Below are 131,431 nucleotides of genomic sequence, written 5' to 3'. Positions count from 1 at the left end.
GAAGAAGAAGAAGAAGAAGAAGAAGAAGAAGAAGAAGAAGAAGAAGAAGAAGAAGAAGAAGAAGAAGAAGAGGAAGAAGAAGAAGAAAAAGGAGACACAGAGACAAACACCCAGGGAGGGAGAATGTCATGTGATAACAGCGGCAGAGATTGGAGTTATGCAGGTGCAAGGTAAGAAATGCCAGGGATTGTTGGCAATCTCCAGAAGCTAGAAAAGGCAAGGAAGGTTCCTCTCCTGGAGCCTATGGATAGAGCGTAGCCCTGCCAACACCTTGATTTCAGACTTCCTGACTTCATAACTACCAAACAATAAATTTCCATTGCTTTAAGCCACCCACTTAGTGGCATTTTGTTATGGCAGCCCTAACAATCTAATGTAGTTATAAATGGTGGTTTTGGAGAAGGAGGACAGAGTAGAACTTAATAAAGGTTGAAAACCATATTTATTGGTACCAATATAATCTTTGCTTGATTTTCTTCAATAGTACTCAGGAATCCAGAGGCAGGCATGGAATAAATACACAATTGCAGGGTTGAGGTCTTTCTAGGTGGACAAGATAGGAAGACAATTGAGCAAGGGAGTTAATACTGGCAAGAGAGAAATTAAAATGATAGACCGGATGGGAACTAGATGGAAGAAACAAAGAGGTGAGAGGGTCAACAGACTATAAAGAGAAGAGATAAAAAGTGCAGTGTCTCAATGGGGTAGAACGACAGGTGTACTCGGAGTAATGAATGAAAACCAGAATAATAGGATGGTGAGAACACAGAATGACATAAATTAAAAATTTCAGAATTCAAACAATTCTGGTGATGAGGTCTAAAATTGGCCATGGGAGCGGATGGGGAAGCACACTTCACAGAAATGGAATAATCCAGTATGTGACCTCTTGTGACTGGTTTCTTTCATTTAATGTTTTTTGAGGGTCATCCATGTTGTAGCATGTATTAGTACTTCATTTCTTTTTATTGCTGCATAATAATCCATTGTCTGGATATACCATTTTTTTTTTTTTTTTTTTTTTTTTAGTTTTGCTCTTGTTGCCCAGGCTGGATTGGAGAGCAGTGGCATGATCTCGGCTCACTGCAACCTCCACCTCCCAGGTTCAAGCAGTTTTCCTGCCTCAGCCTCCTAAGTAGCTGGGATTATGGGTGCCTGCCACCACGCCTGGCTAATTTTTTTGGTATTTTTAGTAGAGACAGGGTTTTGCCATGTCTGGTCTCGAACTCCCAACTTCAAGTGATCCCCCGCCTCGGCCTCCCAAAGTGCTGGGATTACAGGTGTGAGCCTCTGCGCCTGGCCACCATACTGTTTTCATCTATTCATTGGTTGATGGATATCTAGGTTGCTTCTACTTTTCTACTATTATGAATAATGCTGTGATGAACATTTGCAGACAAGTTTTGTGTGGACACATGTTTTCATTTCTCTTGGATATATACCTTGGAATGGAATGGTTGAATCATATGGTAACTCTATGTTTAGCATTCATAGAACAGCCAGACTGTTTTCCAAGAGGTTGCAGTGAGCTGAGATCGCTCCAGCCTGGGTGACAGAGCGACACTCTCTCTAAAAAAAAAAAAAAAAAAAAAGAGGCCGGGTGCGGTGGCTCAAGCCTGTAATCCCAGCACTTTGGGAGGCCGAGGCGGGTGGATCACGAGGTCAGGAGATCAAGACCATCCTGGCTAACATGGTGAAACCCCGTCTCTACTAAAAAATACAAAAAACTAGCCGGGCGAGGTGGTGGGCGCCTGTAGTCCCAGCTACTCGGAGGCTGAGACGGGAGAATGGTGTGAACCCAGGAGGCAGAGCTTGCAGTGAGCCGAGATTGTGCCACTGCACTCCAGCCTGGGCAACACAGCAAGACTCTGTCTCAAAAAAAAAAAAAATTGTTTGTAGACATGGGGTCTCACCACGTTGCCCAGACTGGTCTCAAACTCCTGGCCTCAAGTGATCCTCTTGCCTGGGCCGCCTGAGTTGCTGGGATTACAGGCATAAGCCACCATGCTTGGCCCAATTGTTTTATTTTAAATAAATGGCTAGGTTTCAATGTGGGGCCTATAAAGAAGTATGGGAATTCTGAGGGGTGAAGTCACTGTGAAAAGAAAGATGGGCAGAGGGAGCTTAGGGAGAACAGTGGAGATTGCCAGGGCTTCAGGCTGAGGGTTTGGGGTATAAGAAGTTGAGGAGCTCTGGCAGTGGAGGGAAGCTGAGCAGCACTGGGGAGCTGAGGTTAAGGAGAATGGGGATTCCTCTGCGAGAGGACTATGGAATCTGTGTGAGATAAAGTTGTCTATACTGCCAGCCTGTTCTAGAAAGTTCCTTCTACTTTTTGCATTAATGAAACCTGGCCTTCCCATTTGAATATTACTTTCCTTGTAGCCCTCCCTGGAATGTTATCTGTCATCACTGTATGCTCTGTTTGTGTTAAGACTGGGAGTTGTCCAGGTCTGGTGGATCACACCTGTAATCCCAGCACTTTGGGAGGCTGAGGTGTGTGGATCACGAAGTCAGGAGTTTGAGGCCAGTCTGGCCAACATAGTGAAACCCTGCCTCTACTAAAAATGCAAAAAATTAGCAAGGTGTGGTGGTGTGCGCCTGTAATCCCAACTACTCGGGAGGCTGAGGCAGGAGAATCACATGAACCTGGGAGGTGGAGGTTGCAGCGAGCTGAGATTGCACCACTGTACTCCAGCCTGGTTGACAGGGCCAGAACTTGTCTCAAAAAAAAAAAAATAAATAAATAAATAAAAAGACTGGAGTTGGAGTCTTCATCCACTTGCTGTCACATACTTTCAGTCCATTACCCCAACCTGCTGCTCCTTTAAGGCTCATGCTATATGTTCATTCTACTACCAACCTGATGGATACTCTGTTTATCGTAGTCTTTGGCTTCAGACATTGTGTATGCCTCTTCATTCTGAGTCTAGCCATTGTCCTAGGCAACCTAAATGTCTGTGTAGATGACACATCCTAAATTCTGGGTTCTCAACTCGTTCAAGGCCTCCACTTCAGGGACTTTTCAGTTTCACTTCACTTCAGCCACATTCTTCTACAGCCACCTCTAATTCTGAAATATTAAATTCAAACATCTCACTGTCTGATCTCACTTTCTTATCTTTTAAGTTCTCATTCAGTTATTCTCTTAACATTTTATTTCATTCATTTGTTCCTTTATATTTTCTAACAGCTCCTCCCTCTCTTTATTTCTTTCACCATACAGATTTCCTGGCTTATCATTTGAAACTTTCTTGACAACATCGGCGTTTTTTTTTTTTTTTTGTGAGATGGAGTCTTGCTCTGTCACCAGGCTGGAGTGCAATGGCATGATCTCGGCTCACTGCAACCTCTGCCTACTGGATTCAAGTGATTCTCCTATCTCAGCCTCCCAAGTAGCTGGGACTACAGGTGCGTGCCACCATGCCCAGCTAATTTTTTTTTTTTGTATTTTTAGTAGAGATGGAGTTTCACCATGTTGTCCAGGATGGTCTCGATCTATTGACCTGCTGATCCAGACAACATTGGCACTTTCTATGCTCTGATTACATCCATTGCTGACCTGGAAACACCCTAATCCTTCATTGAATCCAACTCTACCTCTCTCCCCTGCTAATACTAAGACAGCAAATGGCTTTGGAGAAAAATCACACAGAAATAGACTGATGCTATTAACATTTTTGTTCTTAACCTGGGCGTAGTGGCCCCTGCCTACAGTCCTAACTACTTAGAAGGCTGGGCAAGAGGGTCACTTGAATGCAGGAGGTTGAGGCTGCAGTGAGCTATGACTGTGCCACTGCACTCCAGGCTGGGAGACAGAGAGAGATCCTGTTTTCAAAAAAAAATTATTTTTCTCTTAAATGTACAAGAATGTTCAAAATATTGGTTATTAGAAAAAAATGGAAATAAGCTGTCTATCAACTATACTATATCTGTGGTATAATCATATGATAGAACAGCTTTTTTGTTTGTTTGTTTTGTTTTGTTTTTTGAGACTGAGTTTCGTTCTTGTTGCCCGGGCTGGAGTGCAATGGCGTGATCTCTGCTCACCGCAACCTCTGCCTCCTGGGTTCAAGCGATTCTCCTGCCTCAGCCTCCCGAGTAGCTGGGATTGCAGGCATGCGCCACCGAGCCCGGCTAATTTTGTATTTTTAGTAGAGACGGGATTTCTCAATGTTGGTCAGGCTGGTCTCAAACTCCTGACCTCAGGTGATCCACCTACCTCGCCCCCCCAAAGTATTAGGATTACAGGGGTGAGCCACTGTGCCCGGCTGATAGAACAGTTGTTAAAATGAACTGGATCTATACAAAAATTCTATATAAAATTTAAAAATGCCAGGTGTGGTGGCTTATGCCTGTAGTCCCAGAACTTTGAAGGCAGAGGCGGGCAGATTGCCTGAGGCCAGGAATTCGAGACCAGCCTGACCAATATGGTGAAACCCTGCCTCTACTAAAAATACAAAAATTAGCTGGGCTTGGTGGTGGGCGCCTGTAATCCCAACTACTCGGGAGGCTGAGACGGGAGAATGGCTTGAACCCAGGAGGCAGAGGTTGCGTGAGACAAGATCACCCCATTGCACTCCAGCCTGGGTGACACAGCAAGCCTCCATCTCAAAAAACAAACAAACAAACAAACAACAACAAAAACTGTTTCTTGATGTTTTATTTTAATTAATTCATGTATATATTTTTTGAGACAGGGTCTCACTTTGTCACCCAGGCTGGAGTGCAGTGGTACGATCAATGCTCACTGTGGCCTTGACCTCCCCAGGCTCAGGGGATTCTCCCATCTCAGCCTCCTGAGTAGCTGAGACCACAAGCACATACCACCACAAACAGCTAATTTTTTTGTGCTTTTATTAGAGACAGGGTTTTGCCATGTTACCCAGGTTGGTCTCAAACTCCTGGGCTCAAGAGATCTGCCCAACTTGGCCTCCCAAAATGTTGGATTACAGGTGTGAGCCACCGTGCATGAGCCACCGTGCATGGCCCAAAGTCAACTTCTTAAATATGAATTAGGTAGCCCGCCCTACTTAATATCCTCCAATGGCTGGGTATGGTGGCTCTCACATGTAGTCCCAGTTACTCAGGAGGCTAAGGCAGGAGGATCCCTTGAGCCCAGGAGTTCATGACCAGCTTGGGCAACATAGAGAGATCCTGTCTCTTAAAATATAATTCCTCTGGCCAGGCACGGTGGCTCACGCCTGTAATCCCAGCACTTTGGGAGGCCAAGGAGGGCGGACCACAAGGTCAGGAGTTTGAGAAGAGCCTGGACAATATGGTAAAATCTCGTCTCTACTAAAAATACAAAACTTAGCTGGGCATGGTGGTGCCCACCTGTAGTCCCAGCTACTCGGGAGGCTGAGGCAGAAAAATCACTTGAACCCGAGAGGCGGAGGTTGCAGTGAGCTGAGATTGCGCCACTGAACTCCAGCCTGGGCGACAGAGCAACCTGCCACCATAGCCGGCTAATTTTTTGTATTTTTTGGTAGAGACAGGGTTTAGCCATGTTGCCCAGGCTGGTCTCAAACTCCTGCTCTCAGGTGATCCACCTGCCTTGGCCTCCCAAAAGTGTTAAGATTACAGGCATGAGGCACTGCACCCATCCTTAAAATATACTGTTTTATTTCCTACCTCAAGACTGTTGTTCTGAAATCTTCTTTCCCTCTCCCACTTCCCAACATTTGCTGGTAGAATAGCATTTGTACAGACACATAGACCAATAGAACAGAGTAGAGCCCCAAAATAAACCTATGCATTTATAGTCAATTGATTTTCAACAAAGGTGCAAAGAACACACAATGGGTAAAGGGCAGTCTTTACCCTTTAGGGACAACTGGATATCCACATGCAGAACGAAATTAGACTCTCATCTCATACCATATACAAAAATCGTGGGCCGGGTGTTATGGCTTACACCTTTAATCCTAGCACTTTGAGAGACCGAGATGAGAGGATTGCTCAAGCCCAGAAGTTTGAGACCAGCCTGGGAAACATAGGGAGACCCCCTGTACCCCGTCTCTACTAAAAATAAAAGAATTAGCCGGGCATGGTGACACACGCCTGTGGACCCAGCTATTCAAGAGGCTGATGGGGGAGGATCACTTGAGCCCAGGACTTCGAGGCTACAGTGAGCCTTGATTGCACCACTGCACTCCAGCCTGGGCGACAGAGAAAGACCCTGCCTCAAATAAAAATCAATTCAAAATAGATTTAAGCCTTAAACACAAGACCTCAAACTAAAATTACTAGAAGAAGAAAATATAGGGGAAAAGCTACATGACTTGGTTCTCGGCAATGATTTTTTAAAAACATGACCCCAAAAGTATAGGCAAAAATAGTGAAAATTGAGAAATAGTTATATGAAACTAAGAAACTTTTGCACAGCAAAGGAAACAATCAATGGAGTGAAGAGACAACTTATGGAATGGGAGAAAATATTTAAAAACCATATATCTGATGAGGGGTTAATACCCAAACTTTAAAATGGGCAAAATATCTGAATAGACATTTCTCAAAAGAAGACACACAAATGGCCAACAAGTATATGAAAAAATGCTCAGCATCATTAATCATCAGGGAAATGCAATATAAAGCCACAATAAGATATTACCTTGCACCTGTTAGCATGGCTACTCTAACAGTGTTCCTGAGGATGTAGAGAAAGGGAACCCTTGCACACTGTTGGTGGAATGTAAATTAGTACACCCCTTGTAGAAAACAGTATAGAGGTTCCTCAAATAATCAAAAACAGAACCACCATAGGATACAGCAATCTCACTACTGGGTATATACTCAAAGGAGATGAAATCAGTATGTTGAAGAAGCATCTATACTAACATGTACATTGCAGCGGTATTCACAACAGCCAAGACAGGGAATTAACCTAAGTGTCCATCAGTGGATGAACGGATAAAGAAAATGTGGTGGCCGGGCGTGGTGGTTCATGCCTGTAATCCCAGCACTTTGGGAGGTCGAGGAGGGCAGATCATGAGGTCAGGAGATCGAGACCATCCTGGCCAACATGGTGAAACCCATGTCTACTAAAAATACAAAAATTAGCTGGGTGTGGTGGCGCATGCCCATAATCCCAGCTACTCAGGAGGCTGAGGCAGGAGAATCACTTGAACCTGGTGGGGGGAGGTTGTAGTGAGCTGAGATTGCATCACTGCACTCCAGCCTGGTGGTGGCAGAGTGAGACTCCGTCTCAAAAAAAAAAAAAAAAAAAAAAAGAAAGAAAGAAAATGTGGTTTATGACCAGGTACGGTCGCTCACGCCTGTAATCCCAGTACTTTGGGAGGCAGAGGCGGGCAGATCACTTGAGGCCAGGAGTTCGAGACCAGCCTGGCCAGCATGGCGAAACTCCGTGTCTACTAAAAATACAAAAATTAGCTGGACATGGTGGCACGCGTCTGTAGTCCCAGCTACTCAGGAGACTGAGGAACAAGAAGTGCTTGAACTCAGGAGGTACAGGCTGCAGTGAGCTGGGACTATGTCACTGCACTCCAGCCTGGGTGACAGAGCAAGACTCTGTCTCAAAAAAAAAAAAAAAAAGTGATTTATATATATAAGGGAATGCTATTCAGCTTTAAAGAAGAAGGAAATGCTGTCCAGGCGCGGTGGCTCATGCCTGTAATCCCAACACCTTGGGAAGCCGAGGTTGGTGGATCACCTGAGGTCGGGAGCTCGAGACCAGCCTGACCAACATGGAGAAACCCTGTCACTACTAAAAATACAAAATTAGCTGCATGTGGTGGCACATGCCTGTAGTCCAGGCTACTAGGGAGGCTGAGGCAGGAGAATTGCTTAAACCTGGGAGGCAGAGGTTGCAGTGAGCCGAGATTGCGCCACTGTACTCCAGCCTGGGCAACAAGAGCGAGGCTCTGTCTCAAGGAAAAAAAAAAAAAGAAGAAGGAAATGCTGACATCTATGACAACATGGATGAACTGGGAGAACGTTATGTTAAGAGAAATAAACAAGGCACAGAAAGACAATTCCTGCTTGATTTCTCTCATATGTGTAATCTAAATAAGTTGAACTCATAGTAGTAGAGAGTAGAATGGTGGTTATTAGGGGCTGGGGAGATGTTTGTCAAAGGATACAAAATTTCAGTTGGGAGGGATAAATTCAGATCTATTGTAGGCCGGGCATGGTGACTTATGCCTGTAATCCCAGCACTTTGGGAGGCCAAGGCAGGTGGATCACCTGAGGTCAGGAGTTCGAGACCAGCCTGACCAACATGGAGAAATCCCGTCTCTACTAAAAATATAAAATTGTTGGGCATGGTGGCGCATGCCTGTAATCCCAGCTACTTGGGAGGCTGAGGCAGAAGAATCACTTGAACTCGAGAGACAGAGTTTGCAATGAGCCAAGATCACACCATTGCACTCCAGTCTGGGCAACAAGAGTGAAACTCCGTCTCAAAAAAAAAAAAAAAAAAAAAAGAAGAGCTCTATTGTATAACATGGGGACTGTAGCGACTATGAATATGTATTGTATTCTTGAAAATTGCTTAAAGAACATATTTTAACCGAGACGGGCGGATCACGAGGTCAGGAGATAGAGACCATCCTGGCTAACACGGTGAAACCCCGTCTCTACTAAAAAATAAAAAAACAACAACAAAAAAAAAAAACAAACAAAAAAAACGAGCCGGGCAAGGTGGCGGGCGCCTGTAGTCCCAGCTACTGGGGAGGCTGAGGCCGGAGAATGGCATAAACCCGGGGGACGGAGCTTGCAGTGAGCTGAGATCCGGCCACTGCACTCCAGCCCGGGCGACAGAGCTAGACTCCATCTCAAAAAAAAAAAAAAAAAAAGAACATATTTTAAGCATTTCCAGCACAAAAATATGAGGTAATGCATATATTAATTAGCTTGATTTAGCCATTTCACAATGTATACATATTTTAAAACATCCTGGCAAGGGGCACGGTGGCTGACTCCTGTAATCCCAGCACTTTGGGAGGCCAATGTGGGTGGATCACCTGAGGTTAGGAGTTTCAGACCATCCTGGCCAACATGGCGAAACCCCATCTCTATTGAAAATACAAAAATTAACCAGGCGTGGTGGTGTGCATCTGTAATCCCAGCTACTTGGGAGGCTGAGGCAGGAGAATCGCTTGAACTCGGGAGGCAGAGGTTGCAGTGAGTCGAGATTGCGCCACTGCACTCCAGCCTGGGCGACAAGAGCGAAACTCTGTCTCAAAAAAAAAAAAAAAAAAAAAAAGAAAAGAAAAGAAAACAGCCTGTTGTACACAATATGTATTTTTTTGTCAATTAATAAAAAATCAAGAAATTTAAAAAAGAATAAAAGAATAATAGAGTGAAGCTATTTCCCATGGCTAGCTCCTCTTCTTCCTTTAGATTTCATTTACATGTCACTTTCTTGGAGAGGCCTTACCAACCTAACAAAAGTAGTTCCCCAGTTTTTATTTTTTTCACTGGGTTCCTATGCCTCCCCCACCAGTCTAAGAACTCCATGAAGCCAGTATGTCTTGTGTTCAGTACATAGGGAAGACTCAATAGGTCTTTGTTGACTGAATGAAATGAAAGAAGTCCTTCAACATCCTGCCCCTCTGCTCCCTCAACCCCCAAAGCACCAGTACTTTGTCTTCTCTTCTTTTGGGATATAATGGAAGAGGAGTCTTCTACCAAGGCCGTTCTCTGCCACTTTCCTCAGGAAGCTCCTTGCCTCCTTGATTCATTCTCCTGTATACTCTTTTTTTTTTTTTTTTTTTTTTGATATGCAGTCTCGCTCTGTCGCCCAGGCTGGAGTGCAGTGGCCCAATCTCAGCTCACTGCAACCTCTGCCTCCCGGGTTCAAGCGATTCTCCTGCCTCAGCCTCCCAAGTAGCTGGGATTACAGCACACGGCACCATGCCTGGCTAATTTTTTTTTTGTATTTTTAGTAGAGACAGGGTTTCACCATGTTGGTTAGGCTGGTCTTGAACTCCTGACCTCAGGCGATCTACCTGCCTCAGCCTCCCAAAGTGTTGGAATTACAGGCGTGAGCCACCAGGCAGGCCCTGTATACTCTTCACTAATCCTTTCCTATCAATATTCAAAGAGGTTCCCCTTAAACAACCAACCAACCACAAATCCCAAAAATTTCTTCCTCTACCAGGCACATGACCGCCCTCTTGCCATGACTTTCAGGACTCTGTTTTCCCCCGTATTCCTTTTATCTTAGCCTCCTTCTCTGACATTTTTTTTTTCTTTTTTTCTTTTTTGAGACACAGTCCTGTTCTGTCGCCCAGGCTGGAGTGCAGTGGCACGATCTGGGCTCACTGCAACCTCCACCTGGGATTACAGGCACACACCACCATGCCTCACTACTTTCTTTGTATTTTTAGTAGAGACGGGGTTTTGCCATGTTGGCTGGTCTCGAACTCCTGACCTCAGGTGATCCGCCCGCCTCGGCTTCCCAGAGTGGTGGGATTACAGGCGTGAGTCACCGCGACCGGCCCTCTGGCTCTTTCTAAAGACTGAGATTTCCCAAGGTCCTGTTCTTTTAAACCCCCATTGAAAAGTGTTGGGATGGAGTCTAGGAAGGAAGAGCTGAGGAGTGAGGCTGGGTTAGGTGGGGAATAAAGAGAGGGGTATGAAAAGCCCGAGGTCTGGGTCAAGAAGACGGGCATGGGGGAAGGATTTGAGCTACTGTGACGTGTAGTGAGGAAGACAGCAGGGAGGCGCGTGCCCGGGCACGACAGCATCGTGCACAGCCGAGAAAGCAAGCGCGCGTGCGCTTAGCGGCCTCTCTGCGCCTGCGTCGTCCGTGCCAGTCTTTCGCCGGCAAAAGGAGGACGTAGAAGAGGGGACACCGGAAGCTCACTCTTCACCCGGAAATGGTTATTGAGGAACATGGCGTTGCTGGTGCGAGTCCTTGTGAGTGAAAGAGTAATTTTCTACGGTAGCCCTCTGGGTCCCGGGTTGGGGTTCGACGAGGCAGGGCGGGAGGAATTGGAAGGAACTGCAGGAGGGGAGCCTGTGTTATAGCTAGGCTGCGTGGTCGCTTTTCCGTGGGGAAAGTGAGGCAGCTTCCTACCTCTTCCTACCCCCGTTTTGACCTTAGCTCCCCTGTCTTTCGAGGAGGGGAAGAGTGACATCTGGCCTTTATTTGATGGGATTTGCTTTTCCTTCCGTCCCCCATGTAACTGCTTCCCCTCAGGGAGAGGAGCATGTAAGACACTGATTGGAGTTTCAGGAGACCTGGGTTCTAGTCCCTGACTGTCACTGATGCATAGGGTGACTTTAAGCAAGTCACTTTTGGGCCTCATTGTCCCTATGTGAAAAACGAGGACATTTATCTCCTGCAGTCCCTTTAGATTCTGAGATTCTTAGTGTTTCTTTCATAGGTCATAAGTCAGTTGTTAACTGTACAGTTAGGTGGAATATAGATTATTAGATTGAGAACTGTGTGAGAATTGGAGCCATGTCTGTCTCGGTCGTTTTCACTTTGCCTAGCATGGTGTCTGGCACATCATAGGTGTTAAATGATTACTTGTTGAATAAATGAATGAAGTAAGGAAAGACTACTAGACTCTTTAGCACCCGTGTGTGAAACTACTGCGCCTCTTGAGATTTAGTACTGATCCTTCTAGCATACTCTTTCCTCTAGGAATTAAAAGAGAAAAGAAAGTGGCAGCAGAAAAAACGTTAGGATACAGAGCTTAATTTTTAATCATGGAGGGATGGGAGGGTTTATAATTTTAGCGAGTCTTCAAATATTGGGTCAAAGACATAGATTTTCATAGTAGACATGGTCTATTCCTGCCTCTGGGTATCTTTTGAATTGTTATTTTGCATTTGTGTTTTTGATCTTTTTATATATGGCTTACAAGGAGACAGTTTTACTTCTTGTGTTCCTTGCCAGCCTAGTGGAGTGAGGTACCCTGAATTGCTGTTCAGTAAATTTTTAATTGTAGAATCCCCCCGTAACTGCCAGAAAGATTCACCTGGTGAAGTGATTGATTGATTTCAGGCCAGAAATTGATTCAGAAATGAGGACTGCTGGGGAAATGGCAATTAGTATGATCTGAATTTAGTTTTTTTTTTTCTTCCCCTCCCACCATTTAGTTGTTTTTTTTGAGACAGAGTCTTGCTCTGTCGCCAAAGCTGGAGTGCAGTGGTGCGATCTCAGCTCACTGCAACTTCCACTCCCAGGTTCAAGCGATTCTCCTGTGCTAGCCTCCCGAGCAGCTGGGATGACAGGCATGCACCACCACACCCAGCTAATTTTGTTTTTTTTTTTTGAGACAGAGTCTTGCTCTGTCACCCAGGGTGGAGTTCAGTGGTGTGATCTCGGCTCACTGCAACCTCTGCCTCACAGGTTCAAGCGATTCTCCTGCCTCAGCCATCCGAGTAGCTGGGATTACAGGCGTGTGCCACCAGGCCAGGCTAATTTTTGTATTTTTAGTAGAGACGGGGTTTCACCATGTTGGCCAGACTGGTCTCGAACACCTGACCTCATGATTCGCCTCCCTTGGCCTCTCAAAGTGCTGAGATTACAGGCATGAGCCACTGAGCCTGGCCTGAGAACTAACATTTTATAGGGCACTTACTATGTGCTAAGCACTTTAAAATACTTCCCTAATCCTTATAACATCCCTTTGGAAAGGAGGGCATGTTATTTCCTCTATTTTACAGATAAGAAAATTGAACCACAGAGAAGTATTCCTGGCCAGGCTCGGTGGCTCACACCTGTAATCCCAGCACATTGGGAGGCTGAGGCAGGGGGATCACTTGAGGCCAGGAGTTCAAGACCAGCCTGGCCAACGTGGTGAAACCTTGTCTCTACTAAAAATACAAAAATTAGCCAGGCCTGGTGGTGGGCGCCTGTAATCCCAGCTACTTGGGAGGCTGAGGCACGAGAATTGCTTCAACCCAGGAGGCAGAGGTTGCAGTGAGCTGAGATTGCGCCAGTGCACTCCAGCCTGGGTGAAAGAATGAAATTCTGTCTCAAAAAAAAAGTATTCCTGAAACATTCTTGTTAGTCTTGCCTTATTTTTTCCTCTTTTTGTCTTGTCAGCCAATATTTTCCCTTCTCCAGTGATGGGCTTGGAAAGGAGGAGGAAACTAAAACACTGCTATTGTTGAGTGACTACAGCAGAGAGCCTGGGCATTTGATCAGTAGAACTGGACATACTTACAGTTTTTATGAGTTGTCCCGGGCATTGGTGATCGTTTTTGCTTTTCTTTGGAAATAGTAAAAATTACAGAAAGCCACCCTGTACTTTAGAAAATTTTTAAAAATTGTGGTAAAATACATATAACAAAATTTATTTTTTAAACTTTTTTTTTTTTTCTGAGATGGAGTTTTGCTCTTGTTGTCCAAGCTGGAGTGCAATGGCGTGATCTAGGCTCACTGCAACCTCTGCTTCCCGGGTTCAAGTGATTCTCCTGCCTCAGCCTCCCGAGTAGCTGGGATTATAGGCCCGCACTTTTTAAGTATACATTTCTGTGGTATTGAGTGCATTTACACTATTGTGCCATCTCTACCACCCTTATCCACAGAATTCTTTTCATTTTGTAAAACTGAAACTCTGAACCTATTAATAGTTCTCTATAGTCTTTTCTCCCCAGCCCCTGGCAGCCACCGTTCTACTTTCTGTTTCTATGAGTTTAACTACTCTGTGTACCTCATATAAGTGGAATCATATAGTATTTGACCTTTTGTGACTGGCTTATTTCATTTAGCATAATGCCCTCAAGGTTCATCCATGTTGTAGCATGTGTCAGAATTTTCTATCTTTTGTTTTTGGAGATAGGGTCTTGCTCTGTCATGCATGCTGAAGTGTAGTGGCTCAGTCATACCTCACTGCAGCCTTGACCTCCTGGGTTCAAGTGATCCTCCCACCTCACCTCCTGAGTACCTGGGACCACAGGTGTGTGCCTGGCTAATTTTTTTTTTCCTTTTTGTAGATGGGGTCTCCTTATGTTGCCCGGGCTGGTCTTGAACTCCTGGGCTCAAGCAATTCTGTTGCCTCGGCCTCCCAAAGTGCTGGGATTACAGGCGTGAGCCACTATGTCCAGCCTGTTTAATTTGTTGAGGAATTGTCCTACTGTTTTCCACAGTAGATACACTGTTTTACATTCTCACCAGCAGTGCGCAAGGGTTCCAGTTGCACCACATCCTTGCCAACACTTGGTATTTTCTGGTTTTTGTTTGTTTTTGAGACAGGGTCTTGATCTGTCACGCAGGCTACAGTGCAGTGGTCCAATGACAGCTTACTGCAGCCTCGACTTCTGGGCTCAAGTGATCCTCTCATCTTAGCCTCCCGGGTAGTTGGGATTACAGGTGTGTGCCACCACGCCCAGCTAATTTTTAAATTTTTAGTAGAGAGGAGGTTTTGCTGTGTTGCCCAGGCTGGTCTCAAATTCCTGAGCTCAAGTGATGCTCCTGCCTCGGCCTTTCAAAGTGTTAGGATTACAGGTGTGAGCCACCGCACGTGGCCTTATTTTCTGTTTTTTTTGACAATAGCCATTCTAATTATGAAGTGGTGTCTCATTGTAGTATTGATTTACATTTCTCTAGTGGCTAATGATATTGGGCACCTCTTCAGGTTTTTTTTTCTTTTTGAGATGGAGTTTCGCTCTTGTTGCCCAGGCTGGAGTGCAATGGCATGATCTCGGCTCACTGCAACCTCCACCTCCTGAGTTCACATGATTCTCCTGCCTAAGCCTCCCGAGTAGCTGGGATTACAGGCCCACACCACCACACCCAGCTAATTTTGTATTTTTAGTAGAGACAGGGTTTCCCCATGTTGGTCAGGATGGTCTCAAACTCCCGACCTCATGTGATCTGCCTACCTCAGCCTCCCAAAGTGCTAGGATTACAAGTGTGAGCCACCGTGCCCAGCCTTAAATTTTGTATTTTTAGTAGAGATGGGGTTTTACCATGTTGGCCAGGCATGACCCACCACATCTGGCAAGTTTTTCATGTATTTTGAATATCAGTCCATCAGATATATGATTTGCATGTATTTTTCCTAACCTATGGATTGCTGTTTCTGTCTGTTGATACTGTTATTTGATACACAAAAGTTTTTAATTTTCATGAAGTCCAACTTTTTCTTTTTTCTTTTATTGCCTACTCTTTTTTTTTTTTTAAACAGGGTCTTGCCTTGTCACCTAGGCTAGAGTGTAGTGGCATAACCTAGACTCACTGCAGCCCCTGCCTCCCAGGTTCAAGCGCTTCTCCCGCCTCAGCCTCCCGAGTAGCTGGGATTACAGGCATGTATCAGCACACCTGGCTAATTTTTATGTTTTTAATAGAGAGGGGTTTTTCCCATGTTGGCCAGGCTGGTCTCGAACTCCTGGCCTCAAGTGATCCGCCCACCTCAACCTCCCAGAGTGCTGGGATTACAGGCATGAACCACCATGCCTGGCCCTAATGTTGCCTGCTTTTTTGATATCATATCCAAGAAATCATTGCAAAATTCAATGTCGTGAAGCCATTCCCGTAAGTTTTCTTTTAAAAGTTTTATTGTTTTAGGTCTTACATTTTGGTCTTTTATCCATTTTGAGCTAATTTGTGTACATGTTACAAGCTTTTACTATATTTTATGAGCTGTTTTCTTAGTGACCTGCCCTGGGATTACAATGAACATCTTAATTCATAACAGTCTTGTTTGGATTAATACCAACTTGATTTCAGTAATATGTAAAGACTTTCTTTCTATGTAGCTCTGTTCCTTCCCCCATGTTGTGTTATTGGCATCTAAATTACATCTTTATGCATTATATACCTACCAATGTAGATTTATAATTATTTCTTCTTGTGGTTGTCTTTTAAATTAAAAAGAAAAAGAAAAAAATTACAAACAGAAAATCCATTTATACCATATTTTTTATTTACCTAAACAGTTACCTTTACTAGTCTACTTTATTTCTTCATATAGATTTGAGTTATTCTGTAGTTTCCTTTCATTTCAACCTGAAGGTCTCCCTTATTCTTGCAGGGCAAGTCTACTACTGACAAATTCTTTCCATTTTGCTTATCTGGGAAATCTTCATTTTTCCTTCACTTTTGAATAATAGTTTTGCCGGATATAGAATTTTTGTTTGAAAATCTTTGTCTTTCCGTGTTTTGACTATTTTATCCCACTGCCTTCTGGCTGCTACAGTTTCTGAGAAGAAATCAGCTGTTAATGTTCTTGAGGATGCTTTGTATATGATGAATTTCTTCTCTTGCTCATTTAAAGAATCTGTCTTTGTCTCTTGGCAGCTTGCATATGATGTGTCTGTGACTCTCTTTGTGTTTATCCTATTTGGAGTTAGTAGAGCTTCTTGGAATCCTAAATTACCATTTTCCATTATGTTTAGGATGTTTTCTGCCATTATTTCTTCAAATATTTTTCTGTCCTTTTATTTTCTTTGCTTCTGAGACTAATTATACATATATTGGTGTGTTTGATGGTGTTCCACAGTCTGAGGCTGTTAAATTTGTTCTTCTTTTTTTCTTTTTTGCTTTTCATTTTGAGGCTATTAATTTGTCTTTATTGCTTTTTCTTTCTGTTCCTTGGACTGGATAATCCAAATTGACCTATCTTCAAGACCACTGATTCTTTTCTTCTGTCTGTTGAAGTCTGCTGTTGAGCCCCTCTAATGAGTTTTTCATTTTAGTTGTTGGACTTTTCAATTCCAGAATTTATTTTGTCTTTAGAAAAATAACTTCTCGTTCTGTTGATATTCTCTTTGGTGAGACGTCATTCTCATACTTTCCTATAGTTTGTTTGTTTATTTATTTATTTATTTTTTGAGATGGAGTCTGGCTTTGTTGCCAGGCTGGAGTGCAGTGGCGCCATCTCAGCTCACTGCAACCTCCACCTCCTGGGTTCAAGCAATTCTCCTGCCTTAGCCTTCTGAGTAGCTGGGATTACTGGTGCCTGCCACCACACCTGGCTAATTTTTGTATTTTTAGTAGAGGTGGGGTTTCATCATGTTGGCCAGGATGGTCTCAAACTCCTGACCTCAGGTGATCCACCTGCCTTGGCCTTCCAAAGTGCTGGGATTATAGGTGTGAGCCACCGTGCTCGGCCACTTTCCTGTAGTTCTTCAGACATGTTTTCATTTAGGTCTTTGAACATATTTGAAATAGTTAAAAATCTCTTTGTCTGCTGTCTGGGTTTTCTTAGAGACAGTTTCTGTTGATTGCATTTTTCCCCCTGTGTGTGGGCCAGGTGAGTTCTAAGACAGCCTTGAAATAGGGCCTTCTAAGGAACTATCAGACAGATTGAATAATGCCAATTCTTTGTAAGGCTTTGATGAACATCATCCCCATTCTGGAGTCAACTTTTCTCTTGAGGAGACTAGTTCATTTAGTGGTTGTTGGTATTTAGAAACCAAATCTGGGTGCTACCTGTGCTCATTGCTACTGGAGTGTCATTGTCTGCAGGCCCTATGAGGATGTGGGTGGGAAATATATATATGTCTATATATACACATAAACATGCATATATCTTTTTCTTTATATATTAAAAGCCCACACCAATTATTCTAAATCCATTCTAATACCACAGGGTTTGTTCTACTCTTTTGCCTTGCCATATTTGTTAACTCCTTTCTCTGATAGAAACCTGACCCCTCACCCTTAATGTATTTATTGATTTACTCAAATCTTTCATATATGTAATCAATCTTTTGAAAGCTCAGATTGAAAACTCCCAACAAAGTGGGAGGAGGCAGTGTATTCAGTAATTTTTTTTTTTTTTTTTTTTTTTTTTGAGACGAAGTCTTGCTCTTGTCCCCCAGGCTGGAGTTCTATGGCGCGATCTTGGCTCACTGCAACCTCCGCCTCCCGGGTTGAAGCAATTCTTCTGCCTCAGCCTCCCAAGTAGCTGGGACTGCAGGTGCACGCCCCCATGCCTGGCTAATTTTCTTGTATTTTAGTAGAGACAGGGTTTCACTGTGTTGCCCAGGCTGGTTGCAAACTCCTGAGTTCGGGCAGTCTGCCCGCCTTGGCCTCCCAAAGTGCTGGAGTAATTTTTTGTTGTTGTTTGAGATGGAGTCTCACTCTGTCACCCAGGCTGGAGTGCAACAGCATGATCTCTGCTTACTGCAACTTCCTCCTCCTGGGTTCAAGCGATCCTTGTGCCTCAGCTTCCTGAGTAGCTGGGATTACAGGTGCGTGCCACCACACCTGGCTTATTTATATATATTATATAATTTTTAGTACAGACTGGTTTCACTATGTTGGCCAGTCTGGTCTTGAACTCCTGACCTCAAGTGATCCACCTCGGCCTCACAAAGTGCTGGGAATACAGGCATGAGCCACTATGCCCGGCCTGTATTCAGTAATTTTTGAAGGAATGGTTAAACATTCTCTTCTTCCCTCTGTGGAAATATCCTTTTGTATTATAGCATGCCATATTGTAACTGGAAGGAAAGTTTGTTACCGTAGTATCTGTTCTTTGGACTCCGGAATTGAATTAATATCCGTGGCATTTGGAATATAGGCACCAGCGGTGACTTATAAAGTGGATTTCGACTGGGCGTGGTGGCTCATGCCTGTAATCCCAGCACTGTGGGAGGCTGAGGCCAGGGGATCACCTGAGGTTGGGAGTTCAAGACCAGCCTGATCAACATGGAGAAACCCCGTCTCTACTAAAAATACAAAATTAGCTGGGCATGGTGGTGCATGCCTGTAATCCCAGCTACTTGGGAGGCTGAGGCAGGAGAATTGCTTGAACCCAGGAGGCAGAGGTTGTCGTGAGCTGAGATTGCACCATTGCACTGCAGTCTGGGCAACAAGAGCGAAACTCCATCTCAAAAAAAAAAAAGTGGATTTCATGTTTATAATTGATTTTCATTATTCACAGATTCTATATTTGTGAACTCACCTAGTTGCTAAAATTTATTTGAAACCCCAAAATCAATACTCACAGCACTTTTGTAGTTATTTGTGGACATTTGCAGAGGGTAAGGAATTTGAGCTGCCAATGTGCGTGTTTGTAGCTGAGGTGGGTCAACATTCTGCCTTCTTGTTTCAGTTTTCATACTGTAACAAGTATTCTTTTCATGGCCTGTTTAGTGCCATATTTTTCATATTTTTGTGCTTTTGTTGGTGAATCCCATCTTTAAAATGTCCCCCAGGTGTAGTATGGAAATGCTATCTAGCATTGCTGAGTGCAAGAAGGCCACAATGTGCCTTATGGGAAAATATGTTTATTAGGTAAATTTTGCTAAGTGAGTTATAGTGCTGTTGGCTGTGAGTTCAGTGTTAATGAATCAACAATGTATATTAAGTAGGGTGTTTTTCAACAGAAACCCATAAAGCAAGGCTATGTATTGATTGGTTGATGAATGTTGTGACCAGAGGCTTGCAGGAACCTAAGTCTGGCATTTCCTCTAGAAGCAATTGTTCAGTATTTGCTCACTCAGTGTTTGTGGTGATTTTATGGTGAATAACTAGAATCTGCTACACCTGTAAATCGTTTTCTAGCTCATGAATGAGCCAAGGAAAATACTGTGTATCTTAAAAAAACCACATGCACAATTACAGGCCTGTCAGTGGACTGATTAAAGGGTAGTCAGTACAAGAGGTGGTATGTCAGAATGTTTTGAAATACTGATGTAAAAATCACTGCAATTAACAATGTGCACGGGAAACAAAAACATGAAGCCTATCTTAAAAATTTTGGTTTTGAAGTGTTGGAAAGGCAAAATGACAATAAAACTAGTTCCCACTTAGTAACAGTGCATTTATCTTAAGTTAAAGGAATAATTTTTTGCCATTGGGAATGGCTATAAATGTTTTTTGAACTTGGGAGAAGTTGAGATGTACTAATTGTTATAGGCCTAATATTTTAGTACCTTAAGAGAGAGATAAGTACTTCCACAGATATATATTTATAGATGAAGTGTTGGAAGAGGTGGAAAGGAAAAAGGACGAGTAGAGGCTGACATGGTGGCTCATGCCTGTAATCCCAGCACTTTGGGAGGCTGAAAAGGGTGGATCACCTGAGATCACGAGTTCAAGACCAGCCTGGCCAACATGGTGAAACCCTGCCTCTACTGAAAATACAAAAATTAGCCAGGCATGGTAGCGTGCCCCTGTAGTCCCAGCTACTTGGGGAGGCTGAGGCAGGAGAATTGCTTGAATCCGGGAGGCGAAGGTTGCGGTAAGCCGAGATGGCGCCACTGCACTCCAGCCTGGGTGACAGAGTAAGACTCCATCTCAAAAAAAAAAAAAAAAAAGGACTGAGTAGAGCCAGTAGAACCAGAAGCTGACATCTAGATAGATTTCCTTTTTTTTTTTTTTTTGAGTGGAGTCTTGCTCTGTCGCGCAGGCTGGAGTGCAGTGGCATGATCTTGGCTCACTGTAACCTCTGTCTCCTGAGTTCAAGCAATTCTCCCTGCCTCAGCCTCCTGAGTAGCTGGGATTGCAGGCACCTGCCACCATGCCAGGCTAATTTTTGTATTTTTAGTAGAGATGGGGTTTCTCCGTGTTGGCCAGGCTTGTCTAGAACTCCTGACCTCAGGTGATCTGCTTGCCTTGGTCTCCCAAAGTGCTGGGATTACAGATGTGAGCCACCGCGCCCAGCCTAGAGAGATTTCTTGAAGGAATTGAGCTTATAGTTTGGGTTGGAGTGAAGAGGAGAGTCCCAGAGGAAATTACTACAAGGGAATTAGCATGTGTGGAGTGGAGCAGTGATTCCCAAACCAGAGAATCTGAGTCAGGTTTTGAAACTGTTGAGTGGAAAACCCAGCAAGTATTATGAGTTTAGAGGGATCCAATTGGTAAAGACCAGTAAGGATCAGGTATTTAAGTTACAATAAAGAGATCCTTGGAAACCTCTTTTGAGAAAGGGAATGAATGCCAGATTCCAAACAATATTTTAAGAAAATGGTTTTTGCTTCTCTGTCAGTTTGCTGGGGAAAGCAGGGCTTGCATAATTCAGTAACTGTTATTCATAACAGTGATGCCGTTGGTTGTGTTTTTCTGTTATCAAAGTGCTTTTAGAAATGTTCCTGGGAACACTGCTATGAGATAGCTTTTATTATTCCCATTTTTCATAAGGGAAAATGGAGGCCCAGATTGTTGAGTAACCAGTTCACAGCTATTTGATGGCTGACTTGGGATTACCTTTTCTGCTACACTTCAGTGGTTTCAATTAAGGATTTGGACAAGAATTGTAGGATTGGAAAAGGAAAGAACAGCTGATTGTTCCTTTCTTCTAATAAGAACTGTTCTAAAAGTCTTGGCCTAAGACCAACCGGAGCCAAAATTACAGAGAAAAATTTTGTTGACATTGGAAATTACATGATGAAATTCTTCAGAAAATCTTCCAAAAGTTTGCATTGTTTCAACTTGTAATTTCCTCTTGCTCCCCCTGTCCCCCCGCCCTTGGCCCTGAATCTGAAGCAGTTTCCTCTTATCCCATACTTAACATTTTTAGGACAGGAACATCTGACATTGAATGATTCTAGTAAATCTGTCAGTGTTTGTAAAACAAAACACCAGTAACTGTCTCTCATTTGGAAAACCACTTCAACCGATCAAACCGCAGCTCAAATAAAATATTTTTAGCTCCACTTTTCATTTGAAATATAAGGTGCTGTAAGTGGCAATTATACAATTTTAGAACTGTGAGACACTTTAGAAAGCGTCTGTAGGTTTAAAAATTTTGGGCGCGGTGGCTCAAGCCTGTAATCCCAGCACTTTGGGAGGCCGAGACGGGCAGATCATGAGGTCAGGAGATCGAGACCATCCTGGCTAACACGGTGAAACCCTGTCTCTACTAAAAAATACAAAAAAATACAAAAAAAAACTAGCCAGGCGAGGTGGCGGGTGCCTATAGTCCCAGCTACTCAGGAGGCTGAGGCAGGAGAATGGCGTAAACCCGGGAGGCGGAGCTTGCAGTGAGCTGAGATCCGGCCACTGCACTCTAGCCCAGGCGACAGAGCAAGACTCCGTCTCAAAAAAAAAAAAAAAAAAAAAATTTTAATGCCTTTCTCCCCCCACCTCAACCTGTTACTGTCTACTCGAGGAAATGGAGATTCAGATTCAACGTAATATGCTGAACATACTGCAATGTACATTTGTTAATTTTAAAGAAAATCCTAAGAAATAGGGATTTTGTCTTATTTTTGATAAAAAGAGACAACCAAGGCTCCCAGAGGTGATGATCTGATATGTAGCTTCTGAACAGTGCTTTCTGCCTTTAGTTATGTGGCACTTTCCACAATATGCTGTTTTAATTGGTTCCAGACTAGGTCATATAATGTTAGAGCTAGAAGGTACCTTGCAGATACTCTACCCTTTCATCCCGTAAATGAGCATGGATTCTAGAGTTGGGTTGCCTGGGTTCATATCTTAATCCTGCTGTTAGAACTGTGTGATGTTGGGAGGTTGTTTATCCTCTCCATGCCTCAGTTTCCTTTTTTATATAAATGGGATAATGGTATACCTACATGAGTGGTGATTGTGAAGTTTAAATGAGTTCATATATGTAAAGTATCAAAAAAGTGCCTGCCATCAAATGCTCATTAAGTATTCCTGATAATTGCTGTGAGGAAACTGAATGTCACAGAGGTTAAATTACTTGTAAAGATAATATTAGAGTAGCTGAATTTAAACTGGAATCTTTGACTCCTAGTACAGTTGTCCCTGAGTATCCCTGGTCCTTTGGTTCCAGGACCTCCCTCGGATACCAAAATCCATGGATGCTCAAGTCCTTGATACGAAGTGGCATAGTGTTTGCATATAACCTATGTATATCCCCCTATGTACTTTAAATAATCTCTAGATTACTTACATTTAGTACAATATAGGTGCTATGTAAATAGTTGTTATACTGTATTATTTAGGGAGTAATGACGAGAAAAAAAAGTCTAAATGTTTAGTATGGCAAATTTTTTTTTCCTGATTTTTTTTTTTTTTTTTTTTGAGATGGAGTCTTATACTGTCATCCAGGCTGGAGTGTGGTGGCATGATCTCAGCTCACTGCAAGCTCCGCCTCCCGGGTTCATGCCATTCTTCTGCTTCAGCCTCCTGAGTAACTGGGACTACAGGCACCCGCCACCACACCCGGCTAATTTTTTTGTATTTTTTGTAGAGACGGGGTTTCACGTGTTAGCCAGGATGGTCTTGATCTCCTGACCTCGTGATCCGCCTGCCTCGGCCTTCCAAAGTGTTGGGATTACAGGAGCTACCGCGCCTGGCCTGATTTTTTTTTTTTTTTTTTTGAGACAGAGTCTCCTTCTCTATTGCCCAGGCTGGAGTGCAGTGGCACAATCTCTGCTCACTTGCAACTTTCACCTCCTGGGTTCAAGTGATTCTTATGCTTCAGCCTCCAGAGTAGCTGGGACTACAGGTACACGCGACCATGCCTGGCATTTTTTTTCCTGAATATTTTAATCTGTGGATGGCTGAATCCATGGATGCAGAACCCATGGCTGTGGAGGGCTGATTGTGTTGTACATTATGCCTTGCAAAGGATTTTCAAGCAATTTATGTGTGTGGTCCTCATTATGGCCCTATAAGGTCTACAGGTCAAGTGAAGAAAACCCTCAGATCCCTAGAGTTGGTTCCTAAAATTAAGATTTTCAGTGCTATGTACATGGCTGTCATATATACAGTAGAATGTATTTCAGCTTCTTAAAATAAAGCAGACTTCTCATTTAGCAAGACAGAGCCCTCCCTTTCTCCAGCCTAACCTCTCCCTTTGGCCAAGAGACCTTTCTGAAGTGAGCTTCATGTTAGAGGGAAATTGTGAATCTCAGTTTCTACTTGAACAGCCATGTAATCTCTCTTGTCTTGGAAATCAAGTTGCCCATGTGTGTTTTCTCACTGTAAAACTTCTACCCTAGTTTCCTCCTCCTTTTGGGGATGATGATGATCTCAGCATTGCTTACTATAAAGGGATTCTGTGAAGATCAGGTAAGGAAGTCAGTGTTTATGAAAACACACTGTAAGCCAGGCACAGGTTATGCAAGCCTTTAGTCCCAGTTACTTGGGAAGCTGAAGTGGGAGGATCACTTGAGCCCAGGAATCAGGCATTTGAGGCTGTAGTGTGCAATGTTAGCACCATGACTAGGCACTGGCCTCCAGCCTGGGCAATGTAGTGAGACTCTGTCTCTTAAAAAAAAAAAAAAAAAGAGGCCAGGCACAGTGGCTCACATCTGTAATCCCAGCACTTTGGGAGACCGAGGTAGGTAGATCACTTAAGGTCAGCAGTTTGAGACTAGCCTGGCCAACATGCTGAAACCCTGTCTCTACTAAAAATACAGAAATTAGCCAGATGTGGTGGCTCATTCCTGTAGTCCCAGCCCCTCAGGAGTCTGAGGCATAAGAGTCACTTGAACCTGGGAGGTAGAGATTGCAGTGAGCCGAGATCATACCACTGCATTCCAGCCTGGGTGGCAGAGCAAGACTCGGCCTCAAAAAAAAAAAAAAAAAAAAAAAAGACATTGCAAACTGTAATTTGAATTATAATCTAATCATAAAATGCCAGAAGTCTGCTTATTTTGTTTCTCTTCCCAGAGGGAGCCCATGCCCACTGCTTGAGTCACCTATTACCAGAATTATTTTAGTCTGTGGAACCAGTAGTAGGCAGTGGTATATCTTATCCTTGGAGAAATGAGCATGTGGAGGCTTGGTCTTGGTCCCGTTTTGGAAGTTCTTCATTCATGTGATACCCCATTCTGGCAGGATTTCTAAACTTAGGTACTAAACGCCAGATCTGGAATGATCCTGAGTACAGTCGCTTCTGTCCCTGTGGAATTAGCGTGTGCCCAACCCAAATATGATATTGTGAGAGAAGAAATATATATTTGGTCTTTATCCCTAGTTCCTGGCACAGAGCTCTTGAAACTCTTGCAAAGTGATTGGGGTGAGAGGAGTGTCTTTTGTTATTTATAATAAGCCCCTTTCAACGATATATAAGTTTATGGGGTTTTTTTTTTTTTTGTATAGCCAGGGGTCTCACTTTGTTGCCCAGGCTGGTTTCGACCTCCTGGCTTCAAGTAATCCTGCTTCAGCCTCTCAAAAATGCTGAGATAATAGGAGTGAAGGCATGAGCCTCTATGCCCAGCAATGAGTTTGTGTTAATAAGGTGACTCTTGGAGGGTAGAGGCTGGTTGCTAGAGGAACAAATATGTGAGTAGAAGGTTGGAACTTATAGCTTCTCCCACTCCTCCCTGACTTTTGGAAGGGGCGAGGGGCTGGAGATTGAGCTAATCACCAATGGTCAGTGATAGTCAATCATGTCTACATAATGAAGCCTCCATAGAAATCCTTGGGTTTGGAGAACTTCTGGGTTAGTAAATATATCAAAATGTAGGGAGGGTGGCATACTGGGAGAGCAGGCTCCCACTCCAAACCTTGTCTTTTGCATCACTTTCTTTTGGCTCTTCTTCCTGAGGTGTATCCTTTATAATAAACTGATAAACGTAAGTGAAGTGCCTCCCCGAGTTGAGCCATGCTAGCAAATTATTGAATCTGAGGAGGCAGCTGTGGGAATCCCCAATGTATGGACAAGTTGGACAAAAGTGTGAGTAACCTGGGGACTCACTGCTTGTGATGGGAGTCTGAAGTGGGGACGGTCCTGTTGGATGGAGCTGTGAGGTCTCTGCTGACTCCAGGCAGTTAGTGTAAGAATTAAGTTAAATTGTAGGACACCCAGTTGGTGTCTGCAGAGAATTGGAGAAATGCTTGGTATGGAGACCTCTTGCCCCTGCACATTTGGTATCAGAAGTGGAGTGTTGAATATAGAAAAAAGAGTTTTTCATCTCTACCAGAAGTTCTCTGAACCCTGTCATTTAGAATTTTTATGGAGGCTTAGGGTTGGCATGATTGATTCAATCACTGGGTACTTGTGATTGGCTGAGTCTCTAATGAGGTGGGGATGCCGTGAGGAGTTGAGGTTGAATTCCAACCCTCTACTCCTGTGGTTGGTTCCTCTGGCAACCAGCCTCCATCCTGCATGAGTCATCTCATTAGCATAAACTCAGGTATGGTTGAAAGGGGCTTATTATGAGTTACACCCCCATCACTCAGAAATTCCAAGGGTTTTAGGAGCTCTGTGCCAGGAACTAGAGATGAAGACCAAATATATATTTCTAATTATATGACAATGTCACAGGTACACTCTTTGCCTTCCACGTAGGGAGTATGATTTAGATTCCTGACAGATTATTTTTTTCTTTCTCTAGAGGAACCAGACTAGCATTTCCCAGTGGGTTCCAGTATGCAGCCGATTGATACCTGTGTCTCCTACCCAAGGACAGGGTGGCAGGGCTCTGTCTGGCACTTCCCAGGTAAGATTTGTTGTTCTTTTGCTTAGTATGAAAAACTTAGTGTTTATGTGCAAATGTCATGTATTTATAGATTAGCCAACCAAATTGTGTGATGGAAAAACCTCATGAGACCACTCTGGGTCTCTGTGGTGCCAGCTTAGGACTGATTCCTAAAGTATGGTGTCTAGGGCGTTGCTTCTAAATGCCCTAGCAGTGGAGCTTAGCCTAGGATACCATGCTACAGTCTGATGATTTTTACTGTTAGGGAGTATTTCCAGATATTCATCTCCGAGTTAACCTTTTTCAGTTTTCTTTTTGTAGCCGCCTTGTGCTACTTTTATTTGGGCGTGAGAATTATTTCTTTTTCCTTTATATGAATATGAAATCCAAGAAACAATTATTTGAGGTATTCATTTACCGTTGACCACCTAATTCATTGTAATGTAGTTTACCTTGGACCTTGTGTGAGGGCTTTTCTCCCCTCCTGATTTTTGTTAATAATACAAATAATTTAGTAATAAGGGAAATAAAAATCACCTACAACTTCAAATCTGAAAACATCAGTATTTTCATCTCTGCTGGTTCTTTTACAGCCTCTGTGTGTGTGTGTATGTGTGTGTGTGTGTGTGTGTGTGTGTGTGTATGTATTTTATTCCTGAAGTACCCTAACAAATGTCCACAGAATTTTATATTCTGGTACCTTTTCACTTATTAGAGTGGACATTATTCATATTGTTTTGATAGACTTTGTAATTAATTTTTTTTTTTTTTTTTGAGAAGGAGTCTTGCTCTGTCCTCCTGGCTGGAGGGCAGTGGCGCGATCTCGGCTCACTGCAAGCTCCGCCTCCCGGGTTCCCGCCATTCTCCTGCCTCAGCCTCCCGAGTAGCTGGGACTACAGGCGCCCGCCATGGCGCCCGGCTAATTTTTTGTATTTTTAGTAGAGACGGGGTTTCACTGTGGTCTTGATCTCCTGACCTTGTGATCCGCCCGCCTCGGCCTCCCAAAGTGCTGGGATTACAGGCGTGAGCCACCGCGCCCGGCCTGTAATTAAATATTTAATGGCTATATAATATTTTATTTACTTAGCCTTTGATATGAAAATCTTTTCCTTTTATTTTTGCCATTATAAGCTTTAATTTTCTTACCATTGTCTTAGTACATATTTTTTTCTTATTTTTAATTACTTATTAAATTCTTAGGAAGGCATACCTTGGGTCAGAGTATGAACAGTTTGCTTCTTCAAAAGGTTTTTTTAATTTATGCTGCCGTCAGCAGTGTATATATAACTAGTTTTTCATCATTACCTCTCTCAAGTTGAGTTTTTTTTTAACTTAAATAAATTGGTAGAAATGTTACCTTGTTTTACCTTGTATTTCTTTGTTTAGCTCTCAGGGTTATGTATATTTTCTGTGTTGATCAGTTGTTTTTCAGTTTGTGAAAATTGTATGCTTATGGCATTTCTCCATCTATTGGGAACTCATTTTTCTTACCAATTTATGATTTTTATCTGTAGCCATTAACTTTCTTTTTCATATTTGATGCAATTAAAATATGTTTGCTATATGTAATTATATATATTATATAATTTATGTAACATATATAATCTATTTTAAAATTCCCTCCAGTTAATGTGTAAGCCCTGCCCTTCTGAGGACATCTTGTTTTTCTCTTGTATTTCCTGGTCTTTTCACTATGCCTGGCACAGAGTAGTCACTAAGTGTATGTTGAATGAATGGAGAATATGCCTGTACAGAAGAGGCATCTACTTTGGGTAGTTATGCAGCTATTTCTTTTCAGAGTTGGGGCTGTGTTCTGTTACTTTTTGTACAAAATTTTAATAGCATTTGTTATTTGTATGTGCGTAGATGGTAGGGGAAAAGAACTCATTATATGAATCTCTGACTTGTGCCCTACTCTTTGGGTCAGTAAACGTTTCTTGAGCACCTAATATATACCGAGTGCTGTATTAGGCTCTGGGACAACCTTATAGCAAAGCATTTATGTAAATAACTCAAGGTGGTTTATCTCATGCTGACCAGATGTAATTTTAGTCATTGTAAATCAACTGGACCTTTTGTCATATCGACTGTAACTTACTGGAGTATCTTCCTATCTTTGAGGTCCCCTGGTTGTAAACTTCTGCTTCAGAATGGCATCCTCAGGTACATGTCTCACAGGGAAGAAGGTTTGGCTCAGAATGAGAAAGAGTTTTGTTAATTAGAATTGTGCACAATGGAATGTGTGGGCTGTGTTTTTCACATAGTAAATTTACTCTTACTGGAAATATTCAGGCAGTGGTAGGATGAATGAAAGTCAAGGGCCTGACATAAAGGAATCCTTCCTTGGATGAGTGGTAGTATCAGATATCTGTAAGATAATGTCCAATGCTATGATCCTATTATTGTTTTCAAAGAGCTAGAGACATACTTTCAGCTTGTCTTAGCCTCTTAAGTAGTTCTGTCTACTTAAAAATATTTTTAAAATTTTGAAATAATTTTAGACTTATATAAGAGTTGTAAAAGTGGTAGCATTCCCAAATAGCCTTCATCTGGTTTCCCCTAATGTTAACCTCTCATATAACCATGGTGCAGTTACTGAAACCAGGAAATTAACATTGAAATAATACTATTAATTAGTCTATTTGTTCCAATTTTGTCAAGTTTTTTTTTTTTTTCATGAATGTCCTTTTTTGGTCTGTGATAACAAATCCAGTTGTCATATATTCTTAGTCTTCTCCAATCTGTTACATTTTCTTTTCTTTTCTTTTCTTTTTTTTTTTTAAAGACAGAGTCTCACTCTGTCATCCAAGCTGGATGACACTGTCTTGACAGTGGCACTGTCTTGCTCACTGCAACCTCCACCTCCTGGGTTCAAGCAGTCCTCCTACCTCAGCCTCCCAAGTAGTTGGGATTACAAGTGTGTGCCACGACACCTGGCTGATTTTTGTATTTTTAGTAGAGACGGAGTTTCACCATTTGGTGAACAGGCTGGTCTCAAACTCCTGACCTCAAGTGATACACCCTTCTGGGCCTCCCAAAGTGCTGGGAATATAGGCATGAGCCACTGTGCCTGGTCATATTTTCTTATTCTTTTTCTTCTCAAGATTTAGACACTTTTGAAGAGTAGTAGTCAGTTATTTGTAGAATGTTTCTCAATTTGAGTTTGTGTAATATTTTCTTTATTTTATTTTATTATTTATTTATTTTTTCGAGACAGAGTCTTGTTCTATCCCCCATGCTAGAGTGCAGTGATGTGATCTCAGCTCACTGCAACCTCTGCCTCCTGTTCAAGTGATTCTCTTCCTTCAGGCTCCCGCATAACTGGGATTACAGGCGCCCACCACCACACCCAGCTAATTTTTGTATTTTTAGTAGAGAAGGGGTTTTACCATGTTGGCCAGGCTGGTCTTGAACTCCTGACCCAGGTGATCCGCCCGCTTCAGCCTCTCAAAATGCTGGGATTATTGGTGTAAGCTACCACTCCTGACCTTTCTAATATTTTCTTATAATGAGATTGAGGTTATGCATTTTTGGCCAAAATGATGTTATTCCCTTCTCAGTGCATCATATCAGGTGATATATAATTCTAGTAGGTCTTATAACTTCAGCCACTTGGTTACGTTGGTGTTTGTCAGGTTCCTGAACTCTAAAGTTAGTATTTTCCCTTTGTAATTAGTAAGTATCTTGTCAGGAGATACTTGGAGACTGTGCAGATACCCATTTCACATTATACTTTTGCTTACTAATTTTAGCAGTCATTGGTGGTTTTTTTAAATGATATGTTAACATTAAATTTATTGTCATAACCATTTTTAAGTGTACAGTTCAGTAATGTTAAGTATATTCACATTGTTTTGCAACAGATCTCTATAAACTTTTTCATCTTGCAAAATTCTATACTAAACACTAATTCTCTCCCCACCCTACTTTTCTACTTTCTGTTTCTATGATTTTTTTTTTTTTTTTTTTTTTTTGAGGTGGAGTTTCACTCTGTCGCCCAGGCTGGGGTGCAGTGGTGCAATCTCGGCTCACTGTAATCTCTGCCCCCCAGGTTCAAGCAGTTCTGCCTCAGCCTCCTGAGTACAGGATTACAGGTGCTTACCACCACAGCTGGCTAATTTTTGTATTTTTAGTAGAGACGGGGTTTCACCATGTTGGGCAGGCTGGTCTCAAACTTCTGACCTCTAGTGATCCACCCACTTTGGCCTCCCAAAGTGCTGGAATTACAGGCATGAGCCACCACGCCCGGACTTGTTTCTGTGATTTTGACTACTTTAGGATACTTCATGTGAGTGGACTCACAGTTTTTGTTCTTTTATAACTGGCATATGCTTATTTCACTTAGCATAATGTCCTCAAGGTTCACCTATGTTGTAGCACATGACAGGATTTCCTTCTTTTTTTAAGGCTGTGTACTCTTCTATTTTATATATATACATTTTCTTTATCCATTTGGATCAGCAGACATTTGGGTTCCTTCTGTCTCTTGGCTATTGTGAATAATGCTGCAGTGAACGTGAGTGTACAAATATCTTAGAGATCCTGCTTTGAATTCTTTTGGATATATACCCAGAATTAGGATTGATGGATTATGTGATAATTACATTGATGGTTCTTAACTGCAGTAATCATTATTGTGGTGTTTGTCTAATGTTTTTTTATTTCCATCATTCCTACATTTATTAACTAGAATTCTATTATAAGAAAGAGCTGTCACTTCTTCCCCATTTATTTATTTATTCAGTTATTTATTTATACCAGTACGAGCTCATGGATGTTCATTTTCTTCTGAGTTGTAATTCATTTTCTTCTTTTTTTTTTTTTGAGAGGGAGTCTCGCTCTGTTGCCAAGGCTGAAGTGCAGTGGCAAGATCTTGGCTCACTGCAACCTCCGCCTCCCGGGTGCAAGCGATTCTCCTGCCTCAGCCTCCTGAATAGTTTGGATTACAAGTGCAAGCTACCACGTCCAGCTAATTTTTGTATTTTTAATAGAGACGGGGTTTCACCGTGTTAGCCAGGATGGTCTCCATCTCCTGACCTCGTGATCCATCCGCCTCAAGTCTCCCAAAGTGCTGGGATTACAGGTGTGAGCCACAGCTCCTGGCTTGTAATTCATTTTCCAGTTAGGTATTTTGTTGATTAGATTGTCTCAGCTTGGGCTATTGGGAACACCTTTTTCTTTTTTTTAATTATACTTTAAGTTCTAGGGTACATATGCATAAAGTGCAGGTTTGTTACATATGTATACTTGTGCCATGTTGGTGTGCTGCACCCATCAACTCGTCAGCACCCATCAACTCGTCATTTACATCAGGTATAACTCCCAATGCAATCCCTCCTCCCTCCCCCCTCCCATAATAGGCCCCGGTGTGTGATGTTCCCCTTCCCGAGTCCAAGTGATCTCATTGTTCAGTTCTATTGGGAACACCTTTATACATGCCCCCCATCATTTATTGAATACTCTCTTATTTGCTGGCACCACAAGAGTTTCAGGTTCGTGCTATATTTTCTTTGCCCTGGCCCTAGATTCAAACATTTCTCCAAGGAGTCCTAACTTTTTTTTTTTTTTTTTTTAAGATGGAGTCTCACTGTGTTGCCCAGGTGGGAGTGCAGTGGTGCGATCTTGGCTCACTGCAACCTCCACCTCCTGGGTTCAAGTGACTCTCCTGCCTCAGCCTCACAAGTAGCTCGGGATTACAGGTGCACACCACCATGCTCAGCTAATTTTTATATTTTTTAGTAGAGAAGGGGTTTCACCATGTTGGCCAGGTTAGCCTTGAACTCCTGACCTCAGGTGATACTCCTGCCTCCGTCTCCCAGAGTGTTGGGATTACAGGCGTGAGCCACCGTACCCGACCCTAATTCCTTTTATTGGAGAGCAGTATTTAGAAATCAAGATCTGGGTATTAAGTGTGCATGAGCCTGTGTTGTTGAACTCTACTCAGACTTTTGAAGGCAGCTTGATATAGGGGACAGAACATAGCTTTGAATATATATTCTAGTCTTTAATGAACTTTACTTCTTTGAACCTTCATGTTCTAATTTCTAAAATAGGAAAAAATAGGCCGGGCACAGTGGCTCAAGCCTATAATCTCAGCACTTTCGGAGGCCAAAGTGGGAGGATTGTTTGAGGCCAGGAATTTGAGACTAGCATGAGTAACACAGCAAGACCTCATCTCAACAAAAAATCAAGAATAGCTGGATCTCTGTGTTCCCAGGTACTCAGGAGGCTGAGTCAGGAGGATCCCTTAAGTCTGGGGAGGGGGTCAAGGTTGCAGTGACCCATGACCACACCACTGTACTCCAGCCTGGGTGACACAGCAAGACCCTAACTCCAAAAAAAAAGAGAAAGAAATAGGAGGGCAGATGTGTTGGCTCATGCCTGTAATACCAGCACTTTGAGAGGCTAAGGTGGGCTGATCACCTGAGGTCAGGAGTTTGGCCAACATGGTCAAACCCTGTCTCTGTTGAAAAAAATACAAAAATTAGCTGATGTGGTGGCACACGTCTGTAATCCCAGCTATTTAGGAGGCTGAGGCAGGAGAGTTGCTTGAACACAGGAGGTGGAGGTTATAGTGAGCTGAAATCATGCCACTGCACTCCAGCCTGGGCGACAGAGCGAGACTCCGTCTCAAAAAAAAAAAAAAAAGAAATAGGAAAATATACTTTATAAGATTGTTGTGAGATAACGTAAGTAAAACACCAAGCATGTAGGTAGGTACTAGGCATACAGGAGATCTTCAGTAAGTTGCAATTGCTGTTTTTATTGCTATTTATGTTCCTGTTACTTGGGAAAGTTTTCTCCTCACTGTTTGAAATGAAACTGAAAAAAAAAAAAAAAGTTGTCCTAAAATTACCTTTACCAAATTGTAACCTCTCCCTTGGTCTTAGTTTCCTCATCTGTGAAGTGAAAAGGTTGGACCAGAATATCTCTGAGATTTCTTCCAGCTCAAGTGCTGTTATTCTGAGTTACTCTTTAGTTCTTCAGTTGCCTTTTCTCCAAGCTAAACAGCCTAAATTCCTTTTGACCTTTCCACTAGGACCTTTTATTCATCCCTTTGATCATTCCTGTGGTTCTTTTTTTGGATGTTCTCCAAAGTTGTCCTTTTTGAAAAAAAAAAATATCCACCTAGTTTTTATTGAGTAGTGACTTCATGCCCAGAGTGGTGTTGAGCACTGGGACAGAAAATGAAAGATGTATAAGATGGGCTGTGCCCTGGTGGAGCTTATAGTTGCTAAAAGGAGCAGACGCACACACCCATGGTATTCAAGAATTGCTTGAGTTCGTCCCAGGACCCCCTTTCTACTTCTCTGCCTCTGTCATTCTTGTTTTTTTATTTTTATTTTTATTTTTTGAGACAGAGCCTCACTCTGTCACCGAGGCTGGAGTGCAGTGGCATGATCTTGGCTCACTGTAACCTCCACCTTCTGGGTTCAAATGATTCTCCTGCCTCAGCCTCCTGAGTAGCTGGGATTACAGGCACATGCCTGGCTAATTTTTGTTTTTTTTAGAGCGGGGTGGAGATGGGGGTTTGCCATGTTGCCCAGGCTGGTCTCTAACTCCTGGACTCAGGCAACCGTCCCGCCTCGGCCTCCCAGAGCGTTGGGTTTACAGGCATAAGCCACCACGCCCAGCCTATTGATGTTTTTTAATCTAAGCAAAGGAAAAATTGAGGTCTTTAAGGGTCGAGTGATTTTTTTTTGTGGGAAGTGCAAGGACAAGAGTGGGTAGTACAAAAAAGTAAATGTGTGTGCTTATAAGTGTGTAGGTGTGGAGAAACTAGATGTTGTCTTTGATACTAGATACATAGGTAATTTAGTAGTTCAATATAGTGTAGAATGTTAGCTCATGAATAATGGTAGGATAGAAATACAGTGGATGGTAGGACAGCCACAGAAGAAATCCACTGGTTACTCCTGGAGCTGTGAGGAAAAAGAAGGATCTCATAGAACCTAACAGAAGAGGACCCAGCCCAAAGCACAGCTTGTGGAAACTGCTGTTGGCTGTGTTCTTTGAACCAGTTTAAGTGCTTTGTGTTTTAGATGGACCATTGCATTGATGTATGTGATGTAATGGGGAGGTGTTCTGTGTTTAGTCTGTATTTTACAAAGCCTGCTTGATACTTATGAATTAAAGCCTAAGTGTCCTTGGGACTGACCAGAAGAATCCTGACTAATCTTTTAATATCCTTGTTTGGAAAGAAAAGTAAATAGTAACATTCCACAATTAGAAATTCTATTTTTTCTTCGTTAGGGTTAAATAAAAAAAAATGATTTTCATTCCATGTGTTCCATTTCTTCTTGGAATAAACCAGAATTGAAGGGTCAGTCCTCTTCCTGCTCCCTCTCACCTCTTTTTATTGTAAAGATAATAAAGCATTAGTGAGAGTTTGGAAGCTAGATTCTTTTATTTTATTTTATTTTTTTTACCAGAGTTATTTTGGCTATAGATTCTTAAATTTATCCATAATTCTAACTGAACAAAATAACTCTTTGGTTTCTTGTGTGTTCTTTCTAAACTTGCCTATATGCAGTCAGTCTATGCAGTCATGTTTTTAACCTATAATTTTATATATATTATAAGCATTTTTTCATGTTAACAATAATAATCTCTAAGTAAATGGTGCACTCTGAGTGATGATGATGTGTCAGTGTAGGTTCATACTTTGTATCAAATGCACCACCCTGGTGTGGGATGTTGATGGCCAGGGAGGCTGTGCATGTAGGGGAAGGGGTATGTGGGAACTCTGCCCTTTCCAGGCAATTTTGCTATGAGCCTAAAACTGCTGTTAAAAAAAAAAAAAAAAAAAATCCCAGCCAGGCACCCAGGCTCATGCCTGTAATCCCATTTTGGGAGTTCATTTTAGGAGTTCAAGGCATTTTGGGAGTTCAAGGCAGGAGGATCACTCACTTGAGCCCAGGAGTTTGAGGCCAGCCTGGGCAACATAGGGAGACACTGTCTCTACAGAAATACAAAAATCAGCAGGGTGTGATGACAGATGCCTGTAGTCCCAGCAACTCAGGAGGCTGAGGCACGAGAATTGCTTGAGCCCGGGAAGTGGAGGTTGCAGTGAGCTGGGATTGCGCCACTGCACTCCAGCCTGGGCAATAGAGCCAGACCTTGTCTCAAAAAACAAAAACAAAACAACAAAAAACCCTCAGTGGATACCTGATTTTCCACTGAGTGACTGAACTTTAATTAACCATCTCCTTAGTGAACTTTCCTCCCAGTTTTCATTCTGTATAGTATCTGGCACATAATAATGGCTATTTTATTGCCAAATTGCTTTTAAATGCAATGTGAACATAAAAAAGGTGGTGATTGTGATCCAAATAATAGTGTCGATGATGATAGTGATGATGGAAACTTCTGCTATTTATTGAGTGCCTGTTTTGTGAAGGGCACTTTATATATCTTATCTTCTTTCATCCTTACTGTGACTGAGGTTCAGTAAGTTTTCCATGGCCACTGAGCTTGTTGCAGGTGGCAGAAGCAGGTTTTAAACCTAAAAGTGACGGGTGTCTTTGTTTTTTTTTCTCCATATACTTCACTGCTGCCCATATTTAAATACATACTTACTACAATTCTGTTTCCTAGAGTTGACTTAGATGTAGTTCCAGGTTTCCAGGGCTGAATTCTTTTTTTTTTTTTTTTTGAGACCGATTTTTGCTGTGTTGCCCAGGCTGGAGTGCAGTGGCATGATACCTCCACCTCCTGGGTTCAAGCTATTCTCCTGCCTCAGCTTCCTGAGTAACTGGGATTACGGGTGTGTGCCACCACACTTGGCTAATTTTTTGTATTTTTAGTAGAGATGGGGTTTCACCATATTGGCCAGGCTCTGGAACTCCTGACCTCAAGTGATCCACCCACCTCGGCCTCCCAAAGTGCTGGGATTACAGGTATGAGCCACGCCACCCAGCCTTTGAATTCACTCTCTCCTTTTTTTTTTTTTTTTTTTTTACCAACAAGGTCTTGCGCTTGCTGTGTCGCCCAGGCTGAAGTGCAGTGGTGTGATCATAGCTCCCTGCAGGCCTGATCTCCTGGGCTCAAGTGATCCTCCCACCTCAGCCTCCTGAGCAGCTAGGACTATAGGCATGCACCACCACACCCAGCCAGTTAAAAAAATTGTAGAAATACAGTCTTGCTATGTTGCCCAGGCTGTGTCTTAAACCTCTAACCTCAAGCAGTCCTCTCACCTTGACCTCCCAAAGTGTTGGAATTACAGGTGTGAGCTCTTGTGCTTGGCCCAAATTCTTTTATTTCTTCAGGTATTCAACAGATATGTATTGGGCATCTACCATGTAGTAGACACCCTTGTAGGTGCTGATCTTAGATCTTCTTGGTGAGCTGATCACTGGGAAGTGGGCTAAGTAAGGTTGGAAAGATCCTATGGTCTTTACTTTGAAACAGCTCTGCTCAGATTAACCCTGAAGTGCTCAGTGTTGCATAGATCTATGTTTCTATTCTTCAGTGGCCCCAGATGAGCCAGTCCCGAGTATGTGGATCAGAACAGATTCCTGGAATAGACATACAGCTGAATAGGAAGTATCACGCCACACATAAGGTGAGAATTATCAGTGCATTCTACGTTTATAGTATGCTTTCACACAGGTGTTCTTTGGATCTCAACAAAATTGTTAGCTGGCTGAGTTTTAGCGAATGCAGAAGGTGAGTCTCAGGGGGTAAAGTGACTTGCCCAAGGTCACAAGGATGCTAAGTAAGTGGCAGACAAAATGAATTTTTTTTTCAGGGACAAGATCTTGCTCTGTCACCCAGGATGGAGTACAGTGGTGCTATCATAGCTCACTGTAGCCTCAAACTCCCAAGCTCAAGCTATCCTCCTGCCTCAGCCTTCTGAATAGCTGAGACTTACAGGCATGCATCACTGTGTACTGCAAATTTTTAAATTTTTATAGAGACCAAGGTCTCGTTTTGTTACCTAGGTTGGTGTCAAACTCCTGGCTTCAAGCAATCCTCCTGCCTCAGCCTCCCTAAGTGCTGGGATTGTTTAAAAAATTTTTTTTAACAGATGAGGCCTTGCTCTGTTGCCCTGGTGGAGTGCAGTGGCATGATCATGGCTCACTGCAGCCTTGAACTCCTGGGCTCAGGTGATCCTCCCACCTCGGCCTCCTAAAATACTGGAATTACTGAGATTATAGGTGTGAGCCACCATGCCAGCCTGAATATTTGGACCTATTCTTCCATTGTCTTGTCCAGAAAACACTTAAGAGGAAAACGTATGAATTTTCTACATGTTAAAAATAAAGTGATATTTAACTTTTGGGTAATTTTTTATTGGTTAAATAGCTTGCCTTTGCTTGGAGAGGGTTAACATTAGAACAGACTTTCCTTGGAGGTTATTTGCAAACTACAAGACTTATATTTTCTGTAGTCATTAATAAAATTTGTGAAACTCTTGCATTTACTAAGAAATGCAAGAGTTTAAAAACATTCAGTGCTTGATTGCAGTTTTGAATGACTTTTGACTGCTTTCAGGCAGTGTTTTTTTTTTTCCTTTTCCTATTACATCAATAAGCATAGAATGTTTTACTTCTCAGAATTGTTCTTGGGAGATGGGGGTCAAGATTTCCTTTTGAAAGTCCTCTTTTTGATAGAACTTTTATTCTAATACCCCACATCTGTCATCTGCTAGATATGGATTAATAGACATACAGTCAATGAGGTGGGCATGTCTTGCTCTGAAATTTGGAGGGCATCTATTAGGTCCAGTTCCAAATGTGTTTTCATTGAATGATAAGATGCTTAAAAAAGTGAAAATTAAAAATTGTAGGTGAAAACCAAAATCTAAGCAATAAAAATGCCCTCAGCCCGAGCATGGTGGCTCACACCTGTAATCCCAGCATTTGGGGAGGCTGAAGCAGGAAGATTGCTTGAGGCCAGGAGTTTGAGACCAGCCTAGGCAACAGGCTGTGGATCCCGCTCTCCACAGAACAACAGGCCGTGGACCCCACCTCCACAGAAAATTTTAAAAATTGACTTGGCGTGATGGCATGCACCTGTAATCCCATTTACTTGGGAGGCTGAGGCAGGAGGATCACTTGAACCCAGAAGTTTGAGGCTGCAGTGAGCTATGATTGTGCCACTTCACTCTAGCCTGGGTGAAAGGAAGAGACTCTGACTGTATTTAAAAAAAAAAATTCTCTCCGACCTGATGAGGAACAAAGCATTCTATTAAAATTTTTTTGCAACTAATTTTAGTTTCTTTCTTTTTGGTTAATCAGCTTTCTACTACCAAAGATTTCCCACAGCCTGTTGAGGAGAAGGTTGGTGCTTTCACGAAGATAATAGAAGCCATGGGATTCACAGGACCTTTGAAATACAGTAAATGGGTAAAGTCCTTTAAGTTCTTCTCATTTTTCCTTTTGGGCATTGTGCTTTCTGCTCCTCATAGATTTTTTAAAGCTTCTGCATTGCTTTCGTGGAATTCATACATTATTTTGGATGTGAGGACGATCTGGCTGTGACATCTGTCACCACATTGATCACCAGGGTTGATTCGGCTGATCTGGCTGGGTAGGCAGGTGTTCCCTTCCTCCCTGACCACTCCATGTGCGACCTTTTGAAGCTGTGTTCTTGGTTGAAGAGGATGACCTTCTCCAATACAGGAGGACCATTCTTTGATTAAGGGTATATAAGTAGCTGCACTCCACTGCCAGAACCTCCAAGTAAGCTCTCAAGGTCCATATATTATTCTGAGAACTTCTCCAAAATATCTCTGCCCACGTGCCACAACCCCTCACTGCTTCCAGTCAGATCTATACAACGTGGGACTGAACTAGTCCCTCCACCTGATTCCTTAGAAGCGTCTCATAGTAGCAGGCATGGCAACAAGACTGGGCTTTCCAGGCCCTTGCTGCGTGGTATGCCATATATAGACGACTTCTGAGGGGTCAGATGGGCCAAATGTTCTGATGGGCAGCATTCTTAAGGAAGCATTACTTTCCGATGAACCTATATTTTATAAGGGATTTTCATTAAAATTTTACTAATCAGCATCTTTTTATTAAGTAATTAAGCCCACGATCTATTGTAATTCTTATTATGGAGGGATATTTGTTAGCTGTGTCAATCCCAGTCAACTCTTGGCCTAGCACATTATCTGTTATAATAGTAGTGGCTGCAAATGAATGAATGTCCTCTCTGCCTCAGATGTATACTGCCCCTGGGCTTTTATAATAATACCTCTAACCAATTATAGAAATAAAACATCAGCAATTCAGTTCTTCTCAGCCCACTTATCTCCTAGAACAGGTTGAGCATCCCAAATTGGAAAATCGGAAATCCAAAATCTAAAACGTTTGGAGTTTTTAGACATGATGCCCCAGGGAAATGCCCATTGGAGCATTTCGGATTTTTGAATTTGGGTTGCTCAGCTGGTAAGTGTAATGCAGAGAATCCAAAATCCCCCCAAATCCAAAATTCAAAACACTTCTGTTTCTGCACGTTTCAGATAAGGAGTACTCAACCTGTAATACCATTTCTCTCTATCACTATGGCAGAAATGCCTTTTAATGCCTTTCAGGGTTGCTGGAATATTGGGTAAGCCGAATCAGTCGTAAGTCAAAGCAAGCCCACTCAAAGCAGTAGGGAAGATGTTTCTAGAAAATACGAAAGCTTTACTCAGAACAACCAAGTAATGCCAGTTACACCATTTTAACAAGTTGGATTCAAATTCGAATTTCAATTTTATTTTATTTTATTTTATTTTATTTTATTTATTTATTTATTTATTTATTTTTGAGATGGAGTCTCGCTCTGTCGCCCAGGCTGGAGTGCAGTGGCCGGATCTCAGCTCACTGCAAGCTCCGCCTCCCGGGTTTACGCCATTCTCCTGCCTCAGCCTCTTGAGTGGCTGGGACTACAGGCGCCCGCCACCTCGCCCAGCTAGTTTTTTGTATTTTTTAGTGGAGACAGGGTTTCACCGTGTTTGCCAGGATGGTCTCGATCTCCTGACCTCGTGATCTGCCCGTCTCGGCCTCCCAAAGTGCTGGGATTACAGGTTTGAGCCACCGCACCCGGCCTTCAATTTTATTATAGACTTCTACTTGTGGTTTCTTCTTATGGTGTCTGGTTCTCTTTCTAACAGTTCTCACTACAGCAAATAAGAGCTTCTCTCTATAATTACTCTTTTACCTGAATTCTGAAAAGTGAACAGTAATTCCACAAACATTTTGTTTTTAAAGGGCTTTGAAAAAATATAGAAAGAACACAAATACTGATAATGATGTTCTTGAGTCCCTAAGGTATGAAGTATCTTCTTAACTGCCAATGAAATATTAGTTATATTCTTTAAAGTTGTATTCTTAATATCTTAATTTTTTGACACTTGATAATTGTTGGTATATTTGGTAATGTTTTTAAGTAGAATCTTTTCCCCTATTAAAAAAATGTTGTGCTTATGGCATTTGGATTTACAAACTTAAAGTATATGTTTTGTTTGAAAATTAGAAATTAAGAGGGAAGTCAAAACAAAAAAAAGAGAAACATTTATAGTTTTATTCATTTCTTGGTGATTGGGTTGCACTTGGTTGCTACCATATGTTTTGTATAGGCTGTTTTTTAATGATTCTAGAGAGAAAATTGACTGTCATTTGGAGGATTACTAAATCATCAGAAAAATTCCTTCACTCTTTTATCCTAAGTTAGCCTCTGATTTGTCTTGGTTCCCTTGTGATATCAACTAAATCCCTGAGGTTTGCATTTTAAAACTCTTTTGTAATGTGATAGTTGTACTTTCTATAACCTTCATTTTATTTTATTTTAATTTTATTTTTTTTCAGACAGAGTCTCACTCTGTTACCCAGGCTGGAGTGCAGTAGCGCGATCTCAGCCTACTGTAACCTCTGCCTCCCAGGTTCAAGCAATTTTCCTGCCTCAGCCTCCTAAGTAGCTGGGACTACAGGTGCATGCCACCACACCTGGCTGACTTTTGTATTTTTACTAGAGTTGGGGTTTCACCATGTTGGGCCAGCCTGGTCTCGAACTCCTGACCTCAAGTGATTCCACCTGCCTCGGCCTCCCAAAGTGCTGGGATTATAGGAACGAACCACTGCGCCCAGCCTGTAACCTTCATTTTAAAATTTGTTACATCACAGTATCAAAGTATGACATTCTAGTGTAATTGAGATGTGAAAATGTATGTGTAACTTTTCATTTTAAAAAACAAAACTGTTTTCAGCAATGTTGATTCAAATCAATGCACTTTCATTGAATTGCACTGGCAAAATTATTTGTTTTGTGTTTTCACATGTATTTGATTAGGAAGTAAAATAACTGCATGTCTGTCCACATCAGCAGTATCAGCTATCTTTTCTCTTTTTCTTTAATGTTTTCATGTATTATTCCCATGTTCTGTAATCATATTTAGGATCTTAAATGTAGCTTTTCCTTACCTATGTGAGTATCCTGGAATCATCATTTTTAAAAATTATCTTTATATGCAGTATCAGGTGAGATAAGGACAATATTTACCCAACTCAGTCACATGCCATAGAATAGGTTTCCATATGAGCATTAAGCCAAAAAGTTATTCCTATTCTGAAGGACACTGACAAACTGGAATGTATTCAGAGGTAGGCAGTGAGCCTTATGAAAGCTTTAGAAACTGTTAAGAATGGTTGAAGGAAATAGGGATGCTTAGCCTGGAAAAGAGAAGACAGGATGATTCTTCTCAGGTATTTGAAGGGCAACTGTGAAAAAAACAAGGTATTCCAGTGGGCAGAATAATGGTCAATGAATGTTACATGAAGCAGATTTTAAGTTTAGCAAAATAAGAATCTAACAAGAATTGTCCTCCGGTGGGATAGGTAGCCTTACAAGGTCATTGGTCTTGTTTGAACAGAGGCCCAGATGGTTGACTGTGAATCAAGAATGCTGTAGAAGGATTTCCAGTAGACAATAGAAGGTTCAAATGATTTAAAAGACCCTTCTAACTCTTTTTATTTTTTTTGAGTTGGAGTCTCGCTCTGTTGTCCAGGCTGGAGTACGGTGGCGCGATCTCGGCTCACTGCAACCTCTGCCTCCCGGGTTCAAGCAATTCTCCTGCCTCAGCCTCCCAAGTAACTGGGATTACGGGTGCCCACCACCACGCACAGCTAATTTTTGTATTTTTAGTAGAGAGGGGGTTTCACCATATTGGCCAGCCTGGTCTCTTGGCCAGGCTAGTCTCAGAACTCCTGACCTCGTGATCCGCCCGCCTCGGCCTCTCAAAGTGCTCGCGTTACAGGCGTGAGCCACCTCGCCAGGCCCTTTCAAACTCTTACATAGCTGTGAATGCAATCCTTTTACTAGATTTGTTTTTCATCCTGTAGGATGTTAAAAAATGCATCAGTTCGTGGGAGAGCAGATTTTCATTTCCTAAAGCTGTTCAAGGTGCCTCTCTTTTACTCAAGTAAAAAATGACTGATGAAGTCTTCTAAAGTTAAAATGAAATAAATATGAAGTCATCCAAGGACCAGACAACTTGTATTGACTGGTTGAAAATTCAGTCCCCTACCTCCTTAACTCAGATCCGTGCATGATTCTTGAAGAAGTTCTTTCCTCAAGTTATTATTTCTAATCTCTGTGTGATAGTCTTAAGGGACTTGCTTTAGAGATTTGTCCAGGAAAATGGCTCATCCAAGTATAAAGGCTTGGCCTTACAGCAGGAAAAGTGAAGAACTATAAAATGCTCCTGATTGCCATAGCATGAGCACTGAAAACATACTCTGGCCAATCTGGTGAAGTCTTCATTGTTTGTGATCAATGCTTTTTCACAAACGTGTTGTTGGGGAAGCTTCCTTCTAAAGGAAAGTCTTGGGCCTTGGGCCTTAAAGGCAAGTCTCCAGGCAAGGTGATTAATTATGAACCCAGAGGATTTTATATATAGGAATCTGAAGGAGACTACAAGTTTAAAAAAAATAAGATCAAGAAATAGGTGATTAGAAATTTTAAAGTTACATGCTTGTCTATAGCTGAACTGGGCCATAAGCTCTGTCAGAACAGGGATTTTTGTCTGTTTTGTCTACTGCTCTGTTCTCATCATCCAGATCAGTGCCAGGCACTGAGTTATGTACTCAGTGAATTATTGGATGAAGCGAGGAGCTGGGGCAGATGTCCTGAACTCCCTGTCTTAAGGATAGGAGTAGACCTGTCAAGGCCAAATTATTAGGATCGTGATATTATTAGATTATCATTAGTTTGGTAATGGCACAGACCAGTGCTTCCCAAGATGTGTTCTGTGGTCAAATACTTCCTAGAACTGCAAGTGTTAACAAAATTAAACAGGCTTTTTTTTTTTGTCTGTTGATATGGTGAAACTGATTGATTTGTCAGTGTTGAATTATCTTTGCATTCCTGGGATAAATTTCACTGGATTATGATATATTGTCCTTTTAAAAATATTGATGGATTTAATTTTAAAATATTTTCTTTTTTTTTTTTTGAGACGGAGTCTCACTCTGTCGCCTGGGCTGGAGTGCAGTGGCCAGATCTCAGCTCACTGCAAACTCCGCCTCCCGGGTTTACGCCATTCTCCTGCCTCAGCCTCCGGAGTAGCTGGGACTACAAGGCGCCCGCCACCTCACCTGGCTAATTTTTTGTATTTTTTAGTAGAGACAGGGTTTCACCGTGTTAGCCAGGATGGTCTCGATCTCCTGACCTCGTGATCCACCCGTCTTGGCCTCCCAAAGTGCTGGGATTACAGGCTTGAGCCACCACGCCCGGCCAAAATATTTTCTTAAGGAATTTTGCATCTGTGTTCATGAAGGCTATTGTGCTGTAGTTTTGTTTTCTCCTAATGACCTTGGTTTTGATATCAGGATAAGGTTGGCCTTATTGAATGAGCTGGGAAATATCCTTTCTTCTTGTTTTCTGGCAGAGTTTGTGTAGATTTCGTAACATTTCTTTTTTTTCTTTTTCTTTTTTGTTTTGAGATGGAGTCTCACTCTGTCGCCAGGCTGGAGTGCAGTGGCGCGATCTCGGCTCACTGCAACCTCCGTCTCCTGGGTTCAAGCCATTCTCCTGCCTTAGCCTGGGACTACAGGCGCACACCACCACGCCCAGCTAATTTTTATATTTTTAGTACAGATGGAGTTTCACCATCTTGGCCAGGATGGTCTCAATCTCTTGACCTCGTGATCCACCCGCCTCAGCCTTCCAAAGTGCTGGGATTACAGGCCTGAGCCACCTCGCCCAGCTGATTTCGTAACATTTCTTTAGATGTTCAGTACAGTTCTCTAGTGATGCTATCTGGGTCTGCAGTTTGCATTGTGGGAAGGTTTTTAACCACAGATCCAATTTATTTAATAGATACAAGACTATTCATGTTATTTATTTTAGTGAGCTTTGATGGTTTGTATCTTTCAAGGAATTTGTCCGTTTCATCTAAGTAATCATATTCATTGGAGTAAAGTTGTTCATAGTATTCCCTTATTATCCTTTTAATGTCTTCAGGATATGTAGTGATGTCTGCTCTCTGATTCCTGATATTGAAAATTTGTATCTTATGTGTTTTGGGCTTTTTTTTTTTTTCCTTGATCAGTTTTATAGGTTATCAATTTTATTGAAAAAAAAATTTTGTTTTTTGAGGCCGAGTCTCGCTCTGTCACCCAGGCTGGAGTGCAGTGGCACGATCTCGGCTCACTGCAACCTCTGCCTCCCAGGTTCAAACGATTCAAACGACAGGTTCTCCTGTCTCAGCCTTTTGAGCAGCTGGGACTATAGGCACGCACCACCATGGCCAGCTAATTTTTTTGTATTTTTGGTAGAGATGGAAACGTTTTGCCATGTTTCCCAGGTTGGTCTCCAACTTCTGGGCTCAGCTGATCTGCCTGTCTTGGCCTCCCAAAGTGCTGGGATTACAGGCATGAGCCACCACGCCTGACCTGGCTTTGATTTTCAATATTTTATTTTTCTGTTTCAGTTTTGTTGATTTCTGCTCTTTACTATATCATTCTTTCTGCTTGCTTTTAGGTTTAATTTGCTTTTCTTTTCTAGTGTTTCATCATGGGTTTTGTTTAAATGTGGGCTTCTAATGCTGACTTACTCCCCAGATAGGGATATCTGATTTCTATTGTCTATTTCTATATGTCCTGTTTTCCTCTGTATTAACTTTAGACTGGAAGCTCTTAAAAATATGACAGATCTCAAATTATCATATAAAATATCTTAATTACAATCAGAGACGTAATCATTCCTTAATTTGTTATGGGTATTTCTACCCATCAGAGACACTTGCTTTAACTCTAGAGAATATAGAAAAATATGAACATTATATAGTTTTGGGTATAGTATGTTCTTGGTGACTTTAAACCTTAATATCATAGCTCCACTAAGTTCTAGATTGGTTTTTCTTCAGTTACTAGGTCATTCTCAGCCTGTACACATTTGTTTTTAGTCTATGCATATTTGAGTTTGTAACTTTCCCTGTTGTTTTAAGAAAAAATCGGCTTCTAGAAGCCTTGTTGATGTGCTCATTTATTTAGTTATATCCTTAATGAAATGTTTGGAAGTCCTTAAAATACCTGTTCCTATAGTGCTGAGTTGGTCTTCAGACCTATAAGTCAACTCTTAAATAGTTTATTTTTAGATTTATTTTTATTAAGGCATAATTTATATACAGTGTAATATACAGATCTTAAGTATACAGCTCAGTGAATAAATTAAGACCACCACTCATATCAAAAGCCTAAGAGAATTCCTAGTGCTTTGGGAATAGTAAAAGTTTGATTCTTGTATTTTGCACTCATTAGAAACCCTTATTTACAGATACAATGTTAATCAGCAAACTATAAAACTAAATAAAATCTGGAAAAAAGATACCTCTTATTCCATTGCCCAGAGATTTATAGAATAGATAGTAGTGCCTCTGAGGAAAGATTAAAGGCTTGAGGGTTTTTGTTTGATTTTGGCCAGAAGAATGTGTAATTTTTTTCTGTAAAGGATTTCAGATTCTAAAGAGTTAATGTGGATAATGCTGAACAGTGATTTAGAGGCACAAATATGGTGAAGTAGGTTGGAGTTAAATGAGAGATTTCATTTAAATATTGGAAAAGCCTTTCTGAGGTTTTCATGCTGAAGTCCTAAAATATGAAAATTGTGTGAAGTCTGTATGAATGGCTAAGCTCTAAGAAAACAAAAAAATATTTGTATTGGTTTAAATTACCTAGAGAGAGGTTTGGACCCTTCCTTCTAGTTGAAGAAATATAAGATTCTGTGACCCATGTCTAATGGAAATAGAACAGCCACTTGGTCATGTCTTGAGTTTGGTTTTATTCTCTTTGTCTAGAAGATTAAGATTGCTGCCCTGCGCATGTATACTAGCTGTGTGGAGAAAACTGACTTCGAGGAATTCTTTCTAAGTAAGTTATTGTTTGATAGTACTGAGAAGGAGAACAAATCTACATTTCATTTTTATGATTGTGTTTTAATAGGGTAGGTTTTTTTAGTCCCTAGTGAAACAGTTTTTCCTGCACAAGGCATATAATCCAAACTGCCTATTTTTCTCTTTAAAAAAATTATTGTATATATTTCTTTAGAGACAGGGTCTTGCTGTGTTGCCCGGGCTGGCCTCAAACTTCTGGGCTAAAGCAGTCCTCCCACCTCAGCCTCCTGAATAGTAGCTGGGACTAAAAGCACATGGCACTGTACCCAGCTGCTCTTCTTTTTTAATAGAGTAAACAGAGAGCAAAAGGATCCTATAAATAAAACATTTTGCTTATTTTGAAAAAACAAACAAACAAACAGTACTTTGACATTATCTCCCTTGTGCACATGTGCATCTTTTTACATAAGAGTATTCATAGTAAACATATTCTGTTTTACATTCTGGAATTTTTTTTTTTTTTTTTTGAGACACAGTCTTGCTCTGTTGCCCAGGCTGGAGTGCAGTGGTGCGATCTTGGCTCAGTGTAACCTCCCTCTCCACCTCCCAGGTTCAAGCGATTTTCCTGTCTTGGCCTCCCGAATAGCTGGGATTATAGGCATGTGCCACCACACCCAGGTAATTTTTGCATTTTTAGTTGACATGGGGTTTCACCATGTTGGCTAGGCTGGTTTCAAACTCCTGACCTCATGTGATCCGCCCTCCTTGGCCTCCCAAAATGCTGGGATTACAGGCGTGAGCCACTGTGCCCGGCCCATTCTGGGTGTTTTACTTAGCATTTTGACATGGACTTTTGGCCAGCTATTCCTCTTTTGTTTTTAAGTTTTGTTTTAATTAATCCTGGATTAATTAAAATTAATCCATAATTAATCCTGGATTAATTATGATTTTTTCTCATGTTAAAAGATGATTGGGTCAAAAGGCACATATAATTTTATTATGTTTACCTCGTTGATTAATTGCTTTCCAAAAGGGTTTTGCTGGTTTAGACTATCAGAAGCAGTTGATTGTTATCACAGTATTAATTTTGATGCTGTAAACAGTTATATTATTAACAAAGTTAATTAAAGCAGGTACTTGTAATTGGGAGAGATTAAATCATTTCCAGTTCCACAGATTTTGGAAGGAAATGTATGCTGTGTATTTCTGTGGTAATAGTCACATCCTCAAAGCAGCATACACCTAAATGTGTACATTTGAGATTTTTCTCTAGCAGCAAATATTTACATATACTTGTGTTCACAACAATGAAGAAAGCTGGATGCAATTTTGGTTATTTAATAACTATTTTTTGTTTCACTTGTTTTTTGAGACTTGTTTTGAGTCTTGCTCTATTGCCCAGATTGGAGTGGAATGGCGCCATCTTGACTTACTGCTTCCTCCACCTCCCAGTTTCAAGTGATTCTTGTGCTTCAGCCTCCTGAGTAGCTGGGACTACAGGTGCGCGCCACCATGCCGAGCTCATTTTTGTATTTTTTTTAGTAGAGACAGGGTTTGGCTATGTTGACTAGGCTGGTCTCAAACTCTTGGCCTCACATGATCCACCTGCCTTGACCTCCCAACCCAAAGTTCTGGATTACAGGTGTGAGCCATGGGGCCTGGCCTATTTTGGTTTTTAAAAATCAAATAAATACAAATCATTTTGTTTATTTTACTGTCTCAGCAGATTGATACCAAAAACTAAAATACCATACTGAATTATAATTCCAATTTAATGTCCACCTTTCATTTCTTCTTTATTCATAACCTGGAAAGAATATTTTCCTGCTTCTTTGTTAGTCTAGGATAAGTTAGTCCAAAAGGAAAAAATATTTTTTCTCTACTTGATGAAGCTATTAATATTAGAAACTACTTTTTTTCTTTTTCTTTTTTTTTTAGAGATGTTCTTGCTCTGTCACCTAGGCTGGAGTCAGTGCCTCTAGCCCTTTTACTGCATCCTTTTACTCCTGGCTCAAGCAGCCCTCCCATCTCAGCCTCCTGAGTCCCTGGGACTACAAACACATGCCATTATGCCTGGGTAATTTGTTTATTTTTATTTTTTGTAGAGACAGGGTCTCACTATGTTGCCCAGGCTGGTCTCGAACTCCTGGTTGTAGGCCTTAAGTGATCCTGCCTCAGCTTCCTGAAGTGCAGGGATTACAGGCATGAGCCACCATGCCCAGCCTGGTTTTTTTTTTTTTTTTGAGATGGAGTCTCGCTCTGTCGCCCAGGCTGCAGTGCAGTGGCCAGATCTTAGCTCACTGCAGGCTCCGCCTCCCAGGTTTACGCCGTTCTCCTGCCTCAGCCTCCCGAGTAGCTGGGACTACAGGCGCCCGCCACCTCGCCCGGCTAGTTTTTTGTATTTTTTAACAGAGACGGGGTTTCACCATGTTAGCCAGGATGGTCTTGATCTCCTGACCTCGTGGTCTGCCCGTCTCGGCCTCCCAAAGTGCTGGGGTTACAGGCTTGAGCCACTGCGCCCAGCCTTTTTTTTTCTTTAAGTGCCTTCGTGAATCCGTGTGTGAAGTATTTTTCATCAGGTCTTTTTGAAACCTCATCCTCGGGCTGGGCATGGTGACTCAAGCTTGTAATCCCCGCACTTTGGGAATCTGAGGCGGGTGGATCACTTGAGGTCAGGAGTTCGAGACCAGCGTGGCCAACAGGGTGAAACCCCTCTTTCTACTAAAAATACAATAAAATTAGCTGGGTGGTGGGCTAATCCCAGCTACTTAGGAGACCAAGGCCGGAGAATCATTTGAACTCGGGAGGCAGAGGTTGCAGTGAGTCGAGATCACACCACTGCACTCCAGCCTGGGCGACAGAGCAAGACTCCGTCTCAAAAAAACAAAACAAAAACAAAAACAAAAAAAAACAACCCTCATCCTCAGACATCTATTTAATGTCTATTTTATATTTGATTCAATAAATAACTCAGACATTTCTTAGAATTATTTTGAAAGGATGTTTACTAGATATCTTTGTCTTGGCCAGCTGTTCATTATTGAAGGTTCTTCAGTTAATATTATAGTATTGAATAATAAGACTTTTTTATATTTAACATATTGTGTTTCAATTCGTAGCCTGTTGTAAACTACTTATAAAACTTAAGAAAAGTTTATAAGTAACTTTTATACTATTAGCTCACATAGTATGCTTTTACATTTGTCTCACTTAGGAGTTACAAAATATTGTGGGCTAGGAAGGGCTTGTATTATTTTCATTTTGTTTTATTTTGTTTTCAGAAACAGTTGAGCCTCAAAGAGGCTAAGTGACTCACCCAGGGTTGCCTAGCCAAGCCTTGAACCTGTGTTGTCTGGTTTAAAATCCAGGGATTTTTCCACTATAACATATTGCCTGTGAATGAGTGTAATTGCAAATTAGAAAATGTAATACATTTTAATATTTTCTGTATTTTGTCATATTTAAATGCAAACTATCTCTGTGAGATTTTCTATTGGTATTGGAAACTGATGTTTATACTAACTATAGTGTATACCTATTGGTGAGCTTTGTCCTAGCTTAGCCTTTGAAGTAGTTACCTAGGGAGAAAGTAAATTTTTCAGTAACGCCACTCTTCAGGTTTTCTGAGACTCAGTTTGAGAATTTACTTTTGAGACCTATAGCATTGTCATTTTTATTACGTTCTATTGTGGCCCATCTTAGTCATTTGTGGGTAGATTAAGTTTTCATATCAAACCAAAGTGCTTCCAAACTGTGGCTAGTGAATAAAAAGAGAACAAATCTAGAATATGCCATCTGGAGGCAGAAGATTACAAATATCTTTAAAATAATTACATTGACTTTCCTGTGGCTTGGATTCTAAAGAGTAGGTGAGACAGGTTTGAAATAAGAGAAGGGCTGGGTGCAGTGGCTCACACCTGTAATCCCAGCAGTTTGGGAAGCTGAGGCAGGAGGATCCCTTGAGCTGAGGAGTTCAAGACCAGCCTGGGCAAAAAAAAAAAAGAAACGAAACAAGAGAAAGCAATATATATATTGCTTCCCAAGATTGTACTTTTTAAAGTGGTCATTGCTCACTTGGACTTGTGGTATTTTAGGGCTTAACTTTTGGAGTCCTGAGAATTCAGCCGCCCGCTGTTTCTTAGATATTCTGAGGATGTCTTTTGTCTGAGCGTGTTGCACTGATGAATACACAGCGGTTTGCTGACTGGTCTTTTAGAGATGTTCTGCTCTGAAGAGCACTTTGGAGCAGAGGTGGTCAGTCAGTAGAGTTCCTGTTTAATTCCACAGTGTTGTCTGCAGACTGCTTTGTCTTTAACCCTTAAGAGACTGGAGGCCTTGGAGAGGAGGTTCTTTAATGAATACATTCTGAGTCTGTGGTTGAGGTTTATCACTGATACAGTCTGAAATAATTAATGAGGTTTTTCAAAGATAATTTCAATTCTATTTAAATAATTGGCTGAAAACCAACAATAGTGAATATTTATTGAGTACCTACTAACTTAATACTAACCATTTTGCTAAACATTTTATAGGCCGTATCTCATTCTCACAAAAATCTTACAAGGTCAGTTATCTTGTTTTTCTCATTTTTACAGAGAAGAAAATTGAGTAATTTTACCCAGTGTCACATAGTGAGTGAAAGGTAGAGTCAAAGTATTGAATCAGGCAGTCTGACCCCACATTAAATGTACAACCGTGTTATGCTGCCTTCCCATAACAGTAATGAACTATTTAATTGTATCCAACTTGATGTCAAGAAAGTGCCTAGCTTCAGAAACTGAAGCACTGAATGTGCATTGGAGCAAGAGTGTGATCGTGGCAAAATACTACAGCAGGTTTTAACTTTGAAATGTTTAAATGCATTTGACTGAATTAAAGAATCTGCTGTATTTTTGCGTAGTTCACAGTCAACAGTCATTGGTGTTACTTTTTAGGGCTTTACCCTGTGGGTTTCTATTCTGACACCAATGTGTATAGGGACTCAATCATATGCCAGCACTTTTCCCACCCTCAGCCCTGAGGTGACCCCAGAAGGGGAAATTGTGACCCACGTCCAGCTGCTGGCCTGTCTGTCTGTCTGTGCTTTCCAGCCCAAGAACTGATTCCCTCTCTGAGAAAATTGGAAAGGCTCCTAGAGGCTGCTGAGAAGCTTTGATGTAGAGGTAGCAATTGAACAGATTGTCCTTTAGAAGCAGCCAAATTTCATTTTCCAGATTGAAAGACAGACTTCCAAGAAAATTTTTCTTTTTAATGTTTTGTTCTAGCATCCAAAAAAGACCCAACTTTAGATCCGGGCTTGAGAGTTTCTCAGGGCTATTCTCGTCTAGGCGGAGGGTGGTTGGCCCATTCTCAGATGGCATGTGTCTTAATAGCTGTATGGCTGGCCAGACCAGCCTTCAGCTCCCTCCTGCTGGGCTCTGAGAGGAAGTCAACTTGACAGCTGCTAGGCACCTCCCAGTAAGCTCACCAAAGTATTTTGGTGTCACTTTGTGACAGACTTGGATTCAAACTGCAGCCCTGCCACTAGCTCGTTAATATTGTGGCTGCCCACATGTTACTTAGTTTGAGTCTGTTTCCTCATCTCTAAAATGAGGAGTATAATGCTTCCCTCCAGGGTTAAAGTGAGGATTGAGTGAGATAATGTATTGACATGGCTTGCAGTAGATCTGGTATGCAGATGGGCTGTTAGATGGGCTGTTAGTGAGTGTTAGCTTCTGATAGAGAGGCTGTTAGAGTGGGATTAAGAACACAGTGTTTGGAATCAAGTAGGTCTGAATTTGATCTCAGGTGTCTCTTTTCATAGCTGTATGACCTTGAACAGCAATTGTCTTGGTCTCTCTGAGTCAGTTTTCTTACCTGTCAATTTGGGATAGCAATGCCTACCTCAGGGTTGTTGGGAGGATTCATTGAGCTCATGGATGTAAAGAACCCAGTAGAACATCTGGCATGTAGTAAGCCCGCAGTGAATTACAGCTCTTTATTACTGGTGCTGTTAATGTACCTCATGGGGGTCCCGGCCTATGTTTTATCTCCTAGTAACCCCTCTTTGTTATCATTTAGTACCTCGTATACCTTGATGGTTGCTGAAAAGCAGAGGATAGTGCTTCTTTCTTGAGTCATTGCCCCAAAGGACAGATTCTACCATAAAGGCCCACATTCCCCACTTATTTATTCTCTTTTTACATCTTCCTCTTGCTCTGGTTTTTCTCCCTGTTATGTAATAAGGAGGGCACATTCAGTGGGAGACTCCTCATCCAGCAGGAGGCTTTTCTTAGCTGAGTGAGAATTGAGAGGCTTTGATGTCTAGGCACAGAACTAATTTGTGGGATCTGAAACCAAGGAGAAACCCTTCCCAGTTTTGTTATTTCTGGGGGGTGATGAACAGCCTTTCACTAAATACAATATGCTTTCTTATTCAGCTGCAGCTCCTTAGAGCCCTGACTTTTTTCACCTGATCTTTTCTTTTTCTTTTTTCTTTTTTTTGAGACAGGGTCTTGCTCTGTCACTCAGGCTCAAGTACAGTGATATGATCTTGGCTCACTGTAACCTCCACCTCCGTGGCTCAAGTGATCCTCCCACCTCAGCCTCCCAAGGAGCTGGGACTATAGGCGCATGCCACCATGCCCAGCTAATTTTTGTATTTTTTTGTGGAGACGAGGTCTCACTATGTTTCCCAGGCTGATCTCAAACTCCTGGTCTCAAGCAATCCACCCGCCTCAGCTTCCGTAAGTGCTGGGATTACAGGTGTGAGCCACTGCACCCAGCTCCTGGTCATTTCTTTTGGGCAAATCATTTAGCACGCCCATATCCATAGCACATTGGGTACCTTACAGAAAGAAGACAGGAAAAGGATACTAGAAAGACTTAAGCCTCTCAGTGGATCCCAAGTGAAAAAAGTGAGGGAGTGTTTGCCTAGCTTTTCAGAATTCAAGCCCATGGAGGGAAAATACTGTAGAATCACACGGAAGCTAGAAGGAACCATAGAAATAATCTAGGCCACATTCCGCAAGGTGAGAAAACCAAGACTCAAAGGGCAGAAGTGATTTGTCCAAGGCCACATAACAAGCTGGTAACAGGGCTAGAACTAGAAGGCTGGTGGTCAGACTGAATTCAATGTTTTTTTTTTTTTTTTTTTTTTTTTTTAGACAGAGTCTCACTCTATTGCCCAGGCTGGAGTGCAGTGGTTCGATCTTGGCTCACTGCAACCTCTGCCTCCCGGGTTCAAGTAATTCTCCTGCCTTAGCCTCCTGAGTAGCTGGGATTACAGGTGTCCACCACCATGCCTGGTTAAGTTTTGTATTTTTAGTAGAGATGGGGTTTTGCCATGTTGGCCAGGCTGGTCTTGATCTCCTGACCTCAGGTGATCCGCCCACCTTGGCCTCCTAAAGTGCTGGGATTACAGGTGTGAACCACCACATCCATCCTTTTTTTTTCTTTTACTCCTGGCGCACTATGATTCAATGTTCTTTTATCCCATGGTCTCTCCCTATTGTTCTACTGGACTTTTCTGCAATAGCATAATCAGAGAGCGCTGTAAGTACCGTGCCTGCCAATGTTTAAAATATGGTCAATATGCCTCCTTTAAACCCTCACAGACTTATACCTTATTGTTATTTTCTAGGGTGTCAGATGCCTGATACATTCAATTCATGGTTTCTTATAACCCTACTCCACGTCTGGTAAGTGAGCAATTTAAATGAAGTCACTAAATGTATTTTTTTTTAAACACTGTTGACTTGTAAGGTATAGCCCTCAGCAGGGCTGATTATGTGAAATGGCAGTTGTTCAGGTGTTAAAAACTTTTCCTTTCATTTTAATAACTGGTGTCTTGAAGCACATTTTTATTAAAGGTCAAAGCATAGGCCCAGAAGAAAACTAATATTTGTAGGATTTTTTCAAAGAACACCTAACCCAGTGAACAATGCTATCAGTATCTCTTAAGAGACGCTATGAGCTTGGATGGAAAGTTTTCTCTCCCTTGGCTGTTTTAGGAAAGTTCACATTTACGTAAAAGTGGTTTGAATTGTGAGAATCCGTGGTCATTTTCATTGCTGGTCATCAGAAACCTATAACAAATTATAGCACTGACATTTACGCCTGTACCTCTAAAATGTGCATACAGGTTAGCTTCATGCCAGGTTTGTTACATGTAAAAATATTTAACACCTTAAACAGTATATTTTTTCTTCAGCTGTGAAATAAGTAGCCAAAAAAAATCAATTTTTCATCTAACGTTACACAGTATTAAAGGTCAGAAGGATATAGGAGAGTCGTTGAAGTGGGGGGCTGGGGAATGTATTTATTGAACTGCCAGATCTTGGGAAAGTAAATTCTGGAGAACTAAGTTTACTACTTTGACCATAGTGGGTATCTGAGGAACATGGGAATGGCTGCCCTGTCAAAAGAACCCTTGTTTGAGACTGCCTTCAGCTGAGCCTTTGCATCGCACAACTGACTACTATATACTTTTTGGTTTTGCTCACCTCTGAAATGTTTCTTCCTCTGTACTCACACAGTTACACTGAGTTTGGCTTAGGGGGCCTAAGGTGGCAGTTTATTTTATGCTTTTTTTTTTTTCATTTTTTTTTTTTTAGACATAGTCTCACTGTGCTGCCTAGGCTGGAGTGCAGTGGTGCAATTGTGGCTCACTACAACCTCCGTCTCCTGGGTTCAAGTGATTCCTGTGCCTCAGCCCCCCTGAGTAGCTGGGATTACAGGAGCCCACCACCATGCCCAGATGATTTTTTGGTATTTTTATAGAGCCAGGGTTTCACCATCCTGGCCAGGCTGGTGTTAATCTCCTGACCTCAAGTGATCCACCTGCCTTGGCTTCCCAAAGTGCTGGGATTACAAGCGTGAGCCACCGTGCCCAGCCTATGCTATCTTTTTCTAAGCAGTAGTTTATTAAGTGCACACCATGTCCTGGGCACTTTGTGGGAACTAGGGAATAGTTCTCAAGAAGCTTACAGTCAAGTGAGGGAGCTATGTTGTGTAAAATGGTCAATTATAAATCAGAATGCCTAAGTTATATAATAAATATGAGTGAGAAGTACTTATAGGATCACAAAGGAAGCTGCAACTATCAAAACCCTTATACTTCTACCTGTTAGTTCTTTGAAATGTGCCACGCATCAGGTAGCTTAGAAGGCATACTGCCTTCCTATTGTCTTAATGGTGAAGCTTAGGGCATAGCGTTCAGGGAGGGAAACTGGATATATTGAGGGGAAAAAGTGCTTTTTCAGGAGAGGAGGACGGCAGAGGTGGCACTGTAAAATTACTCACTGGAAAGGTGGGAGGGTTGCAAGAAGGCTAGGGTGTTCCCAGAGGAACTCAAAGATAATATTCAGAACCTGTATGAAAGACTCTTTATTGCCCATATAGCTAGAGGTATCAGTGTTAGAGGGAGTGGATGGCAAAATAAAATATATAATCCCTGTGACCACATCCCAAGGTCAATACCCGACTAACAGCATCTGGGAGAACCTTGAAACTACTTATAGTTCTTTAAAGTTTCCAAACTGCCTGCTGAATCTTGCTTGCTGGGGTTGGTTTAATTTCTGAGGAGTAGGGTGTACCACCCCTAGTTCAATCGAGAGAGGGAAGCTGTCTGCTTCAAATCTACGCTTGATTCCCCTTCCACTCTTTCTCTCCCCTAGTTCTGATGGTCCGCAGGTTTTGGTGGAAAGAATCTGTAGTTTTTCAGTTTAAATCAGCACACTCTTCTTGAGACTTCCTGTGTGTGCAGGACCATGGGATGTTGGAGAGAAGGGTATGACATGTGTTCTTTTCTGGTCGTTTCTTTTGGGCAAATCAGATACAGGCTCTGTGTCTGGATCTTCAAGAAACGTTAAGTCTAGTGGAAAACAGACGACTTAAAAGCACGATTGCCTATAATGCACAACAGTGAAAGAAATGCTGTGCCCAAGACACAGGCAGATGCAGTGGAAGCACAAAGTGGTGTCACTAAATCCAGATTTGGTGATGGGGTGGAGTGTTGGATAAAAAGTGGCTTTGTGGTAGAGGTGACATTTGAGATGCACCACGAAGAGTGACTAGAATTTCTGTCAGAGAAAGGGTGGGCATTTTAGGTTGAGGAAATATTGGAAACAAAAGATAGAACATGTACAAGAACATGGAATATTTGAGGGCAGCCAATTGCCTGACGTGTCTGGGGCAGGTTTACTGAGGAATGTAGTGGAAGGGTCACCAGGAAAGTAGTTAGTTTGGGGCTCAGTTGTGCTGTGATACTCCAAGAATTGGAGAACTTTTTCTTCTAATGGAATGGAGGGGGATGGGGGGCGGGGCAGGCGGTTAGGAGGAATGATGGATCCACCCCAAGCCATGTTCTATTGGCCCTGCTCTTTTAGCCTGAAGCTCCAGGAGGGTAACCAAAGGATAGCCACATCAAGGTTACAGGACTCAGTGGACTTGCTGGAGGTGTAGGGGTTGAAGTACCTCTTGGAGGTGGTAGTGTAGGGTGGGGTAGGAGGCTTAGAAAACAGAAAAGTAGAAATAACGCCTCCTCCCCCAAACAAAACCAAAACCAAACAAACTCTTAATAAACAAAAATACCCTGGTGGCTGACATTTCAGAAGGTTTGCTTAGGTTCCCAAGGGTAAGGGTTCCCTGTTGACTCTTAGAATAAGGACAAGATTTCTCACACCCTGTTAGTTCCCTGGAGGAAATGGTGTTTCACTTATCCTGTCTGCTTTTTTTTAGTTTCACAGTTTTTCTGTGGTTTGGGATTTAGGACTGGGATGCCCTCCAGCTCCTAGAGGACCCTTATCAGTTGTATATTCACTTGAGCTTACAGCTGCAATGACTATGTGTTCATTGTCTTTGCTGAACAAGATTAGTGTTGACTGTGGCTGCTGAAAAAATGCTGAGAGAGGCCGCTGTCTGCGCTGTCCAGCATCCCCACGTGGACTTGAAAAAAGCAGGCCTCCTCCCCTATTCCCTATCTTGGCCACTGGCATCATGCCTACATCAGAAACCTGGGAGCCCTCCTTTGTCTCTTCCCTCACCCCTTCACCTGCTCAGTCACCTAACTCAAACTTTTTTTGACCCTGACCAATAGTAACAAATGCATGTTACTTTGTGACCAGAATGGACATATGAATGGACACATGAATCTGGTACAAAAGTTCTGTAAAATTTATCCTTATAATGTCAGGTAATCTCTGATACTTTCTTTTCTTTCTTTCTTTTTTTTTAGTTTTAAGGAGCAGGAGTTTAATAGGCAAGAAAGAAGGGGGAAGGAAGAAAGAAGCAGCTCCTCTGTACAGAGACCGAGGGAGGGAGGCTCCAAGGCTGAGAGAGGGAACCCCCAATATTTTCTATTTCATTTGAATTCATTTTAAACAGACATTGATGATGTCACCCACTAAACTGATTACACTGAGTTGCAACCAACTGTACTTGAAAAGTGGTCTTTGGCCTCTAGCTTCCCTATCCCCATTCTGTTGGCCTTCTCAGTACAAATGGGGTCAGCACACACACAAACACACACATACGCACACACACGCACTCACTCCTTAACATTCTCTATTGTTCTCAGAATAAAATACAAGTTTTGGCTGGGCCCGGTGGCTCACAGTTATAATCCCGGCACTTTGGGAGGCTGACATGGGCAGATCACTTGAGGTTAGTAGTTCAAGACCAGCTTGACCAACATGGAGAAACCCCGTCTCTACTAAATATACAAAAAAATTAGCCAGGCATGGTGCAGGCACCTGTAGTCCCAGCTACTCAGGAGGCTAAAGCACGAGAATCGCTTGAACCCGGGAAGCTGAGGTTGCAGTGAGCTGAGATGGTGCAACTGCACTCCAGCCTAGACGACACAGCGAGACTCCATCTCAGAAAATAAAATAAAATAAAATAAAATAAAATAAAATAAAATAAAATAAAAGTTTCATATCACTGCATTCACATCTGATCAAATGTGACCTATGGTGCCTTTACTAGTCTCATTTGTTGCTATTCTAGGCATCGTTACTATCACTACTCCCTTCTCTGCAAGAAAAAAGCAAAACTATGTAGTAGAAATATCAAGTCTTCTGCACGAAGTTTCTTCTGCCTAGAAGGCCCTTCCCCCTCCTCTCCACCTGACAAATTCCTGTTTTTCCTTCAGTATCCAATTCAGGTATTATCTCTGCTATGAAGCATTCCCTTTCTTCTGGGCAGGGAGATTTATATAGTTGGAATTTGTGTTGGCATTGTAAGTGTTAACAGATTTGTAGAGACTCCCCTTTTGAAATCATGGAGCACTAGTACCTTCTCAATGCAGAAATTAATTTTATAAAATGGAATGGAACTAATAAAATTAGAACATACCTGTAATGAAGGTAGGATGGAGAGGGAGTAAAATGTAGTCTGTTTTTAAAGGTTATTTTAAAGTCAGGTATTTCATAAATATACTTACTACTGGGGGTTTTATGTATATTATCATTTATTTATTTACATACATTATTTCACACATGCTCACAACTTCTTTATTCTCATTTTACATATGAGGGATTAGGGGCTTAGAGAAGTCAGAGAACTTTCCCAAAGAAGTAGTTAGAATGTGGTGGGGAGGAAATTCAGGTGCTGGTCTGGCTAACTCAAAGCACTAAGTTGTTTTCCTCTTTAGTAATTATAACTACTAAAGTAACTAATTAAATACTTAGATTAACATTAATTAATACTTAAGTACCTACTTAAACATAGATTCATAAAATTATGGCATTTATTCTCTTGATTGAAGGTACTGTGTATAGCAGACAAATTTATTTTGTGCCCTCTTAGGGCTTCGGTGAGAAGAGAGACATTAAACAAATCACAGCTGTGATAGGTGTGGGGAGAGGATGTGACAAGGCTACGTGGGAGAAGCTAGGCGTCTCATTTAGTTTAGGGGTGGGTCAGTCAGGGAAGGCTTCACTGAAGAGAACATTTACATTGACACCTAAAGGGTGAATAGAAATTAGCAAGTGAAAGAGTGGATGAAAAAGCCTTCCAGGTAGAGGGATCTAGTGATTTTCAAACTTTTTATCAGCAGAGTCCTTTTTAAAAATGAAATCTTATGCTCAGCCACCAAATATGATATATATGATAAAAGGAGGTGGGAATGACCTGCTTGCTTCACTTCACAACGTGCCCACTGAAAAAAAGACCCTCAGGTAGTTCCATGGAAACTCAGAATGCAGTTTAAAAACTACAGATCTAGTCCACTTCTCTCATTTTGCAAATGGGGAGACAGTTTTGGCAATTTTAAGGAATTGTCTTAGGCCACTTACTCAGTAGTAGAGGACCCGAGACAACTCTGAAGTTAACTGTGGTTACCTACCCCTTCTAAACACTTTGCTTCCTTTCTGGTTGTCCTATTTGGTGGTCAGCGGATAGGGGTCTCTTCCCCTGAGTATGAACATGTCATATGAGCGTAGCAAACATTTACGGATTACCAGCTGTTACGATGGGCCCCATGTTTCTTGGTGCTCACTATGTGTGTCCCAGGAGAGGCCACAGGTAAACCTGAAACTAGCACAGGATGATGTACAGATTATATGGGATCACGGGGGAAGGGGGGTTGCCTTGGACTTCTGGGAGCTAGAACAGACTATATAGGATTGAGGAGTAATTAAGAGGCAAAGAAGTTATTGTAAACTACTTTTTAAGAAGTTTCAAATGAGGGGATGATCACTTGAGGGAAAAACAGTTTAGAAGGGAAGCATTTAGTTGTTTTTTATTTTACAGTGGGGGAAACACTGGAACGATTTTGTAAGCTGAAGGGAAGAAGCCTTTGGGAAAGAAGAGAAGGAATTAAAGTATGGGGATGGGAAGAGGTTAGAAAGCAGACTGGTGCCAGTCTCAGTGCAGCCAGAGAACTGCACTGGCAGACACTGGCAGCCTCTGCAGAGGCTCTTTAAAACCACCACAGCATTTTTATTGTAGCTGTAGGGCATTCAGGCTTCTGCTGGATTCCGGCAACCCCAGGCCTGCTATACATGGTGAGCCCTGGCCATGTGCACATCCTCTTTTACCCTCCCCCAGCCAGAGTTGCAGTGTTAAAACACCCACGCTTGTAGCTTTACTGCCCAAACCAAAGGCCTATGCAGCAGCATTTTACCAACATTGCATACCCTAAGTGCGCTGATACCCGCTACCCAGGGGCTTATTCTTTATAGTGGATCTGACAGGCAAGCTGCAGGCCAGGTGTAGCTCTTGGAGGAGGCCTGTTGTCAGGTGAGATGGCTGCAGGAAGTACCTCAGCCAACTTGTCTGTTTGCCCACAGGTTGTCCTGTGGCCCTCATGCTCCCCCCAGAAGGGTTAGGCTTCATGGTGAGGGAATTTGGGAAACCAGGTAGAGATAGCCTTGTACACAGCCCTGGAAAAGGGTCAGCGTGCCAGCTTACAGATCAATAAACTCATTCATTAGCACACTGCTGGGGCTTGAATGTAGCCATCTAGGCTCTGCTTTCTTGGCCTCAGCTGGTGACAGAGTAAGGGAAACAAGCTGTGTGAAAATCCCCTTTGGGATTCCTTCATAGCAGCCAGAGTGACAAACCTGCCCAAGTGCCTGCTAGTCTTTATTAATTCAAAATCAGATCTACTCTAAGCAGCTTATAAACTACCATGCGGGAGAAACAAGGCCAAAACACAACTGGCATTGTCAGAGGGCCCAAACAGAGCGAGCGAGACAGGATGCTCAGAGCTGCCAGTACCTGGCAGGAGGTCAGCATCAGGAATAACAAGAATCTTCCCTCCCAGATTTAGGCTGAGAGGAGGAAATCATAGCAGGAAACTCTCCTGTTCAAAGGAGACTCTGCAGACAGTATTGTTGCCTTCCTACTTGTCTTATTTAGCAGGAAGAGGTTCTTGGTGCTGTGTTACCACAGAATGGGGGGAAAAGGGGGGAGCTCAGGCTTCATTCCAGCCCCTTTCTTCTCTACTGTGCAACCTTAAGTTACTTAACCTCTTCAGAGTGTGTTTTCTTTTCTGTGAAACAGGGATAGTTATAATGTTCTGAGAGAGAGAATGAATGTAAATGCATCTTACAGTGACAAGTTTCATATTACAGAACTTAATAAATGGTAGTAATTGTTGTTATTATTTTCCATAAGGAAGGATTGATAGCTTCAGCCCTTTATCATTTGATACTCCTAGTGAGTGACATTTTCTTCCTGTGTCCTGTCTCCATGCTTGCCTTTTAGAGATATCTGGGTGTCAGGTTTGAACGTTCCTTTTTTTCTTTACTTTGCCAGCTGGATTATTTGCCTTTCTTATATGTAAAAGAGATCAGTATTATGTATGAGCCACTGGAATCACTGAGAGACAAGGATAGTACTGTGAAGCTTAAAACCTAAATAATAAATTGTGGGTTTAAGAACATCATCAGGCCAGGCACGGTGGCTCACGCCTGTAATCCCAGCACTTTGGGAGGCTGAGGCAGGTGGATCACTAGAGGTCGGGAGTTCAAGACCAGCCTGACCAACATGGTGAAACCCTGTCTCTACTAAAAATACAGAAATTGGCCGGGTGTGGTGGTGGGTGCCTATAATCCCAGCTACTCAGGAAACTGAGGCAGGAGAATCTCTTGAACCTGGGAGACAGAGATTGCAGTGAGCCGAGATCATACCACTGTACTCCAGCCTGGGTGACACATCAAACTTGGGAGGAGCACCTTGAGTTGATCTTAAACAGAGGGTAGTAGCTTCTGCATAGATTCAGTCTATATTCAGAGTAGGTGCTTAGTAATACTTGTTCAATAAATGATTAATTAATATAGGAATCTTTTTCATTACAAGATAGTTTTTAAAGTTTATTTTGCATAGTTTATTTTGCATTCTTTTTTTTTTTTTTTCCTGGATACAGATTGGCACACTGATATTTTGCTTTTTTTTTTTGGAGATGGAGTCTCACTGTTGATGCCAAGACTGGAGTGCAATGGCACAATCTCGGCTCACTGCTACCTCTGCCTCCCAGGTTCAAGTGATTCTCCTGCCTCAGACTCCCGAGTAGCTGAGACTATAGGCACCTGCCACCACGCCCGGCTAATTTTTGTATTTTTAGTAGAGATGAGGTTTCACCATGTTGGCCAGGCTGGTCTCGAACTCCTGACCTCAGGTGATCTGCCTGCCTCGGCCTCCCAAAGTGCTGGGATTACAGGCATGAGCCACTGCGCCCAGCCTGCATTCTTAAGGGCAGTTTTTATTTATTTTATTATGTTTTAGCATGGAAGCGTGTTATTCCCTCCGTAATGCCCCCTGTCCTTCTCATTTCCCCCTCGTTTCCAACAGAGGTCTGATATTATGACTTTAAATCAGTGACAAAATGTAATTTGACCTCTCAATGTTAAATTTAGACATTTATTAAGAGGATATACACCCATGATGTGATTTAAAGTGAGCTGTATTGTGAAATAGCTTACTTAATGACTCAACATTATTGTTATATGGTCAGAGTCTGTGACAAGTGTTGGCTTTGTTTTGCAGTGGGTAGCAGGATCTTCAAGTCTTTTATTTTTATTAACCATTTTGACTTTGTTTTATTTTTCTTTCTTTCTTTCTTTATGTCTTTTTTTTTTTTTTGAGGCGAGCTCTGTCTGTGTCTCCCAGGCACAATCATAGCTCACTGCAACCTCCACCTCTGGTGCTCAAGCGATTCTCCTGCCTCAGCCTTCCAAATAGCTGGGACTACAGTCATGCATCACCATGCCCCACTAATTTTTGTTTGTTTGTTTGTTTATTTTGAGACGGTTTCTTGCTCTGTTGCCAGGCTGGAGTACAATGATGCGAACTTGGCTCACTGCAACCTCCGCTTCCCGGGTTCAAGCGATTCTCCTGCCTCAGCCTCCCGAGTAGCTGGGATTACAGGCATGCGCCACCACGCCCGGCTAATTTTGCATTTTTAGTAGAGACGAGGTTTCAGCATGTTGGTCAGGCTGGTCTTGAACTCCTGACCTCAGGTGATCCGGCCGCCTCAGCCTCCCAAAGTGCTGGGATTACAGGCGTGAGCCACCGCGCGCGGCCTAATTTTTGTATTTTTTGTAGAGATGAGGTTTCATCATGTTGTCCAGGCTGGTCTCGAACTCTTGAGCTCAGGTGATCTGCCCGCCTTGGCCTCTCAGGGTGCTGGAATTACAGGCATGAGCCACCGCGCCTGGCCTATTTATTTTTCTTTTATTATTCAACATACTTCAGCCTTTTCTGAATCACTCATGATGTCCTGATAATTCTTAATAACTGATGTTGCCCTAATAACTGATGTCCTGATAACTCTTAACTGTATTTTGCCAGACTATTGTCTTTGAGTTGTACCTGTTGAACCTCAATTGCTCTGCTAGTTTTTTCATGTCTCTATTAAATAAATTTTTCATTTCCTCTTTTCCTATTAGGCTTCTAGCAGTTACTCTTGTTATAGGTATGCTTGCCTCCAGTTACCAGTCTTTTTTTTTTCTTCTGATGTGGTATTTCTAACATGATGCTAGTTTTGAAGCTTAAATTACTGTACTTGTGAGGACTGAATGAAAAATAGGGTCAATAGATTCTGGAGGGTTTGTTCTAATCATGAAAGGAGGCGAAAACAACAAAAACCTTAGTAGGACTCTGGGATCAGATTGTCTAGGTTCAGATCTCAGTTTTAGCACTTACTAGGTTTGTATCATTGGGTAAGTTACTTCTCTAAGACTCAAATTTTCTCACCTGTGAAATGAGGACAGTAAGGACACCAGTATCAGCTTCATGGAGTTGTTGTAAAGATGAGAAAAAATAATGCATCCAAATCACTTAGCCTAGTGCCTGGCATGTAGTTGTGTTAACTGTTAATTATAGCATTTGTCCGTTTTTGCTATTTAAGTTTCTTTTTTTCTTTCTTCCTGTTAGTCATTTTTGGAATAGGAAAAATTGCCAGATAAACTAGTCGAATTCAGCATCAATCAGATGTCACCCGAACAATGGTTAAATAAATTAGTAGGAATCCATTCTGGTGTCCAAAAGTTTTCACTGGGGTGTCTGTGGATGGAACACAGAGTTGGAGTTGAGATTTCTTCACTTCCATCCTTTTATTCCAGTATCAGATGTAATTTTTTTTTAATGTCTGAGAATAGTATGTTGGCTGGGTGTGGTGTCTCATGCCTGTAATCCCAGCACTTTGGGAAGCCAAGGCAGGAGGATCACTTGAGCTTACGAGTTTGAGACCAGCCTGTGCAACGTGGCGAAACCCCATTTCATCTCTACAGGAAATACAAAAGTTAGCTGGGCGTGGTGGCGCATGCTTGAAGTCCCAGCTACTTGGGAGGCTGAGGTAGAAGGATGACTTGAGCCCAGGAGGCAGAGGTTGCAGTGAGCTGAGATTGTACCACTGCTTTCCAGCCTGGGTGATAGAGCCAGACCTCGTTTCAAAAAAAAAAAAAAAAAAAAAGGTAGTATGTGTAGAATGCTAGCACAAAAGGGAAGATAAAGAAGGTACCATTTATGTAAAAAGAATACACACATACATAAACTTGTGTGTGTATAGGTTATATGTGGAAGGTTTCCTAAGAAACTAGTAGCTGAGGTTGCCTTTGGGAGAGGAACTGGTTGGCAGGGGATGAAGGTAGGAAGGAGACTTGGTTTTTATTACTATGTGCATGTATTACCTATTCAAAACAGTTATCAAACAAGAGTAAATTGAACGCGATAGGCTTCAGGGTCAGGTGGCCTAAGAATTGGTATTCAGCTGCTTGTCTGGACATTCCAGGCAGCTGACTGTCTTAAGATTTCGGCCCAGCCTTGAGCTCTGCTTTTCCCTTGAAGAGGATAAACAAAAAAGTCCTTCACAATAGGACTACTTTTCTGTCCTTAACTACTTAGTGAATTCGATTCACAAACTCAGGGAAAGAATTAGGTGAGCATTTAATTAGCTGAAGGTGGTACTGGTGATTGGACAGCCCTGTGGATCAGAATCTTATTTTCCCAGTAGAACTCATGGGAATCTTCAGTAACTTCAGGAAGACTGATTCTTTGCTTTGGTCTTACAACTTTATGTGTAATGAGATTTGCTGTAGAGCTTTATATAGCAGTTCTTCAAATTACATTGTTCTGTTTAATGTCATTTTGTTATAACAGTGATGAGGAAAAAAATGACAATTCCCATCTGGGGCCACTGTCTGTGTGCAGTTTGCATGTTCTGTCCATGTCTAGGTGGGTTTTCTCTGGGTCCTCCTGTTTCCTCCCACATCCCAAAGATGTGCACACGAGGTGAACTGACATGTCTAAATTGTCCTTATTGGAATGGGTGTGGGTCTAAGTGTGCCCTGCCGTAATGTATGCATAGCTCAACGTTATTTCAGTGTTTAATATTGGAAGTCTTTTGGGTCTTTATTTAGAAGTTTATTGGTGTTTTTGTGACCAGAAATATACTGTAGGAATATAACTCTTGTTTATGTCACTTAGCCTACGGTAAAATAGGTTTCGTTTTATTTTGTTAAGCTTAAAGTTACAGTTTCCAAGAATCTATCTGTGATGTTAAATGAGGAGTTACAATATTTAGTGTTCTGCATCAATAAAAGGTCTGTTGAACTTATTGGGTCCAACGTTTTAGGAGTAATGAGAATTTGCCCTCCTTTTATTTTCAGGCATCAATCCATGTGTTTTAAACTGTTAGTTTCAGCAAAATTAGGTATAGGTTATAACAATCTTTGCTGGTTGTATATTTCTCAAAAGGCAGGTATAATCTTTAGTTTATATTTCTGGATCAGAATATTCTGAAAACAATAGTTCTATTAAAGTAAATTCAGTCGTGTGTCGCTTAATGATGGGGATCTGTCCTGAGAAGTGCATCATTAGGTATTTCATTATTGTGTGGGCATCATAGAGTATACTTACACAAACCTAGGTGGTATAGCCTATTAGACACCTGGGATGTATGACCTATGGCTGCTAGGCTGTAGACCTGTACAACTCTGAATACTGCAAGCGGTTATAATGGTAAGTATTTGTGTATCTAAATGCATCTAAACATAGAAAAAGTACAGTAAAAATGCAATATAAGAAATAAAAGATGGTATTCTTGTATAAGGTACTTACCATAAATAGAGCTTGCAGAACTAGAAGTTGCTCTGGGTGAGTCAGACATTACTGTATACAACTGTAGACTTTATAAACACTGTACACTTAAGCTAATTTTTTTTTTTTTGTTTTTGAGACAGGGTTTCACTCCATCATTCAGTCCAGAATTTGATGGCACAACCACAACTCAATGCCGTCTTGACCTCCCAGGCTCAAACAATCCTTCCACCTCAGCCTTCTCAATAGCTGGGACTACAGGCGCTCACTACCACATTTGGCTAATTTTTATATTTTTTTGTAGAGGTGGGGTCTCACTTTGTTACCTCAGTCGGTCTTGAACTCTTGGGCTCAAGTGGTCTGCCCGCCTTGGCCTCCCAAAGTGCTGGGATTACAGGTGTGAGCCACCACACCTGACCATAGGCTACACTAAATTTATTTAAAATTTTTTTCTTCAATAATAAATTAAACTTAGCTTACTGTAACATTTATGCTTTATAAACTTTTTAATTTAAAAAAACTTTTTTTTTTTTTTAAACAGAGTCTTGCTCTGCTGCCCAGGCTGGAGTACAGTGGCGTGATCTCAGCTCACTGCAACCTTTGCCTCCCCGGTTCAAGCGATTCTCCTGCCTAAGCCTCCTGAGTACCTGGGACTACAGGCATACGCCACCACGCCTGGTTAATTTTTGTATTTTTAGTAGAGATGGGGTTTCACCATGTTGGCCAGGCTGGTCTCCTAACCTCAAGTGATCCACCCACCTTGGCTTCCCAAAGTGCTGGAATTACAGGTGTGAGCCACCGTGCCCAGCCTAAAAAAGCTTTTTGATTCTTACATTTTAAGCTTAAAGCACACACTATACAGCTTTCTTTATATTGTTATTCTATAACCTTTTTTCCATTTTTTTTTTTGATTTTATTTTCTACTTTTAAAAATTTTGTTAAAAATTAAGACATAGAGTTGGGTGCAGAGGCTTGTGCCTGTATCTTAGCACTTTGGGAGACCAAGGTAGATCACTTGAGCCCAGGAATTCGAGACCAGCCTGGGCAAGATGGTGAGACCCTGTCTCTACAAAAAAAGTAACAACTTAGCTGGGCGCAGTGAGTGGCATGCACCTATAGTCCTGGCTACTTGGGATGCTGAGGCAGGAGGATAGCTTGAGTCCAAGAGTTTGAGGTTACAATGAGCTATGATTGTATCACAGCACTGCAGTCTGGGTGACAAAGTGAGACCTTGTCGCTAAAAAAAGAACAAAAACCAAACTGTGACACAAACACTCACATTAGTCTAGGCCTCTGCCAGGTCAGGACCATCTAGACCAGGTGATAGGAATTTTTCTGCTCCATTATAATCTTATGGGACCACTCTCATATGTGTGGTGTGTTGTTGACCAAAATGTCGTTATGTTATACATGACTATATTCACCAAATTTGTGCTTTTCCAGCCCTGGTGATATTTATATTTTATTATAGGATTGAGGCTGGGAAGAAAGGGTTAACTTCTCAGAGACTCATCTGTTCTCAGTGCTAAGAAGCGAATCTTCTTCCAGTAGCTGGCCCCTGCCTGCTGAGTAAAGTCCGTACTTTTTCTTAGCAAGTCATTTTAAAGCTCTTCATGACCTTTATGGCTTCAGTTTTCTGCATCCTATACCCTGCCCTCCCCACAATCTAGGTATTCATTTTTACCTTGACATCCTGAACTCTTCCATGGCCCTGCCTTTGCTTGGAACATTCTATCAGCTGGACATTCCCTTTGTCTTTTGTTTCAACCTGTTCAACTTCAGCTTATCCTTCCAAGATCCAGGTATGGTGTTTCATTTTCCATGAAGCTTTCTCTGATTCTACTTGGCCAAAAGTCATCCTCTTAAGCTCCATGGCACTCTTCTCTTGAGAAATCTATGGCATTCCCTTTTAGGGCTGTTTATGTGTGGCGTACCTTATCTCACCTAGAGGCAACTGCTCCATAAAAGCTGGGTTCTAGTTTTAGCCATCACTGTAATCCCCACAGCATCCAGCCATACACCTTCACACAATAGGACTCCTATGTTCATTGAGTGAATTGTCAGTCACCATTTTGAAAGTGTCTTCATTTTGCCTTATCTTTTCAACTGGATAACCATTTGAGCCCACTGTTATCTGTAAGGGCTATAGAACAAACTGTTGTGAAACAAAAAACACTTCATCCCATGTTGATACATTTAGAAAGTTTATGGTCTGAGAAAATCTGTGCCTTTTAAACCTCAGAGGGCAGGTGTATTAACAAACTACAGAATTTTCAAATAAATGAAGAATTCCATTACCTCACTATTACTGTTGATGAATTGGCCTCTGACAGCACTTAAGCATCAAAACACACAGCGTCTTTTCAGGTGAGAGGCTGACATGAGGGATTTGATTAACTTTTAGAAAAGTCTTATGAAAAAGGACTGTTGAACTTTTTCCCAGTTTGTTTCTGCTGTGGAATATGCTCTGGGTCCTATCAAGTAGCCAAATCTTTTTCTGTGCCCTGTTTCATTATTGTCACAAAGTGCTGGTTTTTTGTTTTTGTTTTTGTTTTTTTTTTTGGAGATGGAGTCTTACCCTGTCGCCCAGGCTGGAGTGCAGTGGTGTGATCTTGGCTCACTGCAATCTCTGCCTCCCAGGTTCAAGCAATTCTTCTGCTGCAGTCTTTCAAGTAGCTGGGATTACAGGCGCATACTACCATACCTGGCTAATTTTTGTATCTTTAGTAGAAACGGGGTTTCACCATGTTGGCCAAGCTGGTCTTGAACTCCAGACCTCAAGTAATCCGCTCACCTCAGCCTCCCAAAGTGCTGAGATTACAGGTGTAAGGCACCACACCCAGCCTATAAAGTGCTATTTCTTAAGCACTATCTGGGGTCAGAGGTTACAGTTTTTTTGTTTTTTCATTTTGAGAGTCTTGCTATGTCACCCAGGCTGGAGTGTAGTGGCGCGATTTCAGCTCACTGCAACCACCATCTCTCGGGTTCAAGCAATTCTCCTGTCTTAGCCTCCCAAGCAGCTGGGATTACAGGCGCGTGCCACCATACCTGGCTAATTTTTGTATTTTTAGTAGAAACGGGGTTTCACCATGTTGGCCAGGCTGGACTTGAACTCCTGACCTCGGGTGATCCGCCCACCTCGGCCTCCTAAAGTGTTGGAATTATAGGCATTAGCCACTGCACCCAGTCTACAGATTTTGAATCACATCAATAAACCTCATTTGGGATCATGTAGTCAGCCTTCTTTTTATTTTCAGATGGAGTCTCACTCTGTCACCCAGGCTGGAGTGCAGTGGTGTGATCTTGGCACTGCAATCTCTGCCTCCTGAGTTCAAGCAGTTCTCCTGCCTCAGCCTCTGGAGTAGCTGAGATTACAAGCGCACGCCACCACACCTGGCTAATTTTTGTGTTTTTGGTAGAGACGGGGTTTCACCATGTTGGCCAGGTTGGTCTCAAACTCCTGACCTCAGGTGATCTGCCGGCCTTGGCCTCCCAAAGTGCTGGGATTACAGGTGTGAACCACTGCACCCGGCCATGTGAACCGGCACCCGGCCATGGGATTACAGGTGTGAACCACTGCACCTGACTTTCTGTCAGATACCCGAGTTCCCACCAAGCGTTGATTCACTTCTCAGTGACAGGCAAATTCTCTACTTTTTGAGGTTGTCAGTTTCATAATTCAAATCTTCAGACACTCACTCAGGCCAGGCACAGTGGCTCATGCCTATAATCCCAGGGCTTTGGGAGCCCGAGGTGGAAGGATGGCTTGAGTCCAAGAGTTTGAAGTTACAGTGGGTTATGATTGTGCCACTGTACTCCAGCCTGGGTGACAGAGCAAGACCCTGTCTCTAAAATTAAAAAAACAAAACTTTAGACATTCCTGTTAGTAAGCTTTTGATTTTGCTCTTCAATGTTGAGTATATCTTTCTCCCTCTATGGCCTGCCCATTGGTTCTGATTCTAACGCTTTGGTTTTATTTGTTTGTTTGTTGAGACAGGGTCTCACTCCATTACCCAGACTGGAGTTCAATGGCACCATCATAGCTCACTGCAGCCTTGACCTTTTGGGCTCGAGGGATCTTCCTGCCTCAGCCTCCTGAGTAGCTGGGACTACAGGCATACATCACGGCACCTGACTAATTTTCATATTTTTTGTAGAAACGGGGTCCCACTGTGTTGCCCAGGTTGGTCTCAAACATCTGGGCTCAAGTGATCTTCCTACCTTGGCCTCCCAGATGCTGGGATTATAGGTGTGAGCCACCAGGCGTGGCCTGATTCTCTTTGGTAAACAGTTTAATCACTTTTCTACAGTGTTTAAGTCAACTTTCCTGTTTTTCTCTAGGTTAAGTATCTTCTGGTCTTCTTAAGATACTTCTGGTCCTCCTATTTCTTAAAATATAATGTTCAAAACTGTGGATAGTATTCCAAATAGTTTCTGGTTTGTGTTGAGTAGAACAAACGTCTCACTTTACACACTGAGGATATTATATTTGCATTACTCTATCTAAAATCACATTAATTTGGAGGGCAACATTGTTATCCTCTTGATTCCTACTGAGCACATAATATCAACTTAAGCCTGTAAGTCTTTTCACACATAGGTAGGCATGACTCATCCGTGCTGTACTTTTACAGTTGTTCTTTCAGACCCAAATGCAGGATCCTGAATTTATCCCTATTAGGTTGATCTTGTTAGATTCAACCTGTTGAAGTATTTTTGGTTCATGGTTGGGTCATCTAGCACATTTGTTCTCCTGCCCAGCTTCTTGTCATCTGCAAATTTGGTAAATATGTTTTGTTTTCTCCATCTTAGTTATTAACAAAGATGTTGAGACAGGCCAAGCTGTAATCATTTCATTGTACCATACTATTGCTGATAGATTTTAATTGGCAAGATCAATTGTGTATGGAGGTAGAATTGTCAGGTTGGATTAACTATTCCATAATTATGACAGGAACTGTCTTTTAGGTGAGTAATCATATTGTAGCTGCTTAATGAGCTATTTAATGAGAAACAATAAAAATAAGTATGGTCTGCCAGGCACAGTGCCTCACACCTGTAATCCCAACACTTTGGGAGGCTGAAGTGGGAGGAAGTCTTCAGCCCAGGAGTTCGAGACCTGCTTGCACAACAAAGTGAGACCCCCATCTCTACAAAAAAAAAAAATTAGCTGGGCGTGGTGGTACACACCTGTGATCCCAGCTACACAGGAGGCTGAGGCAGGAGGCTCCCTTAAGCCCGGGAGGTCGAGGCTACAGTGAGCTGTGTTTGTGCCACTGCACTCCGGCCTGGGTGACAGAATGAGACCCTGTCTCAAAAAGGGGAAAACAGAAAAGAATGAACTATGGTCATGAGATGAGGAACTAGTTTGAAAAGTTGGGGACCCTGCTTATATTCCTATATATAATAAAATATAATTCTTGTATGTTTAGATTATGTAAGGTCTTGAGCAGAAAACCTTCTGGACTGACTCGAGGCAAATGTGGTATAGGGGAAAAGGTCCTAACCTTGGCCCTGTGGTATTTGTTCATTTATTTATTCAGCAAGTGTATACTGAGTGCCTACTGTACTTAAGCCCTGGAAATAAAATGTTGACAAAAACCAGACTTGATCTTTATCTTCAGTAGAGCTTACATTCTGGTGGGGGAAACAATTTGATAATTATAGAAATATAATCATAATACTTTCTGTGATCTGTGTTCTGGACAAGTGTTGTCCAACGGAAGTATAACTCAAGCCATGTATGTAATTTAAAATTTTCTAGTACCTACATTTGAAAAAGTAAAAAGAAACAAATTTTAATAGGTTTTATGTAACCCAGTATATCTGAAATATTATTTCAACATGAAAGCATTATTAAAAATGAATGAGATATTTTACATTCTTTTTCTTGAACTAAATCTTTGAAATCTTAAACTTGTGCCACATCTCAGTTTTGACTAGCCATATTTAAAATGCTCAATAGCCACAGTGGAGCCACTGTATTGGACAGCACAGTTCTATACCCAGTTTTATGGACTCTGGTGTTGGGCAAATTACTTTCCTTCTTTAGGACTCCTGCTTTCATCAGTAAAATGAAGGATTCAGACTTAATTTATCTTCTAACCACAAAATGTGGTTCCCTCCAGGTATGAGGGAGCCATCAGAGGTGCCCTAAATAATCTGTATCTTGATCTGGGTGGTGCTTGTGTGGGTGTATGTATAATACATAAAAATTCATCCAGGCTGTACACTTAAGATTTATACAGTTAATAGTATCTTTGTTATATTTCAGTAAAAGTTTTTTTTTTTTTTTTTTTAAACTAAGTTCACTTCCAGTTTGATTTGGTGCCCTTTGCTAAACTCACTCTTAAATGAGGAGACCTTCAGTGGAAATGTGTGATGTGAAAAATGCAAACAGCCAAGAGTTTTTTTGTCTTCTTCCCTCCCAGGATGTGTCTAGTCCGAATGAAGCAGGAAGGCCGGAGTGGGAAGTACATGTGTCGTATCATAGTTCATTTTATGTGGGAGGATGTTCATCAGCGCGGCAGAGTCATGGGGGTAAGTGAGTGCTGTCAGATGCTGGTCCTGGACAATTCCAGAGAAGGGTTTGAGTTTGGAATTTTATCTGTTCTAAAATGGCCCTGCTTTTAGATTTCTGTGAAATGCTGCCTAATATCAAGTGGCAGTTCAGCTAAAGTCACTTTTTCTGCCTCTGTGGAAACTCATACTCCACAGATACTTTATGTGTTTGTACACATTATTTGTGATTTGTCAGTATGAAGTCATCTTGTATGGAGATGGGATTGTAAAGCCCAAATCATGGTGATAGGAGGGATGGATTTGGTGAATGGAGGGAATCAAATGATAATCCAGTGAAGGATACTATACCTTTGACACCAATTAAATATTTGAACCAGTCCTATAAATTAGTTCTGATGGGAGGCCCTGGTATGGGGCCTATACTCTCCTCAGGAACTGAAACTCAAGCTCGTTGATCACTAGCAACCTAGAAGAGTCTAGTAACATACCTACTGAAAATGTACATTGATACATTTAATAATTAACCTGAGAAAGGGGAATATATTATATATATATATGTCACATGGGATGTAATGACAATAGAAAAATGAAACCAAAACACTAGAATGTAGTTGGTTATACAGATCATAGTGTGTCCAGAGTTGGTTCCTTCTGGTGAGTTCTTGGTCTCGCTGACTTCAAGAATGAAGCCACAAACCTTCGCAGTGAGCATTACAGCTCTTAAAGATGGTGTGTCCAGAGTTTCTTCCTTCCAGTGGCTTCGTGGTCTCAATTGACTTCAAGAATGAAGCTGCAGGCCTTCACGGCAAGTATTACAGCTCTTAAAGGTGGTATGGACCCAAAGAGTGAGCAGCAGCAAGATTTATTGTGAAGAGCAAAAGAACAAAGCTTCCACAGTGTGGAAGGGGACCCAAGTGGGTTGCCGCTGCTGGCTAGGGTGGCCAGCTTTTATTGCCTTATTTGTCCTTGCCCACGTCCTGCTGATTGGTCCATTTTACAGAGTGCTGATTGGTGTGTTTACAATCCTTTAGCTAGACACAGAGTGCTGATTGGTGCATTTTTACAGAGTGCTGACTGGTGCATTTACAATCCTTTAGCTAGACACACAGCGCTGATTGGTACGTTTTTACAGAATGCTGATTAGTGCATTTACAATCCTCTAGCTAGACACAGAGCGCAGATTGGTACATTTACAATCCTCTAGCCAAACAGAAAAGTTCTCTAAGTCACCACTCGACCCAGAAGCCCAGCTGACTTCACCTCTCAATAGTATCTTCTTTTGTTTGTGTTGTGTATTTTGTGTATCTAGATCATGTTTTAGTAGCTTGTGGTTCCCTGTTACTTCTCATTTCATTGCCTCCCAGCTTGGGAGCATCCAAATTAGAACCATGATTGGGTCATGAAATGGGTTAATTTAGTCTCTTTTATTACAGGGCAAAGTTATCCCTGTGGACTGAGAAGTAAACAAAGTTTATGGACATATTATAAAAGTTACATATGCTCATAGAATAGAAATCAAAGAGTAAAAAGTATTGAGTATAAAAAACAAGTGTCTTTTTTCTCCCCAGTCTAACTCCCCAGAAGTAACCTTTTTTATTTTTTATGTTATTTTTTCTTACCTTCAAGGAAGGAGAAAAGTAACCATTTTTGAGTTGATGCATATCCTTCACCTGAGAGCTATCTTTGTAATCATCCTCTTTGGTTCCTTTTTCATTTTTCTCACTGTTATGCTTTCTTACTGTCTTGGCTGCTGTGTAATATTGGAAAAGAAAGTATTTTTTCTGTTCTCTCACTCAATTACAATTACACAGAAGGTTTCTGTGACACATTTGTGGGAGTTTCTCCCACACAGCAAACAGGCAATCAATTCTGGAGAGAGGTCACCAGGTGGGTGTCCTCTAACCCAATTCAATTCCAATATTGTATACCCGGAGATAGTGTCAGATCCCACAGGTTGAGGGCTTTGCCCACAAGACTGCCCCCAACTTGCCACACCAGTTGCAAGCTCCAGGCTGTTTTACGTGTGCTTCTGGCCAACCGATTATAAATTGGGGTTTCCCACCCTTTCCTTGGGTTCAGTTAAGTCGCTGGAGCGGCTCACAGAACTCAGGGAAACACTTATTACATTACCGGTTTATTATAAAGGATATTAGAAGGGATACAGATGAAGAGATGCATAGGACAAGATGTGGGAAGGAGTGAGGAGATTCCATACTTTTCCTGGTGTGCAGCTGTCCAGAAGCCTCCACCTGTTCAGCTATCCTGAAGTGCCCCAAACCCAGTCCATTTAGGGGTTTTATGGAAGCTGCGTTATGTAGGCACAACTGATTAAACCACTGGCCATTGGAAATCAGTCAGCCTCTCTGCCCTCCTTGGAGTTTGGGAGATGGGACAGAAAGTCCTAACCTTCTAATCTTCCCTTGGTCTTTTCAGTGATCAGCCCCTATCCTGAAGCTACCTAAGTGCTGCCAGCCACCAGTCAATCATTAGCATACAAAAAGACACCACTTTGGAGAGGCCAAAGATTTTAGGAGTTGTATGCCAGGAAAGGAGTTGAAGACCAAATATATATTTCACGATATCACAGCTGCCTGGAGTGAGATCAGCAGCCTTTAAGGTATTCACCCAGCTAAGTGTTCCCACATGCCCTCAAGTACTTACCACCCAACTCTGTGGCAGCGGACAGTGGACATAAGGTGGTGTTGGCAATCTCAGTCCTATTTAATGACGGCCAGAGATACCTCCTGGTCAGCCAAAGCCCTGGCTGACTGCCAGGCAGTTACGCAGTAGCTCTTCCTTTAGTGAACCTGTTCTTATCATTGTTGACTAAACTCTGCTGGAAGTTGTCTCACTAGAGCCCTATGGGCCACAGCTGTCCCTATCCTGACTAGCTTAATGAGCCATAGGTTGCTGACTCCTGAACCACAGGAATATTTTAGTTGCCTCTGCCCGCAGATGAATTTCCTTCTGGACCTCCATCTCTCTTCATCACAGTAGTCAACACTTGAGCCTTCTCCCATGTTAATTCTTATGTAGTGTCCCTTCGACTTAACTGTAAGTTTTATAAAAGCAGAAAACCATCTTACTCCGTTTTTTGCTTATGCAGTAAACATTGAATAATTGTCAAATGAATGAATATATTGAATACCAGCCTTTGGAATTCTTTTTTAAGCTAACATTTATTAGATAAATCATACCTGATGTATTAGTCTCTGATCCAAGTGTATATCAGTGCAGTCCTGCAGGAATTAGGAGAATTTTTCCACTATTGCATTTTATCAAGCCATTTTTTTCTGTTTGGATTGTTGTAGATAGGGTGCTGCCCATAAGGAAGTGTTTTAGGTAAGCGTTTCTCAGACCTTAATGTGCCTGTGGTTCACCTGAGGATCTTGTTAAAATACAGATTTTGATTCAGTAAGTTTCAGGACGGGGTCAGAAAATCTACAGTTCTGAAAAGCTTCCAGGTGATGTGGATGTTGCTAGTGACGCAGGGTGGGGTAGGGGCCAATAGCAAGGCTTTAGGTGGTACCCCAATACAGGCTCTTAAATTGCCTTTATGAAGAGAAGTGCCCAAGTTCCAATTTAGTTACAAAGACTATAAGTAAAGGATGATGGTTTTAAAATAACAGATTTGGAAGAGTTGGGGAATTACTATTTATTGCTTTTCTGCTATAGTTGACTTGATACCTCCTTTTAACCTCATGGCATAAATAGACACACCTTATGTAGGCAAGACAATTGTATATTAACCAGTGGGTTGTGAATGCATGCATGGATGAGTGTGAGTACATGTGTGTATTTGAGGGGATCTCAGTCTTCTGTGTGTATACAACCTATAAATGGGACATGTGGTTAGGGAGAAGTAATAGGCAGTGTAGAGCCAGTATGGCCTGGTTCTCACCCTGACTGGCAAATCTTTCCTCTTCTGTGCTTCAGTTTCTGTGTTAAAAAAAAAAAAAAAAAAAAAAAAAAAAGGTGGGGACAGGGGAGGCCTAACTGCATGAGCCCCAAGTTTTCAGCTTTTTTTCAGCTTGAAAATCTGATTTGAAGGTGGTAATTTGCAAATCTATGTCTGTGTTATTTGGCATCCCAGGTGTACCTCTGTAAGAAAACTCATATAAAAAGTAGAATTTATAAAACCGATCAATGTAGTAGTGATTTTTCTCATGCCAAAAACTTAAGAGGTGATTGCTTTGAGTGGATTGGTGTGTGGAAGATCAAGAAATAAGAGAGCCACTTTTGAGTTAGTGATGAATAATAAATTTGCATCAAAAACTCCTTTGAAATTAGAATTCTATTCTGATTTGGTGGGAAAATTTTTATTTTACAAAAATTTGCTTTTCACCAACTTTTTGGAGCCCAACTATTGTGAAAAATGGAGCAGACTCATATATCATCGTGAAGCTGGTACAAAAAGCAAGTGTTAAATTTGAGGTTACAAAAATCACATCAATAATTTAGAGTGTTCTGACTTAAAAAAACATTATTTGGGATTTAAACTTATAAATTAGCTGTGGAAATAAAGTTCATTATATCACCTCATCTGGTCTTGTTTTATTTCATTAACTGCTTCTTAAAAATCTTTGTGAGCTGAGTTGCAGCTGAAGAGGTTGGAGACCGTTTTTCCTTGGGCCCTTGCCGCACTCCTGAGTGTTGGTAAGAGTAAAGAACTAAGACTTGACACAGCTGTAAAAACAGACAGCGCCTTTGGCCTCAGCACTTTCTCCTGGTGCAGGCAGATTTCAGATGTAAATTTCACTCTCTGCCTCTCCTACTAATGAAGTAAGTTTCTTTTGCTGGGTTTGCAGCCAGGTGTGTCCAGTCTTGTGGCTAACCGGGGCGCTTTACTTAATTTTTCCATTTGTGACATTTCAACCAAACTTAAAAAACAAACATAAAAATTAGCTCACGGCAGTGGCTCAAAGTGTTAATGGTAACCTTAGGCTGGCTAAACGACTTCCTCTCAGTTCTGCCCTGCCAGACATCTCCACCTTGTGGCTCACCATGAGCAGGCTCAAGCTTTCCAAGACAGAGATGGGAAGGGATGGGAGTGGGCTGTAGTTGAGAAATTACCGTTTATACTTATCAGCAGTCCCTAGCATGCCTGTTGCCTCAGCGAGACTTCCAGAGTAAGAATGCACCTTCTGTCACCTCATGGTCCCCTGCTGTCTCTGTAGCAGAGCTGCTCGATGGGATGGTGCAGAGGGCCTAGGAAAAATGGAGGAACTGTGGGCTGAACTGGACTCTTGTGTAATTCTGCCTTGCTTCTCAGAACCACCATTTTGCTTTGTAAGGTCCTCTATGATCACACTCCAGACTACCTCTCCAAATTCATTTCCCCTAGTTCTTCTTGAATCTCAAATATGTGAAACCTACTAGCACATGTGCCTGGCACTTAGTAAGCACTCAGTGAACATCACATTCCCTCCTTGCTTCACATACCCTTCACTCCAGCCAAGCTGAATTCCTTGCTATTTCTGTCTTGTGTCTTTGCTCACTCGGTGCATATGCCTAGATTACCCTAACACCCCAGCCTCAATTCCTTCACATCCTTCCACAGCTAACTGGAAGCCAATCCCAGTTTCCCCTAAGGAAGTACCTTAATGATTTATATCTACCCTTCTTCCAGCTGTTACTGTTTCTATTTTGTATCGTTGTCATTCACTTATGTTGACTGTCTTCCAGGTGAATTCCTGTGGTGCAGGATCACGTGCATCTGTCTCCAAAGTGCCTGTTATTGCCCCTTTCCTGAATAGGTGCCCAGTAACTATCTGAAGAATGAAAGAAGACAGTCCTGCAGGCCCAGAATACGTACTGGAAAAAGTGGGGCAGGGAGATACTGTGTTTTATTCTGAGGATATTTGTTTGCTGTGTTAGTCTTAAATATTGGAAGAAAAGGAAATAAGAAATCGTTTCCCCCACCATCAACTGTTTAGTTTCTTTTCCCATACTTTTCCATCTTCTAACGGAATTACTTGATTTTTAAAAAACCCCAGTTTATACGTAGGGTGTTTTATGTTTCTTTCTTTTTTTTTTTTTTGACGGAGTCTCTCTCTGTCACCCAGGCTGGAGTACAGTGGCGCAACCTTGGCTCACTGCAACCTCTGCCTCTCGGGTTCCAGTGATTCTCCTGCCTCGGCCTCCTGAGTAGCTGGGATTACAGGCGTGCACCACCATGCCCGGCTAATTTTTGTAATTTTAGGTGGGGTTTTGCCATGTTGGCCCAGCTGGTCTCGAACTCCTGACCTCAGGTGATCTGCCCTTCTCGGCCTTCCAAAGTGCTGGGATTACAGGCATGAGCCACCACTCCCGGCTGGTATTTTATGTATCTAAACTAACAAAAGCATTACATTTTAAGAGACTTCAGTTTTTCTGAAAATTTCCTTTCAGGCCTCTGTAATCACCACCCATCACCAAATCTCCTCTCTTTCCCCACAAAAATTTTCAGACCTCTTCTATTTTACAACAATATAAAAATTGTACTGTTTTGCATCTCTAGGTCAGAATTAAAACTCACTGCCAGAGGTATTGTTTTTAAAGACAAGGAGCACATCAAAAAGTATAGTTAGCCTGGGCAATGTAGGGAGATCCCATCTTTACAAAAATAAAATTAGCCGGTTATGGTGGCACATGCCTGTGGTCCCAGCTCTGCGGGAGGCTGAGGTGGGAGGATCACTTGGGCCAGGGAGTTCGATGTTGCAGTGAGCTGTGATCACACTATCACACTCCTTGGGTGGGGGAGAAAATGGTGTGAGTGTAACTAAAGGACAATCCCTTGGGCTTGAGGCCATGAAAATAAGAATACATGTTCTCACATACCAGCTGTTATTTTGAAAGTATCTAAAATGGCCTGAGCTGTTGGAGTGGATAGTCAGTTTTGAGAGAGAAGGCTAAATTCTTAGAAGTCAGAGTAATTCCATTTTGGGATTGGCTTACGAATTTAAGCAGGGTCCTACTGAAAATGTACCTCTGGTAGATACATGCCTTTCTTTACATATGTCTCTTACCCCTAGGCCTTAAGAGGTAGCAAGAGTTAGAGGAGTAGGTGCCTCAAGCAGTTTTACAACTGGTCAGACGCATGGGTGCATACAGTCAGGGTGCCAGTCCTGTCCTTCTGAGTGGCACATTGGACTCTGCGTTGCTGCAGCACTACACCAACTTCAGAGATAGAACTTATGATGGTGTGCTGTAATTATTGGTTTATATAGATCCCTCCTATTAGATTGGGTAAGGGTGCATATAGAACCCTTGTATTTACATAGGAGAACGTGCTTCTTTTTAGCAGATACATACTGAAGTATTTAGGGGTAAAATGTTTTGATATCTGGAACTTCAAATGGTTTAGCAAAAGAAAAGGATGTGTAGATGTGTGGATAGAGATAAAGCAAATGTTGCAGAAAATTAAACATTGTGCATCTAAGATTGTGCCAAAGGTTTAATCTTCTGCAACATTTGCTTTATCTCTACCCGTGCATCTACACACCCTTTTCTTTTGCTGAACCATTTGAAGTTGCAGATATCAAAACAACTTATATACGTTTTTGTTGTATTACTCTTACATCTTTTAAAAATTTTTTGAAATTCTTCAAAGCAAAAAAATTGGAGAGAAAAGAAGTATTCATGTTCTGGCTCCAACCCATTCTTCTAGTTTAATCTCCAACAAATCATACCCCTTCCTTCCAAAAAAGTTCAAGTGCATGCACACAAATACATATTCTTTTCATGCCAGACTTTCACTGGTGCCATAAGTGTGCTGTGTTCTTTTATGCCTCTAGGCTTTTGTTTATGCTGTTCCATCTGATCTGGTCTTCTCCTCCATCTACTCTGCTCATGGCACTATAAGACACAAGCTGGATAATACCTCCTCCAAGAAGCTTTTCCCGGTACTCACCAATAATGTTAATAATCTGGCCTTCTCTGAACTTAACCATGGTGTGCTCGTGGTTTATGTAGGTCACTCTTATTAGATGGGATAAGGATTCTTGATAACATATCAAGGCTAGCGTCTGGCTAGCCTTGTCTTCCAAATACTGACTTAAGAATGGTCTTCTCTGATTATACTTGGATTCAATTTCTCTTACCATCCTCCCGTTTTGAAAAAGGTCTGTTCTCTCTCTGCCCTGCCTCATGGGTTCCCTGGCTCTTGTTTCATCCTGGTTATACTTTCAATCTGCTTTATAGGATAGGTGAACCTTGGAATGTCAGACTGGGTGCCTCAGAGGTTTTGAGTCTGTGAAGAGACTCAGGTATATGCATTTTGAAAAATCCCAGTTTTTTTTTTTTTTTTTTTTTTGAGACAGAGTCTCGCTCTGTCACCCAGGCTGGAGTGCAGTGGTGTGTGGTGTGTTCTCGGCACACTGCAACCTCCACCTCCCAGGTTCAAGCAATTCTCCTGCCTCAGCCTCCTGAGTAGCTGGGACTACAGGCTCACGCCACCACCCCCGGCTAATTTTTTATATTTAGTAGAGATGGGGTTTCAGCATGTTGGCCAGGTGGGTCTCGAACTCCTGACGTTAAGGGATCCACCTGCCTCGGCCTCCCAAAGTGCTGGGATTATAGGCATGAGCCACTGCGTCCGGCCCCAAAAGATTTCTCATGCATATTTCTGGTTAAGGTTCTACCCTCTCATTTCTGTGGTGAGGAAATGGATGCCCAGAAAAGTTCATTGATTTGGCCAAGGTCATACAACTAGAGAAAGCAGAATGAGGACCAAGACCAGATTACGCCAATTTCCAGTCCAGTGTCCTCTTTACTATACCATGATACCTTCCAATTGAAAGAAAGAAACCTTTTCTCCTGTCTTATTACCAAGCACTGCCAAAGACCAAGAGGACAGCTTTTCTTGAATCTAAAGGCACTGCATTTATTTCTTCAGTGCACTCCCAAGCCTGAGGCCTCTTTTACTCAATTTCTAATCCAATACGGCAGAGACTTCCTACTCAACAGGACTAATAGAGATTAAGGGGGAAAAAAAAAGACATGAGAATGCTGACAATGTTCTGAATTTGTTTCTTTTTCCATCTTTTTAGAGTCTGAATGTCTCTACATCGTCTGAATTTGCCTTAGTTGATTTTACAATTATTTTTCAGAGACTCCTTGGTTGTGTTTTTTTTAAGGGTAGAGGAACACCGAGACTGAACACCGTGCTTGAAGGGGCCGGGCCAGGAGACTAACAAAGGCGGTATTATACTGTGTGCGGCAAAGCCAATAAATGAATTCAGGAGACACCTAGATGTGTTTCTAGAGGAGCCTGTGAGGGGAAGGGGTCTGGTGAAAAGGCAGAAAGGTGGGATTAAGAGAAATTAAAATGGGGCCAGCATGTTGGATAAGGGGACAGTCTCTTCCTGTTGCCACCATTGCTTTAGATTTCTCAATCTGCTTAGTTCAGAAGTTAAAACTAGTCTTTACCATGTACTTCATACTCACCCTCCCACCCTCCCACTCTTACTTTGGAAAAGAACTTAGTTTTAAGGCTATTTCAGCATGGTACAGCAGTGTTTATTACTTGAGTGCTGCATCTGTTGGATGTTACTGGGGAATCTTAGACTGTTTAAACTGGAAAGGAACACTGAAATAATCTGATCCAGAGATCTCAAAGTGTGGTCCCCAGACCAGCAGCCTCAGCATTGCTTGGGATCTCGTTAAGCATGCTAGCTCAGGGCAGACATGGTGCCTCACGCCTGTAATCCCAGCACTTTGGGAGGCCAACGCGGGCGGATCATGAGGTCAGGGGTTTGAGATCAGCCTGGCCAATAAAATGAAACCCCATCTCTACTGAAAATAAAAAAATTAGCGGGGTGTGGTGGCGTTCACCTATAGTCCCAGCTACTCGGGAGGCTGAGGCAGGAGAATCGCTTGAACCTGGGAGGTGGAGGTTACAATGAGACTAGACTGCAGTTGCACTCCAGCCTGGGTAACAGAGCAAGACTCCGTCTCAAAAAAAAAAAAAAAAAAAAAAAAAAAAAAAAGAATGCTAGCTCTAGGGCATACCCTTGATCTTCGGGGTGGGACCCAACAGTCTGTCTTCTCACCAGCTCTCTAGTTTGAGAACCACTGCTCCTACACTAATTCTATCATTTAGGTGATTGGGAAATTGGCTCTGGAAGAGCTGCGTACAAATTAGAAACTGACTGAAGAGTAGAACTCGGGTATCTTGGTTGCCACTCTTACTGCTCTCCTTGCTAAGGCATGGGCTAATGACATGTGAAACTTGAGGATTTCAGTATAATTCAGAAGCAGAGTTCCCCAATAGTAATAGCTAACATTTATTGAGCACTTTCTTTTTTTCATGCACTTTACAAGCACCATTTGAATTTTATAACATCTTACAATAGTCTTACCTGTGAGATTAGTAACATTTCTAGCCTCATTTTACAGATGAGGAAACTAAGGCTCAGAGATAATTTCCCATAGCAGGTACAGCAGATTACCACAAACTTGGTGGCTTAAAACAACAAAAATTTATGCTCTTACAGTTCTGGAGGCCAGAAATCAGTTTCATGAGGCTGATATTAAGGTGTCGGCAGGGCTGTGCTTCTTCTGGAGGTTCTAGGGGAAACTCTTGCCTCTTCCAGCTCTTGGTGGCTGCTCACGTTCCTTGACTTGTGGCTGCATCACTGCAATTTCTGCCTCTGTAGTCATGTTGCCTTTTCTTCTATCTGAGCCTAGTTTCCCTCTGCCTCTCTCTTAAAAGGAACAATGTGTATGATGACATTTAGGGCTCAACTGGGTAATCCAGGATTCCCTCCCTGTCTCAAGTGTCTTAATTTGACCCTAGCTGCAAAATCCTTTTTTGCCATATAAGGTAACACTCACAGGTTCCAGGAACTAGAACATGGATATCTTCTGGGAGACCAAATTCAGCCTACCTACCACTGTTAGGCAATTTAATTAGACTTACACAGTAAATATGGGAGCCTGGATTGGAACCCAAACCTTCTGGACTCTAGAGCCTGTGCTTTTAATTACTACTCTGTACTTAACTAAAAACTATGGCTCTACCATTGGCATTAAGATTTTTAACCTAAGTGTTGTTTCTTTCTTTCTCTAACTTCCACAGTATCCACTTGTATTGTAGCATTGAACCTTTTAGTCCTTAAGCATCTTGAGGTTTTGTTTTTGTGGGGTTTTTTGTAGAGATGGGTTCTCGCCATGTTGCCCACACTGATCACTTGAACTTGTGCTCAAGTGATCCTCCCACCTTGGCATCCCAAAGTGCTGGGCATAAGCCACCATGCCTGGCCAAGCACCTTATATGTTGGTCCTAGCTTCTCCAGTTAGTTAGCTTCTAGAGGGCAGATATTCCATTTTTATGTTTTTAAAAACAGAGATATAATTTATATCCCATAACATGTAAATTTGCTTTTTAGTAAATTCACAGTGTTACATACCCATCACCACTATTCCAGAATATTTTAATCACCTCAGATAGAAATCCTGTGCCCATTAGCAGTCACACCCATTCCCCTTATCCCCAGCCCCTGGAAACCACTATTCTACATTTTGTCTCTACGGATTGACATATTTGGGACATTTCATATAAGTAATCATATGATATGCAGTATTTTATGTTTGGCTTCTTTCACTTAGCAGAATGTTTTCAAAGTTCACTCATGTTGTAGCATATTTTCAATACTTCATTCCTTTTTTGTCTTTTTTCTTCATTTGTTTATTTTTTGCCCAACTCCCCCGACCAACATCATTCCTTTTTGGGATAGTCTGTTGTATAGCAATACCATGTTTTAAAACTCTGTTAATTAATTAATAGACATTTAGTCTTTCCACTTGCCACTCTTTAGCTTTTGTGAATAATGCTTCTGTGAACATTCATATGTGAGTTTATGTCTGAACATATGTTTTCAGCTTTCCTGAGGGATATACCCAGGAGTGGAACTGCTGGGTCACATGGTGACACTATGTAAACTTTTTGAAGAATTCGGATATTGTATCTTTTTTCAAGTTGTTTGAATTCCTAGATGATTTCCATTGTTCATTTGTTTATAATGAAAAAACATTAGATATGTGACCTTAATCATTACTTATTTTACCTACAGTTTTAGACAGTAATAAGAAGGGACAGTGTGGCATAATGGAACGAGTTCTGCCTGGCCTGGCCACTCTTTGGGTAAGCCTGAGTAAGTCACATCACATCACCTCTCTGGGGAGAAGAGTTAGATGATTTCTACATTCTCTTCCAGACTTAACATTCTGCAACTCTGTGGAAGTCTGAAAAGCTAGCCTTGTGTTAAATCCCAGAGCTTGTGTTCTGTTTTTTTAGCAGTTCATCACTCTCTGTCTGATTTCTGTTCCCAGACACAAACAAAGTTTTACCCATCTATCCATCCATTTTATTGTGGCCTGTTAGCTTCCAGGTACTGTGCTAAAAGCACTGGAGATACAAGGATGATTAAGACATTTTCCATGACTCCCTCGTCTAGTAGGAGAAGATAAACATAAACAGATAATTATAATATTAAGAAATTATAATGTTTTTAAATTGCTGAGAATGCCCAGAGGAGACAGGCTGGTAATAGATGACATTTGAGTTAAATCTTTTCAGATAAGTAGGTGTTTGCTAGACAAGAAGAGAATTCCAGGCAGAGGAATAGTGTGGATAAAGGCACTGAGTTGGTATGAGAAGGCAAACAATGTTTGGCTTTGTTTGGTGACATTCTTCCTTTTCCTGCAGTGGTAAATGCAGATTCTCCTTATCCAGACTAGCTCCATTTTGAGATCCTCGTGTATGTATGATATTTACAGACTCATCCACACTTAAAGGTCTGAGAAGTAACATGCTTTGTCTTAAGTACTGGTCACACGCAGTACTACTTCCTTCTTTGTTAAGGACACTTCAGACTCGATTTCTGAGTAAGGGGGTTCACTGAGTAGTTGCGGGATCATGGTCCAGATTTAGGTTTTCTCCATAGCACCAGCTCAGGTTGGGCTCTCGAAAATACCTTCTTGTCTCTCTAAGGGTTTTGGTTACATAAAAGTATTAGGAAGGTAAAATTTTACAATATGATCAGCACAGCACAAACTAAATTTCTAGCCTTTAACCTAGAAGCATATATGGAAGGCTTTGTGTTCTAAACTGCCCCCTTCCCAGCCCCCGGCCTTCATGAGAGGTCATTGTACAGCTCTTTCCATGGTCACTGCTCTCTTCGCTTTTACTGGAGGGCAAAACTAGGGCAGAGAAATAATTTTTATTCACTTCTGAAAGGTTACAGTAATAAAGAAACTCTTGTTAACATCAGAGAACGTTGCAGCCAAGAGTTTTCACAGTCTGGCATTGTTTATTTTACATGTAATTTGGAACCTTCTGCACTCTTAAAATATTGGCACAAAAATGTTTTAACTCTTGAAGTACTTCTCTGTACACCGCAATAGTGTGGTGTCAGGGGGGCAGCAGGACTCTGGAGAGCCATTTGCCCTGTTCCTGTTGGAAAGAGAAATGGTATAAGCATGTGTATGTGTGTAACATACACAGTCACTCGTGTATTTATGTGCCCTTCTGCATTGAGAATTAAGAACTTTCTCTGTCCTGATGAATTTCCATGCTTCTCTTTATTAAACAATGAGAATGGTATAGCAGTCCCACTTTCCTTTTGCCACAACTGCCAACAAGTACAGAACTTCCCTTATTTAGATATTTTGATATAAGTATTCATTATCCCCTTTCTTCTCCCGCCCCCCACAGACTATTACTTAACTCTTTTCTCTTACTTTTATTTTGGTTGAGGTGCATACTGTGGGCAAAACTGTGTGCCAGGAATTTTACAGACATTGTCTTATTTAATCTTCACAAATTTCCTTGCAATAGAGTTGAGAGTGTCCCCATATTACAACTGAGGAGAACCAAGGGGCAGAAAACTTAAAGGACTTGGCTGTGGCCGCCATAGTAAGTCACAAGCCCAGATCTGATGGATTTCAAAATCTTTGTTCCAAAAAAATGGGCTCTTTTGGCCATAACATGTGCCTTTTGTTGTAATCCAACTTGAACCCTTTTTTGGAAATAGATAGAATATAAGTAGTAATGAGTGAACTGATGGACTAACTGATCCATTGATAGAAGCACAAGTCACTTACATTAAATGAGATAATAATACACAGAAGTACCTGGCTCCATCAAAGGGTTTTTGTTCTTCTTGTTGTTTCTTTAGGTTGAAATTAAGATATGAAACAATTACAGAAGGATGCCATGAGTTAAGTGGGAAGAATGCTAGGCTGGGGATTAGGCTTCCTAGTTCCAGGCTCAACTTTGGTCTCAGAGTTTGGAGGACCTTCTCTTTCTCCCATCTGTCTTATGTCTTATGGGCTTAAAATAGAGTGATTTATTAGCCCAGCCCTTGCTAAGACCTAGGCATTCCCCAGGACTGACCATGTTCTTTGTAACCTGTCTGGTGTGAGGAGCTCTCCTTTCTCCAAGTCTGGTATTTTCTTCCTTGGCCTCCAAAATAGGGCTTTGGCAAAAGAGGCAGCACTTGCTGCCACCAGGTGAGCTCTGCAGAGCTGTCACTAAGCCAGGTCCTTCTCCAGCAGAGGACTCCTTCCCCGGCAAGAGTTCCACTCTGGCTCTGAGAAAAGGATACTGTACTGCATGTGTACTGCAGCCGCCATGCCTGTCCTGCAGGCTGTGAACCTTCTGTTAAAGCCAGCCTGGGAATCCCATACCCTCTAGTCCTGCTCCATTTTTAGTACTTAACAAAGTAGCAAGAAGAGCTCAGAACCTTTCAGCTCTTCTTTTCCCAGAGAGAGCTCTGTTCCCTTTTGGTAGACACACCAACCTTTGGCTTCAGATGTCCCTATCATGGAGAATCCCAGTTAGTACATGCACATAAAATTCTGGGCCCGGGAAACAGGCCATTCCCCCAAAATCTAGTGAGGGCCCCTGTGTGTTCTGTTATTCGCCTCCGAAGCGTGGCATTCAGTGCTAAAAAGTTGAGAGGCCAGTGCCCAGTTTTCCAAACAGTTCACCTCCCATCATGTGGGCTTTGGAGCTAGCCATCATGGGTTCTAATCTCTGCTCTGCCACAATGTTGCTTTGAGATCCTAGGCAAGTCTCTTTACCTCTCCTTGTCTCCATTCCATCCTCTATAAGTAAGTCATGCATGGTTATGACACTTAAACAGTATGGCTTAGCACAGTGTTTGGCACATACTAAGTACTTGATAAATTTGGAGCTATCAGGATGCTGTATTTGGACCTTTTCAATAGCACCTAGCATATTCTGTCATCTTTTGAAGGGATTTATAGGTGCATCTGTGACACCCCACTAGATTCTGGCTTTCTGGAGGACAAAGATCCTATCTTTCATCCTTCTGTCTCCTGTTCTGCCTGGCATGAGTAAGGCACATAGCAGGCACTCAGTTGATGTTGGCTGAATCTTTTAGGATGACTTGGGCAGAGCAGGGTGGGCGTAAATGCTTTAGTTTCTCCATCTGTACCTGAGGAAATAGTAACCCCTTATTTTGGAGCCTTTGAGGACAATTTAAAACGATATGTGTGAAGTGTTTGGAGCCCTTTGAAAGGAGGGTAATGGAGAAATTAATGGTGTTTTTGCTATTCTTGGGAAAGCCCTTTGTGGTTCTCAGTGAATAAATTACTTGGAGTGAGTTTTCTCACACCTCCTACTCTGCTGTGTTCACTGTAGCTTTTTTTTTTTTAATGACTGTCTGCTGTAATACTTCTTTGCCTATGACTTATAAAGATATATATTTTTGGTGTTGGACTTTTGACCCCTTTCTGCTCCCAGGAGAGAAATTTTGATCAGAATAATAAAAGGTGTAAACTGTGTGTGTTGCCCCTTACCTAGGCCTTGGGCAGTTTAGCTGCTGGGGTTAGGAATCAGCTGGCTTGTGGTATGTGTATGGTTATGGGGCAAGTAGGAGATGGTTCCGGTTAAGCGCTAAGCAGCCTTCTGTCTCCCACTCTTCTTTTCATCCCTGTCTCATGCTCTTTTGCTAAGATTCTTCAGATTTCACATGAACCTTATTGTCTTTGGCATTTCCGAGAGGTGTTTGTGGCTATACTCCTTCTCCTTCAAAGACAGAAGGTGTTTATCGTCTCCTGTGCTTTAGGTCCCAGGGTGAGTTGGCTACCAGAGAAGAGCCTCCCTCTAGAAGGACAGTGTGGGAGAACTGAAAAACATCAGTCTTGGAGCTACAGGAGTGGAATTAGACTTAGTTCTTTAATTAACCAGCAGGCTCCAATGCAGAGCCTGGACCAGGTTATTTCTAAGGGCCTTTCCTGCTTGAAAAAAATCCATGAGATAAAAATTTTCCAGCCCAGGGTAGAATTTACAACAGTGAACAGCAGTTTGCGAAACTTCCTACTTTTCTCCAAGCCTCTCTTGCCCCATAGCACTGGAAGAACTGGCTCCATCCCTAATAGCCTCTGTTCAAAAGGATCAGAAGAGACTAGGGTAGTTGGGGACAAATGTGGGGTTCATAACATACTAGGGGTATCTGGTCTGATGAAGTGGTTGGGTATGGATGTCAGAAGAATGTCACTTGATGATGATCCTCAGGGACTATGTAAAGGAATTTTAGACTGCCCTGGCTGATGGCAGGAAGCCCCACCCAGGGCTAGCCCTAGCTGGTCAGAATTGCCAAGCAGTCAGCGTGTTTATTTTATGCCATCTCCTAATCATTTCAGTGGCCGCCAAGCTCCTAGAAGCTTGACAGCCGCAAAGATGATCCTAATTCAACCCTTTCCAAGTGAGGACACTCAGTCCTGGGCAGGAAAAAGGCTTGGTCAGTGTCATATAGTAGTGGTAGTAGCAGAGACTAAAACTCACTTCCCTTGATTCATTCTGTTGCTCTTCTCATTACATGATACTGTCATCTTTGCTGTTCTCTACAGCCACTACACACACCCTGCATTTTGTCTTGCTAGGAGAAGCCTCCAGTCAAAGACCTCCTGATCCTTTTCTGTTAAGGTCAGCATTCCAGTGTCTAGCACAGTGCTTAGCACATGATAAGCCTTCATCCAATGTTGGTTGAATGGTGGATGAGTGAGTGAACTCACAGAGTCTATTCCTAACCCCATCTTCTTAGAATCAATTCTATACTTACACTGCAATTTACCTGATTAAATTCATGCCAAATCGTTAATGAATGCCAGTAAGATCTGTTTTAATGGTCCCAGATAACTCTTGCATTTTAACCAGAGTTTTCTCTAAATAGTGTCTTTGGAAAAAGCAGTGATTGCAGTAGTAAGACATACAGGCACTGTGACGAGCTCTTGGGGTTGAATATGCCTCTCACTCTGTGTCCTACCACAAGGTGGGCAGCTGTCTGCTCTTTTCTCCTGTAGGCTTAACTCCTGCATTGGGTACCACCAGAGGGCAGTGGCTCCACCAGGATCTGGGTGGGGCTATGTAAAAAAGTTCTGGAGGCTCTAGGGTCAGACCCAGGATACAGTAGAGACAGATGCTCCTTTCAGCTACCCTGGGTGCGCCATGAGTATTTCTGGATCCATTGATGACTCTGCTGTAACATGCTTTTCTTGCTTTGTTTTCCCCAAAATGCTGGGTGAAAACTAGCAAATGGCCCTGTGGGGTTGGTTGGAGCTGAAGGGGCCTGGCTGGAGTGGAGGGACTTGTTTTTCCATGTTCATTGTCCTCTGTTTAGCTGGTCTTTCTGAATGTCAATGATCCTTGCCATCCATATGATATGCCTGGTTCTCAAAGGAGCAGGAGGAACTGTAAGGAGCCCTTCTTTAAAACAACCACTATCAGGGCCTCAACCGGTCCTACTGATGCTCAGATCCAGTCCTGACCTCTCACCTAAACTCACTATCGGCTGCTTCTTCACTGGTCCTCCTGCCTCTTGACTCTCTTCATCTCAGATTCATTCTGCAAATTATTCAGCAGCCTGACTAATCATCCTAAACTCTCGGAGTTCAGGAATTGTCTCTTGTTTACTGCTATAGCCTCAGCTCCTAAAACAGTGCTTGATGCCTGGTTAGTGCTGAATACATTTGATGAAGGCAATATTGAATGTATTTCCTCTAGATCCAGAAACAATATTAAATTGTATGGTTTTATTAAGGATTGCTTCGTTCATTTATTTATTCAAGGAACATTTTTGTCTCAGCACATGCTAATCCCTGCATGTGGTTCGTAGAGAATATACCAGAGATAAGTGATCTTACAGGGCTTACAATCTAGTTTATTCTGAGAAAGGAAGTTGAATCTTTCCTGGGTTCACTTCCACACGAAACAGACGAACGAGAAAGATATAAGTTCACTTGCTTTTTTGTTTTGTGTTCACTGCAGGCTTCTTCCAGGAGTTATCCCAGGGCAGGGCTGAGTATGATGGGAGGATGAGGCAGGAGAGTAGGTAAACCCCGAGGTCCCGAGCGAAGCTTCAGAGGCTTCCAGGCCCTCACCTCCACGTGGGGGATTGGGTTGAGTTTATAACCTTCTTTCCAATGCAGTATCACAGAGTAGCTGAGAATACTCACATACTGAAGCCAGTTTGGACTTAAATCCCGCCCTAGCCATGTGACCTTGGGCAAGGTCTCTGCCTGTTTCCTTTCTGTGCCTCAGTTTTCTCTCCATAAAATAGAGATAACCATAATACCCACCTTACATCACTTGTAGCATTGTGAGGGATAAATGAGTTATCACATGTGAGATTCTTTAAACAATGCCTGAGAGCGAAATAGATGTTCGCCACTAATTTACTTACTGTTAAGCATTTTCATCTGTTAATATAAAAAAGGGAAAAGGAAGGGCAGTTTTGCATAGTTGTGATGGAAAAACTGAGGCTCAGAGTGATTAATCTTGCAGACTCACAAGGTAGGGAAACAGGGCTGTTGGGGCCCAAAATTTACTTAGATTTCAGTGCATCTCCTAGGCCTGAGTTGGGACTTAAATACAGAACACCAAAGACAGCATCTCGTTAACATACAGCATTCTGAGTTTGTCTCTTTCCTTTGGATAAAATACCTTTCTAAGAACATTTTACTGAGAAAAGAGGACAAAAGAGAATTACCCTATAAAGATGGGGTCACTTGCTGGGCGCGGTGGCTCAAGCCTGTAATCCCAGCACTTTGGGACGCCGAGACGGGCGGATCACGAGGTCAGGAGATCGAGACCATCCTGGCTAACACGGTGAAACCCCGTCTCTACTAAAAAAAACACAAAAAAACTAGCCAGGCGAGGTGGCGGGCGCCTCTAGTCCCAGCTACTCAGGAGGCTGAGGCAGGAAAATGGCGTAAACCCGGGAGGCAGAGCTTGCAGTGAGCTGAGATCCGGCCACTGCACTCCAGCCTGGGCGACAGAGCAAGACTCCATCTCCAAAAAAAAAAAAAAAAAAAAAAAAAAGATGGTGTCACTCTTAGAATTCACAGGCCATGTCCGTTCCATGTTTTTTTTTGTTTTGTTTTGTTTTTTGTTTTTTTTCCTTTTTTTATGAGACAAAGTCTTGTTCTGTTTCCCAGGCTGGATTGCAGTGGTTGTTCTGTTTCCCAGGCTGGATTGCAGTGGCACAATCTCGGCTCACTGCAATCTTTGCCTCCCAGTTCAAGCAATTCTTCTGCCTCAGCCTACCTAGTAGCTGGGACTACAGGCATACACCACCATGCCCAGCTAATTTTTGTATTTTTAGTAAAGACGGGGTTTCACCATGTTGGCCAGGCTGGTCTCAAACTGCTGACCTCAGGTGATCTGCCCACCTGAACCTCCCAAAGTGGTGGAATTACAGGCATGAGCCACCGCACCCGGCTGTGTCAGTTCCATTTTAAGGGATATCTGAATCTCACTTCTGGCCTCAACCTTCACCACCTCACTACTTAAGTAAGAATGATCATATGGCTTCTAACTGGGATCTGGGCTCAGCCATTCCCGGAATGCTTCCACAGGAATATATAAGCTATCTGCTGAGTGGCAATTCTGTTTGAGCCTTAAAACAAACAAACAAAAAAACTTGGACTAGGAGCCAGAAGACCTTGTCTCTGTGAACCTCTTGACCATTTATTAGCCAAGTGATAATTGGGTGAGTCACTTGACCTTTCTGAGCCTTTGCTTCCTCATGTCTTCAGTAGGGAACAGCCTCTTTCTCAGATTACCATTGGGTCAGTATTTTGGCAATTGTACAGCTCTGAACAGTGAGCAGTTAGGACACAGCAGTGAAAGACAAACATTCTGTGACCTGTGTAAAACAATGTAAATGTCTGCTTTACTGTTTTGGGCTTTAGACTTTGATTTGACCCATTGAGCCCAGGTGGAGTTACCAGTTAACTCCTGTGATTCGGTTCATTAGGGTGGCCCCGCCCCTTTCACTCTTCATTGCTGTGGAGAAGAAGGCAGGGCTGTTGGATGAAGGGTCAGGAACCTTAAGATCAGTAAGGGGCTAAATTTTGGGTCCTCTGAGAAAATGTTGCCATCTGGGCAATATGATATCTATTTTGGGATCACTGGGAAAGGACTCGGGTCAGTGATCTCAGTGTTGCCTTTAGATCCTCTAGGTTGTTCAGAGCCTCAGCATCCATGACAAGTGACAGCGGCTCAGCTCTATTAACAGAGAGCTGACTAACTTGTTGATCTATATTCATCTGTTTGCCCTTTGTGTCTGTGCAGTTGATGTGGTTGATAGTGATGGGGAACAAACATCCTGTAGTTTTCCACTGTATCCAGTCTGCCTAAATTTAATAGAAAATCATTAAAAAAGCCAAGTCGTGCCTGCAGCTTTTCTGCCCTCATAAATGTAGTCATGAGGCTCACGGTGCAATTAGCAGCCTCCAAGTGTCTCTGGAAACCTGAGTGTGTCAGCATCTTCTTGCTGACCGTAATCAGACCTCATGGCTGCAGTCAGAATGCAGAGGGCCGGGAGGAATGATACCAACCTACATGTAGTGAACAAATCTCTGGAAAAGGGGCTCAGGCTCCTAGGCCCTGGTGTGTTATGCCTGTGCTCCACTGGAGACGCCTGCCGGGCTCAAACTAAATACACATCTTGCTCATATTACATCTTATCCAAGTAAGATTTTCCATTACCACAACATAGGAGACATGAAGGGCATGGCGATTGCTAAAATCATACAAGACTGGTTGTCTACACTTGGCGCTGCCAGGGTCAGAAAGTCATCAGTGTATGATGCATATAACTTGCCTTCTGTCTTCATCTTTCTGTTCTCTCCGCTTTCTTCAGTGAAGTCTGATTACATGCAAGTCATGGCCTCCCCTTTCCTCCTGTTCATCTACTCGATAATCAAATCCCATTGCTCTGGCTGTAGTCATTTCTCTTGAAAGCATGCCTTCGTCTTTGTTCCTGTTGTCACTTAACATTGTTTCAGTTCCTTAAGGACTCTCACCTAGACCATTGTAGCAGTCTCCTCTGGTTTGCCTGCCTCTGGACCTTCCCCCAGCTTTGTGATCTGTACTTCTAGGGTTACTTTTCTGAAAATAAATCTGTCCATGCAATTTCCCTGTGCTTAGACCCCTTCCTTGTTCTTTCCTTCATGTGGCGTTCAGGGCCATTTACAATCTCACAAAAATTGCCCTTCCAGCTCCACCTTCTGATTCTTGCCACCATGAACGCTTCTGGGGTTTTGTGTGTGTGTGTGTGTTTTACAAACTTTCCTCTGAAAATACTGTACTTATTCACCTCCCTGTGCCTTTATACATACCATTCTTTCTGTCTGAACATACCTGTTCACCCTTTAATACCCACTATAATAAATGTTGCCTCTTCTCTCAAGCCTTTCAGTCCCTATACCATTGCTATTTTTTATATACAACGTGCTAGGTGTGTCTTCCACATGAGATTATAAACTTCTTTTGAGGGCAAGTACTGTGTTTTATTGTTTTTTTTACCTCCAGCATATATCACAGTAGAATACAGCAGGTACTCAATACATGCTTATCAATCATGTACAATGCAATGTAGAGTTCTGCACCAAGACAGTTTATAATCTGGTGAGGAACATCAGTTAGCTTATGATACCACTGTGCTGAATGGATAAGTGTCCTAAGAGAGGCTTTAATACACACATGGTTAAGTCACAGATTGAAATGACTGAGAACTGTTTATAACTGAGATTTCCTTTATTGTGGTAAAATATACATAATATTTATCATTTTGACCATTCATAAATACTTGATTCAGTGGCATTAAGTACATTCGCAGTGTTTTGTAACAATCATCTGTACCCAAAACGTTTTCATTATCCCCAACAAAAACTCTGTGCCCATTAAATAATAATTTTCCCTTTCTTCCTCCCATCAGCCCCAGGTAGACTATTCTACTTTCTGTCTCTGACGGTGCCTAAGTACCTCATATAAATCAAATTATACAACATTTGTCCTCCCATGTCTGACTTATTTCATTAAGCATAATGGATTTATGAGTGCATTTTTAAGGTCCATCCATGTCATAGCATATCTCAAAATTTCATGCCTTTTTATGACTGAATAATATCCCTTGTATGTGTGTACCACGTTTTGTTTCTCTCTGTCATTGGATACTCGGGTTGTTTCCACCTTTTGGCTGTCATAAATAATACTACTATGAAAATTGGTGTACAAATATATTGGTTCCAATTCCTGCTTTCAATTCTTTTGGACATATAGTTAGGAGTGGGATTGCTGGGCCATATAGTAGTTCTATGTTCAGCCTTTTGAGAAACCACCAAACTGGTTTCCACAGTGACTGTACCATTTTACATTTTCTTCAGCAATGCATGAGGGTTTCAGATTTTCTACATCCTTGGCAATACTTATGTTTCTTTTCTTTTTAAATTATAGCCATCCTAGTGGGTATAAATGGAATTATCTTGCTCGGCCAGGCGTAGTGGCTCACGCCTGTAATCCCAGCACTTTGGGAGGCCAAGGTGGGTGGATCACAAGGTCGGGAGATTGAGACCATCCTGGCTAATACAGTGAAACCCCATCTCTACTAAAAATACAAAAAATTAGCCGGGCGAGGTGGTGGGCGCCTGTATTCCCAGCTACTCAGGAGGCTGAAGCAGGAGAATGGCGTGAACCTGGGAGGCGGAGCTTGCAGTGAGCTGAGATCGGGCCATTGCACGCCAGCCTGGGCGACAGAGCAAGACTCCGTCTCAAAAAAAAAAAAAAAAAAATTTGCTGGGTGTGGTGGTGCGTGCCTGTAATCCCAGCTACTCGGGAGGCTGACTTTAGCTAATTTAAGCAAGCAAAGTATTTATTGGTAGGGAACTAAGGCTCACAGAATGGAGAGTTTAATAACAGGACTCAGGAAGGAAAGATACAGGGTAGCTAAGTGATCTTAGCAATAGGAACTTATGTGTAGTCTCTTTGGGGTGACCCAATTTTACTGTTTTATTGATTATTTTTTAGAGATGAGGTCTTGCTGTGTTGGCCAGGTTGGTCTTTAATTCTTGGCCTCAAGCAGTCCTCCCGCCATGGCCTCCCAAAGTGCTAGGATTACAGGCATGAGTCACCGTGTCCTGCCAAGGGTGATCCAACTTTAGCTTCCTTTCATATTTGTTTTTTTCTACTCTCAGAAGCAAGAGTCTGATTAGCTAAGCTTCAGCTATGTGTCCATCGCTGCGATGAGGGGACAGCATTCTAGGATCAACAGCCTGCCAACTCATGGAACTGGGGAAGAGTAGGTCCTGAACATAAGGAAGAAATGCAGAGAGAGATAGAGACCTCAGTGTTGGAGTACTTCTAAGATCTACTGATCCATTGAGGCAGATGAGGGAGGCAACCTAACCAATCCATGGAATAGCCTCTGGGTGTTTCTGTTAGCCATAGAATCTTGAACGCCCTGGCCTGTGACCAGTGCCAACCCATTGTAACCATATATATCTGACATTCTTCCTTGAAACCTCTCTGGTTTCTCCATGTTCATTCGTAAGTATGGTTGCTAAGACAAAGACTTTTGACTATTAAAATAAATGAGGAAAGAAAACTTTTTGACCTTTGCATATGGCTTTTCCTTTAATATAGGTAATAATAATTACCTTTTCATATTTCTGATTTATCTGTTCATGAGGGAAATTTGCTCTGGTATGCTATTACGTCTACTTGGCCAGACCCTTGCTTCATCCTGTTATTTTTTTATTTTGATATAGACATAATACTGTGCATTTGACCTTGTCGAAGCTCATCTTCTTTTTAAGGACAGTTTTTCTAAATTTAAAAAGAGTCTATTTTACTCTTGCTTTCCAAAGTGCAGAAATGAGCAATTTTAGCTTTGTGCTTGTGTAGTTCTTCTGTTTCTCGTATGACTCATCAGAAGCAGAAAGGTGTGATGGCTTAGACAGTAGATTTAGAGACTGGCCATCTGAGTTAAAAGTCCCAGCACTGTCACTTACAAGCAGGATGTGATCTGACTGCAAGTCACTTAACTTTTTTTTTCTTTTTCCTTTTTTTGAGACAGAGTCTTGCTCAGTTGCCAGGCTAGAGTGCAGTGGCATAATCTCGACTCACTGCAACTTCTGCCTCTCGGGTTCAGTGATTCCCCTGCCTCAGCCTCCTGAGTAGCTGGGACTACAGGTGCGCATCACCATGCCCGGCTAATATTTTTGTATTTTAGTAGAGATGGGGTTTCACTATGTTGGCCAGGCTGGTCTCGAACTCCTGACCTCATGTTATCTGCCTGCCTCAGCCTCCCAAAGTGCTGAGATTACAGGCATGAGCCACCGTGCCTGGCCACTTAACATTTTTGAGCTTCTGTTTCCTTGTTGATAGAGTCAGGACAACAATAGCAGTTTGGCTGTGAGCTCCTTGAGGGCAGGGTTGTGGTTGTGAGACACAAATAAGATCATAAAATGAAAATATTATCAAATGCATTGTGTAATCGTTGTTACCACCATCACTGCCATCATTATTATCAGTACGGATTTTAGATAGTCCCCAGGATTATTTCCTTTAGGACTCCACACCATCAGTGCTGTTGTTAAAACTGCGACTCTTTCAAGCCAGGTGTTGGCTTCTCTAATGAGTATGCCTGAGACTTGTCATGTGGTACACTATAAAAAGCTTCCAGAAACCAAAGTAGATTATAGCTGTAATATTCCCCTTATCCAAATGCCCTAAAGAGAAGAAAATTAAATAGCCATGGTAGTTTGATCATCTCAGAACCTTAATGTACCTCATCAGCTCCTTTTGAAGATGATTGTAGACTTAATATTATGTATTCGCATGTTTTCTCAGCTGGACAAATGACTAGAATTTCTGAGGATATACATCTTTTCTCTCTTGGCTATTTTCCAAGCCTGAGGGAAGGACTGTTGTACTCCATGATTATATAGAAATTAGGGCTACTGGTTCTGCAATTCTGTCTGCCAACCATATCCCTTGTTTTTCAGGACATTATCAGGCTACGCAGTCTTGAACATGTAGATACCAAGCAGCAAAACAGGAATTTTCAAAATAAATAAGAAAGGGATTTGTATTATTATTACTGTGTTGTAGAGACAGGACCTCACTTTGTTGTCCAGGCTGGTCTTGAACTCCTGGCCTCAAGTGATCCACCTGCTTTGGCCTCACAAAGCGTGGGGATTGTACATGTAAGCCACTTTGCCCAGCCAAGAAGGGAATATTTTTAAAAAGCATGTCATCATATAGCAAACTTCCCTTGTACCTTAAAAGTTTGAAATGTTTAAAATGGATTTTAAAATGGATCTCCTCATGCTGAGTTTAGGTTGGCCTTTCGTCGCAACGGGAACATACTATGTTTAAATGTTCACATTATTTTATAAAAAGAGAGAAAGAAATTGTCTTTCATTTGAAATATTTTTCTTTTTATTCTTGGTATTAACAATTTTCTCTGGAACTGCCTGATATGCGTGTGTGTGTGCGTGCGCGCACAGAGTTTTGTTTGTATTTTGTCATCATTGCTAAAAGACCCTCAATAGATCTTTCAGTCATAATGCATGTGAGTAACAGGTAGACTTTTTTGTTTGATCTCTCCATGTCCCTGTCTCTCTTGTCTATCTACTCTTACTCTAAGTATCTCATAAAATATTCCACAGTGGGCTAATTTCTAACTTGAACTTTAAATAGGCTAGCTGATGTTCAGTGCACACAATGACTGTAGAACATGGCATTGGCACTGCAAAGCATGGGTGGTGGCATTACTGTCTACTACAGCACAGCTAAAACGTGACCTACAATCTTGTGTTGCATTGTTGCCTTATGATGAATTTGATATAGTCCTTAGGCTTCAGCCAGCAACTCTGGCTGTCCTTTGTCATTCATTCATTCCAGCAAATTCTTAGTCTGCTGCTATTAGCAACTTTGCTTCAAGCCAGTAACCTTAAAGCTTATTCTCACCTTTGTGCTTATCAGTGTTTTCCATGCCAACTTTCTTCTATTTTCCCATCCCCCCACCATAATTACACCCACTCCCAACCTCAGGTTTTCCCAAGAGTGGAGCTTGGCTATACTAGGAATATCAGATGTATTAGTAACTGGCCACTGATGACCCATCTGGTGGCTGTCTCTAGCTGCCAGTGGAACTGGAATCTCTGAGTTGTGTTTACCCAAGACCACACTGGCATTTCTTAGTTCTGCCTCTGCAGATAGCCTGAGCTATGGGGCACAGGAAGGGGCAGCTACATTCATTCCAATGTCTGTTCCAACACAGTTAGGCACTGGAGTTGGATTGCTCTGTATTCTTATCTTGACCTCACTATTTCCTAGCTGTCTAACTTTAACTTTCCCAAACATCAGATTCCTCTTCTCTAAAGTAGAGACAGTAACAGTTCCTGTCTCTTAGAGTCCTTGGGAAGGTTTAAGTGGCTAATGTGTAAAGTTGTAACACAGTTATTGGCACTTGGTAAATAATGAATGATGGGATCCGTCTCCAGACTTGAATCACTTTGGGGCACCTGCAGACTGGTGAGAGGGCAGACTTAGTAGAGAAAATAATATGTGTGCTGAGTCTTAGAGGATAAGGAGTTAGCATCCCTTCCATCAGTAGATAAAGAAGAGAAGGATTCCTGGCAGCAGTGTGACTAAGAAATAGACGAGAGCATGATGTATCTGTGCACATACTTTACTGACTGCAGGGTGAGGTAAAGTAGGGAGGCAAGAGGAGGGGAGGCAGAAACAATGGCCAAGAGCAGATCACTAGAAGCCTTGTAGAGTTCACGGAGGAGTTAAAACTTGATCTCCCGTCAGTCCCTATATCCACATAGTCTGGTTCCTCTGTTAAGCAGTCACATAAATATCTTTAAGAGCAGCAACAGTGAAAAGGGGAAAGAGAGCAGCGAATTGGCCTCAAATGAACTGGCATCTCTTTAAAGCTAATATTCCTCCTTGAGAATGCTACTTTAATTAAACATGTGCCCTGCAAGATTCATTATTGCCTTACTTGTGTTCCCTGTTGGTTGTCTCATTCATTAATCTGCTGATTAGTAACCCTGAACTCTTGCATCCCCTCCTTTTTTTTTGCATTCCCTTTTTAATATACTATGCTGTTTCCCCTGGGACATAAACTCCAGGACTTGTCCCTGGCCTGCTCGTGTTTGTTTTCTTTGCCCCTTGTGCCTGCCTCTGCTATAACATTTGTAGTATGTGTTAAGTAATCCTTAAGGTAACATTTTTATTATGTCATAAAAAGTGCATGGCAAATATATTATAACTCATGGACTTTGTTTAAAAATGAACGGATAATTTATTGAGTGTGTTACATGAGCCTCACTCCCCTCCCCATTTCAGCTGAGACCTGCTGCTCATTTAGCCGAGCCTCCTATTGAGTGCTCCCTCCCTGTGACATGCTGGGAAAGCAGGCCCATGGTTGGCTAGAAGTGACATCATAGTTTATGTACTCAATAAAAATTTAATTAAGTCATTACAGGAATTGCAGTCATCATTTAACCCTCTGATTTCTTCTGTTTAGTTTATTATTAAACATTCAGTAATACCAGTCACTGAATCCTGATGGCTTATAAAATATCTGCATGAATTTTAATGGCTTAAATAAATGGGAAAATATGAGTAACTGATATAAAAGGAACCTTTTCCTTGTGGCGTTGTATGTATGGGTTTTTATAAAAAGCAAAGCATTATGGAAAGGATGAGTTTAATAAGAGAACAGCCCAACACTATCTGGGAGGAGTTTCTCTTCTGCTGGGTGCAGCTGTGTAGTCATGGGCAGAGCGCTCCATGTAGTATGATCTGGCAGTGGAGAGGCAGGGAACCTGCACACCAGCAACCAAAAACTTAAATGAGGGACTAAAATCCAACAGGGATTCACCAGAGCAAATACCCCGCTGCCCTTGGCTGCTGGACTAGCTAGAAGGGCCCTGCCAAGTGAGTCTGGTAGTTGAGGAAGCTGCTGTCACTTGCCCTCACCTGTTGCCCTGCAGATCATGTATCTGTACTGATTGCACTTTCACCCTCTTCCAGGAAGGGCCCTTTTCATGATCTAATCCAGCCTGGGTGATGATTTCTGAAAAGCATTTCTAGCTGTGGCAGCTTGCCATTGTCTCAGCTAGAGGTGAAGGGAGAGGCAGCTTACAGGTCACTGGAGTTAGAATATAGGACCAGAAGGTTAAGGAGCCTTGCTAGTAAGGAACTCTACTCTTGCGCTGTGTTTTTCCTGGGCAGTAGCCAACCAGAATGCAGGTGTATCCCAAGAGGAGAAAATGTGTTTGTATGTATGTGGGCCTTGCTGGAAAGCAAGAACTGAGGTTTGCAGATGAATGTGTTGGTGATCTCTGGAAATACCCTGTAGATGGTAAAGTAGGAAAAGCACTCACCCAGAAATCAGGTTCTAATCCTGGCTCTGACACTATGATGTGTGACCTTGAATAAGTCTCTTCTTTCTGGGTTTCAGTTCACCCTTTCCTCCAGGGTATTGAGCTAGGTAATCTCTGAGGGCCCTTCCTGCTCCAGAGCTTAATGGTGTGATACGTGACATAAACTAGCTCTGCTAGGCAGGTTCAGTGAATGTTTTCCTCTGAGAGATGCTCCTGCCTTACTCTTTGATCCCGCTGATATTGTCTGTTATGTTATTATGATATCGCTGCGATTATTCCTAACACAGGAGAACAACTCACGTGGGAGTAGGGAAAGCCTCCAAGTGTGGGTATCGGGAGGTCTGAGGTATAGTCTCATCCTCACATGACAGAAGGAACGAACTCTAGCTCTGGCCTGTTTCTTGACTCTTCCCTTTACCCCAGCCCTTTCTGGCAGATGGGACAGTAGAAGTCTGGCAGTATATGTTTCTGAAATTCCAGAAACATGGAAGGTATTCAGCAGGGGGAAAGAAAGAAGAAGAAGAAAACCCCCCAGAAAACTAGTTGGGTAGAACATGCTGTGCATGGTGTAGTACATAGGCCCTTGTAAAATTCAGTTACCAGCAAGCCTGTCTTAGCTCCTGCTCTGGGTTAGGCTCTGGACCAGATGATAGGGGTGCTGAGATTAATCAGACATGGTTCCTATGACCCTTGAGTAGCTCCCAGACTAGTGGGAGAGACAGGTGCATAAGCAGCTCTAAACTGTGTGTGTACCCAGGGGAGAAAGTATGCCCAGAGAGCTGTGAGAATACCAAGGATGGATGGCTAATGTGGCCCTGGTTGAAGGTGTGTGGGATAGGTCATGGTTTGCACTCCTGCTTACATCCGGTCTACATTTTCCAGCCTTGAGCTTCACAATCCTTTCATTTTTGAAAATTATCCATGACTGTAAAGCATTGGAACTGGTTTTGGTTTTATGTAAACAAACCAGAAGTTATTACTTACAATTCCTTACATTTGCAGAGCATTCTGCAGTTTACCAAGGCTTTCAGCATACACACATTATTAAATTAATGAATGAATGCATGCTAACTCACGTGCTCTTCCAAACAGCCCTGTGTGTAGGGCATTTAAAAGAAAAGGGGCCAGGTGCAGTGGCTCATGCCTATAATCCCAGCACTTTGGGAGGTTGAGGCAGGCTGATCGCCTGAGGTCAGGAGTTCGAGACCAGCTTGGCCAACATGGTGAAAACCCATCTCTACTAAAAATCCAAAAAATTAGCCAGGCATGGTGGCGGGTGCCTGTAATCCCAGCTACTCAGGAGGCTGAGGTAGGAGAATCGAGAATCGCTTGAACCTGGGAGGCAGAGGTAGTAGTGAGCTGAGATCATGCCACTGCACTCCAGCTTGGCCAACAGAGCGAGACTCTGTCTCAAAAAAAAAAAAAAAAAAGAAATGGTCTCTGGCTGACTTGCTTAAGATAACATCCTGTGTACATAGCAAAACTATCACTTGAACCCAGGTTTTCTGAGTCTAAATCCAGATCACCCTTTCTGCATTTCTTCCGACTAGTTATGAGCCACAGGATAAAATCACTCAGTCTTTGATTTGTGACCCAGAGTAAAATTATCCTCCCAGAAGCAGAACCCTGGCAGACTGAAAGGAGTGTGGACTCTGGATTCAGACTGACCTGGATGCTGATCTCAGCTTTATCATGCATTTGCTCTGCGACACAAGGCATCACTTCACCCGGCTGAGTCTCTCACACAGTCACTTATAGTCTGAGTGACTGTAACACATCTACCTCTGAGTTCTGGTGACGATTAGAGGAGATAGTGTCCATAAAGCTCCGGGCCCATAGCAGGTACTTGGTAAATGAGATGACCGTGGGCATGGTCACCATCAGAGTTGTTAAGCACAAATCTTGTTCTCCATATAAAGTTCCAAATGCCTTTTGGCTGTTTCCAAAACCATCAGTTCAGATAGTCAGTGAGTCCTTACTCTGTGCTCTACATTGCACTGGCTTTCTGCTGGGATCCTGAAGAGGAATAAAACGTGGACCCTGCCTTACAGCATGTTACTGTCTGGAGGTCAGAGTTGTTCCCTATTGAAGGCAGTCAGCAAACTTCACTCTGGGCCCTGAAGATCCTCCAGGCCAGGCTGTTCCCTGAGAGGAGAGAGGAGTTCTACCGGACTCTCAACCATCTCACCAGAATTGCATTTCTAAAACAGTCTCTGAGTTTTTGTTTGTTTGCTTGAGACAGACTCTCATTCTGTTGCCCAGACTGGAGTGCAGTGGCGTGATCTTGGCTCACTGCAGCCTCGGCCTCCCAGGCTCAAGTGATTCACCTCAGCCTCCCAAGTAGCTAGGACTACAGGCATGCACCACTACACCAGACTAATTTTTGTATTTTTTTGTAGGGATGGGGTTTCACCATGTTGCCCAGGCTGGTCTTGAACTCCTGGGCTCAAGCAGTCTGCCTGCCTTGGCCTCCCAAAGTGCTGGGATTACAGGTGTGAACCACCACCCAGCCAAGATGATCTCTTAACTTTAACATTCTTCTTGCTTCACAGTTGCCCCTGCTTTGTTCTTCCCTCCTTTCCATAGCCTCAGAGGCCCCCCTTTTTCCTCAGCATGTTTCTCACAGTCCTGCCTCTCTCTCTTCTCTTCCCATCTCTGACCACTTCCTTCTCTTTGTTTTTTCATCACAACAAACTCTTGAGTGACCCTTAAGATGTCTCCTAACCTAGTCTCAACATACCTTTCCTGTGATCCTGCCCATTCACCCTCCCTGACACCCTCCCTGTGCCAGTCATTTTCTTTCCAGCCTCTGCACCTTTGCACACCTCCTTCTGTCTAGAATGCTCTCTCTCTCTCCTCCCCGTCACTCCTCTGTCAAACTCCTCCTCCTCCAAGGTTCACTTAAATGTTACCTCCTGGAGAGCACTTACCAGCTCCCTCAAGCAGGTAAAACTAAAACCCATTTATCACTCAGCATGTTTGGAATAGGATTTGAGGCAACATGTTGCAGTGTAATTATTTTTTATATGCCTATTTTCCTACATTGGACTGAGCTCCTCCAATCAAGAAACCTTTTCTTATACTTGGTTCATAGGATCTAGCACAAAACTCAACATGTGTTTGGGGCTCAGTTCATTAAGCTGACTTGTGTAATTTGAGATCAAAACCTAAAAGAAGTTGGCAAATTGGGGAGAATCCTGACAGGTCAGGGAATTGAGAATGGACTGGCAGCTTGACTTGTTGGTGGCTGTCTCTCTGTTCTACTAAGAGTCTGTGACAGCTAAGAGTCAAAGATCGTACTTTTTGGTTTTTTTAATTCTTTCTTTCATACTTTTGTTTTTGCCATTTGTTTCTGTAGGTTAATCCCTATATCCTGAAGAAGAACATGATCCTCATGACAAATAATTTCTATGCAGCGATCTTGGGATATGATGAGGTAAGATCATTTACCAAGGCTTAGGCAGAACAGTGGCCTCCCCCAGCAAAAGCTTTTGATGAGAGAAGCTTCCCTTTCTGAGGGAAGCTGCAAGGACCATTGTTACTGGCTACCACCATGGCATAGTATTTATTTCTTCATATTCATCAACTGGGCAGCGAGAATGAATATGCTCAGCATGTTTGGGAAACATGCCACATGTTTGGGAAAGAAGGCAGTATTTAATATGGTCAAACCATTCAACTGGCATTTGTTGAGTGACTGCTGGGTGCTGGATGGAGGGACAGAGGCAAATGAGACACTGTCTTAGCCCCATGTGCTCCCAGAGAGAAGAGGACATTCATGTAAACAGTGTGTTCTGCCAGGCAAAGTATACACTTTTTTTTTTTTTTTTTTTTGCTTTAATTATGAAAGCAATACATGCTCATTTTAAAAGTTTGTAAAACTGGCCAGGCACAGTGGCTCCCAGCACTTTGGGAGGCTGAGGCAGACAAATCACTTGAGGTCAGGAGATCGAGACCAGCCTGGTGGTTGGTGAAACCCCATCTCTACTAAATGAACATGGTGAAACCCCATCTCTACTAAAAATACAAAAATTAGCCGGGTATGGTGGTGGGTGCCTATAATCCCAGCTACTCCAGAGGCTGAGGCAGGTTAATCGCTTGAACCTAGGAGACAGAGGTTGCAGTGAGCCGAGATCGTGCCTCTGCACTCCAGCCTGGGTGACAGAGTGAGACTCTGTCTCAAAAAAAGATAGATAAAAATAAAAGTTTGTAAAGCTGTACATAAATGGTTGAAGTAGAAATTAGAAGACCTGGCTGGGCACGGTGGCTCACACCTGTAATCCCAACACTTTGGGAGGCCGTGGCAGATGGATCACCTCAGGTCAGGAGTTTGAGATCAGCTTGACCAACGTGATGAAACCCCGTCTCTACTAAAAATACAAAAATTAGCCGGACACAGTGGCATGCGCCTGTCATCCCACCTGTTTGGGAGGCTGAGGCACGAGAATCGCTTGAACCTGGGAGGTGGAGACTGCAGTGAGCTGAGATTGCGCCACTGCACTCTAGCCTGGGTGACAGAGTGAGACTTGGTCTCAAAAAAAAAAAAAAAAAAAAAAAAAAAAAACATGAAATGAGAAGACCTATTTCCTATCCTGCTCCAGACAGATACTTAATTCCTGGTTTATTGGATGTCCTTCCAAATGTTGTCTGTGCATAGACAAGCACCTTTATCTTTTCCTTCTTTATGCAACTGGAGTTACACTAGACACACAATTCTGCAACTTGCTTTTTTCACCGAAGTGTGTATCTTGGGTGTCCTTCCACATCAGGACATTTGGATCTATCTCATCTTTTTTAAAAAATTGTAAAACATGCATATAATAAAATGTACAGTGTTAACTATTTTTAACTGTATGGTTTAGTAGCATAAAGTACATTCCCATTGCTTTGCACCATCACCACCATTCATCTCCAGAGCTTTTCCATCTTCCAAGCTGACACTCTGTCCCTATTGAACAATAATTATTCCCTCTTTCCCTCATATCCCCTAGCAACCACCATTCATTTGACTTTATGCCTCTGTGAATTTGACTACTGTAGATAATTCATGTAAGTAGAATCATACAATTTTTGACCTTTTGTGACTGGCTTATTTCACTTAACATAATGCCCTCGAGGTTCATCTATCTCATCTTTTTTCTCCCCAACATTTATTGAGGAGATTTCAAGCATGTAGAAAGAATGGTGTAATGAACACCTGATATTTTAAGCTAACCAGATGCTTTTATACTGATTTTATGGTTACCTCCAGATTTAATGCAAGCATGACCCCTCCTGGGAAGCAGTTCCTGAACTTACTGTGGCTCAGCTCATTCCACCCTCCCTGCACTCTCACAGTGCTTACTATATTCACATTATCTGTCACCTTGGCTGGGTGGGGATTTCTTTTTGGGTAGTGGCAATGCCTACTATGTTTGCATTTATGTGGCCTGACATAGTGCTTGGCATGTGGTAGTCACAGAGTGAGAAATGCACAAAAGGACAAAAGTAAGAAACTGAAGTTCAGATTGGAGGAAATGTTCCCAGCCTGAAGATAATAATTAAAGCCAGGAAACAAGCTTACCAAAAAAATCCAGTTAAATGATTTGGTTAGGGTCATAGGACCAGTTAAAATAGGGTCTCCTGATTCCTGTTCTACTAGATATCCTGAGTTAGAAGGAAGCATTTAGATTGCATACTATACACATCATTAACTTAACATGAGCTTTTGGTGGTTATGGGATGGGAATTGAGAATTATTGCTCAAGTGTACATATCTTTTTTTTTTGAGACAGAGTTTCACTCTTGTTGCCCAGGCTGGAGTGCAATGGCACAATCTCGACTCACCGCAACCTCCGCCTCCCAGGTTGAAGCAATTCTCCTGCCTCAGCCTCCCGAGTAGCTAGGATTACAGGCATGCACCAACACGCCTGGCTAATTTTGTATTTTTAGTAGAGACGGGGTTTCTCCATGTTGAGGCTGGTCTCGAACTCCTAACCTCAGGTGATCCACCTGCCTCAGCCTCCCAAAGTGCTGGGATTACAGGTGTGAGCCACCACATCCGGCCTACATATCAATTATAAAAGAGGACGAATTGTAATTGTAGAAGCCTCACTATACAGAAAAGGATGAGGCTTAGGAGTGAAGAACTACACCTCTCTATGAGCCATTGTTTATGGTCTTTATTGCAGGTGGCTCTGTTGGCTCAATTGATCCTTTTATCAATATTAATAAAAATGTACTGAATTGTTTGTTCCCCGTCCCCCATCCAGTCCATTCTGGCAGAGCCATTTTACCCAACTGTGCCTGAGCACAAGAGTCACCTGGAGTGCTTTTAAAATCTAAATCTTTATCACCTCTCTGAAGATTCCAATTCAGTAGGAGTGCTGCCTGGTGGTTCAATATGTCACTCCAAGGTGACTTTTAAGAGCAGGAAATTTGGGGAAATATACTAATTACCTGGGACACTTTTTAGAAATATCAGTGTCTGGGTCCTATCCCCCAACGCTTCTGATTTAACTGGTGGAGGTGGACATCTGTAGTTGTAAAAGTTCCCAGGTGATTTTAATGTGCAATTCTAGAAGTTTTTCCTATATTTTAATGTGCCTGTGAGTCACCTAGAGGACCTAGGTACAATTCAGATTCTGACTCAGCAAGTCTGGGGTGGGGCCTGAGATTCTGCATTGCTAACAGCTGCAGGTGATCAGGGTGCAGCCATTTCACAGACCACACTTGGAATCACAAGGTTCTAGAGCTATTCAATACTAAACACATGCAGCTATTTTGACTTACATTAATTAAATAAAATGGAAAATTCAGATACTCAGTTACTATATGTGGGCACTGTCTTGGACAGTGCAGATACAGAACAGTTCCATAGTCACAAAAAGTTCTGTTGGACAGCGCTGTTGTACAGCAACCTTTTCCTAGAATCTTGCTTGGATTCTTCCCCCTCACTGGATGCTCTGGGTACCTCCCTGTTTCCTATGACATTAGGTCCAAATTGCTCCCTGAACTTCCAGGCCTTCTGTAAACTGTTCCCATTGCTATGTGCCCTATCTGCCTTTATATTTCTTGTGCTCTCTCAGAGAGACGTTCCTGGTCCACACTAAGTCATTCCCCCTCTTATTCTCTCTCACTGCACTGTACTGTAGTTAGATATTTATTGCTTGTTTATCTGTTACTTGTTTACTATGTCTCTCAATTAGAAGGTAAGCTCCAGTGGGAAAGAGCCAGACCATGTTTGTTTTATGCACCAATATATTTTCATGTATCACACATGGTAGACACTCAAAAGCTACTTGTTAAATGGATAATGAATAGATGGATGGGTGTTGAAATTCACAGTAAAAACACAAGACAGCCAGAGAGGTCAGGGAAAGCTAAGACTGTAGAACAAGGAGGCAGCCATGTAGAGTATAGCTGAGTCTCACTCTGCAGCTTGGCATGTGTTTATTCACCAGGATATTACTCTGCTGCTGTTAGATGTGCACTGATTTTGTCCCTTCAGCTAGATTGCAAGTTCCCTGAGAGCTCAGACCATATTGCGGTGACTCTTGTGTTCCTAGCATTATGCTGAGCACATAGTGATGTCAAATCAGTCTTCACTGAGTGGAACTCTGCCACTCTAAACCCTTAATCAGAACCAGAACCCTCCAAAACCAAAACAATCCCCTTGGCTTCCTCTCAGTTACTCTAGACCTAGGTGTCTTAATTTCTGAAGGATGCTTTGTTGTGTTGTAAGGGAAAACAAGTAGGCACCCAATTAGATTGGGTGGAAATTACAGTGTGTCCTCATGTTTGGTTCCCAGGACCCTTCTTCCTTTTCTGCTTTCTTAGTTTGAAATGTGCACCCTCAGATTAGTCTCTCATTTGTTTTCACTGCCTTACGCTAGCAGTGTGGTGGGAAGAAGGCTGACATTGTGTTCGTTAATTTATTCAACCATTCTTTTTTTTTTTTCTGAGACAGTCTCACTCTGTTGCCCAGGCTGGAGTGCAGCATTGTGATCACAGCTCACTGTATCCTCAACCTCCCCGGGCCCAGGTGATCATCCTGCCTCATCCCTCCCGAGTTGACTCGTGTGCCACCGTGCCTGGCTAATTTTTATATTTTTTGTGGAAACAATTTCACCATGTTGTCCGAGCTGGTCTTGAACTCCTGGGCTCAAGTGATCCACCCAGCTTGGCCTCCCAAAATGCTGGGTATTCAGCCATTCTGATTGCTCTCCCACTCTATGCCAGGTTCTGTGTTCTGACTAGAGTGGGTCAGTCACCATTCCCCACCTCATCATTGCATGCTAGTTCTAGTTCAGTCATCAGTTAGCTAGTCTCTAAGCCTCAGTTTACTTATCTTTCAAATGGGGATACAGGCCAGGTGCGGTGGCTCACGCCTGTAATCCCAGCACTTGGGAGGCCAAAGCGGGCAGATCACTTGAGGTCAGGAGTTCGAGACCACCCTGGCCAACATGGTGAAACCCCCATCTCTACTAAAAATACAAAAAATTAGCCAGTTGTGGTGGCGCATGCCCATTGTCCCCAGCCACTCGGGAGGCTGAGGCAGGAGAATCACTTGAACTTGGGAAGCAGAGGTTGCACTGAGCCAAGATCACACCACTGCACTTCAGCCTGGGTAACAGAGTGAGACTTCATCTCAAAACAAAGCAAAGCAAAGCAAACGCGAATATAATATCTGTTCTACTTGGCATACATAATCATTAGGAGCCAGGTGTATGAGGGAACCCTAACAGTCTGGAACAGTTGGGTTGTTCTCACTATTAGTGAGTCCTGAGTCATTCTTTTCCTTCTGACGGCTCAGGAATTCCTGATTGTGGAGTTGCCCCTTCCCAACCATCTCACCCACTGCTAAAGTTGCCTATTTTCCCATCCTGTGCTCTGCCCATTCTCCAGGTCCCCATAACACCCACTCCCAATCCCATTCCTTTCTGCACAGCACATGTGGGTTGCTGCCAGCAGTGCTCTGGCATGTGCCCAGGCACAGTAGACACAGGCATGCTGTTGTGCTAGCAAATCATTTGCAGAAGGGTGATGTGCCTGAGCTTGTCCTCTGCTCCTTTCCCCATCTGCCAAAAGAAGCCAGTTTTCCTGACTCAGCCATTGTGCCAGGACAGTCCTAAGCTGTGGAACTGTAAGGAGTGTTTATCAGAGAGCATTTGGAACAGGTGGAATGTTTTTCTACCAAACTGTCAGCACCCCATACTGGACATGGCCCTTCCTGGCAGCAGGCCTGGAGCCAGACCTCATATACCACAATGCCCAAGAGGACAGACCACAATATAATGTCGAATAAAGTGATCCTGGGTCTTTGCGTAATGTTTACCACTTACAGAGCCATTCATGGCCAGTATCTCTCACTTCTCACAACTCTGTGGGATGGGTATTATTAGGCTTGTTTAACTCATGAAAAACTGAGGCTCAGGATTGGCTAATAGCTTCTCAAAGGCCACACAGCCATCAAATGACAGAGCTGGCATTTGAACTCTGTGCTCTGGCCCCCAGACCCCACTGTTTTGACTATATCCCAGCTGTCTGCCAAAGCATAGTCCTAATCTTTGTATCCAACAGATTACACTTTACAAGTAGTCCAAGAATGCTGTAAGTAGAGCAGGTAACTTCATCTGTTTTTAAGAAGTACAAGATTGAGACTTTGGTTTAGTCAACTGCCACCATCGCTGATCTTGGCAGAGGTGGAACTAGGACTTGATCTGCCTTCTGACTTCAAGTCAGCACATCGATTCCACACACTACCTTGGCACCTGGACAGAGCAACTTCTCAGGGCCTGCTCCATCAGTCACCTTCACCCCAGGAAGCAAGACTCTCAACCCTCCCTACTCTAGAGGTCCAAGCTAGAAAATGTCCTTACCCGGTGGCTGGGGCTCTCATTTTGCTCTGTAATCTTTGAGCTTCCCAACAGAAGTCTCCTCTGTGCCGAAAGAGGCACATGTGTGTTAGGCACACACACACATGCAGGCTCTGAGCCTGGCCCTGTGTGGCCCCAGCAATCCTGCTGAACATCCTGTTCCTCTACTTAGGGAGAGGCTGGGCCCAGAGTTGGGTAACAGTGAAGACAAGGTAGCTGGCTCCCTTCCCCAAAGAGCCAGTTGCCTTGCAAATATATGTCCTTGGACCAAGCAAGAAGGCACAGTCCATGCCCACCTCCATTCCTGGGGGAAACATACATTCACAATATTCCCAGCCTGTGCCCTGTGGACAGCAAGGGGAGCGTTGCTGCTACTGTTTCTCTTCTTGGCCTCTCAAGCGTTGCCTGGGCCAGGCACAGTACGGAGTAGAGGGAGCTGTGCCTGAGTCCCCGCTCTGTATCACCTAACTAGTGGCTTGGCCCCTCTGGACCCCCTGTTCTTCCTCTGTATGTAATCAAATGAAGGGACTGGGCCAGATGCCCTTGTAAGACCCCTTCCACCTCTACTGTGTGACTACCCCATTTTCCTCTTATGTGTGGAGGGTCCTTCTGAGTCAGTTCCATGGTTGCTAGCATGTTCACAGTATCCCGAGCATCTGTGTCCTGGCTCTGTGGATCCCTCCGGAGACCATTGCTGTGCTGTGTGTTCCAGGGGATCCTTTCAGATGATCATGGGCTGGCCGCTGCCCTCTGGAGAACGTTCTTCAACGGGAAATGTGAAGACCCTCGACATCTTGAATTGCTGGTAGAGTATGTGAGGAAACAGGTGAGCGACCTTTTCCCTCCCCTCCCAAGTCCTGGCAACAGTGGGCCCTCCTCTTGGGCTTCCAGGGGATCATGAGAGGTTGAGTTACCAAGGAGCAGTCTGAGAGAATTCTGACCAGATCACATCAGCGCTAGACGCTGAAGAAGGAGCGCCTTCTGTGTGTCCAACCATGAACTGGGCCAGGGAGCGGAAAATGGGAAGAAAGAGAGAGGAAGAGGCATAGAGTAGTCTCCTGCTCTCAGGAACTTTGAGTCATTCATTCACTGTGCACCTCATTGCCTACTATGCGCCGGGTGCTATGCTAGCAGCTGGGCCCACAGAGTTCTGGCAGATGTGAGCACGGGCAGCCGCCCACTGTGGACCCCTTCTCTACCCACTTGGATTTGTTTCCTGCTCCTGATTTCCAGCAGGACTGGGCAGCAAGCAGCATTTCACAGACAGCGTCTTCCTGCTAGACGCTCTCCATGGTCAAGCAGGGTGTCCCCACTTCAGTTTCTCATCCCTCTGGCTCCCCTGGTCTCCCCGACATCAAAGCTTCTAGGAGAAAGCTCCGCAGTGGGGGCTGCTTACCCACATAGCTCTCCTCAAGCCTGGGGAATTAATTCCTTGACCTCCCTGCCCTCAGATCTTGTATTGATGGGAGACTCATACTTGATAGATGAGTGAGCTGGCTGGCAGGGAAGAGGACATAGAGGCTCTTCCAGGGCCTCCCAGTGAGTCAGCCTGCACAGCTGTCCTAGGGCCCCAAGCTGCGTGATTCATGTGGCCACTGAGGCCTCAGCTGCCTCAGACAACTCAGGCTGTGCCATGAGTCACACCTTTGCTTCATGACCTGGCCCCTGGAGCTGAAGGGGTGTCACCCCACAGTTACTCTCTTGTTCACTTATATCCATGGTCTTCAAGCCTCCAACTACCAGGAAGGGCAAGGCTGGAGCTCAGCTCTTGAGAAGACAGGGCCAATAGGACTAGCTTGTAAACTGCTGGAAAAACCACATACTGGGGCTCTGCAGACCCACAGGGTAGAGAACCCCAGGAGCCAGGACTTCTGTTTGACCACTCTTCAAACCTGCCAGAGCCAGGGAGAAGGCATGGCATGGCCAGAGGGCCCCACCCACAGAGAATTCTCATACTACCTGTTGACTGGACTCACCCTCAGACAGGAGTAGCAATTCTCAAAGCAGATGCTGTGTTTTCTGAGAGACCTGCCCAATATTTCCATCTGCCATGGTGGGCTTGTGCCAGAAGCCACAACAAGACACACCTGGGACTTCTCTGAGGGCCCTCTAGGAAGGGGCTGCCACAACCATTGTCCCTACAAGAGGTCCCATGTGGCCCCAGTGAGAGGCAGTGGAAAAACAGCGAAGGGGCTCTTGGGAAAGCAGGGAGCTTTGGTGGGGACCCAGTTATGTCAGCAAAACCTTTTGAGCACCTGCTGCTCTAGGCACTCTTGGGAAAGCAACGATTAATAAGACCCAGTCCTGCCCCCGAGGGGCCAGCTCATGGTTTGGTGAGGAAGCCCAGGCACACGGCTAACCCTGGAGTAAGCCAGCCCGTAATGTGATACAGAGAGGGCAGAGTGCTGAAGGCCGGGAAAGGAAGAGCAGGAGCTGGGCCTTGAGCAGGCTGCTTGGTGTGGCTGATGGCCCAAGAGCCAACCACAGGTCTTGTTGAGATTTTCAACCCAGGAGGTGGGGCAGAGTGGTGGCACTGGGGACAGAAATGGAGTCACTGTAAGGAGGAGTGGGCTTTAGGGAAGACATGGCAGGGCAGGTGGGAATCCAGAGCTGAGGTGCATGCGAGAGGCTGGGGTTGAGTTCAAGCGTCAGCAGCTGGAAGCGGAAGCAACCGGAATGGTGGATTCTTGGAAGGAGGAATGATCTAAAGCTTAAGATGAAGCCTCCTGGCCTTACAGCAGTGGCTTCTCTGGGTGATGACCATTTTAATGGCAGAGCTGTCTGCCCCTACTGTCCTAGAGGGGTGATGCTAGGGCCCGCTGACCAGGGGCCCACTAGAGGACAACAGAGGCATACATATGCTTAAAGTGTGAGTAACTCGCACTGCATATATGAATCTCTTCATGTGTCCTGTGAGGTACCTGTTTCTATCCCCTCTCTCAGACAAGGGAACTTAAATCTCAGAGAGGGGAAGCAGCCACCCTGGATAGCAGCACTGGGAAGGGACAGAATCAGGACTCTCACGCGGCAGCTCTGGGGTGGACAGCATGGCTGTGTGCGCTGCAAGCCCTGACTTCCTGGCCTGCAGGAGCTGTCTAGGGAGAGCGTGAAGGGGAGAAGAGTCCTTGGGAGATGTGTGTCCGTCTCCATTCAGAGGTGTGATAGGGAATTCCCTAACAGCCCCCCCCCACCCGCCCCACCCAGCTCCCCAGTGATTGCTTTCTCCGAACCACCTTAGTGAAATTATCTACATCAGAGACGGCTTGGCCTGGGACCTGGGATGGTCAGAAACCCCCCTCATGCCCCGTCCCCTTCCTTCCTCTCCTCTGGGAGGCTGGTTCCTGATGCTGGCTCCTCACGTCTGTCCTGCCTCTGTCGCTTCCTCCTTCCCGCTCCTCTGGTTGCAGATGCAGTACCTGGATTCCATGAACGGGGAGGATCTGCTCCTGACAGGGGAGGTGAGCTGGCGCCCTCTAGTGGAGAAGAATCCTCAGAGCATCCTGAAGCCCCATTCTCCCACTTACAACGACGAGGGACTTTGATGGGCTGGGCCCTCTGCGCCGCTGGCCAGCTGGCTTCGAGGAACCGCCAGGAGAGAAGTGCCTGTTGGTCCAGGACCCCGCAGAAAGTGGCCTGAACTGACCTCTGAACAGCGTCTGTCAAAATACCTGGCCCCATTTGTGTTGAGTTTCCTCTTAGTGTGCCCAGGAGTCTGATCTGCTGGGATACAGGAATGGGAGAACCCCTAGCTCTCCCGCATGTCCTCTGCCTCGGGAAGCCCCGAGTGAGAGTCCCCCAGCACACACTCCCCAACCCCCTCCAGCAACTACCTGTGACCGACAGCTTTTCTCAAAGGCCGAGGAAGGGGATGGCGTAGGTTCAAAACGGAAACCCCCCAGGGCCTGCTGTGGCCTAGGAGCGGATTGTAATGCTGCAGAGTCCGGATGGCGACCACGCGTTGTCCCTCGGCTTCCAGCCATGGGGTTGAGTTGGCCATTAAAAGAAACAGAGACTTCTCTCTGCTGTGGCCCTTCTTTATTCCAGGGACTTAGAAACTTGCCTGAGTTGGTGGAGGCGGTAGTGAGGGCACCGCCCAGCTCAGTTAGTGATGGAGAAAGGGAAGAGGCTGGGATGGTCTCTGCTGCTGCTCTTGCCTCTAGTTCATGGAGATGTGTCTCTGTTCAGGCCAAGGCACAGCCAGCCAGGCCCCTCGTCTGGGACCCAGGAGGCCTCTGGTGACCAAGGGCTTTCACATCCTAAGTCATTTGGAAGAAGGCCTTGAGAACAAAGTCAGCTTTGTCACAGTGAACTGAATGAGGAACATGCTGTCTCCTCTCTTGGCCCCCCTTCATGAGATATTGGGGAGAAGAGAACATTCCTCCTGGCTTCGTTGTAGCAAACCCAGACCTGTGCCTAGCTTTGGGCCCCCTTCCCAACTTCTGAAGCACGTGCTGCAGAGCCACCTTGGTCTGAGCACCTGAGGACCAGCCCCTCCTCCCTCAGTGCAGGTCATCTCTGGGGGGATTTTCTTAAAGTGAAGAAAGGGCGTGGGGAACCATATTACCCCTTCCTCCCCCATCAAACTTCCTTCATTTAACTTGCTATAAAATGAGTCATATAAAGAAACTCTATATGGGTGAGGTATATCCCACTTCTGTGAAAACATTACAAATCAAACCGCCTTCTCTCAGTTTATTTAAGATGCTTTTGTTGCGAGCGGAGCTCTCGAGTGAAGCCTCCTGTGTGTGTGTGTGAGATAATAACACCTTGTAACTCATTACAGCTGGGCACTATTTACATAAACCAGAGCTGAGCCGGGCAGGAATTTGCTGATTAATTTATTTTTAATGGAGTGAAGTATACCATGCACCAAAATAAACTTTACTGTGTGTACCTAACTGCTCCTGGAATGGATGGAAAAATTAATGGAACAGATTTTGGCTCCCAACTCTACACATTAATTCATATATAAAAGTTATTTGAGCGTTAACCCATTTGCTGCCCAGGGTAGCTCCCCAGCCACAGATCCCAGCCCATGGCACCAGTTCAGCTACTGGGCTTGCTTTAGAATCCTGGAAATTCAGATTTGGAAGGAACTTGAAAGGTCATTTGGTCCAGCCCTGGTCCAGCACCTGACTCCCCTTCTTAGCATCCCGGTCAACCAGTGTTCATGCAGGCCCTGGATGAATCCCTCTAGCAGCTAACAGTCCCTGCCTAGAGAGCTAGTCCTGTCTGCACAGGACTTTGTGGTCGTGAAACACAGCAACTTGCAGTATGGAGCTGCCTTTGAAGGAGTGAGATCGGATCTGTCATGTCTGATGTCAGCGAGCCCTCACTTCCTGGCCGTCAGCACCTTGCCCTGACTGCCAACCCCCTCCCCTGAAGATCTATTCGAGGCTCCTTGGAGGCTGCCTTTATTCTTGGTTTGGCCTCTGCCTCCATTCCTGGTTTTATGATTCTACCCATCTCTTCTCTGAGCACACTGAACCTTTTGGGGTTACCTGGAGAGATCATGCTATGTGTCCTCTACTTAGAAACTTCGTCCCTCTTTCTTCTGTCCCCTCCAGGTACAGGCACACTATCCGTGCTGCTCCCCACATGGTTCTCTGCTCTGGAGCACTTACCTTTTCGTTTTTGTAGAGACAAGTTCGCACTATATTGATCCTCCCACTTTGCCTTCCCAAAGTGCTAGGATTATAGGCATGAACCACCGCACCTGGCCCTGATAGCACTTACCTTACCATGTTGAAATGATTTTTTTACCCACCTCCCCCAGTGTACTGTGAGCTGCCTCAGCATGGAGTGGACACTGTGTGTTGGTCACCGTTTTTCCAGTGCTCAGCTGAATGCCTGGTTCATTATCAGCATCAGTATATACTTGGATAAATGAAATAATGAATGTGTGACTAAATCACCAAGTGTTATCAGTACAACCCCAACCAAAAAGCCCCCTTCTGGGCGGGGCACGGTGGTTCATGCCTGTAATCCCAGCACTTTGGGAGGCCGAGACGGGCGGATCATGAGGTCAGGAGGTGGAGACCATCCTGACTAACACGGTGAAACCCCACCTCTCCTAAAAATACAAAAAACTAGCCTGGTGTGGCAGGCACCTGTAGTCCCAGCTACTCAGGAGGCTGAGGCAGGAGAATGGTGTGAACCCAGGAGGTGGAGCTTGCAGTGAGCTGAGATCGCAGCACTGCACTCCAGCCTGGGCAACGGAGCAAGACTCCGTCTCAAAACAACAACAACAACAACAAAAAAAAAGCCCCCTTCTGGACCATTCTCAGTGTGACTCATACAGTTTCATTTATTTTAACAATATTGAGTACTTCCTTTGGTCTTAGCATAGGAACCAAAATGGAAAGTTCTTTCCGTAGCTAAATGTTTTTCTAATGTAAATCATTATTGTACAAAACAAGGGAAGGACACAATTTCTTGCCTTCAGGAAGACTCCTCTGTAGGAATGATTTTCTCATTATTAATATTTGTATTCTGTATTCTTCCAGAAAAGATCACAGCAAATTAAGAGACACAGTTTATAATAAAATTGTAGGCTGGGCGCAGCGGCTCATGCCTGTAATCCTGACACTTTGGGAGGTCGAAGTGGGCAGATTGGTTAAGTCCAGGAGTTCGAGACCAGCCTGGGCAATACAGTGAGACCTCGTCTCTACAAAAAATTAGCTGGGTGTGGTGACATGAGCCTGTAGTCCCAGCTACTCAGGAGGCTGAGGTAGGAGGATCACCTGAGCCTGGGAGGTGGGGGTTGCAGTGAACTGAGATTGTGCCACCGCACTCCAGCCTGGGTGACAGAGTGAGACCCTGTCTCAAAAAAAAAAAAAAAAAAAAAAAAAAAAACCCTAAAGTTTAAAAGATCAGATCCAGGTATTGGGAGGGAAAATAATTATGTTAGAAAACCTGGACTGCTAATGAGCAACTTTCATATGACTTTTTAAAAATTTTATAAAATACTGTAAATGCATTGTCTCACAACAATCAGGTAAAACAGGTGTTATCCTCATCATTTTTATTATCCCTTTAACACAAGTGAGGGAACTGAAGCTTAAGAGGGGCCTAGAAAGAGTGATCGAGGGTAAGAAGGGGCCAAGAGTGCTCCAGCCCACGAAAGACCCCGGGGCCCCTGCTTTGTCCTCATGTCACACTGCCTGCCTCCCTCAGGTCAACCAGGAGATTTGCAACTGAGTATGAGGCCTTGCTGTGAACTTCCTGGTCAAAGGTGGAAAGTGGAAAGCCCTATATAGAGTTCCCATTGTCACATAAAAGGAAGTATACTTACTCATCAGAAGAAACATACATCTTCCTTACTCTTCAAAGAAGACTGTATTATAGAGGTTTTCAAATGAGAAGCACTGAACAATGTAGCGAACAGTACCACTAAGATTTATGTTTTACCTAAAAATTTGAAAAACATAAATCATCGCTATTTCTTCTGATGAGAAATAGCCAAGAGTGTTCCAGCCCACGACAGACCCCCGTGGGGGTCTGAAGAGGGTGGAGCCTGAAGCGGGTGCAGTCACAGAGCTCACTGGGGCCCAGAGATGGTGACGTCTGGCAGAAGAATCCTCTTTGGAAAAGAAGAATCCTCTCTGTGTTGTCTCCTCTCCTCCCCTCCCCTCCCCTCCCCTCCCCTCCCCTCCCCTCCTCTCCTCTCCTCTCCTCTTTTCTCTTCTCTTCTCCCTTTCCTTTCCCTTTCCTTTGCTTTTCCTTTCCCTTTCCCCTTTCATTTCCTTTCCTTTCCTTCCCCCCCTCCCCTCCCCTCCCCTCCCTTCTCCTCTCCTCTCCTCTCCTTCTTCCGATGAGAAATAGCGATGCTATACAAGACGGGGTGAATCTTAAACTGTGGTTGAAGCGCAGGCCGCACTTCAGCCGGCATCTTTTGAGTTTTTCCTCCGTGCCAGGCTTGCTTGGTATTTTCACTTGTCACCTCACTCGCCACCTTGCAGGTGAGGATTCTTAAGCTCATGTTCCAGGAGGGAAATGCCCAGATGTACCCTGTATGGTGGCTCTGACCCAGTCCACTGCTTAAGGAGGTGAAAAACGGGAATTGAGGACTAGCTGTCCAGGTGAAGGCACAGAACAGGAAGCTCTTCAGACTGTTGAGTTAGCTGCTAAGGGAAGGAAGGGTTGCAGAGATCAGGAGGGACTGAGTAGGGGTAGCACAGATCACATATCAGCTGCCAGGCAGCAGGGAGCCACTACGCGCATTCTTGGTAAAGACTGGGGTGTGATGGCAGTGGAGAGACAGTGGTACCAGGATGGATTGGCTCTGTCAGGAAGGGAGTTTAGCCATCCGGGCTTGAGATGCTGGGGGTGACAAATGGAATTCAAAGGGAAGCTCAAACCCCAGAGACATTTCCGAGAAAAAACTCACCAGGACTTGAGGCCTAACATGGAGCCTGAAGAGGGTGCAGTCACGGAGCTCACTGGGGCCCAGAGATGGCGACTTCTGGCAGAAGAATCCTCTCTGTGTTGTGTCTTTCTTTTTTCTTTTTTTCTTTTTTGAGATGGAGTTTTGCTCCTGTTGCCCAGGCTGGAGTGCAATGGTGCGATCTCGGCTCACTGCAACCTCCAACCTCCGCCTCCCGGGTTCAAGTGATCCTCCTGCCTCAACCTCCCGAGTAGCTGGAATTACAGGTGCCCGCCACCACGCCCTGCTAAATTTTTTTGTATTTTTAGTAAAGACGGGGTTTCACCATGTTGATCAGGCTGGTCTCAAACTCCTGACCTCAAGTGATCTGCCCACCTCGACCTCCCAAAGTGCTGGGATTACAGGTGTGAGCCACTGTGCCCAGCCATGTGCTGTGTTTTTTCAAGTGAAAATTATGGCACTCTCTGAACTAGGCAGGGCAGGGATTGCTGCATCCATGATGCAATAGGGAAATAGGCTCACTGAGAAGAATCCACTTGCTGGTGCAAGCTGACCCTGCAGCAAAAGCTGAACAGTCATTTTTTCTGGGTTCCACTCCATTGCTTTTGGTGCACCTTGGTTGCATCTGTGGGGAGCCAGTCTGGTGGCAGATGGACTTCAGATGCTAGAGATGCTCCAGGGAGGGCAAGGGCATGGGGCAGGAAGGACCTTGGTGAACCTCAGGATGGACCTCGGGGATGAAGGATGTTGGCCTTGTCTTGGGTTTAGAAATCCTGAAGTTGAGGCCGGGTGTGGTGGCTCACGCCTGTAATCCCAGCACTTTGGGAGGCCAAGGCGGGCGGATCGCGAGGTCAGGAGATTGAGAACATCCTGGCTAATGGTGAAACCCCATCTCTACTAAAAAAAGATACAAAAAAATTTGGCTGGGCGCGGTGGCGGGCACCTGTAGTCCCAGCTACTGGAGAGGCTGAGGCAGGAGAATGGTGTGAACCCGGGAGGTGGAGCTTGCAGTGAGCCAAGATCGTGTCACTGCACTCCAGCCTGGGTGACAGAGCAAGACTCCGTCTCAAAAAAAAAAAAAAAAAAAAAAAGCAAATAAAGAGAAAGAAAGAGAGAAATCCTGAAGTTGATGAGCCCCTGGAGGTGAGGGCAACCTCGAGACTGGGTTGGGAGTGCAAGGAGCACTCACAGGAGATGGCAGGAAGAGCAGGCACCAGTGCAGAAGGTAGACTGTGGAGCCAGGGAAGAGGAAAGCTTCTAGCAGGAAACTCAGGGCAGCATGCTGAGAAGAAATGGAGGGAAACTGGGAGGAGGCAGAAGAGGGGGTGAAACGAGGGGATTTGCAGGAACGTGCTGAAGATGTATTTGGGGCAGTGAGGACTCTGATGAGCTAAGCACTTAGCGGAGTAGGGAACTTCCCATGAGTTTAGGGACTCCGATGAGATTCTTCTGGAAGTGGAAGCCTGATCTTGAGAACAAGGGCCTGGCTTTGGAGGTGGTGAAGGGAATCCTTTCCTGAGACCAGTGATTGGGAGGACAGATGGGGGAAAAGGAGTTTCTGAGGAGAGGGCTGAGCGGGAAAGGAGAGCTCATGCCAGCTGGTCTCGATCTAGAGTTTATCAGCCGTGGGGGTGGAGTGGGAGGGAAGTGGAGCTGGCAGGAGTGCTTGAACTCTTCCCCTGGGAGCAGCCCTCCTGTACCTATTGCCCTGGTTCCCACTTCTAGTCTGTCCACTGCACCCACCATGCCTCACCCACCCTATCCACGGGGCTTGGCCTTAGAGAGGGGGAGGCCAGACCTCAGGTCCCTGACCCCGGCCTTCCCCACTCCCCCATCAGGTTCTCTGTGGCTTCCAGGGGACCTCCCTGGAGCAACATTGGTGAGCCTAGGACCCAGACCCTGACCAGGCCACTGACTTCCCTTTTCCGTGTGGAGGGGAGAATAAGGAGAAAAGATCCTGGAGACCCTGGCTGGAGAATTTCCAGGAAGGGACCTCCAAGCACCACCCCATGGCGTCAACAAGTGATGGACTACAGCGATAGCGCCAGAAGTGCCTGGAGACCTCCCGCCCAGCCAGCGCGTTGGACGGGGGAGGCTGAGGCCCCGCCAGGCCTCACTGCAGGTTTCAGTCAGGAACCAGCACCCACGAACCTGGGCTGGGTGCTCTTCCTCTTTTTTTCTTTCCCTGTGGCCAGGAACAGCATTCACCTCCCATTTGGGAGAGGGCCTGCCACTGCGCTGTGCCGTGCTTGAAGGGGCGGGAGGTGGGGCCGTGGCTCCTCTGAGATTCCGCAATGGGTCCCAGCTCTAAACCCCAGGCGCTTGGTTTATACCTCAGCCTAATCTGTGGTTTATAATTATTTATGAGTCTGTCTTCCCCACTGAACTGTGAGCTCCTCCAGGGCAGAGGCAAACTCTTACTCATCTTTGGGTCACCTGCTGGCTGAAGGTGGACACTAAATCCATGTTGGAAGGATTGGACAGAGGGACAGGGGGTGGGAAGGGGAGGCTGACTCAATAACGGGGCTCCAGGAGTCAGCAGATGTACCTCTTTCTTCCCCTCCCAATTTCAGAACAAATGGAGAAATAAAACACAGGAGACAGACAGACAGACACCCTGCCTCCCGTGAGCAGGGGTGGGACGAAAGGCCAGATCTCAGAGGCAGCGATGACTGGCCACACCCCACTGACCCGGCTGGGACCATGTTGGCCTTGGCACCAGCCTTTGGTCTAGAAGGGGCTAGAGACTGACCAAAAGGGCTCCCCTGGTGGCTTCCTGAGCTTTCAGGCCTTCATCGAGCCCCTGTCCTTTCACAACTGGGAAAGCTCTGGACTTCAGCGTGTACTGAGCAACTACAGCTGCTCTCAGCCAGGCACTTGGCGTAGCTGAGCCCATATATTCCTCACAGTAAGCCTGTGAAGGAGGTGGCGTGGGTCCTGCTCTAAGTGTAGAGTCAGCCACTGTGACTCAGAGAAGTTCTGATTGTTCGGCTCCCCCATTAAGTGGCAGAGCCTGTGTTCCTATCAGGGGGTCTGACTCAGTCCAGTGGCACAATAGCCCATGGGGTATCAGGATGAGATAAGAGTTCGGAATGGTGACCTCTTGAGACCTGTGTCGCACTCAGTGAACAGTGAACCACACTGGGTTCAACCAATGCGGGTTGTTTCTGGTGCTTTGGCCCACTCTTGCCATTGGAGCTGTTTCTGAGTTATCCCAGGATGCTGCTCTGGAGTCTTCCCAGCCTCTGTACCATCATCTCTAGGTAAGAACCCAGCACCTTAGAAGGCCCTCAAGCTCTTCCTAGTGTGGCTCTAACCTTCCTATTAGCATCTTCCCCTGTACCACGGCCCCCACCTGCCTTCCCTGGGCATGTCCTTGCCCTCTTCCTCCAGCCAGGAATGCCCCACTTACCACTCTGCACCTGAAATCTTTCTCACCCTTTGCTCCCTGGCTCAAGCCAGCCTTGGGGACTCCTCAGCATTGTCCACTTTTGCATCTCTGGCTCTTAGGTTGCTTTGCCTTGATTCAAGGCATTTGGGTGCACTCTGGCTCCCCTGCCAGTCCCAGCTGCTCCTCTGCGAAACTCTCTCTCTCCTGACCCGGGGCGCCAGAGGAAAGGTATGTGGCAGCACTGGCCTCAGAGCAGCCTGCACCTGGAGGGCTGCAACCCAGCCTCTGCTCCCCCTACCCCACACGACATCGCCTGCCCAGACACCACTTGGCTTGTGAGAGACAACAGACAAGGCTAAGTGGCCCCTGGGACAGCTGAGTGATGCCAGGCAGGCGCCTGACACACCTCCTGTACAGGAAAACAGTTTCCTTCCTCTTAATTACAGTCATTAAGGGGCCTGCGCCCGACACACCGCAGCCAGGGACAGGGCTTAGGTCTGCCTGGATGATTCCCATCACCCTTGGCCACCACCTCTAGGCCCAGCCCCAAGGCCAGGAGCCACCTGTCTGCCCTCCCATCGCCCTTGACCAACTCAGCTCACAGGGAGGGGCTGCCTAGGGAGGGGCAGCTGGTCCCTCAGCCCTGGGGGATTTGATTTGATTTGCACGCAAGTATTATCATGATGTCTGGGATCCAGTGGAACCCTTTGCCCTTCAACGAAGTCTTCCCACCCCTGCCCCTCTCCGTCGTGCTCTCTGTACACAGCCCCAGTACCGCAACGCAGAGTCCGACTCAAGGACTATCCCGCCGCCCAGACACACATGCACACACAGGTCCACGCACACTGCTGTGCCACGCAGGCACACAAACATCACAGACAGGACGTGCCCACACATACAAGTGCAGGTACAGTTATGCACAGGTACAGGTGTATATATTTGGTCAAACCATATGAAATTGCCAATATTCAATGGTTTCTTATGTACAAAAAAGGAATTTAGTACAAACCTGGGCCTGGGGGGAAGTATACAAAAATACAGAGCCAAATTTGTACACCTGTGCCTTATTTACAACAGCCAAAAGGTGGAAGCAACTCAGGCATCCATCTGAGGAGGAATGGGTGAGCTAAATGTGCTCCACACATGCAATGGGATATTATTCAGCCTGAAGTGGAAGGAGATTCCGACATACGCTACAACGTGGAGGAACTTGAAGACGTGAAGCTACGTGAAATGAGCCAGTCACAAAAGGACAAAACCGTATGATTCCACTTAAATGAGGTATCTAGAGGAGTCAAATTCATAAAGACAGGAAGTGGAATAGTGGGTGCCAGGGGGTGGGGGAGGGGGAAATGGGGAGTTCGTGTTTAGTGGGTACAGAGCTCTAGTTTTTTTGTTTGTTTGTTTTTGTTTTTGTTTTGTTTTTGGTTTTTCTGTTTTTTTTGAGACGGAGTCTTGCTCTGTCGCCCAGGCTAGAGTGCAGTGGCCGGATCTCAGCTCACTGCAAGCTCCGCCTCCCGGGTTTACGCCATTCTCCTGCCTCAGCCTCCCAAGTAGCTGGGACTACAGGCGCCTGCCACCTCGCCCGGCTAGTTTTTTGTATTTTTTTTTTTTTTTAGTAGAGACGGGGTTTCACCGTGTTAGCCAGGACGGTCTCGATGTCCTGACCTTGTGATCCGCCCATCTCGGCCTCCCAAAGTGCTGGGATTACAGGCTTGAGCCACCACGCCTGGCCAGAGCTCTAGTTTTGCAAAGTGAAAAGAGTTCTAGAGATGCATGGTGGCGAGGGTTACACCATAGTGTGAATGGACTTATGACACTTGAAGTGTACCACTTAAAAATGGTTACAATAGCAGATTTTGGCTTCGTGCAGTGGCTCACACCTGTAATCTCAACACTTTGGGAGGCAGAGGCAAGAGCATCGCTTGAGGCTGGAGTGCAGCGGCATAATCTTGGCTGACCTCAACCTTTGCCTCCTGGGTTCAAGCAATTCTCCTGCCTCAGCCTCCCAAGTAGCTGGGATTATGGGCGCCCGCCACCACACCCACCTAATTTTTGTATTTTTATTAGAGATGGGGTTTCACCATGTTGGTCAGGCTGGTCTTGAACTTCAGCTGATCTGCCCACCTCGGCCTCCCAAACTGCTGGGATTATAGGGATGAGCCACTGCGTCCAGCCACGAATTCTTTTTTAAAGGCAAATGTTATGTGTATTTTACCACAATTAAAAGATACAGAGCCAAAGATATGTACCTGAAGTATACGTATGAACACTGCAGGATAAGCACAACTAACTCAGTGACATGCAAACTTGCCTCCCTCCCTCCCGGGAGCACTTCTTCCACCCAGATAAGACCCTGGTTGGTCCTCCCCTTCAAACAAGGGCCTGGAGATAAGGCCCTAATGATGGCCCTGCCACCTCGGACACCCCCACAACTCATTACCCTCCCACGGTCTGGCTTTGTTTACTCAACCTTCTGCCCCTCTTGCAGCCTCCTCACCCCCTGGGAAGGGCCTCCTTGGAGTGCCCGGTGCTCCTGCTCCTGGGATGGGATAGTGTGGGTCATAACTCCTGACCTGTGGCTCCCCCATGCTCCCCCAGGTCCTTCACTTATAGGGTCCTTGAAGACACAGCCCTAGCCCCATTCATCGTTGGTCTTAGGGCTCAGTTCAACTCGGGAACCTCTAAATCCCACCCAGCTCCCTCCCACTATACGTGTGTCAAGTTCTTTGGACACAGAAGACCCTGTGTTCCGGACATGATCGCAGACCAGACGAACCAAGTGCGCTCAGTGCTAAACACGGCTGTGAGACACGGCTTTCGGTCTTCTGCACTTCCCGCCATCCTCACTGGACCTCACGCCTCTGTGGAAAGCTGGTGACTGCTTCTGCCTAGCCTGGCTCCCCAACTGCAGCTGCCACCTGCTCACCCCGTTCCCCAGAGCAAAGCTGCTCAGTGTCCTCTGAAGGACACACAGTGCTCCGGGACTTCAGTCTTTGCTGGGGCAGAGGTCAGAAATCTGCCTGCCCTGTTTGCCTCCTGACCTTGCAGTGTGTCCACCCATTCTCTGAAACAATCTTTCAACCATTTTCATACTCAGCCCTGGAGGAGGGGAGGAAGGCTGGGGTCTGGCCACCACCAGGCCAAGAACATCCCTGGAGTTAAGGGTGTTGCAAGCACAGCCATCTGGAACAGCATGTCTCGGGGGTGGGCCTTAGCCCACTGCCCACTGTGCACTGGGCACTTGTTAAAAGGCCCAGGAATTCCAGGTTACAGTAAGCTATGATCACACCACTGCTCTCTCTAGCCTGGGTGACGGAGCAAGATCACGTCTCAATTGAAAAAGAAAAATGGCCAGGTGTGGGGGCTTACACCTATAATCCCAGCACTTTGGGAGGCTGAGACAGGAAGATTGCTTGAGGCCAGGAGTTCAAGATCAGCCTGGACAATATAGTGAGATCCCATCTCTTAAAAAAATTCAAAAATTAGCTGAGCATGGTAACATGCACCTGTCATCCCAGCTACTCAGGAGGCTGAGGTGGGAAGATCACTTGAGCCCAGAGAAACTGAGGCACAGCTGTAGTGAGCTGTGATTGCACCACTGCACTCCAGCCTGGGTGACAGAACAAGACCCTATCTCAAAAAGCAAAAGAAAAAAGAAAAAAGACAAGCTCCAGAAGCCTATGGACACCTTCTGGATGAGAATCTCCAGGAGGGTGGGGCCCAGGGATCTGCATTTCATCACCCCTCACCACCCCTGGGGGCAGGGTGAGAGCCACTGCTCTGTGTTCTTGAATGACTGCTCTGAGTGGGGGTGGGAGAGAGCCAGGGGGCTGTGAGCAGCACAGTTAAGATGGTGGAGAGTGGCAGGACGATTATGGGAGCAAAAAGAGGACTGGCTGGGGAACAGACAGGCATTGCTGTCCTTGGATATTCCATGTGATGCTTGTTCAGCTCTGATTTAGGGCCTTGCAGACTTGAGCCAAGGCATGTGCTATCCACTATGGTATGTGTTGTGGGGGGCCATGGCCAGTCTGTAAATCGGCGTTTGGGTGAGTTTATGCAAGTCAATGTGATTAAAGTGTGTGGTCGGCCTGTGTCAGCCCACACGCCATATCTGTGTATCGGTCAGTTGTCAGTGTGTTCGTCTGCGTGTGTGTTCATGTCTTTTCCTGGGTATCTTGAGTCGCTCACCCACCTGCAGTGTGTGTGCCTGTGCATGTGTGTTCCTGAGCCGCCTGGGCCCCTCTTGGCTGTAATTCAACCTCTGTGGGTCCCAGGAAGTCAGTATTTGGAGACTTGCTGGGAGCCTGGTAGGGACGGGGCGGCGTTGCTGGGGAGGACTAGAGGGAGGCAGGAGTGTGCACCGAGAGCCTGGCACTGCCGCTTCCCTGGGCAGGCGAGTCCCAACACAGGCAGACAGGTGGGGCTGGCCTGACAGGTTCCAGAGGCCAGGGGCAATAGGGCGGAGCGTGGCTCTGATTTAGGGTGGCAACAGTTTGGGGGCCCGCCACACACACAGTGAGCGGGCGGGCAGGAGGTGGTTTTGCCGGTCTCCTCTTCCTGCTGCAGCCAGCCCAGCGTGCGGGCCATGGGCCCTGCCGGCGGGTGAGGCAGCCGCTGGGCAGGCATGCTCGGAAGCCCGGGGCCTGGGAGCCTGGGAGCCCAGGGCATGGCGGGACCCCTGCGGGGCCGGGTGGAGGAGCTGAAGCGGCCCTGGTGGCGAGAGAGCTCACCGCTGGTGCTGCGGCACAGCGAGGCGGCCCGGCTGGCGGCCGACGCCCTCCTGGAGCGGGGTGAGGCTGCCTACCTGCGGGTCATCTCCGAGGAGCGGGAGCTGCCCTTCCTGAGCGCCCTGGATGTGGACTACATGACCAGCCATGTGCGCGGGGGCCCTGAGCTCAGCGAGGCCCAGGGGCAGGAGGCCTCGGGGCCAGACCGCCTCAGTCTGCTCTCCGAAGTCACCTCAGGCACTTACTTCCCCATGGCCTCTGACATAGACCCCCCGGACCTGGACCTGGGCTGGCCCGAGGTGCCACAGGCCACGGGCTTCAGCCCCACCCAGGCTGTGGTCCACTTCCAGAGGGACAAGGCCAAGAACATCAAGGACCTGCTGCGCTTCCTCTTCAGCCAGGCCCGCACGGTAAGGGCCTCATCTCTCCATCGCTCAGCTCACAGAGGAGGAAACTGAGGCCCAGAGAGGGAAGGGACCAGCCCAAGGCGATGCAGTGACTTAGGGGCAGAATGAGGACCAGCACCTCTGGCACTATTAGATTGCAAACTCCTAGAAGGGCGGCATCCCATATTTACCTTGGCAGTGCTTGGTCCCCAGGAATAGTATGGATGAGCATAGAACAGGCATGGGCATCAGGGACTCCACAGCCCTCTGCAATGCACACCGACTGGTGCAGGCCGGAGGGAGGAGTCCTCGCTGCATCTCTACCTTGGAAGATGCTCCACTGCCTTATCAGATTCTCAACAAGTTTTATGATCCCCACACTAAGAACTCCAACCTTGGGGAACATCTGAGTCACTTCCTTAACTTACAGAAGAAGAAACTGAGGCCAGAGAGGGGCTTGGGACTTGCCCAGGGAGGTCCACATGGTGACATAGAGTTCAGGGCTCGGGGACACAGGGGCTCTCTGACTTAGGTCCTGGGGAGCAGTCCAGCCTTCCTTGCTGGCTCAGGTCCCCAGTTGCCCCCCACCCTCCTGCACCACATCTGCAGCTGGGCCTGAAGCAGAGGAGGGGGCCGGTGTGTGGGCCTCTTTGGCATGTCCTCGAGGGCTGGGCTTTGGAACCAAGGAGGAAAGAGGAGAGGAGGCTGCTGGGCTCAGTGATGGGGAGCAGGACCTCAGGAGAAAGAGAATTGGGAGGGTAGGTCGGGGTGGTCAGCACCCAGAAAGGCTCTGGCCACACACAAGCACAGCTTCACTTCTGAAGCCGTGGCCTCCTACTCTAGGGGAACGGACAAGATGACCCCTGGCTGGGTTTGAGGTAGAGTTAGGTTCCTGCTGCAGAGATGGGAAGCCAGGATACTGGGATCCCACCGGTACTTCCAGAGCCTCCCTGGCAAGCCTGCCTGTGCCCCAGGCAGGGGACGGCCAGGCCTGATTGGCATCAGGAATGGGGTTATTAGTGAGGCGGCTGCTGTCGTCATCCTCACCCCTGCCTCTTTGATCTTTCCTGCCTGTCCTTGTTCCCCCACTCTGGCCAGGCCTGTGCTGTGAACTAGGGCATCCCCCAGTGCCTCACTTTCTCAGCCCCCACTTAGACCCCTCTGTCCTGGGCCGGGAGCCAGGCTCATGTACTGGGCTGTCATGACTCCTAGTGACCTTGGGAAATGCTGCGTTGCCCTGCAGCCCAATGTTTATAGAGCTCTGTTATGTCTTGAGCATTTTCACATTTAATTCCCCGTAGCTCTGAGACATGGCTATCATTATCTCCATTTAACAGCTGAGGAAGTTGAGGTTGCCAGAGGTGAGGCTACTCACCCAAAGCTGTGTCACCAGGAAGTAGTAGAGTCCAGGTTTGAACCCAGTTCTTTCTGACTCCAGAGCTGGAGTGCTATGCTCTGTAACTCCTGCCTCTCGGCCCTGCCTGGGAGAAGAGATTCTCACAGCAGATATATGCCATGGGAAGAAAGGCCAGCTGGGGGCTGGGAGGTGCCAGGAGGGTTTCAGGGGCCTCTTTGAGGCAGCCCTTTATATGGGATGGAGGCACAAGCCCCAGCCCAGCCCTCAACTGAGCAGAAAACTTGGATCCATTTGGCATGGGTGCAAATAAGGGAGTCTGCAGTGTAAGGGGTCACACCAGACCTCTGTGGCTTCACAGGGAAACTGAGGCAGGGCTGGGAAAGGGCAGTGAAGACCCCAGTAAGTGGCTTGTAGCTCTGACCCTGGAGAAGAGAGCCTCAGACAGACAGTCCCTGGCGCAGAGCTGGGCTGGAGTTAGTGGGAGGAGTGCAAGGAACTTGCCTGGAAATTGGGGCCTGGGTTCTGCTTGTCACTGCTATCCCATCTGGGGCTCAGTGCAGAGGGGGTGTTGGACTAGCACAGTCAATCCACAGTCATCTTTGAGAATCCGATGACAGATAAACACTCGGTGAACCTAAAGGTGCACACAAATGCTTTCAAACAGCTAGCGGTTCAAGACAGTCAAATCTGGGCTGGGATTTTACTGTAATCCCAGTGCTTTGGGAGGCTGAGGTGGGAGGACTGTTTGAGGCCAGGAGTTCAAGACTAGCTTGGGCAACATAGTGAGACCCACATCTCTACAAAAAATTGGAATAAAAAAAAAAATTAGCGGCCAGGCGCGGTGGCTCATGCCTGTAATTCCAGCACTTTGGGTGGCCAAGGCGGGCGGATCACAAGGTCAGGAGTTTGAGATCAGCCTGGCCAACATCATGAAAACCCCTCTCTACTAAAAATACAAAAAATTAGCTGGGCGTGGTGGCAGGCACCTGTAATCCCAGCTACTTGGAAGGCTGAGGCAGGAGAATCACTTGAACCCAGGAGCCGAGATCGTGCCACTGCACAGGTGACAGTGCGAGACTCCGTCTCAAAAAAAAAATTAGCCAGGGACAGGCACAGTGGCTCATGCCTGTAATTACAGCACTTTGGGAGGCTGAGGCGGGCAGATCACCTGAGGTCAGGAGTTCGAGACCAGGCTGGCCAACATAGTGAAACCCCGTCTCTACTAAAAATACAGAAAATTAGCTGGGCATGGTGGCAAGTGCCTGAAATTCCAGCTACTTGAGAGGCTAAGGCATGAGAATCACTTGAACCCAGAAGGCAGAGGTTGCAGTGAGCCTCTGCAGAGTTGCACCACTGCACTCAAACCTGGGCAACAGAGTGAGACGCTGTCTCAAAAAAAAAAAAAAAAAAAAAAAAAAATTAGCCAGGCATAGTGGCACATGCCTATAATACCAGCTACTTGGGAGGCTGAGTTGGGAGGATTGCTTGAGCCTGGGAGTTCTAGGCAGGAGAGAGCTATGA

At 44.0% G+C, this 131,431-nt stretch overlaps 2 protein-coding genes across 2 annotated transcripts in view; both read left to right on the top strand.

Annotated features, from left to right (window-relative positions):
- Positions 1-10,677: 10,677 nt before the first annotated feature.
- On the top strand, positions 10,678-116,555 carry LOC111548179 (ubiquinol-cytochrome-c reductase complex assembly factor 1). Its single transcript, XM_023220517.1, has 10 exons — positions 10,678-10,881; positions 26,152-26,256; positions 36,707-36,799; positions 38,478-38,585; positions 46,523-46,595; positions 54,180-54,237; positions 73,012-73,120; positions 105,159-105,236; positions 112,370-112,483; positions 115,065-116,555. The coding sequence occupies exons 1-10, from the start codon at positions 10,858-10,860 to the stop codon at positions 115,197-115,199; spliced, it is 897 nt and encodes a 298-aa protein (XP_023076285.1). The 5' UTR covers positions 10,678-10,857; the 3' UTR covers positions 115,200-116,555.
- An 11,412-nt stretch (positions 116,556-127,967) lies between these two features.
- The window catches only part of FAM83C (family with sequence similarity 83 member C), a 6,253-nt gene continuing 2,789 nt past the window's right edge, over positions 127,968-131,431 (top strand). The window contains exon 1 of the mRNA XM_023220516.1: positions 127,968-128,577. Within this exon, the coding sequence (XP_023076284.1) occupies positions 128,065-128,577 (513 nt within the window). The 5' untranslated portion in view covers positions 127,968-128,064. The remainder of the gene's footprint in view (positions 128,578-131,431) is intronic.

Source organism: Piliocolobus tephrosceles, chromosome 20 (genome assembly GCF_002776525.5).
Source record: "Piliocolobus tephrosceles isolate RC106 chromosome 20, ASM277652v3, whole genome shotgun sequence".
Classification (NCBI taxonomy): Eukaryota; Metazoa; Chordata; class Mammalia; order Primates; family Cercopithecidae; genus Piliocolobus; species Piliocolobus tephrosceles.
The sequence above is the reverse complement of the archived record's forward strand: the minus strand, read 5'-3'. Positions and strand labels throughout refer to the sequence as shown.

Bases quoted from the DNA above. Each gene is read 5' to 3' on its own strand.
- LOC111548179 (XM_023220517.1), top strand. From the start codon at position 10,858: ATGGCGTTGCTGGTGCGAGTCCTT. The intron at 26,257-36,706 runs GTAAGATTTGTT...TCTATTCTTCAG, and splicing joins CTCTGTCTGGCACTTCCCAG to TGGCCCCAGATGAGCCAGTC. The intron at 46,596-54,179 runs GTAAGTTATTGT...GTTATTTTCTAG, and splicing joins CTTCGAGGAATTCTTTCTAA to GGTGTCAGATGCCTGATACA.